Below are 144179 nucleotides of genomic sequence, written 5' to 3'. Positions count from 1 at the left end.
TCCATGTCATCCAAAAATTAATGTGATTTTTCTTGCTAAATAATAGATTATGCACCACGTATAGCTCCATATCCCGCTTTCACATTTTCATTAGTTACCTAAGATGTAAATAGTGTTTGTATTTAAAGATTTCAACTTGGGTCTCCTTTATTTGCATGTAATTGAACTTGTTAATACAAGTGCTTAATCCTTTGTTGATTAGTACCTTATATTCAAGAGAGGGTAATTTAGACCTCCAATTACAAACACGAGTCTTGATTGCAAGGCCCTTAAAACAAGGCACTGATCTCTTAACATGGCGCCGTTAAATTTTCCGTTACTTTACAGTAACCAATTTGCTGCTCCGTTATCCTAGACCGTTGACCGAGGTGAGGTGTAAGCGATAAGCACCCGCTCAGACTAATGTCGTCTCCTGTGGCTTGGCACCACACTCGTGGAACGGACCAAAAACAGGAACACCACGGACACCGCGACATCGGCTCGGGTTTCTCGGGGCTCGCGTCAGCCTGTCAAAGCCACAAAGGCCCGTCACCACGCCGTGACAATCTACTCCTCCTCCAGGTCTGCTACAGTATCAGCGACGGGGTAAAGGTCAAAGAGTCAATGAGGAATTAAGACATGCTTGCCTGAGCATTCCCCATGCAGCGGTTCAACACTCGAAGATGAAAAGGAAGAGCCAGCCGTTCAGGCTAATAGTGCTGATCAGATTTCGCTGGGTGTCTAAATGATTTCCATTAAGGCCAATTAGCCCCCTCACTGATGATGTAATATAGGGGCTGCCTGCCTGTATATACACTGGGAATGAGTGGGCAGGTATGCAACACAGTCAAAGACTCACATTTAAATTGGGTGAAATTCTTAATAAGGGCTATTGGCAATTCAATACAGCCCTGATGGTTTGAAACTGCCATTATTCTTACAAGATTTAGTCATCAGACAATGGCTCAATCTAATCAAAATCACACGGAATTAAGATTTGCAAGACAAGAGCCGAGAGGTCTATTGATTTGCATGTAATACATGATATTATCACATTGCTGCTGCTACTAAGAGAGAAGGCGGCAGGGCCAGAAAATCGAGGCCTCTGATTAATGCGCCCGGCAAGAAAGCTTTGAGAAGTCTAGAGGATCAATATGGTAGTTTGTCAAAGCCGATCTCAGAGGTAACGTGACGAAAGATCCTGCAGAAGAGAGCTGGAGTCAGCAAAGCACATTATCAGAAATCAAAGCATCCGAGAATGACAGGGGGAGGGGGTTAGGGTGGGCTCTGCGCGAAGGCCACACTTCCTCTATTGTAATTAAAAACCATTTTATCAGACCTGTCCTCCTAACAATCCCTCTTGCTTCCTATTGACAATATGCCAGGCAGGGCGTGGGCTCTAATTTGACTTTAAATAAATGAGCTGAAGGTATTTAAAATTCTGCATTAGCTTTAGGGAGGAAAACAAGTGGGAAAATGAGGAGTTGCGTAGCTTGTAAACTTTAAAGAATACATTGAGATGCATCATAATAATGCCTAATAATCTGCATCCCATGTTAATTTTAAAATAAGCTTAACTACTTGCAACAAATGGATGAGAAACACAATAACCAATTTAGTAAATAATAATAAAAGACATGTAATTAAGTATTTTACTTTGGAAAGAACAGATATTTGTGTATAATCTGGTCAAGCTTTTAATCAGTGCTTCTAAATTTTGCCCTTCAATTTAAAAATCTCTTTTACTATTTATGCAACTGGTTATTTAAATAGCTTCAATTATTACTAAAATTTTGGGGAAATATCTTGCTTGTTATTTTAGGCAATATTATTAATAAAAATACTATTGTTAAATAATGTTAAATGAGAAATACGTTTTTTATGCTTTTATTCATTTTTAGTTATCAATCTGATATTTACAACTCAATAAAAATTGTAATACTGAAAAGAAAACTCAGAAGTTGAAAATTAATCATTTTATTTTTAGTGTGCAAAAGTGCATTCCAGGGCATTTGCATACATTTTCTGAAATACTGTATGACAAATATTGGCCTGTGAAACTCAAGTCATTTTCAAATACTAGAATATTAGAACTGAGCACCGTCCACCTCCTTGTACGCAAAGTAAACGGTGACAGGTCCTGCAGATGTCTGAACCGTCTCTGTCACACCAACTACCATCCATGAACCCAAGCCATATGCCAAGCATGGGATACCTTGAAGAAAGAGAGGGAAAACATAAATGCCTTTAGTTTTGTTGTTGTTGAAATATCAGAAAAACGTGTAGCCCATAAAACTTACCAAGATTAACGACTTTCAATGCAGCAAAAAAACTATTTTCAAACTCCAGGTTCTGAGGAGGTGCTTTGGTGCAGTGGTATTTGATGAAAGGGAAAGCACCAGTTCTAAGGATGTGGTAGTTCGCTCCCTGCACCTGCCAGTTGAAGTTGGACAGACCGAACTGGTCATTGATGACGTCACGGTAGCGCACGCAGAACGAGGTCCATGGCGGGAGCGCGCGCTGTGTGAGGTGACATGTTAATACTTCAGAGGCGGCAGGACGAAGCGCTTTATTCCCAAAGGTGCTGGGGAACAACACCACTTTTAGAAACCAGCTGTGTATTCTCCGCAGAATTTCTGTCATTTCTGAGTAGTAAACCCTCAAGTGTAATATTCCAAGAGCTTCTGTTGGTGCGTCACGTCATTATTTCCTCATGAAAAACAAATTAAGCAACGTGATAGTTTACAAAGCCACGAGAAATAAACAGCATCAAACCCTAACCAACAGAAACTTTGTGACTTTTAGTCAGTAACGTTACAAAAGTATCGCCTAAACATTCTGTGATTGAATCCTAGTCCAGTTTCGGTTGTCAGTAAAGGCTAACGTTACACAACTTACCGGAGCGGCTTGAAAACTTTACTGACAATCATTTACATTGTTACCTGGACGAAAGTACGATTAATATGTTAGTTTTTTCGCAGAAATTGTGATTCGTTCAATACAACCTTCAGTGGTACGATACATATCTTCTCCGGGAAGAAACACGAAGCGATTTTTTGTTCCTATTTGCTCTAGCATAGATACTGCAGTATGGATCTTTATTCTCATGCGAATTAAACATAACATACAATGTGAGCCATTCCACCGAAAGGGTGACATTTCTGTCCACAGGACATTATATGTATAAAATTGCATGAAAATTAACTCTAAAATACATTTTATTATTAAGCAAAATCAATGTCATGCACATTAAGCTAACTACAAATTTAAAACGTATAATTAAAAACATTAATAAAAACGACACAGAACACTAAAAAATAGCATTTTCTGCATGTCCCAGCTCTCTATCTCTAAACTTTACCATGAAATATTATGATTAAAATCCTTCAGAAATCTGATTTTTCTTTCATTGTAGTGTGACTTCTTTAAAATAAAAAAAGAAAAAAAAATTTGCTCTAATATTTTAGATAAAATACACATTTTAGTCATGTCATGAAATTTGAATTCATTCTAAAAAAAATAAGCTTAAGGCTTCGGTTGTCTTTAAAATAGTCTTTTATTTGTCTTTGGTTGTCTTTTTTTTAAAATAAAAATACACCTTGCTTTAATAGTGATTTTATGGGCACAAATATAATTTTTTTGAACATATAACCAACAATGTCTTTAAAATAAACACTTTCTTGTGTGGAAAACAAAGGAATTAATTCACAAGCTTCTAAACTTGCTTTTTAAATGACACATGATTTTCGGTAACAGGATTGAGAAAACATGCGTCCATATTCTGCTTAAACCTTGTAAAAAAATAAGTAAAGTTGCCTGAGATTGACCAATACACATTTTGAATAGTTAAATATGTGTAGTATTAGATTCAATGTTGATAAAGTTAAAGTTAATTTTTAAAGTTTATATAAATAAAGTTTATTTTTGAAGAGTTACAACAAGCAAATGTCACCCATACGGTGGAATGGCACATCTAGTATAGCGTTAGTTATACAATATATTCAAACAGTAGATGTACAATATAGATGTACATTTATAATGTATAGTAGGCTACCTATTTAAAAAAAGGATCAAAAACTGCTTATTTTTGAGTGATTATAAATTTAAAGAAGATTTATTGCATAGTTATGTTTTGTGTTCCTGGAACATAATTCAGGGCGGAACGAATTAATCAACTATCCCAAGTTGTCGTCTCAACTTACTGTATATGATAAGCTAGAAAAATGCCACATCATATTCCCATTGTTAATCTTTACAAACAACACAAAAAATTGCACAACATTTTAGATCACTTTAAAAATGTAACCTAAAAAGGTCATGTATTATAGCTATAACTAAGTTCTATAGAAATGTTTGTTGACAGAAATGTATAACTGAATGTGCAAATGCTATTGATATGGCATTTCAACTATGTTGATTTATTTGGGCTTGATCTGTGATAACTGTTCGCTTCCGACTGCAGGAATCTCCTTTTCTTCTTGAGATGTGGTTTGGTTTTGCATGGTCATGCCCAGGATCTCCTCGATGTCATGGATAAGGTCCTTATAAAAGCAAACAATCACAGACATTCAGTATATGGCTGACTATACTGTAGATCCTAACCTCTAACCACTGAACAGTGAATGAGAATTCCTCTATCAAATTAAATAATAGTGTGTTAAATGCAGTAATTTAGCAAGTGTCAGAGAATCTCCAATTCACTCACAAAGTCCGTGTTCTACATTTGTATGACTTCAGCTGCAAATAGCGGTCAGAGATAAAGCCTTGACTTTAATAGATGAATAACTTGTGTATTGTATAAGATGTTAATATGAAAGGCAATTATGCTTTTTCAAAAAGTACAATTTTCTCATCTATGATTGACCAAAAGCTCAGTTACTTTAAGTTTACTTCTCTTTACTACAAAATGTTTCAGTGAATCTTTGGTAAAATGACAGTTTAATAATAAACTTTAGTTATAATATGGACAATATATATATATATATATATATATATATATATATATATATATATATATTATTTCTTTATTTATTTTTTTGAAAAACATGCTTAGACAAAATGTGACATATTTTTGTGCAAACTCTTAACCGGTTTTTCACTATATGAGCCTGTATACTCATCATTTGCCAAATGAAATATGCTGTCATAACCCAGTTTGACTTGAATAATACACCCAAACAACTTTGAATAGAGTGAAGCATGAAGTTTATTAGTATTACTAGCATTACTTTAAAGTTTTGCAGAGCCTTTTGGAGCAAATAGTGGAGTAGTGGACTCCTCTACTGATGCTTACTGCAGTGTTGTGTATATGTTTTTGTTAAAGGGTTAGTTCACCCAAAAATGAAAATTCTGTCAGTATTTACTCACCCTCATGTTGTTCCAACCCTCTATGTGTTTATTTGTTCTGCTGAACACAAAGGAAGATATTTGGAAGAATGTTTTAATCAAACAGATCTCATTCCCCATTGACTACCATAGTACAGGTATGTGTTTTTTCCTACTATGGTAGTCAATGGGGAATGAGATCTGTTTGATTAAAACATTCTTCCAAATATCTTCCTTTGTGTACAGCAGAACAAATAAACACATAGAGGGTTGGAACAACATGAGGGTGAGTAAATACTGACAGAATTTTCATTTTTGGGTGAACTAAGCCTTTAACTATTTGTTTGTCAGGTCATTGTCTTTGTAAAGTCTCTAAAATCATAATTTTTAATATGGTGAAACTTTCAAAAATCCTTGTGATTTCTGTCCTAGTTTGTAGATACATGACTTGAAAGTGAAACATCTATAGTGTTTTTTGATGACTAAAGTGAAGCAGAGAATATCCCATTAGCATAAGGACTTTTAAGCGCGGGGTCCAAAAAAATACATCCGCATACCTTAAAATTGTTTGCTCCTTGCATATTTGGCGCTGATATTTCCTGATGAATGACTGACAGGTTGCGAGCAAAGGTCAGCAGCGCTCCCTGGAGATTCTCCGAGATTGTTCTGTTAACGACACACAGAAACAAACGAGCTTACTAATGATCCCCCAGAACCATCATCAGAGAAAAACAAAAAAACAATCACCTTGTTTGGCTGTGGGGCTGTAAGGAGCTTAATGAGAACTCTCAGCCTTAAAGAGTGTGCTATTCTTTAGGGAGAAATGAAGAAGGAGAGCAGGGCTTCGATGTGATCCGTATAGGATTTATGTGATGAATGCTTTTAATTCGACTTGGCAGTATTTCGCACTCTGACACATTTCAGGTTGAGGTATTCACTACATAATGTTTAATCTGCTCTTGGGAGTGTGCTCAAGGTCTAGATACATCTCTAATGGTAATGGGGACAGAAGAAGGGAAAACAAAACTGGAGAAAGACAAGGGTAATGCATCTGCCTGCTTCATGTGGGAACTCACAGCATGCCAAGACTCCTTCTATCTCTGCTGTCATGGAGGGCGAACACAGTGCCTTGCCTTGCCTGAAACATTAACAGAAGTACATAAAAACACTTGCTCTGCAATCAAAGAACTCCAGTTGAATTAATGCGACGCGAGCAGAGGTTTTACCTTGACATCATAGCCAATGCCCTGCGCTTTGCACATCAGAAAAAACGTGCTGTAATATACCAAAGAAAGATTGGTGTGGAGAAGTCGGGTGCACATCACTGCAAAGCGACTGGTCACGGAGGTTTGCTGAGAAGAACACACACACAGAATTAGACAAGAAATTGCATGTGATTCTGTGGCTAAAAAATTGACCAGTGCATCTAAATGATAAATTGTCCTCTCGGGGATGGCAATAACCGCCACACTAGAAACAAATAGAAGAGTTTGGAAAGCCCACATGGAGAATGGGGCTTTAGTTTCACAGTCAAAGAGGGCACTGGGGAGACCGAGTCCGCTGTTATTAGGTTATACCGCTGCAGAAAACAGAAAACTTTCCTATAAAACCCAACGATGCTCACAGACACGGCAGATAAAAGATGTGTCTAAAAGAACGCCACAGGAGCGGATTAGTTAAGAGTGGCAGGACTCGCAGGACTCGTAGCGGGCATGAGGCATATTCTCAGAGACAGATATGAAGCGGAGGGTAAAGCCCTTGCACGGTGTGCGGGGCATGAGTAATTCCCTTCTGTGGAACTCTGTTTTCAGCTGTCAGGCACACTATCCTCAAACAACAATAAAAAGCTTTTCCTGCAGGGTTTTAATTGTGTTTGTAATATTCCAGGTCTAAATGATGGCCAGAACCGGAGCCATTAAGACGGGCACGCAAACTAAATGAATGTTTGATAAAATAATACAAGTCGCAGATTAACAAGCGTAAACTCGGGTTTGCCGCTAATAAAGGAACTCTATTGTTTAGGGGCTGGCATCAGGTTGATGAGGTGCTCAGGCATGCATACACATGCATAATGAATATGGTATGCATTATTTATGGGCTGATTATTTAGACTCATCTATCAAAATGATAATGAATTCAGCTTCTTCTAAACACCAATCAGGTCGGAAGCGTAATTACAGCGTTAAGTTGTATTTAACCAAAATAAAACAACAAAGCTTAGCTGGATCAATCTTTATGGATGCAGTGATTTATCGGGATAATATCCAGCGGAGGACTCTTATTGCTCTTTGGTCCAGTCTCAAGGAACACATTCTGGATAATGGCATTCTTGTGCTTTAAAGAACTAAAAGCATTCCAAAGTGTTTAGCATTAACCTTTAAAGTGATAGTTCACTGAAAAAAAATATGATAATTCTGTCATGTTTACTCACCCCCATGGCCCATATCACTTTCTTTATACTGTGAAAATACAATGATTGTTATTTATAGCAGGATGTGCAAGCTGCCCTTTTCGTAATGAAAGTGAATGGTGACCACGGCTGTCGAGACAAAACTTTCAGTGAATGATGACTTCAATTCCTGTCTTTTTCTCACACTATCATACGGCTGAAGAAGATTTGGAATAAAACAAACAAGTTGCATACACTGCTTTTATGATGTTTCCGTCCACTTTTATTGTATGGATGAGAACGGCATCATTAAACCTTGTGCTTCAACAGAAGAAAGTCATATATACCACCATTAAAAAAAAAAAAGGATTATGGTGAGAAATTGTAAGACTGGAAGAACTGGAAGAGAGGGCTACTCTCTGAGAAAACAAGGGAAATTAACATTTGAACTCTCTTGCTATACCATCCCCTTTTGAATGGTAGAGTAGGTTTAGAACAACATAACGGTGAGTAAATAACAGATTTGTTCATTTTTGAATGATCTCTATGAGGTTATTACTACCATTCCAAAATAAAGTCTTGAATATCTGACAAATGTTTTTAGGGCTGGGCAACGATTAATCGCGATTAATCGCATCCAAAATAAAAAATTGTGTTTACATAATATATGTGTGATATATACATGCATATGTGTGTATTTCTATATACAAAATAATTGCATATGTGTGTATTTATATATACAAAATAATTATGTAAACACAAACTTTTATTTTGGATGCAATTAATCATTGCCCAGCCCTAGTTTTTATTTCAAATCCAGTATATAGACCATTTTGCAAGATGTAAACAACACTGGTCCAGAAACACTTCCTGTTTCAGTTTCTAACCGTTTTCTTTATTTCACATGTAAAGAAAAAATCTTAAAGATGTTTGTTTAACTTTTTGATTCAGTTTTATATGTTCTGTTGGTTGTATTTTATCCCAGCTTTTATGTACTATTAAAAAAATGAAACAGGAAGTGCTTCTGGACCAGTTTTGTTTACATCTTACAAAATGGTCTATAACAATCACATCTTCTTAATGCCAGTAGAGAGAGTGGATACTTTCTTACAGCTCTGATCTTTACTCCAGCATGGCGTACGGAAGACTTCGCATCTGTGACTGTCGGAGAAACCTCTAGTTTACTGGTGTGGCAGTCCAGTGTCCCCCTCGTCATCATGAGCATCAGCTGGGTCATGGCCAGCTGGTTACTGTAGCCCAGGTCAAGATCAATAGCCCATACCTAAATGCAGTACAAACCAGCATACACAGACAAGTCAGGAGATCCAACACATAAATCAACGAAACTAGCTTATTTTCAAACAGCAAGTAGACAATGATAAAAATTTCACAACAGACAGATGAATAGCTGTATTTGCAGGGGGGGGAAACAGAGCTCAGATTCAACAGACGTGTGTGTATGAGAGAGAGAGAGAGAGAGAGAGAGAGATACTGTGTCTAAAGCCCAACTGGAGACTCTTCACATCTGTATGGTTAATGGCATCATTATAAGGATATTAAGGGGTCAGGCCCAGTCGTGGCCTTATGCTTAAACAGGGCTAATTTTCCCTGATAATAATCTAATAGCTATGCCCTCTCTTTCAAAAAGTGGCAAATAAATCACCACCGAAGGAGTTGTTAATAACTAAGTGGCAGTTGGCTGACTCTCCTGTCGTCCCTATTTGTCAACCTAAACGCTGCTGCCAGCAAATGCAAATGGTGGCCCGGCTGCTGAAATCACTTTCTGATCGCAGTATTGTGCTCAAAGTTCACATGCAGAAATATACAGTGCACTTAATCGTCATCTTACACCGGCTTTAATTCAAATCCAAGCACATATTAATTTCAATAACTACTAAAAAGAAAGAAAATAAAAGGATTATTCATTTAATGTCGGTTGATTTTGAAAACAGCTACAGCATATAAGAAGAAATGTAATGATGTCATCACAGTTAATTTTTTGCTTGCGAAAGTAGTTCATTCAAAATGTGACAATTGTAAGGCTGTTTAAAAACTAAGCACAAATCCCTGTCCGAAATAAGCCCTTAAAGGAGTAGTTCACTTTTGAAAAAAAAAAATTTGCTGATAATTTACTCACCCCCGTGTCATCCAAGATATCTATGTCATTCTTTCTTCAATTATTAATTAATTTTTAATAAGAAATTAAGGTTTTTGATGAAAACATTCCAGGATTTTTCTCCATATAATAGACTTCAGTGGGAACCAAACGGTTCAAGGTCCAAAAGACACTTTCAGTGCAAACTGCAAACTGTTCAAAGGGCTTTAAACGATTCCAAACGATGAATAAGGGGGGTCTTATCAAGCGAAACGACAGTTTAAGTTTTATAAGCTAAAATGTCCGCCTTGCTCTGTTCTGTGATGCGCGTTCATGACTCTCCTGTTCGAACTCGTTTACCAAAATTAACGAATCTTTTTTCATGTCATTTGGTTCATTCAACAAACAAAATGAACGAATTGACTCGGGAAAAGATTTGTTTATTTTGATGACCCTTATTCATCGTCTTGGATCATTTAAAGCCCTTTGAACAGTTTGCACTGAAACTGTCTTTTGGACCGTGAACCGTTTGGTTACCAATAAAGTTTATTATACTGAGAAAAATCCGGGAATGTTTTCATCAAAAACCTTAATTTTTTTCGTCTAAAGAAAGAAAGACATGGACATCTCGGATGACATGGGGGTGAGTAAATTATCAGCAAAAGTTTTTTTGTTTTTTTTTAAATCAAGTAAAGCAATGACCTTTGGAAACTGGACTCCCGACTCAGTATAGAGTATAGAGCTATATTCATCCAGTAGTCATACTTAATACCTGTGCGCTTGTGGGATAGGTGGGACCATTTAGCCAGTCTGTAGAATCAGCCAAGCCTGCTTCATTGTCAACCTCAACAAAGGCGCTTGATATATACGCCCAGATTGTACCTGTCTTCTATAGCCCTTTCACTTTCATTAAAAACTGCAATCTTGCAGCTGAGCCTCCCTCCGCACACAATGTGAGGCAAGCCTGCAAGGGCAAACACATGCGACCCATCTCTCCCCCACACATACAAAAAATACAGACTGCTTTTAGCAACAGGTTTAAATGTAAATTGATGTTTAAATAGAGACAGGTTAGCACTAGTCTGGCAGATCGGTCTGCCTCTGTGCCAGGAGAGATCGGACAGTGATGTTTGGATTTATCCGCCTGAATTCCTTTTGTCAGTTTTAATTGTGTGTGCAGTTTATTCTCAGTAAGACACGCTGAATAAAATTCATCCCATGCCTCTGTGAATTCACAATATAGAGAATCCTGGTGCTATTCAATCAGAAGAATGTAGGAATTACTTTCATTTGCAGGACTAAATGGCATTCTATCGGGAGTGTATATGAGATTCAAGAGTGAGATTTTCTGTGGAAAAGTATATTCCACCTCCGTGAGTAATTCATCTAAAAAATCTGCTGTTCTCTGCCTTCCAAAGTCAATCATCTATTTTAAAATCACAGCATGCCAACTGAGTCGATGATTAAAACAGCGGTATATGACATTCATTTGAAAATATATCTGTTCTATAGCATTTCATAATAGACCAACCCTTTCAGAGTGATAAATAGTATGTGCATAAAGAAGCTGTAAAAATCAACCACTGACTCAAAGGGGGCTCCAGGCTTTCACTGTGTTAAGTAAATGTCATAAGCTATTTTTCTGAGCTCTAACATTTCAAGCACATACAGGAGTGATTAGAACGCTAGGATTTGGCTAACACCAAAACCTGTCTCCATACAGGCCCTTCGACATTAGGAACAACTGAGAATAGGTTTCCTTTTTGAAATGGTGATCGATATATAGTGAATTCAATGTGAGTGTGTTCTGCCACCCTCTAGTGGCAGTGGAAATTGGATCGCTAAAAGAACAATGTGACAAGACACATTTCCATCTTAGGCCTGCCAGCAAGAATCATTGATAAAAAATCACAGTACTCTAATTAATTATGCATCATGTTGCCTGGTTATATAATCACTCCTTTCCTCACTAATCATTTGCACTATGTATAACATTTCCACAGGGGATATTAACATCCCGTGACTTAATAAACAGACCTAGATTTGGACATACACAAGTTTTGAAAAATGACTAACTCAATATCTAACACAGTAAGGTCAGTGAGGTCAAATCCATTTCATTTTTACCACATTAGACTTGAATTTATTTTAATGTATCCCCTCCCTTTCCACCCACAGAGATTTTTCAGTTGTCATATCATTTGGCAGAGATGCAAAGCAAACCATGCATGGTCCGAAACGCAAGGAATGCTAGTTAGTTAGCCTCCTACTGTTAGGGGTGTCTCAGCACTGTAAAAAAAAAATTTTTTTTATTTAGGTAACCTTAAAAATGAGCTTTATGAAGTCTAAATGAACTGTTTACAGTTAGCTTATGAAGGTATAAAAAGCTCTTTATATAACTACACATTAATTTTTAAAAGTACATTAGTCTGTAAAATCAACTCAATGTAGTGTCCTACTGTATTTTTAAATACTTTGAAAAAGAAGGGCCAAAATGTTTTTTTTTTCTATTTATTGTGCTAGAGAAAACACCACATTGTTCGATCTGTCTTCGACAGTGACCAAGAACTCCAATGTCTGAGGAAAAGACACTCCAGCCTGACGATCTCCTGTCTGACTCCAGTACATAGCTGGGGTGTTGTAAGGTCAGGGGGCAAGGCCTTAAAAGGCGAATTAGTTTATTGACACAATAAGACCTGACAGTTTATTAGATAGCCTTTTGGCACATTAGCCACCCTTCATTGTCTCATCTGTACAGCTCCTAAGGGGAACCTAGGAGTGATCTTATAACATCTCAATAAGAGCCCCGGGCCTTTAGATTGAACCCTCACACTATCTATATTCTATAAGGTGAGAACGGTGTTACGGGCTCTGACAGAACAGAACCACATGTCAGATCCCATATCATTTTCAACAGCTTCTTAACATGGCAGGTTCTGTTTTCATAGAGCTGTAAAACACAGCACTGACATTTAAGGGTCAATTTGTTTCTGAGCGAGCTTGTTTGATGAAAGATAGATAGAGCTGAGTGCTTTCATTGTTCCTGTATCTCAAATGGCAGAACATGGCGCTAGCAATACCAAGGTTGTGGGTTTGATTCCAGAAAAGTCTACTAATAAAAACATATACCAATTTTCTTTGGATAAATGTGTCTGATTAAAGTGGATATGTTACATAATGTGTAATAGTTTCAAAAGCATTATCTAGTCTACTTTACTATGAATGGAAATGTCATACATTTAATACATTTAACCTTAATCTTATCTATATTCATATTGTACATTAATGTGACTACTTTTATAAAGCTTCATATCTGCAAAGTATAAAAAAATACAATACATATAAAATATACACTACCATTCAATTAAAAAAGTATCTTATGTTCACCAAGGCTGCATTTATTTTATCTGAAATACAGTAAAAATTGTGAAATATGATTACAAATTAAAATACCTGTTTTCGGTTTTAATCAAGTTTAAAACGTAATTTATTCCTGTGATCTGAATATTCAGAAGCCTTTACTTCAGTCTTCAGTGTCTCACGATCCTTCAGAAATCATTCTAATATGGTAATTTAGAGCTCAAGAAACATTTATTATTATAATCAATCTTTAAAACAGCATTTATTTGAAATAAAACATAAAAAATGTAAAAAAAATAAAATAAAAAAGGGCAGTGCAAATATAAAGTGGTTCATATTGAGAAGTGTTTTAAAGACTGTGTTGGTTCTCTAACCTGCTGTTCCAGGTTGCTGGGATCCAGAAAGGTGACTAGATCTATGGAGAGGTGTCCCATGATGAAGCGCTGCTGACAGGCCTGTCCTATACTATTGCAGATAGTGTGCAGGACATCAGGGCAGATGGAGGACTGGGGTACAGTGCAGCCCACCACTTCCAACCCACTGGGCCCACGCAGTTGATCTCCACAGGACAGCATGTGCACATCGCCACCCGGCTCCACCAGAAGATCCACCGTCAGACATGTCACACTGTCCGAAGGAGGGAAGGCTTCTATCACTCCACCTGAGGAAGGAGATGGACACACTCTCAAAAATAAAGGTTCTTCATGGAACCACAGATCTCAATAAAGAACCTTTAACATCTGTGGAAACTTTCCATGGCACAAAAGGTTCTTTACAGTGGAAAAAAAAAGCTTCTTTAGATTATTAAAATGTTGTTCACACTAAAGGCGCTTCCCAATTTGCACTATTCTATGCCATTTTGTAGTATAAATAGTATGAGTAATATGTTCACACTGAAAATTCCAAAAAGAAGATGTAATTACCCAGCAAACACAGAACGTTCCCGATTGGTCCCATGAGGTTATTTTTTTGGGAACCAAACAAGAACGTTACAGGAACGTTCCATGTAGGTTATTTTTAGGTTCCATTTTTATAACATAAGGATGTTCCGGGAATGTTCCCTTAACCTTAAGTGAAAGTTCTAGGAACGTTCTGGGAATCAAAAACTAACGTTCCCAGAACCTAAATTTGTTTGCTTTGTAACCAAAAAAAGGTGTTGGAATGTAAGAGTGTACAACGAAAAAGAGAAAGTGTCTGATCTGATAAGTTTGAGGTACTTTGCAAACTTACCTTCCCTGAGGAAGTGTTCTAAGAAACAGGTCCATGAAGGATAGCAGGATGTGTTGGCCGGCCGGGCATATGACGCCAGCAGATGAGGAACTTCCTCTAAGAACTTGATCATGACCGGCTCCTGCACCAAAAAATAAAAGATAAAAGCAAAGTCGGTCATACTGAAAACCCTCCAAGCTCCAAAGAGCGACCTAAATAAAACTAATATCACAATTTACGTCGTTAAGCAATTTCTGAACAATTGTCTGGGTGTCTGGGTCTGATGTAAAAAAAACAAAAACATATAGCACTACATAGTGTCGATACCCAGATGAAGCAGTAACTACTGAAGTGTGTCTTTATTTGACTTGCCTTACAAAAGCACAGAAGGTGGTTGTGTATGGGGGTGGGGGACTTTGATTGACAGCTCATTGCCACGGTACCACAGTAGTCTAATAGCTTTAACTGAAGGCAATAGTAACTGCACCTGTCCCCAATAAGAACTGACACATGCTGGCAGATAAATACCTATGCAAGCCAATCGATCAAGAGATCAATCAGGGGCTGTTTCTGATCAATACAGCCCTTGTTTCTGTAACTAGAAAACACCATAATGGCTTTGACACTTAATTATGTTGTTAATTGCAATGTTTGACTTTCCAGGAGTGCTTTCTAAAACCTGTTGGTTAGTAAGATAAAGAATATCACCTTAAGGACCTCTCAAAACTGAGCACTTAAAGACAGCCACCACAAGCACGTTAAGTACATCATGTATGTGCTTGCTTACAACTGCAATGAAATAGAAAACAGCTTTTACTTAAGCACAACATGAAAGGATAAAGAATCATTTTGGTGGGAAACTATTTAATGAAATGTCTTTTTCATTCTTAAAGCACGTGTAATAAGTCAATAGGTCCTGGTTTACAACCTTGAGAAGTGCAGGTTATGCTATAGAAGATGGTGAGGATGAATTATTTTCAATCTCCATTGAATCTATAACCTTTTCAAGTACATTTATAATATTCGAACATATGTGACCACTGACATCACTGAAGAAGTTTCAAGATGTGGAGATACGATGCTGTTGATATTCAAGTCATGAAACAGCCATCATCATATTCAAGTACCAGAAGAGCCAGGGTCAATCGCTGCGCAGTGATTTCACCCCCGACACAAGCCATAAAGCACACAATGGTGCGGCAAAAAGTGTAAGGAAACGGCCTTCGTTCCCCGCGAAAGAGCAGGCGCGCTCTGAGAATTTGCCAATGCACTTCACACAAACAGCGGGGAGGGAAGGAAAGCGAGAGGGAATAATTTTTGCCATTCTTTATTTGGACTTAAACTGCGAACTGTACTGTGAGAGAGGATTCGGGCCTTGCTTGGCTTCCACATAAAGATGAGCTATTTGAAACTATATAAATAAAATAAATGTATGTCTCCTTTGTGCTTTGATTGCTGTTTGATCTCTACATTAGAAAGAGCGACATTGCAGTTGCAAGAATATTCAACAGCATACCTCATAAGAGGGATATGGGGCTTTTTCAAAGCTTTCCTTAAAGGGATATTTCACTTGAAAATGAGCACTCTGCCATAATCTAGTACATTTTCTTGTCATTACAAACCTGTCTTTGTTCTGTGGAACAAAAAAACAGTCTCACTGTTTTTTGTCCACACAATGTCATCCAATTGGGTCCAATGTTGTTTTGGACCCCATTGACTTTCATTATATGGAAAAAAAAACAAGTGAAACACTGTTTTTTTTTCTTTTTTTCGTAAGCCATCTGATATGAATTTCATATACAAATAAAATACAAATATAAAGTGATGATATCAGGTAAATGGACATTTTGAATGGGTTCGAAAATAAAGCCTGGTTATTACACGGACATATTTGCGGATTACTTCCCAAACGCAACATTAACCAAAGGGGAATACAGAAAGTGTTGTTACATTCAATATCTAATAAAATAAACATAGTACAACGCGTAATCCCACATGCATTGAATAAAATAAGTAGGAGACAATCTGTCTATCTGTTGATGCTATTAGTATAATGCTCCCTCGTGTCTAATGACCCATGTACTGGCAGAACGTGCATGTTTGTAATGTGTAAAGTGTTGCGTGTACGGGTCCACCCAGCCGTTGAATGGAGTGAGATCCGCATGTCTTTAACCCATCTTCTCTGAATAGCTGATAGGCTCGCCCCGGGCTGAATCTGAAACACCCCTCTGGGTGTGGGCCTCCTAAACAAACTGCAAAGAATCACACAGTCTTTCTTCACACTGCCTCTAGGTCTGTTTTCACACTTATCTCTGTGGCTGTTCCTCTATAGGGCCACATGGGTTCTTGTATTCTTCCCCTTGCATTAGAAGAGGCTCCTTACACAATCAATAATTAAACAATGTGCACACAGTAAATAGGGTAAATAGAGGGGGAGCTCACCATAGACCCGAGCTCGAGGGGGGAAATTAAAGCATGCATTATACTAAAAACAGCTCCCTAGAGAAGCAAAATAACATTTCAACTCCTATGACTCCTATAAATAAAGCCGAACGCAAAACTTACGTGAAGCCACTGAGCACTGATAATTGCGTTCTGATAATTACAAAATCATTATAATATTTTTCTCAGAGGATAGTGGCCCTTCAAATGGACGTTTGAAAAAACTTAATTGCAAATATGCAGCAGACATCATCCATACAAATGTTTTGTACTTAAAGAACAAAAGGCAATATTTACCCTTTATTGCCTACTGCAATTAAAACATTACTCTGATAAATCTGCTCTACAATCTTTCCGCATTTGTTGCTGAATTTATTAGCTTGAGTAATAAAGTGCAACGAGCATGACAAAAAGATAAATATAACGAATGACATGCAAATACGCAACCGTAAACAGAACAGTGAGCATTTAGCAAAATTCAGTTATGAGGGGTGCCTCAGAATGGCAAAATTGCCTCTAAAAGAGTGAATACAGATTGTAGAAAATGAATGACACGCTGAAATAACCTCTGTGCTCTCCATTCAGTTAGCAGAGCTTGCCATTGATTAAAAAGGTTGAAGAGGTAGAATAAAGACCAGTACTAGCTTCCATATGGCCCAGAAGCCCTAAGGGTGCAGGCCAGCTCATCAGGCCCCAGCTCCCTTTCCTCTCACTGGGACCCCAGCTGGTGAAGAGCCCCCATTTAAAGCTCCTTCACCGCCATCACCATAATGGAGCTTGGCTGGGCCTCAACCGCTTACCTCTGTAATTAACAGCGCCAATGCCACTACAATTACAGCCCCAGATTCCTCTCTCGGCCTCAGTGTAAATTAGGGACTGAGCTAATAGCTTGGAGGTTGGACACGTGGCCTCCTATTGCCCCCCCGGGATAGAAGGTTACAATAAAAGGCTGGAATAAAAAAAAAAAAGAAGCTAGGTCTGATTTTGCACACAGCATCGTATGATGATAACCCTGTAATTATCACGGTGTAATGGCAAAACATTGTATTTAAATCAAGGGCCAAATTGTAAGCATATGATCCAGGAGAGGGTTATGAACACGATTACAGGCGGATAAAACTGATGTGTTTTTAAAAAACACAACAGACTTTTGAATACATCACATTTGAATTAGAATACATAAATATGCTAAAATTCTCAAGACTCATTATTAATTTCCCATGTATTTGAGTCATAAGCACTCTCATGGCATCAAAGTTTGGCCTTGGTCAATAATGACAGGCTTGCCATTGAGACAAGGGTGCATTTTGTACAGAATATAAATATAAAAACCAGGCAAAGGGGAAATTCTAATGAACAACGCTTGTGACTGAAGTGTAGCTGCATTTGCAAAATAAAAGAAATGGCACATTTCATTTTGCATTTAAAAAAACAAGCCACTTGATAGTTCTAAATTGCTACTGTTGCACAACAGGCACGTACTCATGCAGACTGTGCATTTGAATGGCCTGCGTTTAGGACAAATCAGAACAAATGTTACCAACAGATTTATTTTATTCATTTTTAAAGGCAAAATCTACCATGCCTTACCATGCTGTGATTTAGTATTATCACTATTGTATTAAGGTTTTATGAAACATAATGCTAACATATTATGGCATTTTAGAACTGAAATAGTTCAAGGAACTTATATTAAATTTAAATTAAATGTAACAAAAGATCAAATATGATGTGTATAAATTTTCCTGATAACCATAATTTAAATAATGAATAATAATACAATACAAATATTAAAATGTATCCTTTCTCAACAACAACAACAAAATAATCCAATATAACTGAACGTTTTTTAAAGTAAAAAAAAAAAGCAGTCCTACCCTCACTTGAGGAAGTGACGTTCTCCACAGTTTAGGCCCGTGCCGGATAAACTCCTGCTGTGCCCATGGGCGGCATTTTAGGTAGCTGACGTCACAATAAGCCGTCCCCCGCCCACCCACTTCGCTATCTATCTTGAAGAGCCATCGCTGGACTTCCATGTGTTCTGTCATCAACTGGGCCAGACCTTCATAAAGCTTGGAGAGAGACATTTGAATTGGCTTTATGCACAGCTGCACTACTTCCTGAACTTCGGCCAGCTCCTTGTTTCCTGTCTGTCATTATTGGAAAAACTGAATAATCCAGGTGTGTCTGACCTCAGTAGTTACAACAACAATAATCAGACACACCTGGATTAATCAGTTTGTCCAATAATAGCAGACAGGAAACAAGGAGCTGGCTGAAGTTCAGGAAGTAGTGCAGCTGTGCATAAAGCAGAATACTCTTAATATTATATCATTGATGGACAGACAGATGGACGGATGGTTCACTGACCTGCTCCAGGGTGTATATATCCCACTTTCCCGGTGGCACATCGACTCCTGCGCTACTGAAGATCCTTCTTCCTCCAGATTTAGTGCCGTATAACTGGGCCACCGCAGGCTCAGTGCCCAGAAGAGGAACTTCGAGCTCATCTGCCACAGCCAGGTCATCAATGTGGGTGACACCGCCAATCATGTAGGCCTGCTTCCCCTGGATCAAATTCTTGATGCGCTTTAGCGTCCGTGGGCTGTACTTCAGGAGCGAAGCTAGACACATGTTTCTGGTCTGAAAGAGAAATATAATGCACTGTTGTATAATGCAGCTGCGGAATTAATGCTTTACAAAGACAATAAGCTCTAATAAAGAGAATACATTATGAAAATGCATTTTTATTATGTACATTTCCCCCATGAAGGTGAAATCTCAGAGATCTTTGTGTACATAAATAACTGTCCTTTCCACTATGGCTCTAAGGTCTTACCCCTCCCTTTGTCTATGGCTGTAATTTATGAACACGCGCAAACACATTGGGCCCATTACGTGCAGCCGGAGGGGTCATGACCTCTCCTGTACTCCAACACGTTAAATTGATAAAGGAGAGTCAGGGGAGGGCCGTAAACCTCTGCAGCCTCTTGACTTTACTATGTGCTTAGTGATGGGCTCTGTGGGGAAAGCACTAATTACTCCACATCTGTATGTTTGATCCAAGCAGAATTGTCCCGTCTGTCATTGGCATGCCACGCTGGCAGCAACGACTAACAGAGATTTATCCTGATGACACGTCTGGCAGAGTTTACACACAGAGATGAATCGACTGGGGAGAGGCGTCGCGTGCCACTCGAGCGCTATGCGGCAATAAATAAATAACGTGTTGTGTTGCACGTGCAGTCATCTATCTATCTATCTCTATCTATTCTTTAAATAAATGTATATATACATTTAGTTTTGTTCAATATCAAATGTTTATAAATGTAGGAAAATACTAATATTAATCCAGAGATCATTGCATTCATAAGAGATCTGCTACACAGGGTGCCTCTGTCACCCTCTACAGGTGAGAAATAACACAACAAATTCTTCTATAAAAATGGTTTACAAATTTATGTTAAACACCATATTTCAGAAACCACTTTGAGGGGAGACAAAGGTCTGTGTATAAACATATTTTGACCAAAACCTGATCAAATCTACAATGAGATGTCCTCATTTGTAAATCTGGTATAAAAATAAAGTAATAAAAGTTTTTTTTTTGTAAAAATGCAGAAAGTTTTATGACATGGGTATGTTTAGGGGTAGGGTTAGTGTGTGTGTAGACCACCATACTGAAAAATATTCCAATGCTTCTGGCATGAGGATGGTGAAGCGTTTGGCACAGTTGGACTCAGGCGCAGAAGCATCACCCAGCTCAATGGCTGTCTCCAGGCCCAGCAGGTGAGTGTAGTACTGGAGAACATCCTCTCCCAGGCACACCGGAGACACGTAGATGACCTCCACATTCTCATCTGCAAACAGTACTGTGTTCATTTTCATGTGTCTTTTGCCAATCCAATTTCATTTGTTGTTAAAATCCTTACCTCTGATGTCACATAGTCGCCCCATTTGGGTATTCTGAAGTACATCAAATCCCCTGTGACTGAGTCGCTGATGCTGGGAATATCCTGTCAAACAAATTGAAATGAGATTTTATCAACAAGTTAATGACTCTATTCTAAGTCAAGACACTCCAAATCCTCAAAAAGACTGCTAGAAATGATTCTCTATAATGAAATGATTAAATGTATGCAAACTAACAGAGCGAGGTAATAAAAACAATAGGGTTCAACTTCTTAATTATCCGAGCTCACACGGGCCTCTCCTCAGCCACCCCCAGTGCAAAAATCACACTCCATCTGCTGGTGATTACAATTCACACTCATCATCATCTCAATAGCCAGTGCAGGTCTCGATGATTTTGACAAATAAAACTGTGTTTATTTTTTGCATTTTCTGCAGGTACATCTAAATACATCACAATTTTCTCTTAAAAATATTATGTGATCAGGAGCCCTCATAACAGATGCAAAGGAATTACCCAATGATGGGACGTGGATAATAGTCCTTTTGGCGGAGGTGATGTGTTTCCAGTTGGCTGCAAGACTCTGTGAATCACAGCAGAGAATAAAAGAGAATAAAAGCAATCAGTGACCGTCAGCACCCACCAGCACGTGGATTTATCATGTGGTCGGCCCACCGATGGCAGCAAAGTGAGGAAATTATGCTTGTCTTTCTCCCTGGGTCTCATGGAGACAAACCAAGCATAAATCACATTAATTAAATCAGCTAAGTGCATACTTAGAAACATCTTCCCTCTATTAATTCAATTAGCAGGCTACATGAAGCTTTCTGCCAGGGGAAGATTAAGGCTTAATTAAAAGGATGTGAGTGTTTAAAGGGTGGAAACATACACAAGCTTGTGTCTCCTCTCACAGTGAGTGACGCTGAGGATAAATGAACATGTGGGCACTAATTAAGAGACATGCTAGATTCATAAAGATGTTACAGGAATGACAGCACAGATGAAACATCTGTTCTGACAAATAGAAACTTCATCTAAATGTGAGCTTGTGCTATCACAATCACTCTTTGTATGAGGACCTCTGCATTGAGAGTTCAATTCTCTCCAGCGCTAGATTGATGCATGAAACATGTTCTTTACAGGTGTGTACAGCCTGATTTTATACAGCACTATTTAGCGAACAAGAGAGTCCCAGAGAACTTCTTGTGAGAGGAACTACAGCAGGATCAGGATCCAGGATCAGGACAGCTGCAACATTTTGTTTGATTGAATGGATGAATAATTCAATTACCTCATTCATAAAGAAAGCGTTTTTTAAATGAATCCGTTGAATAATGACTCACAAATAACAACAGTTGTTTCGTTCCTGAATGAACCAATTGGTTGAACAATTGAATGACTCACTTATAATAAAGACAGCCCCTCCATTCGAATATATAAATTCATCTACTATATAGGCAAAAACAGTATAAAATAGAAACAGTAGGTGAAAAGTACCCGGATACCCAACTATGTCTGCCGAGATTCTAAGGTTAGCATCCGATAGACACTTTACAATCACCTTATGCCACTGGAAAGTTGTTGTTAATGGCAGTGACACAAGACAAAATTAAAGTCTAAATTGTCCAGATTTAATTCATATTACACACATGTGTAACACACACACATACTTTGTTCCTTATCAAATGTGATACCTAATGTACAGACTTATGGAATGCCAAAGCTGACTTAATTAAAAATAAATAAATACATAAATAAAATAAATATACGAAGAAATGTAAAAAAAGCAAAATTACATAAATAAATATACAAGGAAATGTTAAAAAAGTACAAATAAATGAGTATTTATACTTTTATTTCCTTATTTATGTATATTTGTATTTTTTCACACATTTATTTATTTATTAATAGATTTATTCATTTATTTCCACATTAATTTATGTTTTTATGTCTAGATTTATTTATTTTCACATTTATTTATTTATACATTTATTTATTTCCACATTTATTTATTTATACATTTATTTATTTCAAGATTTCTTTCTCCGTATGCTAATGAGGGGGCCGTGTTTTAACTCAGACATCAGCAATTGAGCTCAGAGTGACAGTGACACCTTGTGGTGTGTGACCAAACGAAACGCAAGAGGTGTGTGGCAATATCACATTTTAAGTTGTGTATATCACCCTAACTGTATGTATATAGGGTTAACACACATAGTACACATGAACAGAAACTGCACTTTGACGGATCTGATAGCAGACATGAAAGCGCATGAAAGCGCATGAAAGTATCCACTATTAATAACAATGTAAACGCGGTGGATACGTCTGATAGCTTGCCTTGGGTTTATTGTTGGTGAGACTCGCACACCAGCGCAGAACGCGGAGAGTAAACCAGCCCACATTTCACTGACTCCTACGCAAGAATATTGATCAATGAGTTTGAAACGCGACTCAATACGCGGTTTACATTCGCGTTTTTCGTATGCATAACAGCCGTACAATTATACATAAATAAGGAAATAAAAGTATAACTTCTCATTTATTTGTACTTTTTTTCATTTCTTCGTATATTTATTTATTTTTAATTAAGTCAGCTTTGGCATTCCATACAGACTGACAATCCAGAAAGTGCAAACGTCAAGCATAGCGAATCTAGCGATACAAACAATACAAATTCCCCATGTTAAAGACATTATATCAATGCAACCTATAAGATTCGAGGACCAGAACTAACTGTTGTATAAATATAATTTACCTCTGCTCGGGTGCGGTAGTTTTCCAGTTGGCGGAGACGTGAGGCCTGCAGACTCTCCTTTAAATGGCCCAGTTTGGCACGTTTCAGCAGAGACATGGCAATAATTTGTGCCGCCCATTTGGGCCTGAGTTGGAGCAGGTAGGCGGTACGGGCAGAGTAACGCCTCCAGCAGGTCTGGATGCACACAGCCGCTGTCTGATGCCCCCCGTTGCCTTTGTAGCGCTGGCCGGGCCGACAGATCAGATCCCATACCTCATCCCTGTTCTCCAACACCGAGAGTAGCTTCTCCACATGGGCGCACCGGCCCCTGCTGCCTCTCCAGGTGAGCTCACCGCTCTGCGCGCAAGCTGCCAGTCGCTCCCCGCACACCCGCGCCAATGGCACTGCAAAGTCTAGTAGCATCCGCTGCAGCTGGTCCAGAGCCTCCACAATTGCAACCCAGCACAGACAGTACTGCTTTTTAAACCTACAGTAGTCAGGAGCATCCGGGTCAATCTGGCCCTCAACTATGGTGAAAGGATATTTGCTGACAGCAGCTTGCACTGGAATGCTCTAAGAAGAAAGAAATACGGTAACACTTTACTTGAAGGGGTGTGTGCATAAGACTGACATGACACCTTCATAACCATGACATGACATTTGTCTTGAATATGAAGTAGGATTTATGCATGTTTATGACAACTGTCATTAAGTGTCTTTCGCTCAATGATGACATTTTTAATGCAAATATGACATTGTTTGAGATGACATCTTGACATAAACCATAACATCATAACCTGTCAGTGTTATTGTCATGATAACATTATGTTAAACTGTCATGTGGTTGGCCATTATAACTGTGTCATGAATATTTTTCGTGACCTCAACTACAGTGGTACTAATTGAATTTGTCATTAAAATGATATAATGGCTTCATGACAGTAAATATAAAACCACCCACCTGACAGTTTAATGTAATGTTAACCCATAAAGCTAGGTGGTTTTTTAAGTTTGATAATTAATCTGCTATGTCATGTTTATGACAGGTTGAGTTTTCTTAGTAATGTCAAGTTGTCATGACAAAGACACTGACAGGTATTGGTTTTATGACAAGGTGTCATAACAAAGACATCTCAAACAATGTCATATTTGCATTAAAAATGTCATTACTGAGCGAATGACACTTAATGACATTTGTCACAAACATGCATAAAACTTCCTTCATATTCATGATTATGAAGGTGTCATGTTAGTCTTATGCACACCCCTTCAAGTAAAGTGTTACCAGAAAAACATATTATATAAAGGCAAATGGTTATTGCAGTTAATAAATAAAGGTTTAAGAAAACTAGAAATGTGTCTCAATTTGCGTACTTATGTCGTTTTGTCGTATAAATAGTGTGCGTAGTGCATTCACACTAAAAATTCCAAAAAGAAAAAGTGCACTTCAAATACCCGGATGATGCACGCAATTAACCAGGGAAAAAAGTGTGGAATGTTGAATGACAATTAATGACACTTAATGCGTCTCAACTGGCTATCAGACTCTGATGAATGACAAAATAACCTTGTAGAATTCATACACTAGACTAGGTTGAGTACATAGTGCATAGTATAAGTGCACAATGTATTATATGTCATTTGGGACACAACTTTTGTCTGTAACCAATGAAATCCATTAACTGAATAGAAAGCTTATTTTTACAAATCCAAAAGGCCACTGGCTTGCAGAGGGTGACCATTTCAAATTATTGCCCATATCTACCCTGAAGCTATTCCTGACACATTTAACATTACATCAGGGGTAAAGGGTCACTTTAAACAGAAAAGGAAAATTGATTATCAATCAGTAAGCTTTCATGACCAGATTGCATGTTTAGTATGTGTTCACGGGCAAAATACAACATAAAATAACAGTCCTTTTGAGAAACAAATGATTATTAGAAACAGAAGACACATAGTGGGAATGGAAAATGAGCATTTTGGCAACTCAGTGAGCAGAGGACACTATATATCCTTGTCATAAATAACTGTATGCACCTTGGTATAAATAAATAATACCTGCAGGTTAAGTGGGGTGAGTCGGGCTAAAGTATGAGTCAGTATTCTGTTGTCAGAGCTTGCAGAAGCAGCTGAAGGAGGGGGAGTTCGCATGTTCCTGGATGTTGGACTCTCGCATGATGATCTTCCAAGAGCCATTCTGTCTCTGCTCACATCCATCTCCCGTTTACAAGACTTTTCTGACTCATCTATTAAACAGATAAGAAGTACATACCACAGTCATATCAAAGACTGTATGAAGTATAAAAAGTATAACAGATATATTAAAAGGAAGAAACAATATATGTAATATTTATTTAGTTATTTGATTGAAGCAGACAATTTTCAAATATTTTAATTAATATATATATATATATATATACATACACACACACATGTACAGTGTTCTTTAAAAAGTAACTAATTGCATTACTTAGTTACTTTTTATGAAAAGAAATGTGTTGCGTAACTTGTGCGTTACTAGTTTTTCTCACCTGGGCTGGGCATGCTTGTTTGTTTTTTAATAACTAAAAAAGTCCCATCCTTTTGGCAAATTTAAAGGCCCTTTCACACCTAAAGTTAAATGAATAAGCCTCAGGTTGAATGAAATGCAAATTCACGCCTGCACAGTAGAGGACACAGCTCTAACAAACCTTTCAGCTGCGAATAAGAAAGTTCAACACTCTGGCTGCGCCTGAAATTGCATACTCTCTTGATTATTTTGAATAAGTAATTACTTCACAACCGCTAAAAAAGTGTGTTCTATGTAGTATGAATGTAATCCGGACATACATTTGCCATGTTGTCATTGTTATCTGACACCTGACTATGATGTGATCTACCAGCGTCAGTTACTGTACGTTGCTTCACTGCCATTCATAAATCCTCTCCTATGGCCTCATGGGATAGTGAAGTCCATCGGATGCACACTTCAGAATCTCACCAGATGAAGTAAGTAGGTCATCCGGGTACTTTTTGCCTACTCATTTATGAGTACTGTGAATTCATACATGCTTGTTTTATCACATACTGTTTATCGCCTACTAGCAGGGAAGTATGCGATTTCGACTTCCTTTAACAATTAAACGGTCTTTTTCCTTATTAGTATCTGGTGGAATTGGTCGGATGATCAAAAGTAAGCAGCAAGGACATTGATTAATAAAGTGAGATTAAATGCATAAAGTATATTTGTGTCATTTAACATTTAATTACAACAGGTTTGCGTAACATTACGAGTTTCCATTTCACTGTTTTTATTGATTATACTGAACCTGTTTTTGTGTAAGTGAGATGAGTAAATAATGCATGCTCACAACTACAATAACTACTGTATAATATTCGCACAACGGATTTGAAAAACAAAGTAACTTGCGTTACTAATTTGAAAAAGTAATCTATATTTTGCTGTAAATTTATAAGTAATGCACTTTACTATTTACATGAAAAAGGGAATCTGATTATGTTAAGTTACTTGCAATGTATTACCCCCAACATTGTGTATATTTCAAAAAGTACTAAATGCATGACTAACACTTAAAACAAGATATCACAGATATCAAATCAAATGTTAATCAAAAAAATTTTTTTTTTGTCCCCCAATGAATTCAGTTTACTCTCCATATGAATGTAGATTGAATCCAATACACAAAAAAGCTGATTTTTTGGATACATCCAAGTTGACCTTCAAACTTTAAATGTAGGCCGCAAGCAAGTGTGTAATGACATTATGGAAATAGACTGACCCGTCTTACTTTGGCCACTGTCCTCTCTCTGGAGCACATGGACAGCTTTGGGCAGTGGTGGAGTTTGCACTGAAGAGAGGTCATCTGCAGAGGGTTGCAGCGCTGAAATGACAAACCAAGTCTCATTAAAATCTGCAGAGACGATCCGTACACAAAATATTTCAGGGTTTTATTGTGACTGCAACACATTACTCATGAAAAAAAGAGCACAAACAAACAAATCTAGGCATATATACGACAATTCGAAAGTTTGGGTTCAGTAAGATTTTTTCAGCAAGGCCATATTAAATTTATCAAAAGTGACAGTTAAGTGATTTTTACATGTTACAAAAAAAGTCAAACAAATTTCAAATAAATGCAGTTCTTTTAAACTTTTATTCATTAAAGAATCCTGAAAAGAAAAACATCTAGGTTTGAACAACAAATTAGCGTATTAGAATGATTAATAAAGTAGTGAAAGTAATGGAATTTCTTTTTAAAATATATTAAAATAGAAAACTCTTTTTTTTTATTCTAATAATAATTCACAATATTACTGTTTTTACTTTTAATCAAATAAATGTAGCTTTGGTGAGCTTAGAAAGACCTCTTTCATAAACCTATAAAAATCTTTACTGACTCAGAACTTTATACCTGCATTGGTGTGCTCACATTCGGGTAGAGATTTAGTATGCAGTTGTTTAGGCAGACCTCCATGTGTTGCAGCAAAATTCCCTAATGCGGGACCAGTGACCACTCTCTGAGTCCCAACCTAGAATAACCAGCACATTTCCATTACATAAATACACACTATACTCTTTCAAACCATTGTGATTTACCTTAGCTGGAATATAGTTATTTTTAAAGAGCTACTTTAACCAGAAAATCTGTTATGGTTAATTTCACTGTGCTTTAAATTCATAATTTAAGATATTCATATATTTGTATATTCAAGCTTGTTGCGTTACTATCAATCAAGACAAACATGGTCACCATTCACTTTAATCAACAGGGTAAATGGTAACAGAATTATCATTTTTGGGTGAATTAACCCTATAAGCTTTGATGAACTAGCAAGGAGAAGTAATGGGAATGTCTGCAAAAGGCAATAAAACATTGTCCAAATATGGAGGAATTGCTGAGCCTCGAATGATAGCTCTGTGGTCGAAGGTCAGAGGTATTGAAAGTGACAGAACAAAGGGTATTAACCTACTGCCCCGTCTCACTGGGCCAAAAAGACCTGCCTGCAGGCTCTAAAGCCACCATTCACCCATACTAGAAGAAGAGAGAGGGAACATACTTCGCTCAGTGACTTGCTCATGGAGAATGCTATTAGCTTCGGGTCACTGATCAGGGTTTTCCCTCCAAACAAAACTTTGTTGTAAAAGGCTGAGAGACGACTATCCATTAATCAGGCTGGTGGCAGCTTGTAGATGTCAAGAAATATGGTTTCTCTTTCTCTCTGTTCCGCTGGCTGTTGCGAATCACAAGTGCGTGCACATTTGCGAGAGAGAGCGCGGTGATGTTGTGTGATTACAACCAACAGATTTTCTGCATTCATTAAAATAAAGCTGGAGCTAAAATACAGGCAGTTAATGACATTGTAAACTGGCCAATAAGCCCCTTCCCTGAAGCAATCAATCAAAAGCTGGCAATGCTTTCTGGATACTTTGAGAGCGGCTCGCTTTATTTGCCTCGCACCTTCTCTCAAGTGAACAGCTGTTTGAAATCTTCTAGAATTAAATTCCATCAGAGCAATGCCTAAAATGCTCATACCTCCTCATTATCATATATTAGTTCCTAAATCAAATGAAAGCCGCGCTCCACGTTCCACAATAAAATGGATGTACTGCGATGCGACAAGTAGGATTTTCGCAATAGTCATAAAGCGACTAATATAATTCACCATTAATTTTTACAATCATTTTGATAAAAAACAAGCACCAAAAGTCACAAATTACTCCCGAAGACACATGATGTCACAAAACGCCCAATAAAAACGTGTTATCTACCGACAATTTACAGCCTTTTAAAAGCAAGATAAACTTTTTTGGGTTAACGACGAGTAGGACGTGCATTAATCATAGCACACAAAACATCAAAGAACAAGGTCGGTCACTTCTTCGTTGCCGAAAAAACATATAATGGAGAGCACACTGTGAGTTTGTCAAGTTGTGGGCACATGCCAGACACAGCCCTTCTGTACTCTCCTCATCCTGCTGTTCTGGATTCTCCCCCTGATGTTCTCTGGCCTGTCTGTTGTCACACCACTGAGCTCTCTGACAAACCACGAGCACCAGCCAGGTGTTTGGAGTGGTTTTGAGGCTTGCAGCTGTTTAAGTGGTACAAGGGGACATTTGTTTTTTAAAAAAAGCCCCAAACAGTGGGAGCTCCTTTGGAGACTCAGCGGAGAACTAGCCGACAGCATAGAGGTATTGACGCAGCAGGCAGAGAGCCAGCGAGTGCCAGTTGGGTAAGCCATGGCTGTCTTATTGGCATGCGGGAACAGGTACCAGTGCCTGTCCTGAGACAGCTGTAAAGCAGCAGCCCATACAACTGCAATCAGGCGGTGGCCGTCCTCAGAAGAATGCTGATGTGCCGCAATCTGCGTCTGTCTGCTTTCGGCAGCCAAGTCTCATACCTTCTTCTCAACAACATGACAGCCTCCTCACGAGTGACAGGCAGAGGATGCAGGAGATAGAGGAAGAATCACGGCGGAAAGCAGAAGGGGGGAGGAAACAGAGCACCAAAACAAATGGTGACCTTTCGAAAGATTAATTTGTTTACCAACAGACAGATTTGGCTGTCACTGCCAAACCAGGTGACCTTCAAATCCGCATCTCCTATTTGAAAGCAAAGTGACTGGAGTCATCTATTATTACACGCCAGTCACACTCACATCATTTCTTTTCGCGAGGCTCGTGTGACAGACGCTGGTGTTAAGGCAACAGTCAACGCTGGCCATCATATAATCAACACTATAAGTCTTAATCATAAAAAATGCTGGATTCTAATGCAGCCACACATGTAAAATAAAGGAATGAGAACATAGTGTTAAAGGAGTAGTTCACTTTAAAAAAAACTTTTGCTGATAATTTACTCACCCACATGTCATCCAAGATGTCCACGTCTTTATTTCTTCAGTTGAAAAGAAATTAAGGTTTTTGATGAAAACATTCCAGGATTTTCTCCATCTTATGGACTTCATTGGGAACCAAACGGTTCAAGGTCCAAATGAGAGTTTCAGTGCAGCTTCAAAGGGCTTTAAACGACACCAGACGATGAATGAGGGTCTTATCTAGGACCCTTCGAGTCATGACTCGAAAAAAGATTTGTTCATTTTGATGAACGAGTTTGAACAGGAGAGTCACGAACGCGCATCACAGAACAGCAAGGCGAGCATTTGTGCTTATAAAACTAAAACTTTTTTATTTATTTTTGAAATGACAGATCGTTTCGCTAGATAAGACCCTTATTCATCGTCTGGTGTCGTTTTTAGCCCTTTGAAGCTGCACTGAAACTTTCATTTGGACCTTGAACCGTTTGGTTCCCAATGAAGTCCATTAAATGGAAAAAATCCTGTAATGTTTTCATCAAAAACCTTCATTTCTTTTCGACTGAAGAAAGAAAGACATGGACATCTGGGATGACATTGGGGTGAGTAAATTATCAGCAAAAGGTTTTTTTTAAGTGAACTACTCCTTTAAAGGGATAGTTCACACAAAACTCTCACTCTCATGTCATTCCTTGTCAATCTTCTGTGGAACATAACAGAACATCTTCTGAGAAATGTCTGAGTGTTTTTTTTTCTTCTGTACAATGTCAATGGTCACACAAACCAATATTCTTCAAAGTATCTTCTTTTGTGTTCCGCAGAAGAAAAAATAAAGTCATACAGGTTTGGAACAACATGACATGAAAGTGAGAAAATGATGACAGAATTTTCTTTTTTGGATGAACTGTCACTTTAATAGACCTTTTTAAATAATAATAAAAAAGAATAGAATCATTCCTGTCCAAATCTTACACTGGCCGCGTTTCTCTTGTGCAGGTGAGGAAACTGAATCCCATAATTTTGTTGCATGAGCTCCTTGTTCTTTGGGTGGCAAGGGTTATTGAGGAGACGCATCATAAATGCTGACTTGTGCTGTGTGGGAGATAGAAATATAGAGTATATAAAATACAGATTTTTTTTTTTTTGGCTTAACAAATGTCATGAATAAGTGTAAAGATGGAAACCTTTTCCCCAGGTGATGGTCCAGAAATCTGGATTTTCTGAGGGCGTGCATTAGGCATTGCCTCGTATGTTGGTTGCCTAGAAAAATGTTAGACAGATATTTTAGAGTTCATACAATTTTACATTATGCAATTGAAATACTGTAAATTCGTATAAAAGTTTTTTAAAATACCATTTAAAAGGTTTGGCAGGGGCAATCTTCTTTTCAGGGTCTTCAATACAAGGTAGAGTCAAAACCTGATTATGGATAGTTTTCAGATAATGCTCTGCATGCCTCTATGAATCAATAAACACATGTCATATTTACACACAGTACATTATTCTTCATGCAACACAAAGTTTCGTCATGAAACTCTATCGGGCTATTTCACAGGGTTTGGCCAGGATTTGGCCTAAGTACAATTAGAGAATTTAAATGGCTTTTAGTAATGTGCATCTTGAGACGCACATTGAGTAAAGATCATGTTCCATGAAGATATTTTGTAGATTTCCTACCATAAATACATAAAACCGTTATTTTTGTGAGTGAATGCAGCACAATCGCGAACATTAATGGACAACTTTAAAGTCGATTTTCTCAATGTTTCGATTATTTGGCACCCTCCGATTTCAGATGTTCAAATAGTTGGCAACAGCTTTGGTCTCTCAGTTTTTAAATCTCTATTATTATTATTATTATTATTATCATTATCCTGTCCTATTCTATTATATCCTAACAAACCGTAGCAGATCTATTCCACCAAGACCAAACAACACAAACAATGCCACATCCATTACCATGCCAATCTCTCCAAGAGATGTCATAACAGAACCACATTAAACATATTTGTATGTTTTATTGCATGAATCTTACGAGCCAGCTACTGCGAGATGACCTAAATAGATTTCAATTTGGTTACAATAATAAAAAGGTTATTAATTTATTATTTTGTAATTTATTTTGCAATTTTATAAACTCCCCACTCTTTGCACTCTTTAGGATATACAGACAGACCTCAACTATACAGACATATTATTCTAGTTAATTCGTAAAGTCGTGATTTATTTACCCTTATTCCATTTTCTGTCCTGCTAATGGCTGTATCCAGAGCTTGAATGTCCAGAACTCCCCCGTTCTGTTGCACAGTCATTCGAACAAGATTCTTTTTTAGTTGTCTCAAATCATCCTGCACCTAACACACGAGAAAAATTATAGTATAGTCTTACTAACGTAACTATGTCATATTCAATTATTATATAATGTAACGTTAACCAGCATAGCTTTATATTTAACAGTATATTAACACTTAAACAGCTGTCAGCCTTCTTGTTTACATTAAGTTACCTGTACTAAAATATGCCCAACTTCATCCTTATTGTTAAGCACGTCGGCCATTTCTCAACTAAATAACTCTTTTGGGTTTTCAAGACACATTTAAGTAACGTTAACGTTACAAGTCGTAATATTTTTCTGAACAAAGCTCTGGCCGTAACTATGGCAACAACGCTCCGTGAGAAACACGGGCAGGAATTATTATTTTTTATTATCGGTTCATTATTAAGTAGGCTACTATATATTACCGTCTGTTTCTAAAGCTATTCATTGAAAAGCAGCTTTGCTATATCTCTTAAAGTAAACTAAATATTATTGCACACACAACGCGCGCAGACACGGAAGTAAGTTGAGGTTAGAGGTGAAAGGTTTTCTGGAGGAGGTTGACAGCTGTTGCTAACGTGCTAACTTTCATTTGGAGCTGTTTTTAAGTGTCTAAACGCATAAAATGGCAGATGATCAAGGAGATGAAGTATTTACTCTGCCGTCTATCTTAGTCACAAGCTGTGATTCCAGCTTTAAAGAAGAGGAGCTCATTAGACGTGAGTACAAGGGGGACATTTATCCTAGAGTCGTTAGCCTTGCAGCTATGCTAACGTTAGCTGTCAACAAGAAACATCCAGCGTAGTGTCACCTAATTGCAAACGCGATAATAACAGTTTGATTATCAATTGCATTAAATGTATTGTGCATTAATGTATTGTGTAACCATAGCATAAAGCAGTATTTTTTGTAAAGATTTCCCAACTGTCATCTTAGAATCTATTATCTGGCTCGTCTTTGCTCGTGTCATGTAACATGCAGTGTTTCATTAAAGTCAAATTGCTTTCTTTACACGTTTGTCTGTCATATTGGTTTTCTACAAATACCTTGATCTTAGACTATTGATACAATGTGATATAACGGGACAATATGTGTAAATAATCATTTCTGGTATTTACTAATATTATCGATACAGTGATGCACTATAACACGTGTGCAATATATTGCATGACACAAATATGATATGTTCACACTGTCAAATCCTTTAAAATTGGGTGATTAAGGTGTATTCTTGTCTAATATATATGTATTCTAATTCTATCTATCTATCTATCTATCTATCTATCTATCTATCATGTATAAGTTAGTGCTTACGTTTAGTACAGCAAAAAAAATTTATTTCTAAGAATTAACTGATTCTTATCTTTTTTGTTTAGTTTTTTTTGTCCAGCAGGCGGCAGTGTTAGGCTTCATTTTTTCCTTTATGACTTATTTTAGTGGTTGTTTTCACTGCCAGTGTTTTTATTTTATATTATTAATTTCAAATACACACTCGGCCAATAACAATTTTGTCTATATTTATTCCAGAGATCTTGGGCTCAGAATCACTGCCACAAGCTACCAAAATAGAGGAAAGAGTTTCTTGGTTTCCATGGACAATTAACAACAAATACTACACAGCAGAAGTCAATCTATGTGTTGTTTCAAGTAAATTTGACATGAATGCAGAGGTTGCCCGGTCTATGCAAGCATTCATCGTTTATTTTGACAGCAAAACTGTGAGTGATGGACATCTGGACACATTGATCATTTGACAATTTCGTCATTTTATGCATGTGCCCTTGATTCAACTCTTTATGTATTTCAGAAAGACGCCCTTAACAATGTCAACTCTTGGTTATCAGTAGTGGAGGAACTGGCTCCAGAAGTGCTGATACTAGTTTGTGACCATGTGTGTGACAGCGGTGAGTATGTGTTTGGTATCTTTCATCATTCAGTAGTTTGTTTTGCTAAGTTTGGGTGTGAATATACCGTTGCAGGTGTTAGCAGACAGGAAGCCCAGCAATGGTGTCTGGCTCACGCATTTGAATTAGTAGAGCTCAACCCTGAAGATCTACCCGATGAAGATGGTGAGAGAGAAGACATAGTGAAGCCTTGATTATGCACACAAAAATGGTTTTGTTTAGTCTTTTTTTTTTATATATATCCTGTAGATGATTTCCCAGAGTCCACAGGAATAAAAAGAATCCTGCAAGCCCTCAATGCCAACGTGTGGTCTAGTGTCGAGATGAAAGATGGTGAGATTGTGCTGCCCTAATGCCAAAATGTACAATGTCAAGTCACCCTTATTTTGTATAGCACATCATACAACAGAAATTGTTTCAAAGCAGCTTCACAGTAAACAGGAAGCAACCAAATTTAGGATGCAAACTTCATCAAAGCAGCTCACATTATTCAGCTCAATAACTGTATAAAGATAATTCATTATGAAATATCAACAAACCACATTCACAGGTTCATTCTAAGCAACGTTAATTACCTTTTCTTTTGATGATCATTTATTCCCCTCAGTACATAATCAGGGATTTGGGCTAATGAGCAGCCTAGTGGCCTCGCGTCACAACAACCCACGGCCCAGTCAAGAGACACTGGTTAGTCTTTTCTCATTTTCTACTATTTAAAATATGTAAATGAACATTATTTAGCTTTGTCTGTGTATGTTAGAGTCTTAAAGGGATAGTTCACCCAAAACCCAAAATTATGTCATTGTTTACTCACCCCCAAGTTGTTCCAAACCTGAATGAATGAATTTCTTCTGCTGATGAATGTCGGTAACCAAACAGTTGACGGTAAAAATCGATGAAAATACTATGGATGTCAATGGGGTCATTACATTCTTCAAAGTATCTTCTACAGGTTTGGAACAACTTGAGGGTAAGTAAATGATGACAGAATGTTCATTTGTGGGTGAACTATCTGTTATCTAGTTGTAACTGGCTGTTTTTCTCCCTGTTATTAGTCCTCTCATTCCCCATCCAACAGTACAGATGAAGGCACTGAGAGCCAGAGAGCTGAGAATAACCAGAATAATGCAGTGGACACAGTAGTTGGTATGTAATTTTGCTAATGGCAATATAGTTATAGTCATTTTGAAGGTTAAGTAATGGTAAGTACAAATGGAACAAGCTATTTTTATATATATATTTAAATGTACTTTTGTTCAGTGTTTAATAATATATTTGCCAATCTCCCACAGATCCGATGATTGACATTGATATCCAAGAGCTGGCTAATCTAACAGCTGGCGATGCAGATGTGGAGAATTTTGAACGACTCTTTACTAAATTGAAAGAGATGAAAGGTTAAAAGGACTTATTGATACACTACTGTTCAAAAGTTTGGGATCAGGAAGATTTTGAATGAAGTCTTTTATGCGTGCCAAGGCTGCAATTATTTGATCAAAAATACAGTAAAACAGCAATATTGAGAAATATTATTAAAGTAGTTCACTTTAAAAAAAAAAAATGTTGCTGATTATTTACTCACCCCCATGTCATCCAAAATGTCCATGTCTGTCTTTCTTCAGTCTAAAAGAAATTAAGGTTTTTTATTATTATTATTATTGTCAATGTTGTAATTTCTTAACAATTTAATTTGTCCTTGTGAAAAAAAGTATTAATTTCTTTAAAAAAAAACTTGCTGATCTCAAACTGTGTGTATATACATATACATATATGTATTTGCATATGTTAAATTGAAACATTAAATTCAATTGAATGCGTTTTTTTACAAATAGTATTCACTATTCTTACATTTCTTGTAGACAAGGCCTCTTCATTGCCACATGAACAGAGGAAAGTGCACGCAGAGAAGGTAGTGTTCTCTAATTAACACTAATGTTAATACTTTTTCAAATCCAAATCTTGAACTAACAATAGATTTTCCCTCAATCAGGTTGCTAAAGCATTCTGGATGGCTATTGGTGGAGACCAGGATGAGATTGAGGGCCTGTCATCAGGGGAGGAGAGTTAATGCCCGAGTTACTCTTAACCAGCTTCCACTGTTGATACTCATCCAACCCTTCGAACCCCGTCATCCCAAAACTGCTCAGCCCAGTCCTGTCTTGTCCCGCCCGAAAAATTAAGATCCGGCAAGAGGAACATGAGGAGCTAAAACAGCAACTGAGATTTTCTGCTGTTACTATAATATAAACATCCAACTCCTCAGTCAGGCAGTACAGTGTCATTATGGGCTTTTGGCTTTAAACATTGTAATCTCAGAGCCATTGAATGGGTTGCAGGGGGCAAGATTGTTATCTTGTATGCTCTCTGCTTCAGTGCAAGCAACATACGAGGATGAAGCCTATGGTTCTGTCAATAGTTGTAAATCATATGACAGATGAGCTGACAAATGGATTATTTTTAAACTTATTTTTCCTTGTGTACTTGATACAAGTCACAATTACGGACTATGCTTGAGCATGTCATTAGCTCTTCATCAATTAAAATAATAATCTGTCGAATCAATTTAGATGTTCTTTTCTTTTGTTGAAAAATAGAATTTTACGTGAAATAAAACAACTCTTTACAAAAGAAGCAAAGGCAGTGCAAAAACCGATGCTCTTAAAACATTTTATTATTAAAACGTACATAAAAGTCAATATAACAGGGAAGTCTTTGTGAGTGTACGTTACAGAAAAGCAAAAGGGGAAATTCAGGGAAAACAAGAATTAAGCACCAGTTTAAGAATATGAATTGATTAACTGACGCTATTAGACAAAGAATGTATTTGCTTCCAAATAAAGAGTGCAAAGAAAATAAATGGGTTATAAGGAATATTCCAGCATAAATGACAAATATAAATAATATCACCAGTCCATTGTGTGCTTTGGCCAATGAAGAGCTGGCAAGATTCAGAGCAAAAGACACAGCTTAGGGGAATTAAACACAAGCATCAGTTGTTCCATGAAATATCCATTTGATTTTCAAAATCAAGCAAAGATTGTCAAGATTTTCATGAACAATGATTCAGTGCTTATTACTTGGGAAACCAGAATAAAATGAGAAACGCTTACGGACTGATTTCTGACCATGCATCGAGTTGGATGTTAAATGTCAATATTAACAAATTCAGGGATTAAATAACCTGAAAAGCAAAGTGTACAAATAAAAATCTAGCCATTTACACTATTCTCTTGTGAAATCAATCTATATGTAAAAATACAAGCTTTCCAAGAGCTGCCAGCAGTACTTGCCCTCCATTTTAAGCCTCTAAATACGAGCTTTTTTTTTTTTGACCCTCTCAAGAAATCACTGTAAAATGGTGTAGTATGTAGAGAAAATAAATGCTGTTATTTGTTAGATGACTTCATTAGCTCAAAAATCTGAGTCTAACACACTCTTTCATGCACAAATCATACACAGAAGTGAATCGATGAAAGGACAATGAAATCAAGTGAATGTTTGAAAGAGAAATGTGATGAATAACGGTGTGGTCACTTTTACCACTGTTTGGCAAATGTTTGCCTGCAAAATCCAGTCATTTTGATATGAAATACACACGATTGGGAATTCGCGATACATTTCCCTAACGTTAACCTACTTGGTTCGCCCGTGAAAGTGACTTCTGTGTGAGCAGTGCTTCATACATTTACATTTGTCAGACATTTTATCCCAATCTTTCCATACAATGGACCAGTGAAATCTTGCTAACATTTTTACCCCCAAATTTTTTGCACAAATTTCGCTAATGTGACCACACCTTAAAGGGATAGCACTAGTTCACTTTGAAATTATTTTTTGATAGGTTTTAGCTTACCTCGCAGGGGTGCCCAATCCTGCTCCTGGCGATCGACTGTCCTGCACAGTTCATCTCAAACCCTAATCAAACACACCTGAAGTAGCCAATTAAGGTCTTTAGGATCACATTCAGGTGTGTTTGATTGGGGTTGGAGATGAACTGTGCAGGACAGTCGATCGCCAGGAGCAGGATTGGGCACCCCTGCCTCAAGGGCATCCAAAATGTAGGTGTCTTTGTTTCCACAGTATTTTCAATTTTGACATTTTTCGGTCAAACCGGTGTTGTCTGTCAGTCATATAACAATGCAGGTTTAGTGGGTCCACCTCAGAGCATGCACAGAGAGAAGTCCAAATTAAACATGATTTAATGACTCGAGAATATAAGTACACACTGATGGCCTAGACACGAAACGAGCGGTTTGTGTGAGAAAACGAACAGTATTTATATAGTTTTACCTCTTTTTAACAGCCGTCGAACTGATCTGAATCAGATGCCTGTCCAACTGAACCGAACTGAACCGTTTCCAGACGTTACGCCGGAAGTGATCTCTCGCGCGTCAACATCACGCATTGTTTACACGGAGATTTCGGAAGACACTAAACATATTTATTTAGATATACGGGTAATCGCAATGGAAGACGATTTCGATATATCTAAATATGTATTTATCTAAATATGTATTTAGATATATATCTAAATATCTAAAATATCTAAACAACGATTTGACCGAAAAATGTCAAAATTGAAAATACTGTTGTGGAAAAAAGACACCTACATCTTGGATGCCCTTGAGGTAACGTTAAGCCAAAACGTCAAAAATTAATTCCAAAGTGAACTATCACTTTAAGGGTGTCCATTTTTCTTCAAATCCATGTATGACAGTGATGACCTGCAGGTGTGGGTGATAAATACTTTACAATACTCTAGGGCAGCAGTGAAAATATACTTTCGCAATCGCCATTCGGTTTATTATGCAAAAATACTTTTTACAAAAATGTCTTTGCTGAGCAAAATTCAAATGGTAACCAAGTTCAAGAAATATGGCACTATTTGCATTTGTCGTTGACAAATTTCCAATGCTATTTTCTTGTTCATGGCGTCATTGGTTAGTAAAAACAAGTGCTATTCATAATCAAGGCAAAGTAACTTTTTATAATTTTTACATACTCAGTTCCTGTCAGAAGTATAACCTGGTTGACCGTGCATTAGAGACAGACAGCAATCGCAATCACATTGTTTTGACCTGTCCAGTGCAGTGCAATTTACTTGAGCAAAACTACACACAAACAACTAGACAAAGACACACTGTAGCGGTTCACACACGACCCCTTCACTGAAGGTTGTGCAAACAAAACACTCTTCTCTGAAGGCTTGTCTGGTTCTGCACTACGTCGCCAGAAATGTCCATGAGGACATTTATGATTTTGAGCAATCATATTATGAGCCCATGATTCTAATACCTTAAGATCAAATTAAATGCGTGATACACTTCTTGATAAAAACAAAAAGACAGAATCATAACTTCACCATCACATTTAAATTCACAATGAGGAAAATGCCTCATTTTAAACTCATCACACGGAGGAAATATCAGCCATGTTCCACGAGTGTCATAGTTCAAAGTGCTTCAACTGTTCGTGTCAATTTTGCCCAGAGCAAAACACTGGGATCTGTAATTGAAAAAGTGAAACTGAGGAGTCCAGCAGGTGTTTTCTCCCCTGTCCTTGATTTTGCTCTGTTTGTTTGCTTGGCATTAAGCAGCAATAGAGGGTGGGTCCTGGATGTCATTAAATGGTAATGGGCGGAGGGTTCGTCCTATGACACACTCGAGCAGCGGAGGTTTGGAGAGCCCATCTGAGTGAGCACCTTGTCCAGCCACTGCAGGGGGCCGTTGAGATGCAGCTCTATCCAGCAGGGGGTGCTGGTCACTGTCTGCCTCCTGCAGGACGGAGAATCTGGGTCAGTAATGTGCTTCCATGCCTGCCAAGCATTTTTAACACACTACAGAGCAGCCCGGAATAGCCGTTTTACATAATCAAGGGCGACCATTAGCTTTTTGTGTGCTACTGTCACAGAAATAAAATGATTAAATTCCATTTGTGTGTGTGTGTGTGTGTGTGTGTGTGTGTGTGTTTTATTCAGCATTTATGTGTACAGAGCAATTTTGAAAGTGATGCAGATATGAAAAACAGATTCAGAAAATCTCTAAGCCGGTTCTACATTTGCATAAGCAAATTACATTTTAATTCATACGCACATACACAAACGAAATATAAAATAATATCAAAAACACAGGAAAATACTTTTCAAATATCGTTTATCCCTGTGACAGCAAAGCTGAATGTCCAGCATCATTACTCCAGTCTTCAGTGTCCCATGATCCATCATAGAAATCATTCTAATATTTTGAGTTCTTGCTCAAGAAACATTTCTTATTATTAAAAATGTTGAAACAGATGATAACCATGATAACATTTCTTTCGTTAATTTTGGATGAATAGAGAGTTCAAAATGTATTTATTTATTTATTTTCATTTATTTGAAGTAGAAATCTTTTGTAATCAGGGTTAGGTAATATTTAAAATATATCCACTGTCATTTTGATGAATTTAATAATAAATAAAATAATAATAAAACAGAATAAAAGCTTTAATTTCTATAAAAAAAAACGTATCGACTTCAAACTTTTGAATGGTAGAATGTGTATATATATATATATATATATATATATATATATATATATATATATGTGTATATATTTATATATACGTGTATATATATATATATATTTATTAGGGCTGTCAAACGATTAATCAGTATTAATCACATCCAAAATAAAAGTTTGTGTTTACATAATATATGTGGGTGCACTGTGTATAATTATTTTAAAGATATAAATACACACACATGCTTGTATTTAAGAAATATTTGTTATATGCATATATTGTAAATAGATTTATATATAATTTATATTATATATAAATATAAATATTTTATATATAAATAATATTTTTATCCTAAATATACATGCATGTGTGTGTATTTATATATATTCAAAATAATTATACACAGTGCACCCACATATATTATGTAAACAAAAACTTTTATTTTGGATGCAATTAATCGCGGTTAATCGCTTGACAGCCCTAATATCAATATATATATATATATATATATACATATGTGTGTGTGTGTGTGTGTGTGTGTACCTGTATTCTGCCCCCCAGCCTTTGACAAAACTCATGCGAATGGTGCACATGCGGGTAAGCTGGTACACGGCCTCGAATCCCTGATTCACTGATTGGGCCAATAGAGCTGCAAATTCCTGATTATTGAAGATCTTCAGATTACAACCTGAGAGGAAGCAAAAAACATACACAACTATGTATGCTTGAGTGCTTCTATGAAACATAATGAGGAAGTCTGAAACTAGGACATGCCTAAGTGACTCATAGGATGTATATATACACAGCTGCACATTCATCCAATCACAGCGTACAGACGGACTGACTCACCTGGAGGAATCTTACACACTGTGGCGGGGTGCCAGCCATACCGCTGGTTACAGTTGGGACTCTGGACGAAAATAGCACTGTCGCTCAGACACTCAGCAAACACCTCACCGCCGATGTAATACAAGCGCACGCCTCGGCCTGGGGAAAGGTTGTGAAGTTTAAGAGCCAAAACTGATTCGGTTCATTTCAGAATCTCTTAACTCCAGAAGTGTGAGCTGAACGTACCGATGTGTCTGCGCGTCATCTCCACGGCTGTGTTGCGGTTGACGTTGGACAACAGGCCCAGGCAGAAGCGCTCGGCGTTAGACGGGTCCGTAAAGCCGTCCACGGTCAGAGACGGTTGCGAGGCGTGGAAAGTCTCGCCCACACGCTGATTCAGCTCGTAGTAGGAAATCGAGCACCAAAATGCGGATTCACAATATGTTACCGGCTGCAGATCTAAAAGACACAAATATATGGTCATGAGAGAGGATCAGAGAAACAAAACAAGTGCAGAACAAAGTGTGAAACAACAGGAAAGGCGCTGGACTTTGGGTTCTGGTGTAATATCAGTGTGTAGTGATCACACTGTTGACAGAATGTGGCCCTTTGAAAACAGCAGGCTGCTCATGTGGAATTGGTTATTTGTTATTTTTATTACAGGGCCTCCTGGTGTCTCGCTGCAGAGGTAGAACAACCCAGCGACAGGATATTATTATTATTACGTTACCCTGGGCTGACTGAGAGGACAGAAACAAAGGCTTCTTTTATATGAGGTTTCCTTTTGCACAACTGAGAGGCAAAGCCTGGGACACAAGGTTCCCTAACTATTATACACAAGACTCCATTCAGGGATGGGTTGACTGTTAGCTTTGTAATTTGACAAAATTGTACAAAATTCATATATTTTTCATTTTTAAAATTCAATATGTATAGTTAAAGCTACACTGTGTGATTTTTACCCCCATCTAGCGGTGAAAAGGTATATGACCATCTTGTTCCTCTCAATTCCGATTTCGTTTTAACTCCTACGGTGGCCAATGTAGACCAAGATTAACACGGCTTCCAGTTCGACCTTGTCCATGAGTGTTAACTCAAACGTAAACGCGAAAGGCGAAGCTTGAATTAACAGGTATGTCCCTCTTTGGCGAATGTACATTCAAGATGGAGGGGCAACATGGCGACTGACATTAGAACCCCTTACCCGTATTTATTTTCAATGGCATATTATACACTCGCGAGAATACTTTATTACTTGAACGAAGTAAATATACATTAATGAGCACATACTAAGTGTTTTTAGCTAAGATTAAACTAAAAGAATTACACATTGTAGCTTTTAACATATGTTTTTGTGAGAAATGTTTGCAAAAGCAAAATAAGTGTTATTTAGATTATTAAATCATTTAAATAACTAGCTATTTATCCTATTTACTGTAAATATACACACAGTTATATGCATAGGATGTATAAAGTAAAAAAAATTATAAAACTATATATAAAAAATTATAAATATATATATATATATATATATATATATATATATAATTTTATTCATCAAGGACACATTCAATTAATTAAACGTGATAGTATAAAAGATTTCTATTCCAAATAGATGCTGGTCTTTTGGACCTTCTATTCATCAAATAATTCCAAAAAAGTATATCATGGGGAAAAAAATGTATTATGGTTTCATTAACAAAAATATTATGCAGCTGTTTTCAACACTGATAACAATCATAATAATAATAAATATTTCTTGAGCAGCAAATCAACACATTTTGAAGGTTTCATGTGAAACGACTGCTGAAAATTCAGCTTTATATTTTAAACATAAACGTTACATTTAAACATTACATTTTAGCATACATTTTAAAGTGTACTAAAACACTAGAAAACTGTTATTTTCAATTTGATAATATTAATATTTGACAATATTAATGTTCTTTTTTTTAATAAATGCAGCTTTAGAGAGCATCAGGCTTCTTTCAAAATCTTTAAAAAAATCAAATAGTGTGTAAACTTTTGAAAGGTAGTATAAATCCTTCAGAAATGTATCTGACAGCACCATTATATCACACTTCTTAATATGACTACGTAGATGTTCAGAGAACCACCTCAACTAGTTGATTTTGAAAATATATGCACAAATCCAATTTATGCATATAATGATCCAAATGATCCAAACAGCTAATGGGCATAAATAATATAAAAAAATACCAAAACATTCTCCCATTTTTTCATGCCTTGCTATTGTTAACAATTGTCGCTTAGATGGAGATAGTACAGGATGCTGGTGACATTACTCATCTGTTTTACCGGCTGTGACTCGCCCTAGTGTTTTCTCATGGGCTTACTGAAGCAGACTTCCTTCTCACTAATCACCTCACACACAGGACCAGGCAGGCAGACCAACGTTATGGAGATAATATGTCAGAGATAATCCTGCCAGATTAAACTCCGACTCACAGTGGGGTGGGGAGTACTTACAGAAATGACTCTCCGGGGTTCCGATCACACCAACACTTTTGAAGGAGTTGATTGTTATCATGGAACAAACCAACTACACATCCAAGGGAAAGGGTGCCGAAAGTAAAAGCCAAAATTGCCACCTTTTTGCAACAAACGGTGCATTTTAGATTATGTGTGGCACATCCGTTTGGGGGAGTTCAACTCAAAAAGACTACAATTTCAAATGATAAGGTTGCGCTGCACATAATACCAATACCCATCAGTCTGACTGAATTTTAATCACTTTTAATGAACCTTTTTGATTAATAAAAATGTATTTGACATAATACAGAGAAACTGTATATTACTACAGTGATAGATAACACGTCTATAATAGTGCTGCGTAAATAATCAGGGGTTATTCATGGATTCATGTTAATGCTTTTACACTTTTAAATGTATTTTTAATGTTCGCTTTACAGTATAACCAAACCTACACCTATAAAAAAGCATGATGGGGCGTAGGAAAAAGGTGGATAAGATGGCTTCTACAAGATTTGTTTCAAGTTTCAAGTAGAATTCCTAAACTACATTAGTGTTATTTTATTAATTTGACATATTTATTATTACTATTTTCCACATGTTCGAATAATAGTAAAGAAGGGGTAGATGTACAAACGTTTGGTACAGTAGTCTAGATCACTCTGACAATCTGGAATCTTACCTAGGTTGCTGTTTGCAGGAGAGACAGGGTTGGGTGAAAGATTTGGGGAACCTGAAAAATAGAATTAGAAAATTATAAACAAAAATATTCAGCTTTGGTATCTAATAGCAACTGCTTGTTTGTGATCCCAGGGCTCTAACCTGTGTCCATGCTGTGGTTCATTTGGTGGTCACTGGTTTCCCCATCCTCACTTAGGTAGCCCGGAGGTGGGGTCTCTGAAGCATAAATGAGACACAGTCTCATTAAGCACCATAAATACGCCAAATGTACAATACAAGACATAATTTGGTCTCCCTGCAGAGCACATGTTTAAAGATTCAACAGTTGGTGGTGTGTTTATTTACAGCCTAAAAGGGTTAAATATAGTGTTGTCAAACGCTAAAATGTAATTTGTTTAATTGCGATTAATCGCATTAATGTCATAGTTAACTTGCGATTAATCGCAATTAATCACACCTTTTTATCTATTCTAAATGTCTGGAAAGACATGAGGGTGAGTAATTAATGACAGAAATTTAATTTTTGGGTGAACTATCCCTTTAATTATCAATCGACAATTGTTCAATTGTCAATTGTTGATTGTCATGGTACCAGAGGTTGAAACTGTATCAAAGCCAAAATCGTGTGGATCCAACAATACTAGTTGCAGAATTTAAATATGAAAGGGTGACAGCTCTCTTTGTAGCATTAGCTTGGCTTTGTGAAGAACTTTACTCAAAAGCCAAAATGAAAATGTGTCCTATAGTGAGAAGGTCTGCCTGGAATTTTTATTTTATTTTCCTCAAGTCATGTGAAACACTTAACACCAAATAGCCTTGAGCATCAATATGATGTTACCAGTCATGAGATCAGAACTTTGATCTCTCCTTGTCTTATTCTCTTTTACCAACCTCATTAAGGCGCCAGACTAAATGCTTTGATTTTGACAAAACAGCTTAAACGAACTGAGACACGACAAAATCAACTCAAACAGATGTGGCTATGAGCCAGCATTTGTGTGTGTGTGTGTTAGAGTGAGTAATGCCTGTTGTGTAGTCCTGAGGGCATGTCTGGGTGAAAGTTAATGTGTGATTTTTCGAGGGAAAACAGAAAACATGTTTGTCACCCGGTATATAGTTGCTCGGAGGCTCAATGCCCGCTGGGAATATGGTGTTCTCAGGGATGGAGTAATCATCCAGCGGAGGGAAGTCTGTGGGGATATCAGCATGCCGAGGAACCAGGACCGGAGGCAAAACTGCACACACACACATAAAAAAAGAGGAGAAAAAAAATAAATTAATCCCAATAAATAACTCAAATTAGTTTCATAATATAAAAAACTGATTATGAAAGTGAACAGTCATTGAATGACTGAAACACCTTCGGGACTTACCTGGTGTCTCCACACGTTGGTAGTGGTAAGGGTTCACACACACCTCGTCCTTCTTCATGTGGAAAGCAAACTCGCACAAGTCTACGGCACGCAGTTCATGGTGGGACTGCAGGTCAGGCCAACGCCACAGCCGGCAGTAGATCACATGGGGGAGGCCTTTCCTGTGAGATACCTGTAGACGGCCATCCAGAGACCTGCACATACAGTTCAGGAGACAATACATTTTTTATTTTTTTTTAAACAGTCTCATGAAAGTTAACACAATAATAATTCTACCTTCTTAATACTGACAGAACACTAAACGTACGGCATGACTAAAAACCAATGACTCCTATGAGCTGTTTTTTTATTATTACTGGACATAAAGACACATATTACTGGTTTGAATTTATTTAATAAGTCACTTGCTCGCTGAATTACTCAATTGAAGTTTTTCAGTGCGTCATTTATTAATGTCCAATTCAAACTAAGACCTGCGCAAGTAACCCTTTTGTTTTACTTGCGGCCCATGAGATCTAGATGAGTGTAATTATTAACGGTTATGATAATGTCTATTTAAAGATAAATATTCTGAACAGAATTTTGTTGTAATAAATAGTACTCTAGTTAAAAGGGAATACTTTGAAATATATACATGAATCAAAATCTGCTAAAATGTAATAATGGAACAGTTTTTAAAAAGGGATTTTTTGCTATTATTTACAACAGGGTCTGGATTTTCAAGGGTTTAAATAAAATATATTTGTTTGGAGGCAATAAAAACATAAAAACCAGTCCTTTCCTGGTATAAAATTAACTTGTTTTTTAAAGGTCAATGAATTTGAAACAGCTGAATGTAACATTTTTGACGAGCCAAACATGTCAGTCTCGGAGCAACATGGAATTTATCTAATCCACAAAATAAGTAAAATGCACTATACAAAAAGCACATTTTATAATTACCCCTGTTATAATAAACATATCTTCTCATATCCTGTAATGAACATAACATATCCTGAGCATGAGACGATAAAGTACGTAATAATAGCGCATGCGAGTAGCCTATACATTTTTTCTTTACTTGATGAAATTGAATTGGAATGATCAGGGAACTGAGTGAAATACTTCACACTGCATGCTAAAGAGAATAAAAACTTAGAGACACTTTGTGCACTTAGAGAGTGTGCAGATAACGGCACACATTCTATTTCGCCTCTTCTTGCGCTTGAATGGCTTAAAATCGCCTGAATGTGTAAATTAGTCAGACAAAACAAGTGCAAATTATACATTTTCACTGATGGTTAAACTTCGCAATTAATCAACTAATCACATGTGTGCCGAACCGTGGGGTCAGATCCGTGGGATCACCGATTAACCCCTATATAGTATATAACTACTATTCACTTAAAATGTTAACCTCAGTTTCTAAAGCATAATGTGCCTGATTGCACAATGTACAACAATATTAAAGTGAAAGCCCTATAAATCTTGCCCAATGAGTCTTTTAATAGCCTTGCAACGGGTCATTCATTTTTCGCAGAAGTCAGGATATTCAAATAGTGAAATAGACCTGTAAGTCACCAGCAGGAAGGCCCTTGAGAGCCACCAGAGGGCACTCCACATCAGACTATTGTCATTCCCTCACAAACTACATTTCCCATAACTCACTGCTCGGACTCTTCATCCATTATCACATTCACCTGTGTCTCATTATCTTGTTTAGCTCACCCCATATAACCCTGGTTTTCTCATTCATTTTCTGCAAAGTCTTGTTTAGTGTTACACTACAATTCCGAGCAATCTGCATTTAGACAAGCGTTTTGGGTGGGAAATCCGCGTGCATATGGTGACGCAAAATTGTGTGAAATGCAATGTAGTATGCACTCCAGGCGGCTAGGTGGCAATGTGGAGCACATAACAACACCAAGTCCGCGCGCCTGCGTACAACTTTTACTGTCAAGCAGACTTTTGCGTTTTTACCGTTTACACGGGAACGCGACGGTCGAGCGTTTTTAAGATTTCCACTCTGGGGGGAGGTTTCACTTTTTTCCGTTTTTAAGCCCCAAAAACGCCATTGCCGTGTAAACGAAAGGCACATCCGATAAAGTATTTTTACGTTTTCACCCGCGAGCGTTCTCGTGTAAACAGGGCCTTAGTTTTGGATTTCTTGCCATTTCCGTGGATTACTCTTTTGCCCGTGTTCCCCGTCTTGTTGTGTTTGTTTGTATGGACTGCCTGCCTGTACTTTGGATTACGTCTTTGAATTACCCTGTTCAATAAACACTGCATTTGGATCCTCAACCTTCTTATCTCGGAGCAGTTTGTGACAAGACCCTTTTAGTGGAAAGTGAATCAGGCCTTATTTTCATACAGAGGGCGAGAGGTCACCGGCTGTGAAAAGAGAAAGCTGCAGAAAAACATGAATCATCCTCACGCTATTGTGGTCTATACACCATGGCAGCCATTGCTAATGAATTTCATCACAATAATGCATTTTCACCCAACATCGGGATTATCCTAATTCTTTAAAAAGCTCAGAGGACTGACAGAAGATGAACAGAGAAAGCGAGCAAGTGAATTTAGAGAAGTAGCTTGAGTTCAGAAGGAGGGGAAAGACAGCGTGGCAGGGCAGACACTGAGACGAGTGCGAACACACTTTTCCAAAGTAATGTTTACCTATTCATTCAGCTATGCACCAGCAGTATGAATGCCAGCAGTCTGCACTAGAAACGTCTGTATTTGCCAGACAGAGGAAAAATATCAACCCAGAATTTTATGTGCTGCTGTCTATCATCTTTTACGTAATATGTTTGTGAATTTAGCTTTAATCCAATAGCACTTAAATGTAGTGGTTGACTGATATGAGTTTTATAATGGTGGAAGCCTATAAATAGAGAACAAGCTGACTGCTGACTGAAACTGACACAGAATTCCCTGAATAAAACAAATTATACAAATGCTGTATATTTTTTTGTTCATTGAGCACAAAAGGAGAATTTTTTTCCTTAAAACAAAAGCTCATGAGTGACCACATCTATCAAGCTCTAGGAATTACAACAAATACTATGCACGACCATCACAAGTCCTCAGAAGCAATAGGCTGTTTTTGTTTAAAATTGAAGTCACTGCAAATCTTGCCCTCAACTGTAGCTTTAAAATATGGAGCCTTTCAATGGATTGCATCAGGTTGGATGCCAATTACATCATTAAACCATATTGGAGTTGAGAACTAAAAAAGGGAAGATATTAAATGAGGATATTTGGATCCTGACTGTCACTATGAAGCTGCCTGATTTTTTTCAAAAATTTGTTTTTTCTATTGCAGGAAAAAATAACAACATGCATGTTTTGGGTGAACTATTCCTTTAATACTGCTTTTTGCATATCTACACCGATATAACATTTAAAGAAACAAGTCAGCCGACTGCATATGCCTTGAATGCAACATCAGACAAGGCACAACAAGCTGTTGACCAGACCCTCTGTGAGTTAGCAACCTGACAAAGAGAAGACAGATTATCATGTTGTCTGACTCAGTCAATGGAGACAAAGCAAAGTCCTGGAGTCTCCCACAGTCACCACCACAGCTCAGCTGAAAACAGACACACAATTTCCATTCCTTCTGTTCAAGTCAAACTGACCTCCAGACTGACCTGAAAGTCACACACAGCAGAACTCATTCACCCTTCTGTCAAAGCCAAGAGCAGCCGTACATCCGTGCCACCCCCTCCAGAACACACACCGCCTCTCTAAAATCAACACTGGAGTCATACACGACAACAACATGACTAAAACCAGAGATCAACATGGTAAATAAATCGTGGGTTTTAAAATAAAAAAGGGAACCGGAGAGAGTTGAGGAGGGAAGACGAAGAGTGTGTGGCTCACCAGTAACCTCAGGGCTTCCTCTTCGAGCAGCAGTGTTTGTTGTCTACTCTCCCACATAGGCCTACCTCACACAAATTCACATCTGTGGAGTCACACTAAATCCATTACTCATCATCATTGCCCCTAACCTGACCTCTATTCTAACCAGTTTTTCTATAGATAGATAGAACGATAGATAGGACGAGGACGTGAAAGATTGATAGGACGATAGATAGGACTATAGATAAGTAGATAAATAGATAGGTAGGTAGACAGACAGACAGACAGAAAGATGGATAGACAGATAGATAGATAGATAGATAGATAGATAGATAGATAGATAGATAGATAGATAGATAGATAGATAGATAGATAGATAGATAGATAGATAGATAGATAGATAGATAGATAGATAGATAGATAGATAGATAGATAGATAGATAGATAGACAGACAGACAGACAGGACGATAGATAGATAGATAGATAGATAGATAGATAGATAGATAGATAGATAGATAGATAGATAGATAGATAGATAGATAGATAGATAGATAGATAGATAGATAGATAGATAGATAGATAGATAGATAGATAGATAGATAGATAGATAGATAGATGCAAGATGTAAACAACACTGGTCCAGAAATACTTCCTGTTTCAGTTTGTAACTGTTTTCTTTATTTCACATGTAAAGAAAACGTCTTAAATATGTTTGTTTAACTTTTTGATTCAGTTTTATATGTTCTGTTGGTTGTATTTTATCCCAGCTTTTATGTAGTGTCAAAAAACTGAAACAGGAAGTGCTTCTGGACAAGTGTTGTTTACATCTTGCAAAATGGTCTATACACTTACATTGAAATTAATAATTTGATACAATGGGCTTATTGTGTACATACTTGTTTTTTTTCATTTTACTTATATTTTGAAAATACCTGCATGTAATTAAAGCTGTAATTAATTTATGTACATTAATTTGTACTTATCTTTCGATGTAAGTGCCTAGTACTTAAAGCCACTGGGACCGAACATTTTATTACATGTTTTAGAATGTTTCAGAAAGTCATGAACTCAGACAGTCCAATATTAAAAGACATTTTCAGCAGTTAGCATGTCTCACTGTGGGTAGTGGCTCTCAGAATATCTGTGCTCTATTTGAATAAGCGAGCGGAGCAGGAAGTAGCATAACCTCAGAGAAGCTTGTGAGCAGGTGATGATTTCCTGCTCTTGTTCTGTTGCACACGTGTGCAGTCTCCCTTCGACACCCAGCTGGCCACTATTGTGTAGGGACTAGTGAGCATCAGGACCTCACAGATTGCATGTCTCCATTGAGTATATTAAAACCAGCCTAACGCCAACCTTTTTACACTCAACCACAATCCAGAACAGCCCACGCCCTCCACAGACCTTACACTGCATTCTTGATCTCTGAATAACCATGCCACATAGTGTGTTAAATAAACACCCTCTCAGCTGTGTTTAAAGTACAGAAAAGTCTGTCTGAGTTTGAGTGTGAGACATCCAGGTGAATGTATGGTGTTTTGTGGGTATTTGTTTCTTATTTACAGGAGATGTCAAAAACAATACCATGAGAGATGACACAGTAGTTTGGAGGTTTGCTTGAAAGAGGAGTGAAAACAAGAAAAGAGATGCAACAGAGAAGCATACACACTAATTTCCTGTGTAAACGCTCCTTTAAAAGGGGCAGGATGTATGTGGTCAAACTGTAGAGTGCCAAAATAAAACAGCACGGGCGGAGGGCGCTCATGTCAGGCACTGCACTCAAACTTCACAATCCTCCAGACACACTTTTTTGAAAGTAGCTCAAGACACTGACAAACATGCATAAGCGACACTTAACAGAGTAGATCGCAAATAATACATGTCAAGTCCTAAAGTTCAAGAGTGGTACAACAATAATGAAATTGAATTCTGAATCGATCACAGTGAAATTAGCACCTGCCACTAGCCAAATGCAGGTCATTTTTTGCACAGGTGACTTGCAAGACCTGTGTGTTTTCAAGTTCTGATCTGGGGTCTCAAGACTTTTGTCGTAATTGAGGTTCACTGACTTGAATGAAAACATCTGCACTTTTGGCATTGTTCACATTATTTTGCCATTGTTTAATTTCAAATGTTGTGGCTAATATTTGTTTAAAAAATTGTTGTTGTACTAAAAAAATACAAAAAGAGTGTAAATGGAAAGTTAAAAGATCCCAAAAAAGACTGTAGTTCACTTTCAATAACTATAACTAACACTAACTATTTTGACATAATTTTTCGTCATCTACAGTATGCCGCAACACCATTGATGGAATTTTCCGGCAATCCTTGTTTTCACTGTTACACAGTAGAAGGCAATATTATGCATCTTCTGAAAGAATACAAAATCTCAAGATCAAAAAAGAAGCAGCAGAAACAAGTGATAAAAGCATTGCTTACACACATGTTATACATTATCAAATTTTAAACGGCATCCAAACTGCCTATCGTTGCTGAATAAAATGTCGACCCATGAAGAGGTACAGAACTGTGAAGCTTTTGGGGTGTTAATGGATTTGATCTACTCAATCTAAGTTTTGATCATCGTTCTAAATTTGATCCGGACAAACAGTAGTGCTTTTGAAAAAAGACCTAGATGTTTTTTTTATTCAAAATGTTGCTTTTTTTAATGAATCTTACCAACGTTCAAGTGTTAATAAGAATGCATGATGCTAGAATAAACCCTAATTTGATTGGAAAAAAATGTGTGCAGTGAAAAATAATAATACTAATACTGACAAATTGGAATTTGAGAATCAATATTTGTTGTGTTTTTAAGTACACTAGAAGACCTCAAACAGAAGCCTCAAAGCCTTTAAGGGGCAGTGCTGATATAATTCCTGAACTTTCCCAAGCTGGAATGGAAGGATGAGTGAGGAAACCAGAAGCCAAAAGAGAAGAAGATGAACAAGAACATATCCCAGTGATGCAAGGCGCACAATTAAGCAATTCCAGCTGACCTTCCATTATCTGTGATCAATAAATATGGAAAACATCTAGAAAGAAAATTAGATAAGATACAAATCGATACAGATCTGCTCTTATCAACACAGATGGTGAGGTACGCTAGTCTGGATGCCAGACCGAACCCCGCCCACAACATTGTTTGGTTGGGAAGTCCGGTCCGGACATGATCCGTTGAGGACGGAGTAATGAGCTATATGCACGCATAAGTTTCCGCATTTGACGCAAGGATGCTCGTCCATTTCCGGTTGTGGAGATTAAAGCGGAGTAACACTGAGGAAAACGGGATTATGGCAGAGTCTTCAAAATGTACTGTCCTCCCGTCTTTGAAATGAAACGTACATACGTTTAGATGTAATTTTATATATAGTTATGTTTATTTAATATAATTTTAAAAAGAAGCATAAACACAACGAGGGGTGTCTGTTTTATCTGTTTTTGTGACCAACGTTTCTTTAGTATAACCATGGAGTATAAAATTCAATATAAATTCTCGGTATTGCATTGGCATCCTTACATATTCACCGGAAATACCGCCGTGCATAGAGCCCATTGTGCCCGATGCAGAAATGTTCGAGCCAATCAAATTGCGAGGGCGGGCTTTATACGATGATGGACAGATGATCTGTTAGGCTATAGAAGATATCGACAGCGCATTCATTTTAAAGGAGGAAAGAGAACCGCAGTCACGGAGGCAGTTCTCGATCGGAAGTATGAATGAAGAACATGCGTCATTTACTCCGTTGCTCTGATTGGTTGTAGGTGTATCCAATTCAGTGCAGAGGCATTTTCTTTACTGGTTTGGTTGAAACACGCCACAGCAGTATCAGACTCACATTCTAACTAGAATCGGAGTATGATGAAGTCAGGCTAAAGGTATGCACTTACATGCTCAAGTATGTATCCTCAGGATCAAATGCCGCGTGCTGATATCACCTCTATTTATTAACTCCATTTTAGTCACCAGGGGAATCCCACTGAGATTTCTTGACCTGATTTTCAACCATTAATGTTTACACAGACCTCTATGGACTGAAAATGTTCTTACTTAGCAAGACTTTTCGTCTTTGTGACATAATTTGTAGCACTGGGCAACTAGACAAATTTTATTTTAAATTACTGAAAATAACTGGATTGGCTTCCAATGAAATACGAAAACAAGATAACCAAGAAAATACAATTATTGTATTTTATTGCACTTTCAATTGCAGTGGTGCACTTAAGTCCCTCCCTAAATATTATATGCGAGTGTGCGTGTATATGTTTTATATTATATAGATCATTTATTTTTTATTATTTATCTATTTATTTATCTGTATTTCAGTTGAATTATATTTAATTATGGTATATTAATTATATTTAAAATAAAGGACATATCGATAAATACATGATGTGTCCTAAGTCGATGGGTAGCATGTTTCACCATGAATTCAGGATCAAAATAACAGTAATTATCAATTTTCCTTAATCAAGCAGTCCTATTTATTGTTGATTTCCCAAAAAACTGCTGTTTACCAATGTTAATAAAAGAATATTATTCTTTTATTCAGTGGAGACAACAACTTTGACTCAACCAGGCGGGATTATCTGTTTGTCTGACCAACGGCATGACAGAGGGAGTGATAAGAGAAGCATGATTGATAATAATTTTTTCAAGAAATTCAATGATACATTACAGCTGCAGTCCACAGCTTTTCATCTTTGTCACCATCCCTGTTCGAAATCTGTTATTGCAGTTATTCGCGGAATTATCAACTTTACGACACAGCACGGATGAATCCAATGTTTTGAGGAAAGTGTGCGGCTGTCAGTCGCCGCGCCGGTGTGGATACTGGCATTCGCAATCACAGATTATACTTTTTGGAAGTATGATCAATTTAATCATTTTCACCGGAAAATGTCATTTGAACAAGTAAGTAACATCCACTTTTGTTCTGGTTCTGACATTGCATTAAATCACGCCGATTAAATATAACAATCACTTATCATATCACATCAAACCATGCAAATTATACTTTGTTCTCAAATTGTTAATGTTAACAACGTCATGTATTTATATGTATCCTTGTTTTTCGCATAGGCCCGGTTGCTATAAATCTCCACCTCCAGCATCCTCACACACAATATAGCCGAGACTCATTCTTCATGTGTACAGATGTGACGTAATGACACAAAGACATGCTTGAATCTCCCGCGGAAATCCACCACAGTATCACTGGAATTAAAAACATTATAACAAGCTTACTGCTTTAAATCGAGCTATGGCAAGCAGATAGTTTTGAACACTGGTTGGTTTTGTATTTGCTCAAAAAAATATTTTGGATAATTTTTAACCCCAAAAGAAATACGGACTGCAGCTTTAGAAGCCACCCATGTGAAGCATTTTTTTTTTTAATTAGCAATCACAATATGATTCTTTCACTTTATCTTGCTATTAATAGATCTAAATTATTGAATAAAAATGACATGTACTCTCCATATAAAACTTCATATTATCAAGTAAAAATATGCATTTCGCTGTTCTCAACAGCCACAAAGGCTTTGCATTTTCATCTGTAGGCCTACTAATTCTCCAAATCCTTTTGCCCATGACAAAATGTCCCGAGTACAATTGGATAGAACGACCACAGTGGTTATGATATAACAAGATTTACACTCCTCCATCACCACTTTATGGCACAGAGAGCACTGTACACTGATTTCCTGACCAATTTAATAACACTATCAAGGCAGAGGACGATGTACTTTATTCTTAGTAACACTAAAAGACACAAATCAACAGGTAACGTTAATAAAAACCACCAAATAACATTCAAATTGCATCATATAGTTGCAGTTATTTGTTTTGATAGTCTTCACCAAAGGGTAAACATTCTCTGAATAACGTAACTTCAACATTGCCGCTTATTCATTGTGTTTGACCTGTAAACAGTAAGTGAATGCGCAGTCCAACTCTCAGAAATAATATTTGTTAAAAAAAAAAAAAAAAAAAAAAAAGCCTCAGTCAGGTCCAGATCACAGACTGTTATATAACAGCTTAGCTTGGCACACAGAGGTGTTTGCCATTTTATTCACAAGTACGAGCCTGAACATTTAACTTTATCGCAGCCGCTTAAACTGTCGGTCTGTTAATATAGATGGGTGAAGTTTATGGTCATCCATATAAGCTTTCATAACCATCTCCACAGTTAAACGTAACGAATATTTAGCTAACAAGTGCTGGTATTAATGCTAGCAAACTGAACCTGGTAGGCTAACTATGAAAACGTAGCCTATTATTTTAACCAAAAACATTTTTTCTTCTCTTGAAACTGTGTCAAACGAGATATGACACTGAAAAGCAACAACAATGCAAAGCAAAAGTGGCTTTAGCAAGCTAGCCAACTAACGGCGCGCTCACTTCAGTGTTATTAAAATTAGATGGTTTAACTGACAAATGAAACATCATAAACGGGTGACAGAAGTACTCAACCCATTAACAATTTAAGCAGTGTTAGAAAAGCCTGTCAAAATGAGAATACCCGCTGGCTTTCGCTGGTTAGCAGCGTTAACGTTAGCCGCACAGTTCTTGGTTGTAACGTTAAAGTATCAGGGGGGGACAAGCGAGCTGTCTACTAGAGACCCTTTTTGGGAATTTAAAACGTTACTTTCGGAACGTTCAGAATGCCTGTACCATCTAGGTAGGCAGCTCACTATATTTTAAACACAGCCTTCAGTGTGTACCTCGGTATAGTGATGCATTTGGTGTTGATATTCTGGGTGGTGATGGCCTTCTCCAACTCCTCCAGCTGTCCTGTCTTCTTCAACTTCTTCACCAGACTCTTCACTGCCTTCTCGCACCATTTCTCCTCCTGTCCGTTCTGCTCGCCCTTCTTCCAGCCCAGAAGTCTCTTTACAATCGGTGGCGTGAAAGGCAGTATAGACATCTTTAGTAACTTAAATCAACAACAGCTCTAAATATATTCCTTTTCAGGGGACTACAAGTCGCTATGCTTTTAAAGACGTGGCGTCGATGGACCTGTTAAATGGCCTGATCAAAAAGAAAGGTTTGTTTATGCCCATTAGAGTCACTTTGCCGGATAATGAGAGATGTTCAGCCCCTCATGTCTGTGAAAAGTGAACAGCACACACACATGAAATCCGGCGAGACGCAGCGCTGTCTGGACCCGCCCCATCCTCCTCTTCTTTACTTTAGAGCTTAAGAGATGTTAAAAAAAAAAAAAAAAAACTTCCTATGTTTAACATTCATTTATTAGGAAAAATAAGATATAATAGATAATGTGTAAAAATATTTCTATATTATATTAGGCTGTATTACAATCAATTATAGTATATTAAAATACTCTTACCATATAGGGCTAATACTGACTAATATCATATTAGTCAGTATTAGCCCTATATGGTAAGAGTATTTGAAAATTATATAGGCTATTTATCTTGTAGAGATATGGAAATAAAAACATTCATGTCAAAAACCCATATCCTATGTGCTTAACACATTTATTTATCTAAGGCAAACTGAGCTACATTTAGTGTCAGCTTTAAAATTAATATTTTTTATAATAAATTATCCGTAACCCTAGTATTTTGGAAATGAATGAGCACTATATTATATGGTATTGCATTATATTTCGTGGTGTAAAATCAATTAATCACGATTAATCTAGAACATAAAAGTTTGTTTTTACATAATATGTGTGTGTTTATATATAGCCTGTGTTTATTACTATTTGTGTACTTTATATATTTCTGTGTGTTTGTGTGTGCACATACTGTGCACATTTATATTAAACATTTTTTTGGTCATACATTTTCTTTTATTAAGTAATATGCCTCATATTTAATGCAATTTAATTTGATTCCATAAATATGCTATTTTAGGTAATAACACAAATCAAACTGATGGAATGAGTGGATGCTCAAAAAATACATCATTTTTTGAGACATCATTATTTGGGCCTGAAGCTCTGGTTTAAGTTGTGTACAATGGTTCTGGACTCCAGACAGGGGGTGGGAGGGAAGAGCAGTCCTGCATACATATTCAGGCCTGTTGCAGCTTGCCCTCTGCAAGCACATACTGGGAATGTCCCGAATCAGTTCACGTTCATTCAAGAGGAAGGCTGTCAATTCAGGCCAGCTGGAGGGAGTACAAGGGCTTTGATTCCATAGAAATCCATCTCTGTCTGACACCGTCCTCTGTGATACATTAATCAAGACACTTTAAAGATCACATGTGACTCAATTGGCCAAAACGGATGACAAAAATATGACCAATTTGATCACAATCACTACTTAAATAACACCTGTTCTAAATAAATCAAATAACTTTAACTGAGAATCCCATTATTCTTTCAACATTATTTCAGTAATTTAAATATTAAGCAAGACCAAATTCCCTGAAAACACCAGTGAAACAAAAACAGGCTATTTTTTAAAGCCATGTCCGATGAGATCAACGTGCAATCTAGCATAGTAAAGAAGTTGCCCCAGCATGTGTGAAGTGTCGACACATTCCCTGTTTTACAACCCACAATGCAAGGTCCTAAAATAGAGGACACCTCTCAGGCTAACCCTTTGATCCCCCCAATAAAAGCGATTTCATTTCACCTTGAATGCATCCTGTGGAAATTGTTAAGGTGACTGGGGTGTGGGTATTTTGATCTGTTTGTGGGCTGTTATTCATACTGGATACCGTCCCCCTTCTCCTGCACTTATGATATAAATAACTCTACCCCCAGAGGCCCAAACTGATAGTCCCCCTTTTCCTTTTATCTATTTTTATCTTGCCATCAATGGACACCATGTAATAATTTCATGCTGGGCTCTGGCACGATATCATACCTCTTCAATCAGGTCTAAAGAGAAACTCTGAAGTCAATTAAAAAGTATATCCACTAATCTACAAGATGTATATGATTGTTAATAAGATATTAGTGTGAAAAATCCCTTAATAACTTTTTCTGTGCAAAGTTGTATCCAGTTTTACAGCTTCAACAACGTAACACATTCAACACAAAACGACCATAAGTGAACCTCAGCTCAAAGAATACACAAGTTTTAATAGAAGAATTATTATTTATGTGCTGCAAAAACATTTCTGCTTCTAATCCTCCAAAAATAATCCACATTCACCTACATTGCACCGTAAACTCAATTTTGGCCTTTTTTTTTTTTTAAGAAAACAAGAAATGAGTCAATTTTTTTTTTTTTTTTTTTTTTTTGGTAATCAGCATTATGCCACAAATGCTGTCGGCAAACCTGCTGTCATGATTACTGTCTTGTTGTAGACTCTTATTTTGAAGTATAGTTTATTACTGTGTTCGGACTTCCTGTGTTTAGTTCCTGTTTCCCTTGTTTCATTACCTGCCTTATTAGTTTAGTTACCCTTGTATCACCTTCACCTGTTCCTTGTTAGCCCTTGTTATCTTGTGTTTGTTTTCCTGTCAGCCATCCTTGTGGGTTGTCCAAACCAAGTGAACCGAGCTACAAGTGTGAACACACACCCTACACTCTCAGGAAAAAAAGGTACAAAATCTGTCACTGAGGCTGTACCTTTTCAAAAGGTACACTTTTAAGGCTGCATATTGATACCTTAGTGGTACATATTAGCACCTAAAATGTACATATTAACACCTAAAATGTGAATATTAGTACCTAAAATGTACATATTAACACTTAAAATGTACGTATTAACACCTAAAATGTACATATTAGCACCTAAAATGTGAATATTAGTACCTAAAATGTACATATTAACACTTAAAATGTACGTATTAACACCTAAAATGTACATATTAGGACCTACAGTAAAATGTACATATTAGCTCCTGAAATGTACATATTAACACATAAAAATGTACGTATTAACACCTAAAATGTACATATTAGGACCTACAGTAAAATGTACATATTAGCTCCTGAAATGTACATATTAACACTTAAAAATGTACATATTAGCACCTAAAATGTACATATTAGCACCTGAAATGTACATATTAGCACCTAAAATTTACAAATTAACACCTAAAATGTACATATTAGCACCTAAAATGTACATATTAGCACCTGAAATGTACATATTAGCACCTAAAATGGACAAAAGCTGTACCCTTTTGAAAAGGTACAGCCCCAGTGACAGCTTTTGTACCTTTTTTTCTGAGAGTGTAGTCCTGGTCCACTTAGCGTTCACATTGGCATTTTAACACTGAACCTAAAGGCAGAGGGATATGTTCACAACCTGATTGGTCAACTTTTATTACGAATGTTTCGCGTCCAAAACATTGCTGTATGCTGGGATAAATGTGCTTGTTGTATTGTGCGCATGAGTTCGGATGGCACTTATTCAAATGAACCGCACTAACAGAGCAAATGCACCAGGGTCCGTTTTAATCAAACCAAACGTGCCAAGTGTGAGCATACCAGCACTTGATAATTACAGAGATCCGCAAACTTTTGAATGGTGTGATTTTATTGCATCTAAAAAGAACTCCAACATCAAGTTCATGTAATTTTGGGGAGGGTGAGGAGGAGGCAGCGTGTGCTGCCATGTGCCGTCTGCTTCAGCCCGCACAAGCCCAGCACCTGTTTCCACCCCAGGGACTTCACTGGGACAGCTGGTACAGAGTGTGGACAGAGTGTCAGTGTGTGCGAGTTGGGGGCAGATGGGCTGAGGCTGAGCAGGATGGGAGAATGGCAGTTTCAGGTCCATGGCCAGAGTAAAAGATAGCTGTGGACAAAAGGCAGAGTGGATGGCCGAATGAGTAATGACCGCAGACAATCCGATGGATCACAATGGTATTGTGCAGGACTCCACACTAGGTATATATGGGAAGCAGTTCGGATTTGAGGGGGAGTGGGAGGATCAGCTGGACTTTACACAATGGTGTGAATAGGAGGGGGCAAAGGATTATGGGGCTTTTGTGTAACCACAATAAAACTTAATAACACTGATGGAAACCTAAAAGTGATTGTGTGCTTTACTGCAAACGATTAGAGCAGTGTGTGTGTGTGTGTATGATTGACATCAATAGATATATTTATATATCAATTAGTAGAAAATTGAGTTTAAAATATATCAAGGAAATGTGTACCTGTGAAAATGTGAAAAATACTGATATACAGGTTTTAATTATAAAAATTCTGCATGGGTAAACAGGGCGCCACCCAATACTTATAACAGACTGTATTCATCAGTTGCACCAAACTAAATCTGGGGCAGCATCAGTTTTGTCTGAGCTGCCCCCCACCCACACCCCCATATCATTCTCCTCTGACCCGATAATAAAACCCTTCAGACACACTCCTCCATATACTCTGCCCACCTAATCTGTAATCCCAAATACCATACTGTATATTTTTTTATTTCCACAGATAAAGACTAAGCTTTCTGCTGTCTGACTTTGCATCAACTAGCAATATAACCCAATGGTAGCCTGATGTTAATCAGTTAATTTTATTTTTTATTTTTTCTTTCTTTCATTGCAACACTGTTAATTAGTGACAGCATAACTCATATCTTCCATTTACAGTGATATGTGATATTTGCTTAATGTGATTAATTAAAAGCACTGAATTTGTTACATACTTTGCAAACTTATATATAACAAATAAAGATATTAAGAGCTAGAAACTCTAAGGACTAAAACTCCATTTATGTAAGTCATCCTGTTGCATAAGATGTTGACGAAGAGCTAACTATAAAAAATAGCGATATGTCTCCACCTAGTGGCCAATTAAAACATTGCAATATTTTCTAATGTTATACTGTCTATTAAATATTTTAATATATATATATATATATATATATATATATATATACATTTACTTTTTCAACAATAAAATAAGCATAATATTTTAATTCCCTGAATGAGAATCGTGTCATTAAAATTCTTGATTTTTTTTTATGAATAGTTATTTAAATATATATAGTTTTTATAATGTAAATATTTAATTTACATACTGATCAAAAGTCTGGAGTGAGTAACCTACATCTTTTTTTTTTTTTTTTTAAAGAAATCAGTACTTTCATTCAGCAAGAATGCATTCTTTTTTATCAAAGAATTTTAACAGTTTTCACAAAAATATTAATATTAACTGTTTTGAACATTGATGATAATAACAAAGCACCAAATCAGAATATTAGAATAATTTCTGAATAATAATAATAAAAATAATAATAATAAAAAAAAATCAGCTTTGGCATCACAGGAATAAATAAAAATTTTAAATAGATTTAAGAAAAATGTATAATAAATTTATTATAATGTCTTACAAAGTATTATATTTTTTTTACTGATTTTTTTTATTATTAAATAAATGCAGCCTTGGTGAGCATAAAAGACTTCCTGCAAAAACATTTTTAAAATGCTAACAAAATTGATAAAATGATCAATATGAATTTTGTATCACACTACACATAGGCCTGCATAAGTAAATATGACTGGCTTATAACTGTGATCATCTCATAAACCTACTAAACTGCATTCTTCATACATTAAACAGATATGAACCTATTAAATAAGCTTTCACAATCAACGAAACGAAACGAGCTGTTTGTGTGAGAAAACAAACTGTATTTAGCCTATATCGTTTTTACCTCTTGTTACACTCTAAAAAATGGTGCTAAATAGCACTAAAAGTGGTTCATTGACTTGGGGAACCACTTTAAGTGCCATAGCACTAATCTTTTCATATGGTGCTATGTAGAACCATAAGAGGTGCCATAGAGCATGTTAACCACCCCAGAGAACCGCTGAAGAACCAAACAGGGCTTAGTGGTGCTATATAGCACCATGACCACCGCAAAGAACCCCTGAAGAACCTTTTTTTTTTAGAGTGTACGACAGCCAACAAGACAGGCGCGGGCGCTTTGTGGCTGTCGTAACAAGAGGTAAAAACTTTATAAATACTGTTCGTTTTCTCACACAAACCGGTCGTTTCGTGTCTTATGCCATCAATGTATAATTACATTTACGAGTCATTAAATGATGTTTATTTTGGACTTCTCTGTGCATGCTCTTTGAGGTGGTGACCATAGACCTCCATTATATGACTGATAGACGCGAACGGTTTGACCTAAAAATATCAAAATTGAAACTACTGCGGAAACAAAGACACCTACATCTTGGATGCCTTTGAGGTAAGCTAAAACGTACCAAAAAATAATTTCAAAGTGATCTATCGCTTTAATAGGAGGAAAATGTACCCTATAGATACCCGTGATCTAGGCCTACTTTCACACAGTGTTTCTAAAGCTCAAGTGCTGAACCGCATTTAATTCATGAGCCAGCATGTCTCTCTCTAGGGACATTTTAAACTTAACACCACTATTCAGATGTTAATTGTCAATGATCATGCCTATCCATCTCCAGTACAGGCCCTTTCACACTGTAATATCCCAGGAGGAGTTCGGAAGGATAGGAATCGTGTTAATGCGTGCATCAGCTTACGCTTTATGGTAAATGAGCACATGATGTGCGTTTACCTTCAGGCAAGACAAGACAAGTGACTTATGGGCGTCAATGACATTTAACATCGCTGAGCCATCGAAAAACACCAAACACTGTGATGCAATAACACACACACATAGGCCTACATATATGCAAAATTACCCAACTAACCTAATCATTGTGAAATTACTTTGAGTGCAATCATCCCCACCTCATCCCCCTATCGCCTCATGCTAGGAGCCACAGTTTCCATATGCATGAAATTGCCAATGTTAAAGTGGGTTATGAAATGGGGGTAATGCTGTGGATAATTCCACTGCACACCCAGTAATGCTTTTTTTTCCATTAAATTAGGGCCTGTCTCCTTACTGAAGTGGCTGTGCCTTACAGCAAGACGCTTGTAAATTGCCATTTACGGATAATTAAGCATTCCTCGTGAACATTAAAACATGCTTATTTTGGAGGGGCAGTGGCTGGGGACGTCTCCTCGTGTGGTGACTAATGTCTCTGTGGTGTGAACGGCAGAGCTTCTTCATGGCTCATAGTTGCCCGAGGGCTGTAATAACAATTTTTTTCCCGCCTAAAACAACACTGATTGTGTAATTGTGTGTACTGCGTTTGACTATTCGATTATTGGTAAAGGCATGCCTGTCACCGCAGGATTTGGATTTGACTCTAAACGGCACGGCAAAAATCATTTTGCTTTGAGATAAATTCCACTTTAAGTTATGGAAACAACACGTTTCTAAATGGTAATGTCGGTGCAAAAAAAAAAAAACCATTATAGATATAGTGTTAAACAATCCCTTAAGCCATCACTACACTTTTACCCTCTCGTTTTATATCTTTCATAAGCTTTTTTTCTGCCTCACTGGCTTGGAGAGATACAGCAGTGCATCAATAATCATTATTTTCACACACACACAAAAAAAATTGATATGTAAATTGGTCAGCCACAATAAGACATTATAGCAGTTGATTACTATACAAAAGAGCCACGAATGCATTGTTCCCCTAATCTGATTGATTTCGAAAGCTTCAGGCAATGCAATAAAAAATACTATTGCAATAAAAAGACCGATACTATTTTATGGTTTAATAAACACAATGGGTGTAAATTGCTTTGCTTTCGTCCAATTGCATATTGAAATGGAGTTTGTTGTCTCTAAAGTATACCAGACTAATGATATCTTGCTCTGCTGGTATAGTGACGGGTTTAATCTAGTCTCTGAATCAATAATATCTTCTCTTTGGTTAACTGAGGAGTTATTTACAGAGCGAGTAGTTTTGAAAATATAGATTTTCTAAGCTTATTTAATATTTACATCCACTTTCTTCTTTTAATGCTGCCCGAGGAGTACATTAATTGACTTTTTATGAGCGCATATGTTCCTCTTCCCCGCTGACCTTTCGATGCTCTGCCCACCACTGTTGTCTTCTTTACGCTGCTTTATGGGCGGTTTGCTGTTGCCTTCATCTCCCTCCTCTGGCAGGGTAGCAGTCAGTGGTATTTCCTGACATGATATGTGCCTGCGAGCGTGTAGTTACACGAGAGCCTGTGTGTGTGAGAGCATGTGTGTTTGCATGTAGGCTGGGTCAGAGGTTGAACTACGGTGCCTGGAGGAAAGCAGCTCGAGGTTGAGAGCACTTTAACTGGTTATTGCAAATCTACTGTTTATTTTAGCAGGAGACCTGTAAAACTCGGCTGGTTTGGACAATGATGTATGTGGATTTAGCGATGTGGCGTTAGATTTTGCGACAGGGGGAGAAGTTGAGGAGGAGAAATGGATTTTTTCTCCTTATTCTTTCATTCTCCACTTCTAAGTGGTTTCCTGTTTGTTAGATTTTGCATGAACGTTAGAACGAGCTTGTTCTGTCTCATTACACACAGACTGCATAGCTGTGATGGCTGTATGCTCTCGGTTCCATATGTAAACCATTTTCCCCCTTCCCAAAAGCCTGGCCTCATTAGCGCAGCCTTTATGACACGGCTCTACCTAAATGCCACAGATTTTTCCATTCCCGTGCTCAGCCCAAATACACACTGGTAAACCAAAAACTCACAATGCTTAGCAAGACAGAGACAAGAAATTCAAACACACATTGTGTTTGAGCAACATGAACAGTCAATATCGCTTCACAATGTCAGTGTATACATATTTGTAATTCATATTATATATATTTTTGTAGTCTATATTATATAAATAAACAATTAAAAATGAGAAAAATATTAACAGTATATATATATATGCACACACATTGCCGTTCAAAAGTTTGGTGTCTGTAAGATTTATAGATCTCTTATGTCCATTAAAGCTGCATTTATTTGATAAAAAAACAACAACAACAACAAAAAACAGTCATATTGTGAAATATTAAGATTTAAAATATAATTGTTTTCGATTTGAATATATAATAAATTTTAATTTATTCCTGTTATAGCTGAATTTTCAGCATCATTACTCCAGTGTTCAGTGTGTCACATAATCCTTCAGAAATCTTTCTAACAACCTGATTTGAAACATTTCTTATTACAACCATGGTAAAAAAAAGTTGCTTCATTTTTTTTTGTGGGAACCAACACTTTTGCGATATTGATGAATGCAAATTTCAAAAGAACAGCATTTATTTGAAATATAAATCTTTTGTAACATTATAAATGTCTTTACTGTCACTCCCGGTCTATTTAATGTATTAATTCCTTTATTCCTTTTATTCCTAATGTATGAATAAAAGTATTAATTCCTTTAAAAATAGTGGAATGCACCCAATGGTTCTGCATTAAATGCAAAGAGGACTACATGAACTGTGCTAAACCACCAGAAGATGGGGATAAAATCTCCTTTTAAAGCAGGATCGATGAATACAATTTCTACAAATGTGCCTTCAAAAGAGGGAGCTATGGTACTCTGGTAACATGTGTCAGTAACGAAACGTCCCCAATACGTTTGCCACTGACTTATGACAAACACAAGACAGAGTGCCACCTCAGCACACTTCGCTGTTCTGATTTTCTAGATCTCTTTTTATCTTTAAAATCAAAAATCACTTGTGTCCTAGATTAACACATACACTTAATGTACATATGCATCCCTTTTAAAACTGTATGATAGTTCAAAAACCCACAAATTAGCAATTGAGACCCAACAAAGGAACGAGTGAGAGAAAAATATAAATCTCTTTGCAAACTATGTGAGGGCAAGTTCCACTAGTATCTTTTGAACAAGGAGATGGCATTTCAGCGCTTGTTTTTCCTCTCTGAGAGTAAGACTTGAACTCAATGTAGACCATTTTGAGAGACTTATCCGCTTTCTTCCTCCAACCGCCCTTGAACTCCACACATATGTTTCTGATAGACCTTAGCACTCCACAGCACTCCTACTCAGCCGCTCATTCAGAAAGAAATGGGAGGAGAGGGAAAGAAAGAGAGAGGGAGAGGAAAGAGGGGAGGTGAAAAAAGTTTCCACTGAAACACTAAACAGTTTATTTTCTCTCTGCCGTTCTCTGGGGCATGCTTTAAAGACTGCTCAATCACACGCTGATGTGCTCTCTCGGTCACACCGAGAAACAAACCAATGATTTAACTCTCCTCAAGGTCTCTCCATTCACATTTTGTTCCTCTCCTCCATCTTATTTTCAATTTTGCAGCTGAGCTCGGGAACAGTCAGCAGTGAAAATTACTATTAATTTAAATGACAGCAGCACATTTTATACATGCATTTATGCATTGTACCACAGAAGAACTGTCAATAAATGTGGATACATTTAAAGTTCAAAAGCTTAAAACTAATTTGTGTACACCGAGTACAGATATATAGTATACAGTTTTGTTAACATTTATTAATTTATATTAACTTTTCAAACTTTTCACTGGCAAGTATATTTATAATAAAACTTGAAAGTACATGCAGCTAGTCAGAGAAGCTGAATGCTTTCACACATGTGCCAGAAGCTGCAGCACTGGCCTGCTTACACCACACACGCCAACAGCTCTTGTATCTTATACACCAAGTAATTCTTCATGCTTAATTTCCCTTTATCGTCTATAAATCACTGCAAGACCTGTGCAGACAGATAGGGAAGTGTAAACACCTGTTGTGGTGTATGTCAGAATTCAAACAGGCAGGAGAGGTGCACGTGTGTGAGCCGGGGAAGGTAGGGCATGATAGGTTAAAAGGGGGGTGTGGGCGGCAGATGGGTCAAATTAAGACCAGCCGAGACATCTTTGCTAGCAGGCTCAGCTGGAATAACTCTCTCTAAAAAGTTACTCTTTCTATCATGAGTGTGAGCAGATTTGCCTGCATGTCCCAAAAGCCAGGAGGGCAAATCCTGTCGACCTTGTTCAACTCCTTAACGCTGCGGCTCAGGAGCCATGCTGATTTTACTGACATCTATGGAGGAAGAAATACAATGACTTAGCCTTGACTATCAGCACTTCAGTTGATCACTCAGTTGATGGAGGTATATGTGCCTCCCTCCTGAATAATACATCAATAATGTCACTGGAGTTCTGTAAGTTTCAATAGCTTGTCTCTTATGGCTCAGATTACGGTAAACATTATTTTGGTCTAAAAAGAAGTTTGAATAAGGGCTTTTATGCAATTTCATGACAATTGGCTGGCTTTCACTAATGTTCACGTCCTGGTTATGCAATAACATTTTGTGATCATCCCGCAGATTCATTTTGGCATTGATAATGTTGACATTAACGCATAAATCCAAGTCTGAGGACGTTTAGCTACAATGTAAAGATCGTTATTACAGTTATGACATGGCGTTAACGCAGCATAAGCACAAATATATATATAATAGTGATAGAATATTAGATTGATTGATGTGGGTGCATTTAGCTCAATTTAGACAACCATTGACAAACTATTGACAAATTTATCACAGAAATCAAAATAATTAAACCAACAGTTTGTTATACAGAGGTAATATTGTGAGCTATGGCAATCTACTACATTTGGTATAGAGGCAGTTTTGAAGAGACTTTTAACAGACCGATTTACGTACCTATCTGTTAAACACATATCACCTACATATGTAGAAAGATGTCACAGATTTCAGGACAGAAGTTTTATTATTATTATTATTATTATTAAAAGAAAACACTACTAGTTCCTCATGAAATTTATTTAAAAGTATATTTTTTCCCATTTTCATTATAATTTCCACCATAAAAATACCAGTAACAGGCTACAACACGGGGAAAGCAGACCGCTTCATGTTTCACTTGAGGAGCATAAATGTTTTCATAAATACGAGAGAACGCCTGTGACTAAAAAAAAAAAAAAAAAAAAAAAAAAACAGTGTTGTTTTATAAATATCTCTGTCAGATTAAATGAGAGAGATAGTAAGGACATGTTGACGCTGCTTGGTCATTCACTAGTCCCACTGCTCAATGATCCAAAACATAATAAATCTAACATTTCAAATATGCTAAATGCAAAGCTGTTTATGTCATTGTGTATTAGTATGTGTGTGTGTTTGTGGGTGTGTATGTCTATGTTATGGCCCGCAGGCTGGTTTAGCTGACCTCAGTGAAAGCGAGCCTCATGACAGAAGGTCTGGCATTGTCTCTGTGCCCAGGCTGCTGTGGAGCCAGCCGGTCTGCCGGCCGCCAGCTTTGCTTGCTTATAACTGCTGAGAACATCCGATCCCCTTGGGGAGGCCAGAGAGAGAGAGAGAGAGCAAGAGAAGGACTCTATAGCACTCTACATTCTTTCTTCAGCCATTATCTCTTCTGTTTAGAAAAGCAACATACATTATCCATGCACAGTGACAGCCATTTATGTGTTTATGTGTGTAATTATTTAAATAGATGAGGAGAGAAAATCTCTATTATTAAAAAAATTATAGAGAAATATAAAAATGTTTACCCTTTGTCGTTACCTACACTTACACACAAGGCACACAAGACTATATACCGATAGTCAAACCAAAAATTATTCAGACACTGCACACCATATATCATTTTTGATATTTTTTTTTAGTAGGTTTAGGACACTATAGTTCATTCATGTAAGTTAGGATAGAAAGGTGTCTGAAAAAAATTTGGTTTGACTATATATCTATATATATATATATATATATATATATATATATGATAATAGATCCTAATTAACCCGCTCCAAATGGGATTCGAACCATGGTCTCCGGCATGGGAGGGGGGCACTCTGACAAGGAGGCTAAAGACTGCAGCCTCTAGAGTGCCTTTTGAGATCAGGGTACTGAGGGGAGTGAGGTTTACATGCGCAGCTCTTACTGGCCTATGGCAGTTACACTCACCCACCCTAAACCTCAGATCCGGATCCGGGTCACGGCACCAAATGTAACCAGTTCTTTTAAACCTGCTCCAATCAGGATTCGAACCTTTATATCCATCGTGGGAGGCGGGGGGTCTTACAAGGAGCCTGAAGACTACTCGCTATAGAGCCCCTCTTGAGATCAGGGGAGTGAGGTTTACTCGCACAGCTCTAACTGGCCTATGACAGTTACACATGCTTAAAGCTGCCAGTAAGACTCGGGTAGCTGTTATTTGACAGTAAATTTGACAGTGTTAGGGGGCACCCTTGTGGCCTGACAGGAAAGGAACACTCTCAGAAAAAAAGATACGAAATCTGTCACTGGGGCGGTACCTTTTCAAAAGGTACACTTTTGTACCTAAAGGGTGCATATTGGTACCTTCATGGTACATATTTGTACAATTATGGTACCAATATGCACCCTTAAGGTACTAAAGTGTACCTTTTTGAAAAGGTACCGCCGCAGTGACAGCTTTTTATACCTTTTTTTCTGACAGTTAAGAATGTATTGTAATTCAGTTGTAGTATCATGAAACCCACCCTAAAAAAGGTAACTGTTAATTTGCATAGTTTATTGTTAAAATGTTTTTCATGTGGATAACATTCTAATTTAACATGTTCAAATTGGTTGAAGAGAGTCTCTCAATCAACCCAGCATAAAAAAATATCAGCTCAACCAATGGCGTGAGTTTGAGGAGGAGCAATCTTGTATGTCTGACCAATGCAAGATATCATGCCTTTTCAGGACACCTGAATTTTCTTTTCTTGAGCGATTTCTCTTTCAGACAGTAGTGCCACGGAAATTACACATTACATTATATTGTCAGTGTGAATCTCATCTTTAGTTGGAGGGCTCTCTACAAGAGCCTTGTTCAGTTACGCTAAATCATCTATCACAGGACAGCCGAGTAGCCCCACACTCTGACAGAAACCAATGAGCCCTAATCGTGACCAGACGCCCCTGTTAGAGCATGAAGCACTCCATACAGTTTTGCTACTCAGTGTGCAGTTGTCAGCAACTGAGGCGCTTCCAGGACAGTAAAGAGCACATCTTTCATCCAGCCACATGCCTCATAAAAAACCTTCTTAAACAGACCAAAATGAATAAAAGTATTAACAAAAAAGTGAATAAAAAAATACCATCCAAAATGGAAAAGTTTGTAATTGTAATTACATAACCTTTGGAAGAAGGTACCTTTTTTCAGCTGTATGTTCTCGAAATAGTAAGTGGACTCATTCCTGGAGTTAAGGTTGCTATACCGGGGAATGGAAAGTAAACACACGGAGAGATGAGAGACCTCTACGATTTCTATGGGAAAGGACAACCGAAGTAGTGGCACTTCACTGAGCGCATGGAAAAGGCTTCGGCCAAGTGGAAAAGAGGGACACGTGTCTTTCAGTGCGAGACCTGAGAGGGGAGAATTTGGAAAGAGAGATGAGAAGGAAGTGGGAAATACAAGGGGAAAGAGAGGCAACGTGACCTGACATGAACTCAGGCAAATGTGGATGATAAACAAGGCACCACAGCTTATTTCTGTGTCTATTTGTTTAGCATTTCTTTGTTTAGAGCACTATATATGGAAAAAGAAGTGCAGCGCTGTGGAAATGTTGTGCTGTTGAGTAAATGAGCAGTAGATGTTAATTTAGGAAGACGTATGGGAGACAAGTGAAGTAGTTTGACTTTTAAAGGTGAGGGTTTTTCCATATCTATTTCATGCTTTCCCATATTTGTAAACAGCCAGATCAGGAGAGAATATCAAATGAAATCCGTCATATGCTCGGCAGACCAGCAGGGTCTGTTCAGGGTAAGTCCTCATTGTAAGAACATGATTCCACTGCCAGACATGGCCCCAAACAGAGCCGCACATCTGGGGTATCAGCTGGCCAGCAGCCCCCTAAAACTCCTGCCTGCTTCCCCTTCATGCTCAGTCAATTGTAATGCCTTCGGATCTATATCTCACAACAGAGGTCAGTGCAGGGCTCAGTGACTGATGGCTACTATCCATATCAAAGCAAGTTTTAAAGCTCTTCCTTGCCAACAACACACGGCACTCAATCAAACCAAACTTACACTTGGGCTGGTTACTGTAACTTTATTTCTATGGACCCATAATCTTACACAGATTTTTTGAGTCAACATGCAAAATTGAGTCTATTTACTATTTATTCTATTTATTTATTTACATGTCTAACTGCATGCTTCTGTTCTTATTCTGAACGATCCATCAATGAACAGTGTACAAAATAGTTTTTCTTTATCATTTTTAAGCAGAATGTAGTAAATTGTTCTAACTATGAAACAATAAAACACTCAGGCTAACATTAACTAACATTAACTATGCATTAAAATAGTATATTAATGCATTAACTAACATTAAATAGTTTAAGATTATTGTAAAGTCTTACCAATATCCTGTTTCACTCTGAAATACATCACGGATCTGAATGGCAATTTGCGTTAACTGTAAATTTCAGTATTACTGTGTATGTACTGTAGTACTGCGATGTTTGACTTCAGCATTGGAAGGCAAGTGTAACATTACCGATACGTTGCCACCTGTTCTAGCAAAACATTACACAAAGAAGACAACATTCCTCCGCCCAGGCGAGCAACCACCAAGAAAAGGTGTTAAAACCAATTCTCGCCCAGGAAAACTGGAAGCTGCTAGGGACACGAAAATGCTGGCTGATCTTGATCAACGGCTTATTTTTCCACCTGAGACCACTAACCTCCGTTTTGTTCTTCCATCATATTTAACATATTTTTTAAAAATTATAAAATATTTTCCTGACATTTCAATGGTTTTATCAAACTTATGGGGACATTAAAAACAAATATCACCACCGGACATTACTTTTGGCCAGTACTGTATTTGCAAGCACCAGGTATTCCATCACATACCAGTTTTGAAGGCATCATAGATGATCTGTTGTAATAATCTGACCTCATTGGTCTCACTATTTGGCACTATCCAATCAGATTCGCAATATGGGTTCAGTAAGCATGTGCACCACAATTTGGAGCCTTTGTCCCATTTGGCACTATCCAATCAGAATCGCAATATGGCTTCAGTGAGTCTGTGCACTAACATTTGCATTTGAAGCCTATGTCCCAAATGGAACCAAGCCCTTGTGATCTTCCTCTAAGTCCACATTTTCGTGACGTTATTCTGCTTAGACTTGTGGGTAGAAGTTTACCGCGGAGATCGCGGGCTAATTTTGAAAAATTTCTCCAATAGCCCAAGCATACATACAGGCCTATATAATAGTGCATAGAACAAATTCATAAGGGGAAAAAACTGTAAATAATAAATTAGCTTCATTGGAGATTACATCCGAGTCAATGAAACGGAGGGAAGTAAGTAGGGAAGGGCATAAAAAATGGAGTTAAATGGAAATGGGTTTCTAAATGGAACCCTAAGCCCTCGTGATCTTCCTCTGAGTCCACACTTTAGTGACATAATGCCGCTTTGACTGTAGGGTAGAAGTTTTTCAGGTAGAAATTTGCTGGCTTGGCAAAAATGCGCATCAAGAGTGCATATCGCACACAAAGCACACTTCTGAAACCTAAAATGTCAAATTAGACACCCTATGGTCTAGTCTAGTGGACTTAATGTCCATGCGCATGCGGCCGCCATTGTAAGTTCAAGTGTGCCTTTTGTGTCTTTAGAAGTTTGAGATTTGCACTGTGAAGCACTTCAAAGCAGACTTGCTGTTGTCATCACTGTCTTCCATCAATGTTTTTGTCAGAGCTGATGAAAATAATTCATCTGCAACATTGAAAATGAGAAGCACCTTGAGCGATGGATTCAGCATACATTCTCTATGGTATCAGGGAGTTTATGAGGATATCTGTCAGCAGCACTACAGTGATATTCCTTAGGCTACATTCAGGGTGATGAAACATGTCTTCTTTGTGAGCAACTCAACAAGTTTTTGGTCTCTTAAACATTAGTATTATAGATGGAATTCATGTAAGTCTTTTAAAGGTTAAATGTTTAGGCTACATTGCAAACCATTACATAAATGATGATGTAACAGAGTTGAAGACATGGTCCGTGTGATTGATTCTCGTAAACTTCATTATAGTAACACAGAAAATAAAAGTTTGCGCACGAGCACCTTCACCATAGATAAATTAGCCTATAGCGCATTCAATAAAGAAATATTTCTCTGTAGAAATACACAAGATCTCAGTCCTTCTCTCTCACCAACCGGCTTTTATCCGGTCTCCCCACGCCAATCACTGCAATCAGAAACAGGTGTTCGCCATTTTGCACTTGACCTACTTACTTACCGCTCGGCTCCACCTCCCACTCTCCCACCACGCCCCCTCAATACAGATGAACCAATTTACACACATTAAGTAGGGCTTCAGGCAGAAAATTTGACAAGGACCAATAATGAAAAAAAAATGTACAACAATAACATTAAATAATATTATTAATAATATTATAAAAAACGGCAAGCCAGTTATAATTTAATACAACTAAATTCTTGTAGGCCTACTGGATGAACTAATCACTGACATAATGTTGTCACGATCTCATTTAGTTAATTTCCATGGACTTTTAGTTTGTTTCTCTTCAGTTACCAGTTTCCTTTGTTTCCCGCTAGTCATTAGTTGTCATAGACACTCAATCATCATCACAACTGTTCATTATTTTGTCTTTATCACCGTGCATTTAAGTTCCTCTTGCTGTTGTCCGGTATTGTTGTGTGTTTGGTTCTACATGCTGTTACGTTGCCTGCTCTTTCTCTGTGGATTATTTTTTGCATCTTTATCATCATCCTATGGACAATGCACGACAAATACACCACAGTTCGGTTCCATGTTTATTTCTTGACTTGAATTTCTAAAACTTGAAAATTTCAAATAAGTCATAACCGAGATTAATCTAGAAACCGAGAAAAAACTGACTGAGCGAGTTTGATTCAACTAGTTTTTGAAAAGCTTCATCTTGATTCAAATCAGTATTCATAAAAGTAGGCAAAAGTACATTAATGACATATACTTCCAGTGATATTGTACACATTCATGGATAATTTACTTTCCCATGATGCTATAGGAGAGGAGTTGTACAGTACATGGACAACTATAGGTCACATGACAATAACAAGATGCTGAATGTATGTCCGGATTACATTCATACACATCGATACTCTATAGAAGTACAAAGTTTCTTAATGGCCGTGAAGTACACACCTTTCAATTACCTACTCATAGAGTATGCGATTTCATATACAGCCATTGTTCTTCCAATTGGGCATGATTTCTCGTGTTGTTTCGTTGGCACATAATGAGATGATATCTGGTGAAACAACATTTGGAAGCACACAATGGTTTCTCGGTTACATTTAAAAGCTTTTTATAGCATTTGTGTCCATTTTAGTTGCAGTCTTGGCTTTGTATAACAATTATATACTATAATTTGAGACTTTTGTAAGGCTTTAGAAGGAAATGAAGATGCTGGGAAAGGAAGCTCCAGAAAAAAAAAAAAAATGTAATTGGACTTTTAATGGACATTTGACTTCAGAGACAAGACCAAAAGGGAAACAACTCTTATTGCTCTTTTTCTTAGAACCATGTTGAAATACAGCTGACGGGACATGAGATTGTACATTTTAATTACAGACAATAAATAATACAATGGAGGAGCAGCTACTCTGAACATGTTTTTGGGAGGAAGGTAAACCTCTTCTTCTGTTCTCACCACACAGGTGCTGCATACCCTGAGGAGCTTTAAAGAAATAAGGATGTTGCTTTCGCTCCTTTTGTGTCTGTAGCACACAAAAACTTCCCTACACTGAGTTTTGTTTAGCGGTTGTGCGAAGTACAAAACAACACAAACCACATCCTAGGGCAACGCCTGGCAGTTGAGCAGCTTTTTCCCTTTTCAGCAACACAGGTCTCACTTAATCAGTCGTGCTAAAGTATGCTTTTCATCTCTAATATACCAGGGCACTTTTTAACCACTGTGAAAACCCTCCTCTCTTCATCCAAATGCCTTTGGGAGAGTAGAGCTATTTTCATGCTGTTAGAAGTCATGATCTTGTAAATAACAAAGTGCTGGGGTGGTTTAAGAAAAAGGAGACCTTTGTTACCTACCTCTTGTCTGCCCCGACAAAGTGAAATTAAGTTATTCAGTTTCAAACCTGCGCCCGAACCAGACAGAGAGAGAAAAATCTCTTTTGTGCTCCACAGAAGAACCTCTCTCCATCCTGGTCTCTCTTTTTTTTTTTTCCTCGCATCTCCCTTTCACGCAGAACAAGGGTTGACAAGCTCTTGTCGTCCCTGGCTGGTTCTAGAAAGATCCAACAAAAGCCCCCTTGTTCCTGACTTACTCCTGTCAGACAGTGCACTTTGATATTAAAAACTCTGGAGCGAGGGAGGGAGAGTGGGGAGTGACGGAGGGAGTGAAAAGATGAAAAGGATGAAAACAAACTCCTACTGTCTCCTAAGCGGGTGTCTGTAGGTGTAACCCCATAATGGACTCACAAATATTTGTCCAGTCAAAACAAAATAAAAATGGCTCTTTGACATTTTATAAAGTGGGCTTAGTCAGCTGCGACCTATATGTCTCCTCGTAGCAAACACCTTCTGAAACCTGCAACACTGATGCCATTGACACATACAGTACAGTACCCACCGGGACTTCATCGGGTATCGCACCCTGACATCTACACGGTCGGCACTAAAATACCTCATACACTGCAGCAAAATGTAACATTGTAACTTTATAAATGAGGTGGCACAATATTCTGAAAGGGGCTAAGGCTAAATATAATAGTCTTAAAAAGTGTGCCATCTAAATGTGCTTATAGGGATAGTTCGTCCAAAAATGAAAATCCTGTTTACTCGTGTCGTTCTAAAAGGAGCTGTATGCCTTAGTGTTATTAATCAGTGGAGACAGTTTTAAAAAATGTTCATCCAGTCGTCCCAGTTGCATAGTTCGCCGATGCTAGGCTAGCACGAGTCAACGGTAACTTTTAGCATGCCATTAAAAACAGTTTTACCCACTCCACAGTACACCGAAAGCAAATCAATTATAACGCCAGACTATTGATGTAAGTGTCTGTTGTTAGAAATCAAACCATCCTTTAATGGCATTGCAATAGTTATATTGTTTTACCTATATTTATTAGCACAGTCTACAGCAGCGGCGGAGTGATATGAAGTTACCAAGGCAACCGAGAGAGCCGGTCCACACGACAATCACACAAGTGTATTCACCTGCCGCTGACACTCATCACTACAGAAACAGAGTATAATTTATCATAGACATATACACTAGACCTCACCTTGGCTACGGCAGTTCAATGGAACGAATGCGTCAATAGAGCCGCCATCTTGAAACAGGGGAGCCCCTCCACTTTAATGCATCAGTGTCAATGTAGTAGACACAGGTCTAACGGAAATAAAATCACCATAAATCATCATGAATGCGATTTTTCTTGTTTTTTTGGTTTGTTCCAACGGTCAGACATGTATTTATCATTGATTCCAGAAAGAACTTTTTTTTTTTTTTTTTTAAACATTCTTCCTAGTTCAGATTTCATCCGTGAACATCATACGCTGCACAAAATTCCGCCACCATCAATGAATTCGAAGTAAAGGCAGAGATTGCAGCCTTACCTAGCTACTTCCTATGACAAGACCCCTGTTCCAAGATGGCGGCGGTTTTGACGCATGCTTAGAACCCCAAGGTAAGGTCTAGTGTATATGATAATTTATGATGTGTTGTGAGAAGACGTGAGAGTGCGCACGCAAACCTAAAGGAGACAGGCGTTTATTTTGGGACTTCTATTATTTGAAGTTTTACGGTACGTTAGTTACACTGTCACTCTACACAATGCATTGAACTGTTACGTATTCTCCACTAACGTTGTCAGTGTTGATCAATCAGTTATGAAAGGGCTAGCTTCATTAGCTAGCTAGAGTAACCTAACAAAATATATTACCTGTACATCTGTAGCTGTTGATGCATCTGGAAATACAGCTGGAACTGCATTCCTTGTCATAAACCTGTGACCGTTTCGATTAATGGTAAAGTCTCTGCCGGTGTCGCAGAAATAATGCAAAGTTTAATCCTTTCTGGATCTTCAAAAGGAAATTTGTGAAAACTTTGCGATAAACATTTATTAGGTTTGTTCTTGCAATTACCATGCTTCCTTCGTTTACCTCAACTAAGCTAGCTAGACGTCCCGACTGTCATCATGCGCTTCTGTTCTGTGTTTACTTTTTGACGCAGTAACGTTACTACTAACCGGAGTGAAGTAAAATTCCGCCGCTGCTGAGGAGCTAGATCCTGTAAATGTAATGCAATCATTGAGATGAAAAGGAAAATTTGACATCAAAAGTCTGGTGTTATAATTTATTTGCTTTTGGTGTACTGTGGAGTGGGTAAAACTGGGAACTTCAAATGGGACGACTGGATGATTTAAAAACAAAAAACAAAAAAAAAACTACTGTCTCCACTGATAAATAACACTAAGGCTCACTTGGAAATGAGGGCCGATGTCCGAAATTCTGAACCACCCGTTTAAGAATGTGGCTAACCAAACAGTTGATGGACCCCATTGACTTCCATAGTATTTTCCCCGCATCCTATAGAACAGATATAGGCTGTTAATATACACATTTTGTACTGTGTTTTTTTATATATAAACGTATAGGGCACCAAACATCTATTTTGTTTAGTATCTGAAGGCAATGTTTTTAAAATGCCAAGTGAAGTCACCATCTCAAGACACCTTTTTGAGTCAATGGCCTTCCATATTTCTACTGTAATTATGACAATGCTTCTTGCTTTCAAACTTTTGAATGAACAGAAACTGGGACTGTTGATACATTAATTTGTGATTACAGAAAATTCAAATCATTCTGTATGTTCTTCAAGAAACATCGAGGGCAAAACATTTTTGTGTGTATATGTTTTTAACCACTTTTTAAACCACATACAAAGACTGACAATAAATAAAACGCATGAACATGTCCTGTTTAAATAGCCCGCTTGCTGATCAGAAACATAATTTTACTACATTGTAAGTGAATTGCGAAGAAATAACCTCAGTATAGAATATCAAGCATTATGAAATAGACACGATTTTCACTTCAAATTAAATCAAACAATTTACTACTCCAAACTGGTTTGACACGACATGGGCTTCACATCAGGACAGTCACGTTATAGATGCTGGACTTCCTGTTGCACAGTTGACTGGTTGTGTGAACAGCGGAGAAGCGTGTTAGGAAGACAGGCTGCACACTTTCCAAACAGCAGCAGCAAGTCTGAGCATGCAGGACTCTCAGGAAGAATGCAGAGGCCCGCTTGTCTCCCTCTCTCTTCTCAGGCGCCTGCTATTATACTGACGCTGGAATAGCCTCTGGGCAGTTATTACTGCATTTATATTAATAATCTTGCTTCATTTTGTTCGCACAAGCAGAAGAAAACACAGACATAAGGGGAATGCCGACAGCGACGAAATGTATGCAAACACAAGGAAAAAAATTAATTCATATAGGCAAAAAGAAAAATGCACAACACTCTTCAGACAGATTTGCTAATGTTATTTTAAAACCGTATTAAATATTTTTAGGGCTGTCAAGCGATTAATCGCATCCAAAATAAAAGTTCGTGTTTACATAATATATGTGGGTGCACTGTATAATTATTTTCTATAAACACACACAAATGGTTGTATATATTTAAGAAATATTTTCATGTATATACTGCATATAGATTTATATATACGTTATATTATTTATAAATATAGATATTTATATATAAATAATATTTTTTCTTAAATATACATGCATGTGTGTGTATTTATATATATATATATATATATACAAAATAATTATACACAGTGCACCCACATACATTATGTAAACACAAACTTTTATTTTGGATGCGATTAATCGCGATTAATCGTTTGACAGCCCTAAATATTTTATTTTTTTGCTAATAGCAAGTTAGCCTTCGCATAGTTACGCTAAATCATAAATCAGAGATAAACTACCACTAAAAAAATGTGGCGTCAGTAAGATTTAAAAATAAATTCAACAAGGTCACATTAAGTTGATAAAAAAGTGAAAGTAAAGATAATGTAACAAAACTCTTTCCACTTCCACTTTCCAAAAATATTTAGCAGCACAACAGTTTTCAACATTGATAATAATAAGAAATGTTTCGTTCGCTGAAGGATCCCGTGACACTGAAGACTGGAGTAATGATGCTGATAATTCAGCTTTGCCATCACATATTTTTTTCTTTTTAAATACCTTAAAATAGAAAACTATAATGTTATCAGATAACAAATGTTATTTTTACTATCACACCGCTCTGTTAAGTGCAATGTTGTGTGGGTTTCGGAGCAACGCGCCTGTACATGCCACATATTGAGCCCTAGGTTAAACCTGCTATCTCTTACCTGCAGGGTCATTCCTAATAGGGATTCTTGGCCTTGTTAATGACTGTTTGAACATCGTGAGCGCCGTCATCCCTGTCAGACTGCCGCCACTCGTACCTGCAGCCACAGGCGAGGGGAAGAACGCTTACATAAATCTCCCCACAGGAATCCGTGAGAACCAGGCCAGGAACAGCCCATGTTCCTGTGACACATGACACTGGGGTTCTTTTTTTTTTGTCATTCGAAGGTTGTACCTGCGAGTTTAATGATATACATTCTACAGACATCAGTCTGTGAAAATGTGTGTTAGGTTTAAAAACTAAACCGCCATGGAAAGGGCCAGATGGAAACACTTCGCTGCTCCTTGTCACTTTAAGCAGGTCTGCAAAGCTCACCAATGACATGTAATATATTCCTCCAATAACCTGCCTTAACAACCTCAAGGTCTCCATCAGGCCAAGACCTGATTACAAACTCCAGCCGTTTGAAATTCATGTAATGCAATTATCATATGGCCAATTTTCAGAATGAAGCTAACAGAAAAGCTTCTGTCAGTAAATGCAGCACACATGAAAAACATTGACCTGTGCATTTGGTTCTTTTCCCCCCATCTTACCTTTCCCTCTCATTCACTTGTCCCCCTTTCCGTCCCCCAAACCTCAGGTCTTTACTCCCAGGCGCTGACAGAAGTTAGCATTCATAGTCAATCAGTTCAGGCCTTAACAGGGCAGAGCTGACAGACAGGTCCAGATTAAGGCCTTAAACAGCCTCCAGTAGGATGGCACAAGACAAGCAAAGCAGTCAGGAGCTCCGGCAGTCTCAAAAGCTCAAAACGCAGTCAAACAAAAGAGAGAGGAATGCGAGCGGGGGCTTCGGTTACACAGCGGCTCAGGAATAAGACAGGTTATTAACACAGGGAGCTGCCAGAGCCTTTTAAAGCCTTCAGCAGAATTTTTTGTTCAAGTTTGGGGGCCCTGGGTTCCTCCGATGAAGATACGGCTGAGTAGAGGCGCACAAAGAGAAGGATAAGCCCATATCCTCACCTTCTGCTCTTTACTTTGTGAAATGATGTATCTGAACAGGCAATAATCATGTCAGAGAGTGAAATAGTGAAGCGTGCTCTTTGCATTAAACTGTAATGCTGAACTTATGTCGATTCAAATGAAGCAATAGCAAGCAAGTGTATTGTTGTAAATATCAGACAAGGAAATCATTTTTACCTTACATTTTAAAGACAAGTTATTTCCTCCATTTTTTGCGAAAACCAATCCAAACGAAGTGAAATAATAAACCGTCACGTATCTTCAAGCAACAAACAGTAGTGTTTTGTTTCTTAATCTGTGATTTATAATGAATCATAATACATAAAGGTGTTCTGTTGGAAATATTTTTGTATAACCAATACCCAAAGTTAATGTATTGTAATACATGTTTATTAATCAGGCCAAACTACATTTGACATCTTAATGAAACATAGTTATATGTAAACAATACGATTTAAACACTAATTCCAACAGAAACTAAATTGCTGGGTTGTTTTAACCCAACTTTGGGTCAAATATGGACAAACCCAGCCATTGGGTTAATTTTTTAATTACATTTTTAACCCAATGTTTGGGTTTGTCCATATTTGACCCAAAGTTGGGTTAAAACAACAAGGCATTTTTAGAGTGAAGTGATTTAAACTCAATGAGTCAATGATTCAATGACTCGCTCATAAACACAGGCTCATTTGAAATCACTACTACACTGTAAAAACCTATTAGTTCAGTTTACTGAATGAAACTAAAGGGGGTCGCACACCGGGCGTGCAGCGCAGCGCCGCGTCGCGCAGCGCCATGTCTTCAAAATTCGAACACATTATTCTCTATGTGTGTACACACACCGGCGGCGCCATTCGGCGTCTGTCCGCGCCGCCCAGCTACGGCTCAGGACCGTGTTCAAAACCCTGCCGCGCAACAGAGCGCCATTTGCATAGTTTTATCAAACATAGCCTTTTTAAATCCATTTTTCAATAGGTACTCTATCATATTAACCATACACTAACTGGGTTATTATTATTATTAAGTAGCCTAGCAGTCTAAACCCATCAGTGCGAAATATTAATGCATGCGATGTAAGGTTTGCCTCACGTGGTTCACGGTCGTGTAGAGCCACCTATTGGAATTACCAGGTCACAACACACTTCAGGTACTTTCTGTAGCGTAGCAGTGGAGCGAAATGGACGAAGAAAAACTCGTCAATGAAGTAGGGAGTAGTATGAAGGAGTAGGGAGTAATCAATGAAGTAGTTGCCTAGACAACGGATAACGTTACAACAAAATAACTTAACAAGGTGATAGACACTTTTACTTGGTTAATAACGTTCAAACATCAGCTATTTTATTCACTTAACATAAAAAATATATATAATACATCCAGTTTAAACTCACCCATTTTGCAGCTCTTGACTCCTACCAGGAGTTGATTCAAAACTGAGCTCGTGCGAATAGAATTTGCGCGTCCGGTGTGCGATACCTGTGAATTGTTCTAGACGTGGCGCGACGCGGCGCTGCGCTGCGCGCCCGGTGTGCGACCCCCTTATGGGAACGAGTTTGCATAATAAAATAAAGTAAGCATAACTTAATTGCATCAAGTTATTCTTACTTAATCCATTTAAGTTTTGTCAACTTAATTCTGTCTGTGATCTGCAGGAATTGTACTCCCCGAGTGCATTGCGGCATGAATAAATGAATTGCTTTGTTTTTCTATTTTTGGCTTTATTTTACCATTATAATTTCATTTACTATCGTTATTGGGGTTATACTTAAAAGAGTATACTTAAAAATACTTAATACTTAAAAAAAAAAAAAAACCTGACCAAAACTTACTCAAACCAATTGGTACTCAAACCAGTCAAGTAATGTTTACAAGGTTTTTCTGAGTAACGAAGGCATAGCATGCAAACAGTACAGATTACGAAGAAATTTTAAGTAAGTTCAACAAATTATTGGACATTAAGTGAAGTTAACAAAAAAAATTCTTACTAAGAACAATGTTTGATTTTACAGTGGCCGAAATATCAGCCAAATTTGTCCACTGGAACAAACTGTTGAATGATAATGATTATGTTAAGCTCAGAAATAAGAGTAGGTCTATGTTATTTCCTCTTTGGACTTGGTGTTGAATTCATTTTCAGAATGTAACATGTCAAGTACGGCAAGCTTCATCTTACATAAAAAAAAGGAATGTAAATATCTAAAATCTCCAGCAAATCAGCTGGTTTGGATGTTTAATAAACATCATCTGTTGCATCTAGATCCCTCTTGTTTCTCTGCCTAGAAGTCAGAAAATAGTAAAATAAACAGCATTGTTGCCTTAATCAAAGCCACAGTGTGGAAGGGCCTTGTCCTGCTCGCTCTCTCTCTCTCTCTCTTTCAATTACACACATACACACAGCAGTCCAGTAGGCACCAGCAGCACTTAAAGCCACTCCCGTGGTTTCTCTTACTGGATTCCTCAGAGTTTTAAGGGCACAAGCTTTTCCACAAATTAGACTAAAAGAACAGTGCTCTTTCTTTCCCTTCTTTTCTTCTTTCTCTCTTTCCGTTTCCTTCCTTCATGTAGTCCCTCAAATGCGATTGTTTATGACTTTCATGGCAGATACATGTGGTAGTGAGCCTGTTACTTGCAGTAATGAAATCAGTTTGAGACTCTAGACGTCTTCAGATGTTTACCACAAAATACAATTGCGTTATCTATAAACAATTGGAGTGTCTTAATATGATCGACTGTTTATTTAAAAAAAAAAAAAAACAGTGATTGAAGACTTTCTATAAAAATGCAACAGATGGGTGTGGCTACTGTGACTCAGATATCAGAATGATTGAAGAGGGCGTCCAACATCTGGAAAGTCCATGTGTGGGGGTTGGTCCCTGGGGCTCTCTGGACATTTACAGCCCAATTACAGTGGCTGCCTCTGGGCTCCTCTCTCTCATTACCCCTCTCCACAGCACTGCTCTGGAGCCTGGCCCTCATACCAGCTTCATTCTCTCCCACAGAAATGTCAAAGTCTGCTGCACAAAATAAACCCTCCACAGACTAATGCAGAGTAATTCGCCTCTTACAATACTGTAATTATATGCTGGATATCATACGAGTGTGCGTCTGTGGATTTATGAAAAGGACTACTGCGTGTGTGCGTCAGAGTATTGAAATGCAGTTGTTTATGAAGAGTATGTGTAGGGTTACATGCACAAATGAACAAACACACACATGCACACAGGTAATTTAGTGTGGAGACAGGCGGTAGTGTGTGCCCCTGGAATGTGTAACCTGACCTCTAAGCTGAAGCTGAATCTATTCACTCATCTTTTTTCTTCTGAGAAGGACCCAAAACCCCCCTTTTCCCCTCCACACACACACATGCACGCTCCTCCCGAGGTGAAGCTGCAAACAGCCGAGTTGAAAACCGCAATAAGAATATTATTTAAAGTCGGGAGGCACTTTCCTCGCGGGCAATTCTGCATGAGATACAGCCCGAGATAAAGACATGAATGAGAGCTACAACGCTGCTCTGTCTAATTCCCCTGCAAGAAGCACTTCAGATGTTTGGCAGCAGAAAACCAGGCTCTGTGATTGATTAGCTGGAGTAGAGAAAGAGGGAGGTATTCACAGAACATCTCTGATCTCTTCTGCTCCGCTGAAGTGTTCTTGAAGTTCTCCAGATTCTCCCAGTACTGAGACTGGAATCTTCAGGATATGCGATGAACGCACAAACTCACTAGTACAGAATTCTCACACCAAATTATTTGCAAGTACTAAGCTCCCGTAACTGTTGTACAAGTAATTTGCACAAAGATTGCATTGCAAAGCAGCAGAAGAGAACAAACTATTCTGCATATAACTTGCAAAAACAGGCGACGTGGACACCTATTGTCCCAAGAGGAGGAAACCCGACACAGGCTTGCCCAGGAGCCCGGGTCCGCAGAACCACCGTCACACTGGGCCAAACCTCAGCCTGGAATCTTGGAAAGGCAAGACAGTGTGACTGCATTTCCTGAGTCCACCCTATTTAAACTCACAATATGGAACATATTAGGAGGGAGAAGAGAGGGAGAGAGAGAGAGAGAGAGGTGGTTAGCATTGTACATTTTCTATTTAATAGGCCCCCTTGGAAAAAAAAAAAAAACTGTCTCTCTTACTGATGATAGGACAGGCTGGTAGACCAGCATAAAAGAAAAGCGGCTTGTTCACCCCAAATTAAAGCAGCATTACATTGTTTAAAATCAAGGAATGCTATGCCTTGTAAAAACAAACGGGACATGAGGGAATGTTGTGGCAAACGTGCATAGCAGAAGAGGGCATCAAAAATGACTTGAGCGATTTACATTCTCTTTTGTTTCGTTGTTTCTACCCACAATCCACATTGACAAATTTAGAACCAGCCGAAAACACTAAAACCTACTGAGTTTCCAAGTTTGCTGGTGCCTCATTATAATTTATCCTGAAACTTTTTTTAATCTGCACTGATTTTGATGGAAAATCAAATTGTGCAGAACAGATGTGGTCAAATATGTTAAATTTAGCTGAGATTGCTACAGTCTAAAATGAATATTATGAATGATTGGTGTTCAGATTCTGCAGAAATCTGTGTGCAGATTCTGTGTGTGTGTGTGTGTGTGTGTGTGTGTGTGTGTGTGTGTGTGTGTGTACACTGATCTGGAATGCTCTACAATTGATAAGAGTGTGTCAAACAAATAACACTGCACAAGATGAACACCGTAATAGTCTAATAGTATGAATTTTGGGTAATGTAGTATGCTTATAATTATTTTAACCTGTTTTTATGAACACATTTCTAAATTATATTACTTTATAATCAACATTTGTCAGTCCTCTCTGCTAAAAACTGGACCATATAACCTGGCATATCACTCTTGAAGAGTTTTATGCTTGTACGGTTCAGAATTCAGCACTACTTTTTTTCACTAAACCCATCTCAGTACATTCTGGGATTACTATGAGGCATAAAGGAGGTATAAGGCACGATGATTAAGTTGACTGTCTTTTGGAACAGCTTTTACACCAACTGAAGCCTTACAAGTCTACATTCTGTCTCTTGATTAATCACCCAATCAAATATAATAGCAACCATAAAAGGAAATTTACTGGAATCAACAACTGAACACAACACTGGGCCATTAGCCTATTTAGTGGATGTGATGCGCTGAAAATCTTCTTAAACAAAACATTCGGCAGATTCACAACAATTGCGTATTCACAAAAATTTGTTCTTACCGTAGAAAATGTTGTTGAATCCGGATTACTCAAATTAGCGCCCAAATCAATGGCTTTGTGACAGTACACAGGAGTAGTACCGGGATGACGTCTGAACCTGAAAGACAATATGCCAGTGGTTGGAGGTTTTCCTATTTGTTTTTTCAATTTATAGGCCAAGTCCAAAAAATCCAAAATGTTGACGATACTGACTTTTTTCCACAACGTAAACTGCACACACTCACACCCCAAATGTCTTATCAAGTTGCGTTTTATAAACGTACGTTTTCAAAAATAAACAACTGCTTTAAAATTCGCGTTTTCGGTAGGGTACATTTCCGTTGAAAAAACGTCTAATTATTGTAAATTTATGTTGCCTTCTTGTCTTTATATTAGTCACACGTTTTCACGTAATACGAATTTGGAAGTTCAGCAAACTTTAACTTTGGAATGCAGCAAAAAGTGCAAAACTTATTCACTTAAAATAGCATACGTAGTCTCCAGCATACTGTAGCCTACATAGCCTAAATATGATGAAGTGGAACGAAAAGTGCAACCGCTTAAAGGAGTAGTTCACGTTAAAAAAAAAACTTTTTCTGATAATTTACTCACCCCAATGTTATCCTAGATGTCCATGAAATTCTTTTTTTTTTTCCAGAAATTAAGGTTTTTGATGAAAACATTCTCGCATTTTTCTCCATATAATGCAGTGGTAACCAAACAGTTCAAGGTCTAAAAGACAGTTTCAGTGGAAACTGCAAACTGTTCAAATGGCTTTAAACGATTCCAGACAATGAATAAGAGTTTTATCAAGCGAAAAAAATCGCTCGTTTAAATAACAATGTTTAACTTTTATAAGTTCAAATGGTCGCCTTGCTCTGTTCTGTGATGCGCGTTCGTGACTCTCCTGTTCAAACACGTTTATCAAAATGAACAAATCTTTTTTCGTGTCATTGGGTTCATTCAACAAAAGAAATGAACAAATTGACTCGGGAAAAGATTCGTTCATTTTGATGAACGAGTTCGAACAGGAGAGTCAAGTTTTTTTTTTTAAAGTGAACTACTCCTTTAATAAAGCAAAAAGCAAGAGTTAATTGTTAAGGTCCTTGCACCAAGATAACTAACTAAAATGGGCCTACATAATCATACTTATGAGGATATGAAGTCCACACCACAACGATAACAACGCAGAGGAAAAATATTGTTATTGTTCTGTGAAAGGACGTTTAGTCAAGAATGATTGTAGGTACTTTTTTCATTGTATTCTATGCAAAAACAACACGTCAATGAGTGACCGACCAATGGTCTGTGGTGGACCAGCCACTATCCATATGAAAAACCACCTTTCCATTCTTTAAAACAAAAGTTCTGACAAAGTAATTTAAGTCTGATTCCATTTTAATGGAGCCTTGTCCCCTGGTAGGGGTTAACTGAAAAAAGGAATGCCTTTCTCATTCTTCAGAAAAAGGGGGGTCCTGGCCAGGTTTCAGGAGTAGGGACACGGCCCACTGTCATGGCTACATGCTGCTGAATGGGAAGATTGTAGTGGAATCAGGCGCAGCATCTCAGTGTTAAGAGAGAGAGAAAACATACTAATGTGCTCCATTTTCAACTAAGACCTAAAGACAATGAGTCAGTCTTTAAAATGCAAAAAACCAAACACAAACCCGAGTAGTTTACAAAGCCGGCCCATTGTATCAATGCTTGCGGCAACAAGGAAGCCCTTTAAAGGAAAAATTCTCAATGAAATTGTGCAGTGACTATAAATTATCAAAGGTCTTTAACATGGGTAAACAGCCAAACTGAAACCGCAAAACTAAACAAGGTCTATTGTGTGTGTGTGTGTGTGTGTGTTTTTTTTTTTGCCTAAAGAGAGAAGAAGGCTGTGAAGATGTACGGATGATTTATATGATCAGAAACTTGCCCAAGGCTGTGTGTGTGTGTGTGTGTGTTTAAGTGAGTGAGTGCATGCAATGGAATGAGAGTGCATTTGTATAACTAGTATGTAACTCTATGTATGTATGTATGTGTGTGTGTGTGTGTGTGTGTGTGTGTGTGTGTGTGTGTGTGTGTGTGTGTGTGTGTGTGTGTGTGTGTGTGTGTGCGTAGGGTGTGCTATGGCATTCTTCTAAGCTCTGTGGAAACTCACTAAAATAAATCCTGTGTGTACGTCAGTGAGGCCCCTCTTAACCCTGCAATTATAGATGGGAGGGAGGGAGCAGTGCAGGAACGTTGCTGCAGCAGTGCTCTCAAAACTACCTCAAACTTTCGGCAAAGGCATTTCACCTCTTGGATGAAACTCTGCAAGCAAGGTCAATTTGAACTCAAACTGAGCTGATATTGTCATAATATTACCCAATTGCCAAAAGATAAGCAAGACTCAGAGCGAACAATATGACAGGAAGATGGCATTTTTATCGAGCTCCATTATCTGGGGTGTGAATGATGCGCCTCAGCCACACCAAGGCATGTTAATCCAATCTTACGTTTCATAATAGGAGGGAACATCTCCGGCATTGTCTTCTCTAATACCCTTAGTGTGGTCTCACCTCCTGCTCTGTACATCCCCGAACCATCAAGCGTGAAAGCATGTGCGTGCATGTCCGTCTAACTGCTGTCAGGTGAAGTTCTGTAATTAGAGCGCCCTGAGCCAAGGTGAGAAGACTTCCGCAGGTCTCGCTCATGAGAGAGAGAGAGAGAGAGAGCGAACAGGAAGTCTTTCAGGCGCTCCGTGTAATCTTCTTCTATCGCCTGCCTTCAAATGTGCTATTACTCCTGTGTGTTTGTGCCGGCGCCAGATGTGCTGGGCTGGAGCAGGTCATCAACTGTAGCAGCGGCTACTGTGCAGTAACTGTGTGCTAACTGCTCCTTCACTCCCTGTCTGTCAGAGATAAACGTGGAGTTTAAGCCGTGCAGTGCAGTCTTTTTTTGTCAATTGTCGCAAAATCATGCATGACGCTATTCTATTAAGTTGCCGTTTTATTGTGGCTGTGTAAAGAGTGAGTGGTTCACAGGATGTGACAGCATGCTATAAAACAGAACACATTCCAGCACTTTATCATCAAACACACTGATAACAGCCTTGGGAATTACCTGGGAGTGGTGTAAGAGTGATTTTACAAGCATAAACCTGACCCCTTGATATCATTTCACATCTGGAATTCTCTCAACACATCAAGGATTAGAAGTATTATGATCTTGTAAAAATCAAGGGGTAAAGTGACATATAGTATGAAGAAAGGAAAAAGACCGTAATAAGAGCTTAAACAGATAAGGTTGTTCACCCAAAAATGAAAAATTCCCCATCATTTAGGCTACACACTCATCTGAATTACTTTTCTTTTTTCTTCTGTTGAACATAAAGCATTTTTTTTGTAAATGTCTTTTTTCAATGGTAACCAAAATGGTTTGAAAGTAAGTCCTACAGGTTTTTGATTGAATGTTTATTTTTCCGTCATGTTAATATTCATTTTCTGAAACCTGCCCACATTATCTCACGTGTTTTCTATTGAGTTTTAAAAGAGATTTTACGTCGCACACTGTGGCCATCAGACGTCTAGAAAATGTATTTCTAATGTATTTGAGACCAAATTATCAAAGCAATGCTGTCTATGTTACATTCTTGTTCTCACTGTAAGTCATCAAAATAAGGTAAGCAATTTATACAAGATTCCACTCATTTTTTTTTTAAGTTGAGAATTTAAGTAGAAATTACTTAAACATCCAAGTTGTTTGTACTTAAATTATTAAAGCAGCAACTCTTTTTTTTTTTACAATGATGTGGTGAGTCATAAAGTAAGTCTAAGCCATTGTTTAGTTTGTAGAAAGACAAACGTGGGTGGGTTCTGTGGGAACCTTTTAAAATAATACTTTAGATGTATACAATTATAGTATGTGTGTCAGCACTGCAACTGACTAATGCATAGGCAACCATCTGCACCATGGTGAAGAGATGCTAAAATTCAGGATAGGGAGAAAAACGTGAATTGGATTAGTACAAAATGTCCCTGCATCAATTAACTAAAGTAGGCCTATATAATCATACTACAATTCAAGAGGAGAAAACGGTGAATGTGATTTCACCAAGTACAAAATGTCCCTGGATCAACATCTTTGTCGATCCTGGAAAAACATTCCAATCAACCAATTAAATTTGAGGGACAAGTTTATGTCAAGTTTAGGCATGCAACTCGTCAGGTCATGTGCTTCTATTAGTGTTATTCACCTATCATTTCTGTCTCTAATTTAGGTACAAGTTGTGTGTAGGGTTAGGGGTAGGGATAAGGTTAGGACTATGTTTTCAGACAGGAAGGTTTTTCCAGGATCAATAAAAAATGTTGATCCAGGAACATGTCTTACTTGGCAAAATTACGGCGACCAGAAGAAAAAGACATACAAAAAGGTAAAAGAAATCTTGCATTTCAGATTACACACTCAAAAAAAAAAAAAAAAAATCCTGTATGTGGTTAATTCAGATTCTTTATAGGGGCGAGTCTAGAATCGGATCCATCGAGAATTTGTGCTGGAAGTAAAAGGCCTGGCTATGCGTTTCAGTTCATATTGTTTGTGACAAAAACAAATCCATTCTTAGTGTTTAGCATGTAATTACCCTGTATGCAACAGGGGAGCAGACTCAAGGAGGGAGAGCATCCTGCGGCCTATGAAATTCATTGAGGGTTTGGCAAGAAGCACGTCATAATCACAAAGCCTCCAAACTATGCTTAAAAGAAGTAGTCAGATGTAAACTTAGGACACTCAAGAGCAAGCATGAACACTCAAAGACAATTTTAAAAACACTTTTTTGAGACTTCATTTTTGAGACTTCATTGAAAAACTGGTTGTTAAAGAGCCCTTGACATCAAATTTGGAGTTGTTGTCTTTTAGGATACATGAAAAGTTTTCATTTGCGTTTTTTGCGTACAGACGACAACATTGTGAAAACGATCCCTGTTCGCACGGATCCACAAAAACGACTAAAATGCTGTATTATTCATTCATTATTCCAGGCCAGTAGATGGCGATGTCACTTTGTAAAGAAACACTACAAGCCTATAGAGTAAACGTAATAAGCATGCGAATGATGAACAAATTCACATTTTTGTAGTTTACGTAGAGACGATAACAATATATTTTTCAAAAACTTGCACTTTAAAACCCATTTTTGTTTTCAGGCCACCCAAAAAATAAAGAACGGCCAAAATGTATAAAAAGTTTTTGTTTTTTAGTTGAAAATGGTGTTGTGTAAATGTCCCCTTAAAAGCTATATGCACTCCTAAATATCAAAAGAGTAAAATTAAGACTCAGAAGAACATTTTAATGCTCAGACGTTTCTTATTATGTTCGCTTTTATGTTTGTTATGTTATGATTTCAGTACCAAGCATGAGAAAAACAAGTTGATTAATAGAAAATGATGAATAATACATTTGAAAATATCAATTAGGGAAGAGGGAGAAAGAACATTCTAATGAGTTTTTGCAAGGCACAAAGGCCACTGAACTGTACATTAACAGGGCAAACAAAATGGCGTGCTTGCTGGCCTTCACCAGCTCATAGCAGCTTAAGACATCTTTGGCAGCGAGAGAAACCCTGTTAATCAATACCATCCCTGAGGTAGTGGCACACTCGCAAAGCTGCTTACATGGCTTTTCCGTTTCTCATTCTCCTTTTCTTTCTCCCCCATCCATCCCTCTCTTACTCACTCTGCGCTGGAGCTGCTGAGGAGCAGGGCGCGTTTTAAGGCCTGGTAGCTTTCTCTCTCTCTCACTCTGGATTTCTCTGGACCTCACACAGGCCTGGTCTAATTAGGCCCCCTTTTGTACCCGCTGAGGTGCCTTGTGTAATCTGCGTACTATGTGTCTCAGGCTCTAGCCCTGCCCAGTATAATAGTCTGCCAGTTCCTCCCCGAGTGGTGATCCGGGCCCTCTTCCCATAAAGCAGACACAAAAGAGCAGGATAATGGCCCCCAGTTGCAGTTAGAGGAGCCACTCCTTTGGGTTGTTTGAACTCGGCACGGGGCTGGCGGCAGACAGCGTGTAGGGAGAAAATGCTTTGCTCTCTGTGTGAGATGGCAAAGCCGATGTTTAGTCCTCGAGCTAAATCGAAGAACAAACTGTTGCGAAGTAATTCCGAACAAAATCAGACCAACATGAAGTTTGTTTGGAGTTTGTTTCGGGACTTTTCTGGAAAAGTTCGCTCCAGCTGGTAAACACTTTCTAACACACTATTCAACATGACATCATGACTTTTGCGTAAACATACACGTCACTTTCGAGTCAAGTGGCGCGTTGTCTCTACGCATTTTGAGCTATCCACGTGTATGCGTGTATGTCTACGCCATTAACGTCCGAGTGATTCCGCGTGTCTGTACACGCCGTCAAATGTCCGCGCGAAACGAAGCAAAATGTAGCTCTACATCTGGGGAGCGATCTTTTTTTTCCTAGGATGGGAAGGGAACACTCATAAATGTCATTAACCCCAGTGACGGTTAGGTTTAGGAACGGGGTTGAGGTAAGTCATATCTTTTTTTTTTCCTACTATGGTAAGGGAACAGTCATAAATGCTATTAACCCCAGTGACGGTTAGGTTTAGGGACAGGGTTCGACGTAAGTCATATATTTATTTATACAGTAATAACGTTCAGTCAACGGCGTTCATAAACACGCTGAAAAGAGATTATGCGTCTTGATGGCACGCCAAAAATGGAAATACGAATTGGCGTGTCATACACACTCTACTTCATGAGATCAGTCTGCACTATTAATTGTGTAAAGATGCTTGCTTTAGGCCGGATTCACATATAGCGCCTAAAAACGCGTAGAAAACGCTGGCCGCCGCATTCTCCTATTTCCAAAGCGCTAGGGTGGTTGCGCTCCGGTTGGTTCTTGTCACGTAACCTACTGTGCGCTTATGTTGCGCTTGTGGTTTTCTGAAAAGTTGAGATGTTTTAATCTTGATGCGGCGTGGACACGCTTGGAAAAAACGCAACCGCGACCGCGTCACTTCCATTATGAGCGCATATAAAGCGCCTACATTTGAAATAACGAACTTGAGTGCGCAAAAGATCAACAGGCCCTTAGTCGCTATGATCAGATGCTTTCTTAACTACTGTTTTGTAACCGTTGTTATTTTTAATGTGCGTTCATTTTATCATCTAAGCACCGCTCTCAACAGTATAGCATTTCTCAGGCATTTCAAGCTTCTTTAACCCAAAAGCAAAGAATGAAAAAGAAAATAGCAGTAAGTATATCAGGGCCTTAGTCCATCGCCCCCTCCTCCTCTCTCCCAGCGACTTTGACAACCAACACCCACAATTAGAAAGGATGCCAGCTCTACCACATCCACCTTGGATGCAGTTTACTGGCCTGCGCATAGTTTCTTTTAAAGGTTTTGGTTTTGCCATGTGCATTCGTGGAGATATATCAATGAACTGGGATGGGAGCCATCACCTCCTCTCCTCGCAGAAGAAAGAAGCACAGCTGGGCCCATAAACCACTGACCATGGGCGCTGTGGAGGCTAGTCGGCTTGGAGCTGCAGGGACGGAGCAGAGATGAAGCCATGCTTGAGGATACATCATCTTCTCTTCAAAAAAACTCCTCCCTTCTTCAACATCGGCCAGCAAGGCTCTCAAGGACCTCAAGGAACTCTGGCTGTAACCTCCTCTTAACCAAACATGTAGACGTGAGCTTGGCTCCGCAGTGAAAACGGAGAATGGTGCCTGAAATAACTTTGCACCAGCAAAACGACCTCCCTCGGTTTTAAAATGTTAATTCCAGAGGTTTGAACAGTTTATAGAATGGCAGCCAATGCCCAAAGTCCCAGTTTGAAAATTCACTTTAAAAAGTGTGTATTTCTTTTCACCACACAGGGATGAGAGTTTGTTTCAACACCACGTCCTAACCAGGTGCGATTAGGAGGTTATTAATGTTTAATGTACTGTTATGAGGAGAAGAATTCTCAGCCAATCAGATTTCATGGTGGACAGAATGATGGCACAAAGTAGCATCTGGTTAGGACACAGTGTAAATTATAACTGAGGATATGATAATGAAGCACAAAGCATGACTATCATCAGTTTAAAATGGTAGTTTACACTCTTAAAAAAAAAGATTCTTTATTGGCATCTATTTTACACTTTTTGTGTGCAAAAAACAAACAAAAATGACGATAAATAAACTTTATTTCAACTATTCATTTCCTTCTCTCTGGGCGATCTATTGTTGTACGTCACATGCATCACACATCACGTCGCTTGATAAAGTTAAGATTGAGCCACTGTAGTCACTTGGACTATTTTAACGATGTCTTTAATAACTTTTCGAGGCCGGCAAGTTTCAATTTCTCAAGAAGCCTTTGGACTTAGTATGGAGGAGTGATCCAGCTCTCAGATTTCATCAAAAATATCTTAATTCGTGTGCCGAAGATGGGGTTGGAACAACATGAGGGTGAGTAAATACTGACAGAATTTTCATTTTTGGGTGAACTATCCCTTTAAGAAAACGGTTATTTTAAGAAATGATCAACAGGTTCTTTCAAAACGGTATCGCCATTAAAGCCACCTTTTGGAACCTTTATTTTTAAGAGTGTACAGTACTCACTCACATTGTCTTGTATTTCATGTAAAATAATCAATTAGATTCAAGTATTGTTTATGGGTGAAAAAAATCGCAGGTGAGACAAAAAGCAAAACGATATTATGCGAATACTTTATTATCAATGTGTGATTGGTGTTAGCTTTTCATCTGGATATTAATAGTATATGAAAACTATCCACCAAAACCAGACTCTTCCTATTTTTGCTGTATAATTTTTCAAATTGGTATTGAAAGATTCTGTATCTTTATAGATATTTATATATATAATATATAAGCCAAAGTGCGTTTCCCGTTTTTTCCTCTTGTCCATGTACACATTGCACCATACATAAATAATTACATCGTAAAAATGACTCCAGTATTTACAAGTATAATATATATTTCATATAATATATAAAACTTTATATTAAATCTAAGTAGATGATATTTGGGATAGTTTGTGGAGTCCGAAAGTCTCTCAAGTCCGTGTGTTTGTGTGTGTGTTATCTGTGGTTGTTGAGCAGAATCTCGAGCCAGCACGGGCAGGAAGTGATGAACTGGCGGGAGTAACAAGGGCCCCAGCCCTTCGCAAAGCTGATGCGCACACTGTTCGGGTCATACGGTCCATCTAGCAGCTCGGACTCGGCCCCCTGCCTGAGCATGGATGAGCGTTCGTAGTCGAACACTTTGATGGAGTAACCAGGCATCACCTTGCGCACCACCAAGCTACGGCTCCCCGGTACGTCCAAAGTAGGCGAGTTGACAAAAATGGGGTGCTGGCTGCGGTTGTAGGCCCAGACTCCGTCCGGCTCTTTGCTGAGGAGCAAGCCGTATCCGATCTTGCCGCGCGTCCGTTGCACGGTGCTGCTGCGCTGGTCCAGGCTCAGCTGGCCGAGGCAGAAGCCCGTGCCTTGAGGTAGGTCATAAAAAATGCTGACAGCTGGCTGGTACACCATATACAGGCGGCCCACCCGTGTCCGATGCTCCCAGTACGCCACGTTACACCAATGACTCTGTTTGGGGGCATCAGGTGACAGACTGGCATCTGAAACAAGAAAAGACAATGGGTCTGTCATTAAGCTAAACATGTGCTGGCCAGAAAGACGGTGTTATTATGTGGAGTTGAATGCTGCACTGTTATGTGTTGCCTCAAGAGGGCACTACTTCAAAACTTAATTCATTAAAGTTGTACACTAGTAAACTACGGGCAAAAGAAAAGTTGAAGGTGAGTAATGGTAAAACAACAATTCACACATTAAACAGAACAACTAAAACCCTCCAAGCCCTCCATTCACTTTTATGGCATGGGAGTTTGTCAGTGAACTGCCTATGTTGCCAAACCCAGAGTGTCTATCTCAGCCAAACACACACCTAATGGTTTCCACAGGGCACGCATTGTGTATATTTCTGCCCGCTCTTTCTTAATCCGGGGAGAAAGTATTTGTGGAAGGGGGGGGGGGGGATTTGGAAAAGCTGTGAGCTCATATCCGGCAACAACTCCCTCCCCCGTCTCTATTTTCTTCCACATTCCTGTGAGTGGGTGATGGTGATGATGGCTTGGATGGAAAGGGTGCGTCTCCTCCCTGCCAGCTCCCGCTGTGGGCTTGGGGACAGCTTTCAGCTCCCTGACAACTTAGTGCAAGTCTGTGACCTCCTGACCCCTCAGGCTTCACGCTATCAGCTCAGATTAACTTGCACACTGAGTGATGCTATTATTTTGCTCTTGAGAAGCTATTGGCAGGGATACTTCAAGGGCCAGGTCTATGGTTCCTTTACATTCACTCGCTGTGACTCCCAGGGGCGAACAAATGCCCGGGTCATTAAAGGAATAGTTCACTTATGTCGTTCCTAACCTGCATGCTGTAAGTTTAAGAACATGTATGAGACAGTTCATAGTGACTGTCATGTTCCAAAAAGGACATCACATACACACACACACACACACACACACAATAAAAAAAATCTATAGAACCCTAGGGTTATTGATTTTAAAGAACACTTTATGCCAAAAAGAATCTATATAAGGAGAAGTGTCTTAAATGATTGCATAATGCTTTCATTTTTAACAGGTTATTTTATTTTTATGTAACTTGATTGTACTAGTTTGAGTAATTGTACAAAAAATATACATTTTTAATCATACAAATCATATATCTTTTTTTGTTTACTTCTCATTAATGCTGTGTTTTTGGAGATATAAAGTACTTTTGTATCCATATACCACACAATTCCTCAACTACACCATTAGCTTGCATATATAATATTATTTTTTATGACACATTGCATTTATGCTCTAGTACTAGGCCTTCATTTCTTTATTTCTGTGTAAAGATTTTCAGATTTATGGCGGATTTTTATTTTATTTTATTTTTTGACACATATTTTTAGTAATATGTATATATATATATATATATATATATTTTTTTTTTTTCCACATTTCCCATTCATTTCAATGTGAGGTCATATTGACCCTGAAGACCAGAAGTGTAAACATTTTTTTTTTTACATACATTCAGAACAACCGAATCAAGCCCAGTTTTTTTGTGTGTGTGAATAGATAGATAATGTATGAAAAGTCACAAAATCTTATTCCACTGAGATGAAGGGAACCTTTTTTTTAAAATAAAAGTCGATTGGGGTCTTAACAGACCCCATGACCCAATTGAAGGCTACAAAAAATTCACCACTGCATCACTAGTTGCAGGTTAGATAACATGAAACATTGTTTCTTGTGTGCCTGTTGACCAAATGAAGAGCCCAAAGATTTAGGTATGTTCCTCAAATTTTGAAGAACATAGTGTATAATGTATAATGTCTGTAGGGTCAATATAAATGTATTTGGTTGTTTAATGGTGCATAAAGATTTTTCTTCAAAATTCTCTCTCATTTTCACAGCATTGAGTTTGAAACCACATAAAGATGAATAAACAATGGGAGAATGTTCATTGTTGGGTAAACCATCCCTTTAACCAGTGCCAAGACCTGATGTAGTAGAGGCACAATAATTGACCCCATAAATCAAATAAGACAATCAATGCAAGCACACACACACACAGACGCACACACACAAACAAACCTACAAATTAAATGTACGAGAACTGCTGCCTATTCAAGCACAACTGTTTGGATATGAGGAATCAGGATCGACTTTCTCTTAACACGCACTGAAATGGCCCCTCGCACTGGGCCCCTACGTGTTAAAATTACAGAATTCCTTACATCCTCTGAGCTTGCAAGGTGGTTTTTCTGCCTGAATGGTCTAATGGAACCATTGAACTAGCCCTTTACATCCAAAAACACTTCATGGAGAATATTGTAACTAAATCAAAATAATTGTGCAGATCTCCGCAAGTATCTATATCAGTAACTCTATGTTAAGTTAAGAAAAAAGATACAGGAAGACATGTTTCCAGCTATGCAGCCTAATGAGGGCTGAATTCGAACTTATACCCAAAAAATGAAAACTAATGCTAAAGTGCTGTGATATGATTAATGTCATACCCCCCCCCCCATTCTTATGTGAGCTGGAGGGAAAAGGGGGGTGGTTGAGTCTGAACTGCCTGATTTCTGGGTTTAAACAGAGGTGCAAAGATTAAAGGTTAATAATCTATTTAATGTTTAGCTTGGGAGCGAACAATGCTCAGCCCAGAGACCGGCCCTTTTCCTGAGGGTGTTGTGCATGTGTGTTCATGTGTTTTAAGAATATTAGAGCTGAAGAGAATATCAGCCAATGTTTGTGTTTGAGAGAGGAGTGTGTGTTTTGGCTGTTCTCGCCTGAGCGGTGCCGTGTGAGTGTGTGTCAGTGGGAAAGGAGATGGGGAAGGAAGGGAACAAATCGGGAAGACTCATTAGAATCTAAGAACTCAAAACCAAACAGTGCCATCTCTTTGTTTTTCAGATTTAGTCTTCCTTAACACTCCCTGCTGAAATATCCAGCCTACGATAGCTTTGCAACATGGTAGCTGGTTTTTAGTTGGTCTAAGCTGGTATAACAGCAACAAAGACCTACGTTTTTTTAACTTAACTGGCATTTTTAGTAGAAATCAAACAAGTCATTTATTTGCACAATTCATCTCAAGATAATTTTCGGCCTTTGACAGAAAGTTAAAGGCAGGGTAGTGTCCTGATAAAAAATGTTGTTATGCTGGTTAAGTGGTGTAAATGTATTTATATTTGTTTTGTTGAATGCAATGATATTGTGTGTGTATGTATATATATATATATATTTGATCCGAATGCAATTATATTCGGCCCTATCTGCCAGTCAACATATGCATTTCCATATCACCGCCCATCCTGTTTGCGCAAACATCACACGTCATCTTTGTGTTTCATGCTACGCCATAACTACTGTAATTTGGAAGACATGGAAGTGGTTTGTGACTCGATTTTATGTGTTTCAATTGCAATGCTATCAACGCCGCAATTAATCTGCAGCAGTAGTCAGGTGGAACAGGTCAGTGCTGTTCAAGTTGTTTACGTTCATTAATATTGTAATGTTATGTGCTTTGAGACATGAGGTAGTTTAATGCCGTCTCTCGTCTCGCAATGCTTTGCAAACCCTGCTGTGCTCGTTCATGTTTTGAAGAAGGCGTGGCTTGTAGAGTCCTCCGAATGGAGGGTGGGAGCTTATGCTTTCAAAGCTAACTTGCTATTGCTAGATACTCCAAAAATTGCATAGCCTTTCCTACCTTTAAATGATTGCACCGCGTAATAGTGTGTTTGTGTGTGCGTGCATGTGTTCAGGTAGAAGCTGGAAAATGCATATCAGCAAGCGCACAACAAGCAGGATACAAGAGTTCCTGTCTCCCCTTCCCTGAAGGCCTCACTCATGAGTCAGTGAAGAGCCTCTGACGAGCCGCCAGAGCTGGAAATGCACTTACATAGACCAGGAAAGACAGACAGACGGATGGCACCACGGCTCTAATCGCAGCCAATGATGGTACTTTAGTATAATAAAAAGTCAAAAAACACAAAAATGGTGTGCACATCCCAGACACCCAACTAAGTGATATAAACAAATAAAGAAGTCCACACACTAAAAATTACTGCTCCAAAGGTTTTTTTAAAAGGCAACGATTCGACCCTTAGGTCTTCATCATGCACAATACAAATGTAGAGTGAAGTCAACTTTAAATAGACACAGGTGATCACCTTAATTGGGCACACACACACACACACACACACACAAAAATCATATGACAAATACAAGTAACGTGACAAACACACACAAATGTAAATCATTTAGTCATCCACGTACTGGTTGTGATATTCCAAATCCCGATACATGGTACTATTACCTGTGCTTCCACTCGTGTGATTTATCTAATTCGTTGTCCTCGTGGTCTTGCATACATGAGTAAAACATTCAGACAATTACACACTCGTATTAGTGAACATCGCAGTAATGTTCATTAGAACTGGGAATATGCGCAGTCCCATTTTTCTTATTTTAGAAAATAGGCCATAACGTCAGCGCTTTGCAGTATATTGGTATACAAAAGGTTACAAAATCCTCAAGAGGGACTTGTCTTGTGACTTATATTGTCATGTTAGTTGTATTTAGGCTTGTTTGAGATGCGCCTTGCCTCGTTTAAATTGTATGCGAGAGTAGGCGGCTGCAGTGAGGGGAGGAGTGAAAAAAGTGCAGGCAAGCTGGACGGATCTCGCTTCTCGCAGTGGATCTGACACCTGAGACTGATATCGCGGGATTCACGCCCATGGACGGAGTTGCTAATAAACTGGATGTAGGCCTAATTTAAGTTCAGTTGCAGTTACAGATTAGTTTTTTATTGTTTTTTTTTATATATATATATAAATTACATTGCACAACCCATAGAGATCGCACTGTCTTTGCGAGTGTTTGCGAATATTCACACATTAAGGTTATTCACACAATTAAGGTGATCACCTGTGTCTATTTAAAGTTGACTTCACTCAATACATTGGTATTGTGCCGGATGAAGACCTGAGGCTCCTTTGGAGCAGTAATTTTCAGTGTGTGGACTTCACACTTCTTAATTACTTTAGTATAATTTACTTTAGTATAACCTCATTTAGGCTGCATTCACTGCAGTGAGTAGGTGTTAGTTCAAAGGCGGTGGGGATCTCAACTCATGTACCTTAATGACTCAGCAATGGTTTAGTTAACAACACTTAAGCGCTGTGGGCCCATCACTTTGAGCACAAATAATAATGGCAGACTAAGTGCTAGCTTAAGTGAGAACACCTCAGAGCTCTTCAGTTTTTCTACTTTTTCGCATTTTACTAGGGGTGGAAGACAAAAGCTGGGAGCAATTACGCCGCTCTGCCTCTGCGTTCATTTAACCCCAGCACCTTTCAACAGCTCGGTTTACCCATTAGAAAGGTAGAGTGTGTTATTATTGTTATTACATTCTCAAAACTGTCTCCGCCAGTGTCAATCTCTTAGGAGACACACGCTGTCATCGGCTCCAAGGGGATGGTGGCGTCTGACCCCTTCCCGAGCTCAGCTGGAATGACTGAAAAAACACTAATATTCACAAACACGCTGTCATGCTGCTCGTGTGCTGTAACACACGAAAACGACATGGTTGAAAACAATCAACGTCTACTTCTAGTGACAGTTCAAGAGTGTCTATTACTCTGCACATAGCCCACAAGGGCAAAATTTGTTGAAAACCTGACAGTTGCTTGAGGGATAAAATTATATTAGAGTAGTAAATCGCTCAAAGGAAAGCTAACATGTCCAGCTGAGATCAAAACAACAGCGAGGCCCTTGTTGACTTACAAAACGAGAGCTTAAGAAGGCTACGAGACTAAAGGTTACTTTGTCAGAAGGCTAAAGTCTTTTATTTAGTCTCCATTTTGTTTTCAGACAAATACCAGCCCTTGAAACTAACAAAACACACAAACTCAGCTAGACAGCCACAGAGGTATTTCCTTTGAAATTCAGAGCTTGTATACAATGCTCTGGTGGACGTGCTACTCGAACAGTAAGGTAAACATGCAATTCACAGTCCGTTCTCAGGCCAGACGGCCACGTTCGCATTAAAGAAAAAAGCTGGACTGGACTGTATTGTGGTATATAAAGTGTGCGGCAATTAGCGGGCAGAACTGCTTTACGTTATTTTCATGTGCAACAAGGAAACGTGGAGTAATGCAAAAACACGGGATGTGTCCCAGACAAGTCAAAACTAGGAATAACTTGTTAATAAGGGGTGTTGGTTGTTAGGTACAATGTTAGGCGGAGTTTAGTTGTTTGCGGTTGCTAAGCGATCGTGCAAGAATTCGACTGATGTGCACTTGTTCAGTCACACATGTGTATATTAACTATTTTGAAGTAATTCACACACGTGTATATTAACTATTTTGAAGTAATTCACACATGTGTATATTAACTATTTTCTGCACCTGGCTCTGGGCTAATAAAGGCCTTTTGAAGCGAACTGATGCATTTGTTTAAGAAAAATATCCATTATAATATAATGGGGAAGCTTATAATATACTTTATAAGCTAAATTAACTAGCTTCCAACAGACAGCCGTACGCATCGAAAGAGTGACCTCTATTCTGACAAAATGCATGATACATCGATGAATGCGGAAGCGCAGAGGATAGAGTAAAACAAACCACCGGTCAGCAATTAGAAGTCTAAAATGAGATTTTTTTTAAGAGAAATGTTTGAGGATTTCGAAACAAGCTTGAGTTTGAAATTATGTATGAAAAAATGTGGACCATACGTTAATCATATTGTATTTCAAACAACGTCTCGCGTTACGTTTTTGCAGATGCACAGGAGCAAGACTACAATTGAGGTGGAACAACTAAAAAAAAAGGCAGAAAAAGTGATTTGCAGGATCTGCTAGCACACACACCACACCACAAAAAAAGAGAAAAAAAAAACTTTTTGGGGTGAGTTGAAGGTAATTAACTCTAAGTACAAAAAAGGGGACTGATTTCAATGGTGATACTATGTGATTATCCACTAATGCTTTTAAAAACACCATGCAGGGAGGAGAAAAGGCAAGAAAAGAACCGCCTCGGGGTAAACACACGTCCATAGAGCTCTGGGCAGATCCAGAGCGAGAGAAAAATCGAGAGGAAAAACAGCAGCTTGTCATCTCTTCCCACCAAACTACAGGCCCACATCCCTGTCTTTTTCATCCCCTCTAATCCAGGGAATTCTGAAAAGATGAACTCATTCCTCCACAGCACTCCTGCCAGACCCTTTAACCAGAGAGGGAAACAGAGAGACAGGACAGAGAGAGAGAGAGAGAGACAGTTGCTTTGGAAATTATGTGATCCTAACATTCATGGCAGCGAAGCTTTCTTGAATTGAACTGAACTGAGAGAGAGAGAGAGAGAGATGGAGAGGGAGGGAATGGAGGGGGAGTCTGAGTCTCTTATCCTGTGCCAAGGATTAGATTCCCTCCAGCTATTAGACTGTACCACTGCGCTGACAGGCAGAGGGGGAGAAAGACAAGAGAGTGTTTATGTGAGCGGGAGAAACAGAACAGTGAAGTTTTATGGTGGACAGAATTCATCTTTTGACGCCACTCTTGACAGGCCTGGGCATTCTTCTTCTCGCTGGGGTCAGAGAGGGAAGCTGGAAATACAGTTGCCTGGACTAGGGGAAAAAGTGAAACATAACAAACAATGCTGGAATACTTTCCTCCCTCTTGCCTCTCTTTGGTACGGCTCTGATTTTTTAGACAACTATCACCACAGGGCGACTTACAACACACTAACGGGGCACATTTAGGCTGGCGTCTGTGCTATCTCTGCCATCAAAGACTGCTTTATCAGCCAGACGCACTAACTGGGGCGGCACTCTCACACAGATGGGTTTCTTTCTCTTTGACCCGTTCTCCTTTTCTTTCCTTCACTTCATTAATTTTAGAGTCTTTACTATTTTCTCAGGCTCCTTGTTTCCATTGCTGGGCTATAAAGTGGTCAGACAACATTTCTAAAAAGGCGGGGGGAAAATCAATGGAATCATGCATAGTGCACAACTTTCTATATCGTTTCTGTGAAAGGAAAGGAAACTATTGGATTAAAGACACCGTGACATCTGTATGCCAGTACTAATTAAACTTTAGTAGATATACATATTTAAAATACAACAAGTTGTTTTTCCTTTCAGGAAAACAGACCATAAATACTGACCCTGTTTTGTACTACACAGATTTTTGCCCAATCAAATGCTCTCTAGAATGACAATGTGCTTTCCTTTACCTGCAACCGCCATCAGGGAGCAAAATCATGGTTCATATCTGTGACATAACTAAAGCTAATTGGTGATCTCAAAAAATAGCATATGTCCTGCCCCAACTTCCTGTTTATATAGGAAATACATCAACACTGGAATTAAAACTGTTCATCGAGCCATTTTACAGATTCTGTAATGGCGATAAAGTTAAAAAATGAACAAAGAGTAAAAACAACATTCACATAGGGCTGCACAACTGACACAATTGTTGATTACTTAGTATAGAAATCATGGTTTTTAATTTAGCTTAATATAATTTTTATTAAAATTAAAGGTACAATATGCAGGATTTTTGCAGTAAAATATCCAAAAACTACTAGGCCAATGTTATATATTTTGTTTAGTTGATTACTCACATTATCCCAAATGTTTCCAACTATTTGTAAATCGTGAGAAAATTGTGATTTTTAACCAAGGAAACAGGGGTAAGGAGTCACCAGTCAATGACGTCATATCCGCGTTACCTCCGGTTTCTGCCAGGTTTGACCTCGTACTGCAATAGTAACCATGGCGACAGACGTGGACAACTGGGTCGGTTACGCCCGTTATGCGTGCTCAACAGCGTGAGCGTCCCTAGCAGGGTTTTGTTCAATCATTATGGACCATGGCAAGCAGACTTTGAGACAAAAAGAGGACAAAAAACGAAGATCAACATCTTTCGAGATGCCGAGAGCTCCACGTCCGTGACTAACTTCGACTTGACAGAGACGCGAGTGTTGCATATTACTTGAGCAAACAGGTGAGCAAATTAATGTATGTAAAACTAATCAATGTTATATAGTTCAAAATGATGAAAACTTAGAATATGATATTCTCTAATGTTAATCTAGCTTAGTCTAATGCAGCCAACAAACAACCTAACTAACAACATTCAACACACACAAATGCCGTATAGTGTGATAGTGAAACTGTTAGAGCAAGTGAAGCAGCGCTGCGTTACCTCAAGTTTAATTCCTCTAATAAACTGACCTGTGTGAGTAATTCAGCACTTGCGTGTAGTTCAGTAGAATTAAATGTCCTTATTCCTTTATATCCGCGGGACTCGCGTTGCGTGTGGCGCTGGTATACGTCTAGCAATCGCGCCCTGCTTCATACTACAGTCATGTTAAAAACGTCAAAGTATTCACTCATCCATAAAAGAGCCATCAGCTTGACGACAAGATCCATAATTCTGCTTAATGCGTAATATACGTCATTAATATACGCCTTTGTTATTGTAAGAGGTTAGCGACCCCTGGTGGCGAAACAATCTTGCATATTGTACCTTTAAAGCAGGAGGTATTATTTTGTCCAGATCAAATCGGCAAATCTACTTTTCAAATCTACATTTCACATAGATAATAAGTAGTCACTGCATTTAAGCTTTTACTTGTTACAATGCAGGTTTACTCCTGCCATAAAAAACCTCACATGCGAGACAACAGGACGAGATAAAAATGAAATGCCATAATCAACTTTTCAAGACTCATTGCAGAAACCATAATTATTATTCATTTTTCCATAACTTGTGCAGCCCATAATTAGGCCAAGAAAGGACTATGCAATCTCAAGAAGTTTTGAATTTATTACAATGCAAATGAACAGAATTCACAGCCTAGAATTACAGACTGCAAGCGGATTGCACTGCAAATGGCGAGCACACATTTTAATCCCTTCGCTATGGCTCTATTGCGTTAATGACGACTTGGTCAAATGTGTCCAAGATTCACACCTCAGACCCATATGAAGCAGAGCTTAGCTTGTCAGATTCACTGAGTAACGCTGCTGCCCTGTCTCTCCGGATTCCTTAACACTCGCTAGTGTTGACATTTCAACACATGGGCCATCTGAGCCCAGAGCAACAAATGAACGAATATGCGGTCTTCCCAGGTCAGATTGCTGGGCCTCAGCAATGATTTCCACAGCCGAGTCAAACGGTGTGAAGACCCACAGATCTGTGTACTGATCTCCACGGGTGAGACTTAGACTGGGGGTTCCAAACCGAATTCCTTTACCATGAGAACAGACGGGGCAGTGTGAAGGACAAACTCCCAGAAATACAAACCTTCTACAGCTTGCTCGCAACTTCACACTGCTGCTTCTTCTATAGGGCAGTGTGGGCCAGGTTATTAGTTTGTGTTTGTATGGGAATGTTTACCACATTCTAGGTGCGATAAAATAGATTAAAGGTGATTCTGCACAATATCAAGAGTTTTAAGAAGCCATGAATATAGGGATACAAATTCTGTAATTAATTTCTCTCATGTCGTTCCAAACCCGTAAGACTTTCATTCATCTTTGGAACACAAATGAAGACCTTTTTGATGAAATCTGAGAGTTTTCTGTCCCTCTGTTGGCAGCTACGCGCCTACCGCTTGCTTCAAAAACTTCATAAAGAGATTGTAAAACTATTCCATATGAATCGAGCGGCTGTCCAAATTTTTCTGAAGAGCTTTATATGATGAACAGGTTGAATTTAGGCTTTTATTCACATATAAACATTCATCAACTCACACATCAGTTGTAATAAGCAGAAGCTCAAGCATGTTCGCTTGATGTGTCGAGAACCAATGAGGTTCATTCTTGTGTTACGCAGCAAGTTTGAGCTTCCGCAAGAACCAATGAGATTTGTTCTCACGCATCAAGCAGGTTCAGTTGAGCTTCTGTATATGTTTGCCAATCGATCATATAAATTAAATCTGTTTATCATGTATAAAAAACATAAAAACGCATAAAAGCATACTCATAAAAACGCTCAAGCATAAAAACGTAGTAGTTTCAATCTCAAAAAGATCTTCAAATGTGTTCTGATGATGAACGAAAGTCTTTCGGGATTAGAACGACATGAAGGTGAATAATTAATGACCGAATTTTCGTTTTTGGGTGTACTAACCCTTTAAGCCATGAAGATCTGATGAACTATGAAACCCTTCCTCTAATTACTCATCTGTAAGTTGTTAGTCAAAACTTAAATCCAAAGCAAATTACATAGTATACTTCTTATGGGGACACTCCAGCTTATGAACCTACAATCTTGCCAGAACTTTTACACCACCGTCTAAAAATCAACCCCTTATAACAATAACTAATTACAACAATTTTAACTTTGATGCTGCAAAGACTATCACAAATCAGTCTCACAGATTGGACATGCATTTGGAGACTTTTAAAGCAGTGGAATTCACAAAAACAATGTTCAAAAAAGGCAAGTACATGTATATAAAAACACATATGCATGACAAATTAATGTAAAACATATTGACTACACAGCAGGCCAAATAACGTCAACTATCCAAAAACTCTCTCCCACTGGTTCCAGAGCAATCCTTTTTGTTATTCAAGGAAAAGGAAAATACAAGATACTCTATTATCCAAGTGATTATGATCTATTAAGTGTAACTTATCAGAAAAGCAGATTTAGATTACCGCAAATATCCCTGTCATAAAAGATATTTGCCATATATTAATGGAAAATGGACTCTGGCAGCTGAGCGTTACACAGCAGGTACGGTTTCAGAGTATGGAGTCAGGCCAGTGGGATTCAGACAGTTCTCGATCTCAGCTTAATTTAGGATGAAAGCTGTGTATTTGGATACAGCTCATCTGCAAGGTGATGGACACATACTCAGCTCAGATGATGGCATGCTATTGATCGGCCCAATGGATCATAAACACTCAAGCCAATGCATCCTGACAGCCGTGCCGTCTTCGCCTTCTGTTTCAATCACAAAAGCTTGAAGCCACACACATGCGGGAAAGCTACGCAGCTGCTTTCTAAAACAAAGCAAACTGTTTATTTTGCCCTATTAAAAATGCACAGGTGAGCACTTCAAATAGTTTGTGAGGTTTCTGGCTTGTCAACATGAATGAAGAGACAGTTAAGGCTCCAGGGCTTGTCGATATATACTGAATACTCACAATATATTCTCAATTATTTCAACAATAAATGAACAGATTTTAATGTTTTTTTGAAAGATATCAAGAGTTAGATAAATAATCAATATTAAATATATTAAATAAGTAAATACTGGTGTTTATCACCATGTGTTACTACATAAGTGCATAAAAATTTGATTATAGTCATTCTTGTTTATTAAGAAAAAAATGTTAAACTGTTCTTTAAGAATTTACAAACACATATTTATTAATGTACAGTATTAAATATAATTAAAAGGAAAATTATTGAGATATATTATTTTTTTTAACAAGCTCTAGAAGGCTTACATTAAGAAAAGCTTGTAAGGTCGACCAAGACAAAGCAAACAGATAGACTGAAATAGCCAAGCGCCAGTGACAAAGCCTTGAGGCACACCAGTACCATATACTTTAACAGACACTCCCCTTAGACATGTTTACTCAATATAGGGTTGTCAAATGTCCCAGTACTACCAGTACAAAAGAAAAAAGTTGGCATTACCAGCATTTCTGCAGTACCGGTATTACAGAGTATATTTGGCACGCTCTGATTGACGCTCCTTTCAAATGCTCTCTTTTGTGTTTGTTTTACAGTGTGCTTTTTAAAGCGCTGAGCACTATAGCCAATCACTATCATATCTGTTGAGCATGTGAACGCAATACTAGTCAGTAAGTTAGTCAGAATGCGCTTACTGCTGAAAGTGCACAAGGTTTTTTTTTTTTTGCAACACGAGCTGCACACACACTCCTTTCATTGTAGCCAACAAAATGTAAACACAATTTATTATTTATTGTACAATTAAGACTGCATTTTTTAATTGGCGTTTTCGTGAGAGTGCACAGTGACCTTTAGAAATTGATAGCCTAAGTGATTATAAAGGGTTTTTTTGTTTATTGCCAATTCAAAATCTGAATACAAGTTTAGTTTTTCATGCTGATAAGCACACCACAAGGTTTCTGGATTGATAACCGTATTTGAATGCGTGACTGAATCGGAAACTGTGTTGATTGACAGTGATAACCAATGGACAAGACAAAATGGGACAACATTTTACTTAATTCAAAAGTACTTCAACAGATTTTGCTCTGGTACCGAAATTTTACCGAAACAGTATTTGGTAATGACCGTAATTTTGGTACCGTGACAACCGTAGCTCAAAATCCATGAAATATCCCACAATAAGCAGAAGTTAATAGGCTTGTTTACTGTGGGCTTTCAAAGTCCTCAATAAGGGCCACTGAGGTATGGCATGAACTCCGCATTGAGGGCTGTAATTGAATTTAGAAAGAGAGACCAAACTCTGGACACAGAGCAAATACATCCAGTTAGTGCGGATCAACTTAGTGTTCCTCTTGCTCTCTGGTGCTTACAAATCCTGTTTTGTGTCTCTGAGGGAGTCTTTTGTTCCACGCTTAGATTGACCAACAGGGCAAACTAAAACAGGTACAGTGTGCTTCGTCATACCACTAATCACATCAGAGAATGTGCTGCGGCTAAGTGAGTGAAAGAGTGAGTGATTGCAGTTTGATCGCCAGGCCCGACTCTCTCTGCCTCTCTCTATCTCTCTTTGAAAACATCCTGCAAAGATTTATATCTGAAAGTGCACCATATATAAAGTTATTGTCTTTCAAAAGTGAGAGTCGACTCTGAGTCTATGAAATGAATTGTTTTTGAAACGAGTCATTAGCTGTTACATCGTGACGTAGATAGGTCATTGGCCGCTCCCAACAACTGCGCGCGCATACGGAAGTGTAAACTTGAAGGGACGTCTAGAACACATTCAAATACTTCAGCTGAATAACATCATGTCGAGAAGACGCTGTGTTCTACATTGCAAAGACAGTTCAGCCACTTGTTTTCATTGTCCAGGGACGAGCATGTGAAGAATCAGTGGTCAGAGTTCATATTTGCAACGTCTGAACCTTGTGTCCTCATCATTTTAATGACGAATCATTCAAAATTCAAAAACCTAAATGAATTCAAATGTGGATTCGCATTTTGCAAGCCGGTTGTTCCTGAAGGAGGGCTCAGTATCCAGTGTATATGGATCAGGTTCGTCCTCCTCCGAATCACAATCTGTAAGTAATATTAATAATGTTTGCTGTTATGTTTTCTGTAGCATGCACAATTGTTTCATTGGCACAAATGCAATATTGTTTTGTTTGTGTTGTGTACACTCCGCGCAGCTTCTAAGCGGGGTAAAGTTAGTTTTGTTTTTGATATTCACCAGACATTCATTGAAAAATGGCAATTACCTCCTAAACGACTTAGCCAAATATGACTTCGCTCTATATAATAAGCACTGCCCTTCAAAAGCCGCCGCAATGTGAGTTTCGCAGGGAAAGCTTGCTCTTGACGGAAACGCGAGTAAGGGACCGTGTGGAAAGTGCACTTTTTCTGACACGTTTTTTCAAACACTATATACAATTTTCAACACTTGACAAGCTTTAATCCTGGTTATTGGCGTTCCGTTGCCGACAGTCTCTGCCTACAGTTTACCAATAACAACTAACTGGGTCATTTGACCAATCGCCGCAGATTCGCGTCACTCAAAGGAGGTGTTTGGGAAAAATGAATCGTCGAACGAATCATTTGGGAGTCGTTGAGCAAATCAGTTAAAAATAAATACATATTATAAGACAACTAAAGTGTTTTTTATCCTTGCATGCACGTTAAACTGTTTTTGGGAACTCCTAAAACAAAAATAGGAACATTTCAAATGCTATGATAGGGGCTCTTTAAGAATGGCAGACGGATCCTTCTAGTGACTAGAATAAGTTGACTATTTTGCAATACCAAATTCAATTATTCAAGTAACTTTATTGACTTCTGTGAGGGTATAATAGAAGTCCCCCTTTTGGACATGCATATACTGCTTGGTTAGTCTGAATAAAATTTCCATAATTTTAAGCAGCAAACTCATTCTGGAAAAATCTGAAAGTGTGCCCTTCAACCCTTTTGATCGTAGCACCCGTTTCTAAAACAAGAGAATGTCATCATTGCTTGGCCAAACTTGTGGAAAGAAAGAAAGGAAGGAAGAAACAGAAAAACAAAATTGAGAAATGAAACATTAAGAAGTTTTTTTTGACTTCTTAATGTTTCATTTCTCAATTTTGTTTTTCTGTTTGCTCATTACTCATTGCGCAAATGCAGTGTGACAAATGTATCCAGTGTGAGAATAACATTACGTCAGAAAATTACTCACAGTATCTAGAAGACATACACAAAACTGAAAGCAATAGTTCACCAAAAAAATCACAAAGAAAGAACGATAAAAATGACGGTGAGTGAATTTGAGTGAACTAATCATTTAAAGACTAGCGCTCCTTTGTCCCCCATACACCAAGTCTGTTTCTCCATGCACGCTCTGTGTCTCTCTCTTAATGAAGGTTAACGTGAGGATGTCGGACTCCATGGGCCCCTGCAGTTAATCCACACAGTGCATTCTGCAGGCAAGAGGAATGCGTTGGCTCTCCCAGTTTTAAAAATACTGGCTGCCATAGGTCCCCACACAACTGTCAATGTTCCTCTGGGGAGGAAGGGGGGAAAACATTCTTCACTTTATTTTAGCTAGGCAATCAAACCGCAGGCCTAAATCACCGCTTGTTCGCCCCGGTGCCAGACTAGGGAATTTATAATCACCGGGAATCCGAAACTGGTTGGAAAATAAAAACGGCCTTTGCATCTACTACTGCCATCTTTTTTTTGCCAGCTGAGGCCGAACGCAAAAGCTTTTACGGTGACGGTCGCTCAACGGAGTATTGTTCCCCCTTCCTCAGCCTTGAGAGGAGGCTCGCTAAAACACTAAACTAACAGTTGGACATTCCATACATTTTTAATGGCATGGCTGCCTCTTTATTTGTTTCCCTAACCCCGTGGCCCGGACTGAATGAATGGCTCTATTGGAGGAGGCAGGCAGGCGCAGCGGCATACAGGGTGGAGGGAGAGGAGAGATGGGCTGCCCAAGCCTTCCCAGAGCGCATTGCAGGACTCGATCACTCACTCATTACTGGGTGGAGGTGGGGAAAGTGAGGAAATGATTACCTGTACAAATGGCCAGGATTTTTTCACAACCTCTTCAGGCGTGTCTTTTAAAATGGACAGGGCATATGCTGGACGATAAATAAGCATGCTTCATGTCACTGCGTAAGCCTGATCTAAAAATGTAAATAATAAAAAAAGGAAAATAAAATAAAATAATAACCCCTGGATTAGAGGACAGATAAATATTGCACCTGCATTTTGAAGCGTTTCTGTAAATGCCTGATTGAAATGAAAGCCACACTCAATTACACACTCAACACTCATTTACAAGAATTGACTCAAAAAGTTATTCTAAAATATGTGAAACTGACATCACAACAATACCGCATAGACAGACAGTCTGAGTTCTTTTGAAAAACAAAAACAAAACTCCAATACGGTTTAACCCTCTGAGGACCAAAAACGCGCCCCCGAGTTTTTATCGCTTTTTCTCACATAGCTGCAACATAAACTTAAAATACTAGTTTTGACATCAATTAGTCAAAAGTCTTGTGGACGCATATTTAGTATGTGTTTTGTGGCCTTATTTCAGAAACTTTTATTTTTAGTTTTTTCAATAACCACACATAAACAATCTTCTCGCAAAAATACAAACATTTACATACATGTTGCTTACATATTATGGTAGCCCTGTTTGTACTAAATAGAGTGTAATTTCACCTGTGCCATTAATGTATTTTTAAGTAACTGAAAAAAGTACAAATGTCAGGGCATGTCAGAACATCTCAAGGACCCCAAATACACCTTGGTCCCCAGGGGGTTAACATCTATATGAATAGCAGTCAAACCATGTGGATAGAAAACATCAAATTTAATCAAATATTCCTAAAATCTAACTCCAATTCCTCATTAAGTTTCTTGTGCTGCTCACACATGTGAAACACAATACAGTTTCAACGAGACATAAACAACATGATGAACGTCTTTCTCAGAATCTGTTGTGGGATACACATTGTTGTGAATATTTCTGCTGTCTGCTATTGGCTGATGAGCATTTGTTTGCCTTGTTTATGCGTGTTATGTAAGGGGAAGAGGAAGTCGGTCATTCAGGACAGGAACACACGATCAAGGAGAACTGATATGGTATAACCATGATGGCACGGCAGCGTCTGTGTTATATTTACATATTGGTGTCGTCAAAATAAAAAAAAAACATAACATGACATGAAATCAAACGAATGCCACACAGACTCGTGTATTCTCACACACGTATTTGAAAGCACATCCTAACTCATCACCTCCAGACCGCTGGGCTTCTCTTCAACATTCCTCAGCTTCCCCTTGCCGTCAAAGGGGTAGTTGAGCAGCGACTGCACTACAAAACCCAGGCAAGCTTTTTAAAACAGGATGTTTGGCTGAGGCCTCCTTCCCCTCAAATAAACAATCCACAGAACCTGATTTTCTGGAGGCAGGGTGGAAGTACTCCAGTCACATTATTTCCACATCCCGTATCCTGGAGCACTTGGGGCCCTGGGGGAGTGTGGGCAGGCTCTGGGGCTGCGGTGGAAACCTGAGGCCCCGTGCCAGGCAACGGGAATAGGGGAGAGGGAGAAAAAAGATAAAAGAAGGGAAAGAGCGAGAGGAGGAGAGATACCAAGGCTGGCCGAGTTGACGGAATATAAGGGGGGAGGGCAAAATGGTGGGCCAGCACTGTCCACCCCACCGACCCTGGCTCATTTTTCACTGGCATAATGTAACTCCGTTACAGGGGCAGGGCAGGGTAGGGTGTGAGTGTGTGGGGCTGCTCTGTCTTTCTGTAATATGGACTGGCATGGGTTTTTAGGAAAGAGAGTGGAAAATGAAACAGTCCCAATGCAGAACTGTTTAGACGCATAAAGTTATACAACTCATCATCATCCGTAGTTTTGCTGTAAATGATGTAATACAGCTGATGTCACTCCCATGATCCTAGTTTACCTCAGCAACGGACCAAATACAGTGCAGTTTAAGTCTTCACATTCAGAAAGGTCTATAATCTTTCTCACATTCAATGGTTTAAAGGAAACCTTCATCCAACAATTCAACTCGTCAACTTACAGACCCTCATTTCTTCAACATGATGGGAAGTTTAATTTAATAGTGCTATTTTAATAATATCAATATACTATTATAGTTATTCATATTTTGAATGATTACATATTTTTATATTTGCTGTTTTCATTTTATTTTATAGTGTAAATTTTTTTGTAATAAGGGCCTTATTAATGTTATGTGCGTTTTGTCATTTTTATTAGTTATTATTTCTTAGGTAAAAATTTTTTTTAGGTAAAATGGTTTCATTTCATTTTATGTTTTGGTTTCATTTCAGTTAATAATCGTATTATTTCAAATGAAACTTATTTCAGTTAGTTGCCAAGGCAACATTTCTTATTTTCATTTAGTTTAAGATTAAGTGACGACAACACTGTTTTGAATATGCAGAAACTCAAATTAAATTTGATAAAGAAAGATTAACTAACATTTTAAACTGTTACACTCAAAATACTGGGGCGATTTTAATTGTGCTTTCACAATGCTTTTTTTTTACTGCTTGATAGTCACTGCATGTATAGAAAAGAGCAGCAAAAATGTTCTTTAAACTTTTGGTGAGTAAAGAATGACAGAACTTTCATTTTGGAGTCAATTATCCCTTTAAAAGCCCAAAGAAATCTGAAAGATTTAGGCATTGACAATGAACAGAATGTACAAGGTATATTCAGGCATCTGCAAGGCAGCTAATAAGTAGAAGAGAAGTCATCACATGCCTTTTTAAGGCTGTTCGAAATCTATGGATGCAATCAAATCAGTGGTAACCAGCACGCCGTCACATGCTTCGATTACTTTGTTTAATTGTTGTACTTCCAAATGCCCTTTTCATGCACTGTAGAAATGAGGTCAGGTCAGACTTAGACAGACTGGCATGTGTGTAGTGCTGCCAGTTTATCAACAACAAAAAAGTCTGTTTTGTGATTCTCCGAGAGGGAAAGTATGTGATTATGCTTGTGTCAGACTATTAGTCAAAACAAAACACATACTGGCCTGTAAAATGGCACTTTTATGAAAACAAAGACGAGAAGTTGTACTATCAATACTGTGATCAGCCAATGGCTCCTTGTGGTACCAATGCTACCTGTTCTGCTCAGCTCGGATTCAACAAATGTAATACTTCATGACGCTAACTCATTTTCCACTGAAATGATGCAAATGTTGCTCTCTGAACCAGCCAGTCTGAGCAGAACCAGAACAGATCCAGAATGGACACCAGCAGTAACATTCTGTCTCTCGCTGGCTTTAATTTTCAGTCACAAAGCTGATCAGTTTAGTAAAGTCCAGCACAGTTGAATGAGGCTGTCGATGATTTCCATTTTTACGTAAGACACAATTAGCCCTAAAACCGTATTCTGGACAAATGTGGGCAAAATAGTTTGGATTTATTTTTAAAAATTACTTCCCTTGATCTGAGCGGTACAAGATTTGCCTACTTTTCCTAAGTTTGCCATCTGAACACACAATATTTTTTAAGTGGGTGAAGAAAAAAACTCCTTAATCTTGTATTTGGGTCAAAAATGGGCATAGAAATGAATGGGAAAAACTGTAATTTAGAGCATTATAAAATAAGACACCCGGTGACAGCAAAGTCACTTCATCTTTAGGTTTTAGCTCTAAGAACTTATTGGAATGATATTTTAATGTAGTTAAAAAAAAAAGATAAAAGTAAGCATAATTTACATAGAAAATTTTGGCACTTTTTGAAGTAAATAAATTCAAAAATACCCCCAAAATAAAAAAAAAAACACCATAAATGGATAGACAAAACTTTTTCGAAGACAGTGATATAACATTTATAATAAATCAAAATTAGAATCACACCTGAGTCCTCTTTTCCCATATTTGTCCACAATTACAGGATTAAGGGTTATAAAGTGAATACGGTTTGAGGGCTACGGATGCCAGCCAGGCTATGATCTACTTCCCAAAAACAGTGAGGGCAGTGTAAACATCACACAGCACCAAGAGAGAACCCAGAGTAAAATTACAGAATACCAAACCAATCTTCTCTATTACCTGACTGAACCTTTCCTCCTCCTCAGGGCCAGAACGGCTCTTCATAAGCCTACCCGCACAGCCTACCCGACCGCTTTTCCTACATTCCCAAGAAAAATAAACACGACAAAACATAATGGCACCACAGGGTTCCTCAGAGGGATGTGGGGTCTCTCTTATAGCGATGACACAACCACAGTGAGTTCTCACTGTGATTGCAACGTTAAAGGGATACTCCACCGGGTTTTCATATTAAACTATGTTATTCCCTTAATTAAGACGAGCTGATGCATACCTCTCTCGTCTCAGTGCGTGCACTCTATCGCTCTGTATTGCCGCAAAACTATGTTAGCACTTAGCTTAGCCCAGTGCATTAAATATGGGCCAGAAAGAGAAGTGACAAAACACTTCCTCGTTTTCCCTATTTAAACACAGTTACTCGATTAGTGTAACTCGACCTAGGCTGGTGACACAAAATAAAACGTTGTGTTTTTCTAAGCGTTTAAAATTGATGACTATATTGTATGGCGGAATACCATAAAAAAGTGCTTTAGAGCACTTCAACTTGGCGCAATAACACCTTCACTCGTGAAAAGTCCTCTTACCGGCTCCCGCTTTGTCGCATGTAACGTTGGCTGCATTGACGGAAATAAGAGGGAGGGGGAGAGCGAGGAAGCGGGAGCCGGTAAGAGGACTTTTCACGAGTGAAAGTGTTATTGCGCCAAGTTGAAGTGCTCTAAAGCACTTTTTTATGGTATTCCGCCATACAACATAGTCATCAATTTTAAACGCTTGGAAAAACACAACGTTTTATTTTGTGTCACCAGCCTAGGTCGAGTTACACTAATCGAGTAACTGTGTTTAAATAGGGAAAACGAGGAAGTGTTTTGTCGCTTCTCTTTCTGGCCCATATTTAATGCACTGGGCTAAGCTAAGTGCTAACATAGTTTTGCGGCAATACAGAGCGATAGAGTGCACGCACTGAGACGAGAGAGGTATGCATCAGCTCGTCTTAATTAAGGGAATAACATAGTTTAATATGAAAACCCGGTGGGGTATCCCTTTAAGGGTATGATCGCATGTAAACATGTTGCGTTTGCTTATTTTTTCCCATCTGGTGACACATTCTGGTGGGTTTATAGGGTGCATCTCTCAGCTGTAAAACTAGAATACGATGATCTGTTTATAAGTTATAACAACCAGTGAGTGTAACCCCTTCAATTCAAAATCATGACAAAACTGTGTCCACCATTATGATCATGCTGACATTCTCTGTCAGCATCAGAAGCACAGAGTACGAGGAGACCACCTCCTCCCAATACAGGGACTTGTGAACCACAAAGATCACAAAAACCCCAATACAGAGAGGAAACAAAAACTCACATGCATGCAGTTATACAGGAAGTAATGAGACCTACTTCAAAGAGCATAATTCTGATCTCCACACAGCCACAACAAGGAGTGAGGAAACAGGTGGGCTGCATTACAACCCCGTCACAGTTACAGAATGTGACTGAAACACACACACACACATTTTTACAGACACACGTGCAGCACATCCCGACCACATGTTTCGACGGCTATGCTTTGAAAACATAGCGAACACTTAATCAATAGCTGTGCGTTGACATAGTGTAGACATCAACTGACAAACACAGTTGCTTTTAAACGAGAGAAACTGCGGGTGAAACGGCGAGCTATAGACATCCAGATATAAACAACACAAACAGACAGAGGTGTACCCAAACACACAGAAGCGCACGCATCACAGACACCAACACAAACATGCAGAAATATTCACACGGATTCCAGAAAAAAAAAGTGCACAAGCGACATTTATGCAGGAAATCTTACAGAAACTAAAAATCTAACGCAGTGCGCTCAACAAACTCATTGAGGCCTTAAGACATCAAAGATCTACTACATAAATAGCCTCAGATGGTCTTTCAAACCAAAACACCAAATTGTCTAAAATCTCGCCCTTGGGCGGCAGGGAGTTTTCATCAGACTCGTTGAGATGTGTTCTGTTGCTATTGTCAGACAGAGTGGATGAGTGTTCAGAGCAGGAGTTACACTCACCCAGGGGGCTGCAATCTGCTCCCTTCCCACCTTCGGGCCCCCTGGCCTCTCTTTTAAGAGCTTTACTAGTTCCTGCATGTGGGTGGGGTGGGATAAGGGACTCAGAGTGGGCGGATGGCCACATGCATGAACGCTTTTAGATCCTAGAGTTTCTTTTCTTTCTTTACAGGTATGGGATAAAGGAAAGGGATGCATTTCCATATCACTCTCTCTATCAAATACATACCTTATGTTGGTTTATTTGAGGAATTTTTAACAAATCCAGCTACTGGCATTTTTGTAAAACTGTTCAAAGCCTCACAACAAATTATTATAAGCTGTACAGAATTTTTTTTTCCATGCTTAATTAACAAGATTTTTGAATACACAGATATTAAAGCTACACTGTGTAACTCTTTTAGTTTATTCTTAGCTAAAAACGCTTAGTTCTTTCAAAAATATATGTGCTCATTAATGTATATTTACTTTGTTCAAGTAATAAAGTATTCTCGCGAGTGTATAACATGCCATTGAAAATAAATACGGGTAAGGGGTTCTAATGTCAGTCGCCATGTTGTCCCTCCATCTTGGAAGTACATTCGCCAAAGAGGGACATACCCGTTAATTCAAGCTTCGCCTTTCGCGTTTACGTTTGAGTTAACACTCATGGACGAGGTTGAACTGGAAGCCGTGTTAATCTTGGACTACATTGGCCACCGTAGGAGTTAAAACGAAATCGGAATTGAGAGGAACAAGATGGTCATATACCTTTTCACCGCTAGATGGGGGTAAAAATCACACAGTGTAGCTTTAATAATCTTGCCAATACATGATTAAAATTCTATACAATTTTGTCTTTAAAAATGACATTTAAAAAACAGTGTTGCTTAACCTTTTTAAAGGTTCAGACCAAACGATGACTATAACTATATTAGCATCGACACCAGCGAACGATATTGTTCTGTTTATTATAGCGTGCACCGCAGTTTTGTCGTCTTCCGCTTTAAATTCTGATTGGCTCTCAATGTTTTTCTCATCCATTAGCTGGAAAAACAAATCTTTCTGAAAGTGATTCAAACGATATAATAATTCAAACGATAATCGTTATAGTTCCGAAATTTTTAAATATATCTTTATCATTACAGTTATCCTAGTTGGTGTAAGCGGTCTTAATAGCTTTAAATTTTACAAATGAATTAAGAAATCACAACATTACAAAAGTACAATATGAAAACTAGCATTAATTTCCCAAACATATATTTAACAGTGATACTATTTTTTTAAATGAGATAAGTGAGCATTAGGTGACGGAATATATATATGTGTATATCCAACTAAAGTGCACACTGATCACCATAATGGTGACTTAAAATAGAGATTTCCTCCTTCTGCTTGTTAGCATAAGGTGTCTTCAATAATGCTCAATCATCACTCAATTAGTCACTTAATTATTTCATTAACTTTCATCACTGGAGTTTGTGCCTTTTTCCTTTTAGGAGAACATTCTGGGAACCAAAATAAAACTATCCGCTGAAAACATTATTAGAACTTCATGGTAATGTTCCCAGAACATTTCCAGCTATTGGGGAAATGAGCATGCATAATTACATACAAAATATAGACGAAAAAACTCCAATAACCAACAAGGCACCACATGCACACTATAATATATTTGTTCTTGTTCAGTCAGTATAGGACAATAATAAACATGTAGTTAAAAATGATCCTGCATGTATGCTAAAAAGGCCTGACTATGTACCGTCAAGCAAATCATACTTCACACAGACCCAATCCAGTGAAAAAAAAAACACATCTCAGCAAGCATTTGAAACATCATTTGTTTGCACAAGGAGTGTCACCAGCCTGTGAAGTGGTGGTGACAGGGTGCATGAAGCCACAAGCTCAGGTAGCTCCTTCTGGGAAAGGGGGCAGATTGAACCCGCTCGCTTTGAATGCTATTTCTAGCACTGCAAAACAAGGACTTAGCCTTTCTGTCTCTGCGGACATGATCCTCCGCATACACTGTGCGGTTCCAGTTTTATGAGAGAAACATGTTGGGTTCATTCCATAAGAGGGGAGTGTTTCATCTCAAACCATGACACAAAACTGTTTCTCCTCTTTTCTCTCGGTGTGGCCCTTTCACGGGAACGGAAAAAAAAGCCCACTCCGGTCAAGATAGAGCCATAAAGGCTGATCCGATACGCGCCGTTGTGTGCAGAGTGTATAACGTGACTCGGTGTGCTCGAGTGTGTGTGTGTCCCTGCGAGCTTGGATCTTATTACAGTTTGATCCCACTCAAATATTTCTGAAAGAAAACAGAGGAGGGGAGGCAGGCTCTATGGCCAGCCAACACGGCCCACTGAACCTCTGCTGGGCTCACAATGAGAGCTTTATCTCCACTCCTAATGGCCTTTAATGAGGAGGAGCAAAGCACAACATAAAAACCAAATTACCTGCAAAGTTTGCTCATTTATTCAAACACACTCCATGGGAACTCACGGAATTTTGGACAGGGAAAGGTATGCCTCGCTGTTTTCTTTGCATTTTAGACTTTTACTGAGCAAACAGATGCAAAACTATGTCTAACATGCATTTGTATTTTTTTTTTTTAAAAAAAAAGGAGAACACCCTCTGCATGCTCAATGAAAAAAGTGAGCATGCAGAGGGAAAAAAAGTAAATATCTGGTGCAAGGTCACCATCACAGGCACGTAGACTTTGTTTGAACAAAGATGTTACCACATGAGCTCTCCAGGACTGGAAAAAAAAACAGCAACAAGTCTGACAATGGTATCACAGGCCATGCTGACAGAGCAACACTACATTTCAGAGCCGAAATATTTTTCAATTAGAAAACTCACCTGAGAATTCCCCTTGGGTGACGTTAGGCGAACTGGCAGCCTCTGTTTCAGTGTAAGACAGTGTGGAATCTGACAGATCTGAGGAGATAAAGGATCTGGTTAGAGTTTGTAGTTAATTAGAAATTTCAAAAATTATTTTTCATTTGATGATACAACTAGGAATGTTAAAATCCTGGTAAAAAGCAACATGCCATTGTTTTATTATATAAATAATACAGTTTAAAAGAGTGGGGTAAGTATGTTTTTTTTTTACAAATATAAAACTTTTATTTTGCAAGAATGCATTAAATTGATCAAGAGAGACAGCAAATACATTTATAATTCAATAATTTCAATAGTTACAATTATTTTAAATAAATATTTTTCTTATGAACTTTCAATTCATTAAAGATCCTGAAGAATCATTCAAATATAAAAAAAATGTTTTTTTAAATTATAATAATATATTTCACAATATTATTGTTTTTTTTTTTTTTACTGAATTTTTCATTAAATAAATGCAGCTTTGGTGAACATTACAGACTTCAAAAACATTAATAAATCTTACGACCCTACACTTTGAACAGTAGTGTACAAGTACATGAAGTCAGGACCACTGTCGTCAAATACGATTGACAACTAGCATACAGTTTGCATTACATACATAATTCGAAAATGTATTCTGATTCAAGGGGAATCAGAATATCAAATCCTGACTGATGAGAGGAGGAGCTGGGGATGGAGAAGGGTAATTAGATCCTGAGAAACGTGATACCTGCTGATAATACTGAAGGAGCTTATATATGTACACAGTGACAGGCGTTGTATTCGTATAGGTAGACGTGGATCAGCTGAGAGTCACATGAGTTGCAAGAACTGACGCTACGCTTAATAAGTGTGTTTACTAGCATATTAGTTATTCTTTGCTATTGAGTATCAAGAAATTTCATTGGTATTGGTATTGCTATCTGCCTTCTGAGATGTGGATCTCTCTAAAAAAAATAAAATTAACAAGCTGTTAACCACCAATGCATCAGTTCCAGATGGTATACCCTCTCTCCACCCCAGCTCCCGTCAACAGTGTGCCCGATGTTGAGCTATGGCACTGAGAGGATATCCCAGCCCAGTGCCAGGCCCCAGCATCCCTCACAACAGACAGGGCCCAGCCCAGGCCGGCTCCAGATTGGCATGCTGAAAATGGGCCTGCCGGATACTGGCTGCAGCCTCCACTGGCTCTCAGTTGGTTACTGTGCCTAATTGCCACCATTAAAATTCTTCACGTTGTTCTACTTTTTGCTTCCCCTTTGGCTCTCCGTAAAGCCAGGGATTCAACCGGTGGATGACAACTGATGGCACTGACTTATTTTGGCTAGGTCATTTTGTTACACAGATAACTTTATTAAATTTGCCAGTAAATGATCTCCCATCATCTGTTCCCTCAGAATGTCCATGCACAACATCTTAAATAAATACATTTTTAATCAGCAATTAGAGTGTGTGAAACTTACCCAGTGGCTTGTGTTCTTCGCTGGGGGAAAGTCTTGAGTATGGAGGAGGGGGTGACTCTAAAATATGATAAGAGTATGATTATAATTGGTATAGACAAATATGGGGAATATAATTATAGATATATTATTTAATGCTGAGTCCTGACAGACTATATTGGGTCAATGACCAAAAAAACAAAACAAAAAAAAACACATTTATTTTAAATGAAAATACAGAATGTTGACAACATGGAGTCTTTTCTATGGCACTGTGGAATATGTATGCATATGGTCCATGTGGTTCAAATGGTGCATGTTATACATCAAAATTTTGCAACAAATATTACACCTGAAAAACAAAAATCACAAATGCTCAAACTTAATATGAATATCTTAATAGCAGCTCAGTTTAAATACTCTCTGGGCCTATACTCTCTGTTTTTTAAAATTATTAAAATAAAAGATAATAATTAGGGCTGTCAAATGATTAATCGCGATTAATCACATCCAAAAATAAAAGTTTGTGTTTACATAATATATGTGGGTGCACTGTGTATAATTATTTTGTATATATATAAATACACACACATGCATGTATATTTAAGAAAAATATATTTTAAAGATAAAATTTTGATATTTATTTATAATGTAAATGCAATCATTAGCAAAATGATTTTATAGAAGTGTTTGTATTTTTTTGTTTCTGTCTTGTTCTTTTTTCTTTTTTTCCCTGTGCAGCGCTTTGATCAACTCATGGTTGTAAAGCGCTATATAAATAAAACATTGATTGATTGACTGATGTAAATTTAATATAAATCTATATACAGTATATACATGAACATATTTCTTAATGCATGTGTGTTTATTTATATATACAAAATAGTTAGGATTATACACAGCACCCACATTTTGTAAACATAAACTTTTATTTGAATGCGATTAATCATTTGACAGCTCTCTCTCTATATATATATTACACATCAGATAAAAAAAATTATTAGGCCTACTGAATTTGGGTATGCCTGTAAACTAACTTTTTGTAAACACACATACACAAAAATAATGGGCAGTAGCCTAGTTAAATATATTATAGGCATATATACAAATATTTCATTCATTTTAGTCTTGGTGGAATCCTCACCTGAAGCTGAATAAAACACTTCCTGTTTTAGGTGATACACCATTAAATGGCAATAGACATCAATCAAACGATTTTTCCATTTTAAATTAATACAAAAAATATCCTACTACTTGTATAAGCCTGTATATTATTTTGTTTTTCATCTTTTTAAATCGCAAAACCTCATCTGTTACAATGGAAGCCACTTAAAGTTCGACGGCACAAAGAGAAAAAAGTCCCTGGACAAGTAATGACCTCGCCTTATGGTAGTGGTTGGGGGGGGGGGGGGGGGGAGAAAAGCATAATATGGACTGTCTCTTTAAGAGTGGCGGCAGTAATTGCCAGGATCCTAAACTCAGTCACTCAGATACACAGAGTCAGTCTGGCGCCAGTTGTATGCAAACTGTATATTACCGCCACTCCTTCACCTAAATAGCATGAGGGGTCCTCCTCAGGAAAAAAGAGACTTTTAAAGCGCAACTTGAAACTGATATCATTTCAAAGCGATAAAGTCTTTGCAAAAAAAGGAAACGTAACCTAAACAATGCCATCTTATAAAGGTACAACAAACACAAAGCAAAATGAAACTATGTGTCGCTAAACATTGATAAACAAATCCCGTAGTAAAATATTGTTTCTTAAAAGCCCTTGCTAAATACATGGAAACGTTTGCGTAAACACAGTTTTAGCCATGATAAATTGCTCTCACGGGCATAGGGCAACACCTGAACAATAGGATTTCTCTCTTTAACGTCGTCTGTGAAAATTAACCTTGAAAAAACCCGTCAAAGCCATTGATGGAGTTTGAAGATTGAGAGGGCTCTGTTGTTCAATCGCATGAAAGAAATACCATCTTCATGGGGACACGCATGAGCGCCTGTGAGCTATGTGTGTCTCTACAGAGAACAGAGGGGAGAGAGAGGGGCTGCTGTCTCCCTCAAGCGTCTCTGCTCTGAGAAACTCCAATAAAACGCTGAGCAAAGAGTGTAATTGTCAGCTTAAAGCCTTTGATTAAAAAGTATCTCTTAATATGTGAGGATTTATTATGGAAAAACTGACTTATAGGTTGCCAAGTGCCTCAGGTTCCCAATGGTATCTTCACAAGATGTCTATACTGTCAATGAATGCTATAGGAATTCTAACCGTTAACCCATCAATCTGTGGAATTTTAGTCTACTCTGCTTTTTTCCTTCTTTTTTTTTGAGACTAGAGATTTGGATGAGAGACTAAACATGTCACAATAGCATCTGAAATGTGGAAATTAACAATTATTGGTGACTCTGAGCCTTGTGAGAGGAAAGAAACAGTTGACTATTCTTGCTAAATCACTTAACTAAGGAACTGGTAGAAATGAAAACGTGTCTTAAGCTTCTGAACCACTTGGGTCTTAGATTTAAGATCTTTTAGGCCACACAGCCAGTGTTTACGAGATTAGACTCAAGGAAAATTCTCTTAAAAAAAAAAAAAAGAAAAGCCTAGGCTAACTACCCTCTTATTCAACTGCTCAACTGTCTGAGGCAACTATTTGGAGAATATTACCAGCACAAAAATTAATAATCCAGTACAGTAGCCTAATATTATCAATAAGGACAAATGCTGTCTATCTTCAATTCAATAACCTGCAATTAAGAGATTGAAAACGCCATGCATTTTTTTTATGTAGGTTAATTATGTTTGTATTTTATTTCTGCCCATGTAGTTTCCTGGTTGGGGAAATAACGAAGTAGCAGAAAATAAAACCAGTAGGCTACAGTACAGATCTTGTAGGCCTCCATTATGGATAATGTGCAAATTCAAATTGTAATTATTTGAGTCACTGTTGTCACTGTATATTTAAAGCACTTTAACGTAATTGCTTACTTTTTATTAAGAACATTATAGCCCATTTTTTACACTGAAAAGCAAAGCAAAATTCTTTGCTACTGCACTCAATTTTATCAATGGCATTCTGTAGTATATGAATCACTGTAACAACACAGCTTCAATGCAACTGTTGGGGGAAACCCCGAGGAAAGGGCTTTGCCTTTGACATAAGGTGTAAAGCAAAGCATAATAATAAAATAAAGCCTAAGTTTTCGACATAATAATCGTCAATGGGATCTTCGCTTACCTGGCCCACAGAGTCGGCTGTAATGATATGGATTGCAGCACACTACCGGACCGTCCTGAGCTCCGAAGCTCTTGCACTCACAGAGCGCTTTAAGCTGGGCCGTGTGCTGCAGGTCTGACCACCGATAAAGCTTACAGATGAGCAGCTGTGGAGGAGCCATGTGGCCGCCTAACCGCAGCTCGGTCCGCGAGACCATCACGCAGTCGCTCGGCATCCCTCCTTTGGACTCCACGGCTTCCAACAAAGTATCCAAGGTCTTCTCCTTTAGCCTTTTTAATAGCGAATAGGTGGCGGTCTTGAGCTCCTGCTCCATGACGGAGCGAGGTTTCGTCTCCTGGTTCTCAAGAGGACCGGGGTCCCGAGAAGAACCAATGTTCCTCAGCCCGAACTGGCACGAGCCAGGCTCCGGGTTTCTAGATCCAGAATGATGGTCCCGATCTTTAAATAAACAGCAAGTGACTGTTCTACAATCGCTGTCCTGCACAGACCGAGGGCTTGCCATCGTACACACCGTACCCCCATCTTGGTCCAAAACGCCCCCTGAGGTGCCACCACCGCTGCTCTCAGTGGGATTCCTCGTACACACTTCCCCATAGTCCACGCCAGGCGACCCGCTCGGGGTCATCGGTCTGAACTCCGTCTTGGGAATTTTCTCTGGGTTGGAGCCAAGAAGATCGTCTCGAGTCCCCTCGCCGCTTTTGCCATATCCATCGCCCCCCTCTTTATCTGGAATCAAACGGCTTCTCCAGAGTCGCCGCACAAGACCTGAGCGTTTCGTCCTGAACATACGACAACTTGAAACTCTAGATGAGTTATTTACGTTCAGATCTTAGCGATTTAAAACTATTTCTGAGCTCGTGCAACATTAATGTTGGTCGAATGCCGTGCAGCGCGTGCACACAGCCGAGCACCATATATTGGTGGCAAAACCACAACATTAGTTTTGAAGGCACAATGTTATATTGCATTAAAAACAGAAAACGTCAAACAACCGCGAGGCTACACAGAAACGCATTCATCCTAGAAGAACGCTGTCAGTAGCCTACATGTGAACGCACCGTTTGGAAAGTTTTTAGATTTTTAAATGCACTAAGGGTTTAAACTACATCAAATACATTTGTTGTAAAAACAAACAAACAAACAAACAAACAAAAAAAGGCTACGCGAAACGCTACACTAGTCGCGCGCTCTCAAATGTTTTCGGACTTTGAAACACGTTCAAATCCACTCTTCAACAGCGGGTCTGCTGACATGAATGAAGCTGCTCCTCGGCGAATTAAATCCACAGACAATTCCTCACAGAATTCACTATTCCGGTTGTTTTCCACTATTCCAGCGCACTCTTTTTTGCGATCCAAAAATATCCTTATGCGCGCGCCGGTGCCAGAAAAAGGAACAATCCGTGGACTTATAGTGTGCTTCTGGTTCCGTGTTCAGACCTGGTCAAACTGCAACCCAGATCTCTCTCTCTTTCTCCGTTTCTCTCCCTTTTTCCTTTTTTCTCTCTCCCTGTCACACACACACATACACACACACATAGGGCCCCCGAGGAGAGCGATGGAGCCATTGGCTGACTACCATCATGTGCTAGTCTAGACACTTTGGCGGCTCTGAGCTGCACTGATTGTTGCGCAAACAAGGTTTCAAGTTTCTTAACTCTTAAAGGCGTAACATCCATCTACTTCTATTTCTTCATCCTAAGATGATTGTTTATTCCAAGCAGAGGAAGAATTGCGAGTAAATTAGAACTAATGTAAAAATCCAAGAATTATTTAACAAACATTTTCAAGATGATGTCAATGCGACTTTACTGCGGTCATAACTTTATTCCGAGTTTTGTGGAGTTGGAAGCTGTTTGCATGTGTCTACACTCTACAACTTACCAAAAAAAAAAAAAAAAATACAAAACATCATCTGATATATGCATAAGACATATGACATCTGCACAGGATAATCAAAGTCTTTAAAGGTGCACTCAGAAAGTTTTTATTTATATTTACCAGCCTCTTAATAACTACAAAAGTACCATATGTTTTGGACATTATACTGACACCTATAGGTTTGGATGCATTAAGTTTCTTATGTTCTCATATTACACATGCAAATATGGAAGAAAAAAAAACATCTCTAAAAGAGAGAATTAGCAATGTGGTGGCTGTAATGCTATGGTTTTAGTATTATTTGTATTACTGTTATTATTAATCGTAGTATTTAATTAACTTAGATGACATGGTATCAACATAAAGGTGCCCATGAAGGGGCAACCTTCTCCATGTAAAATAAAACAGCTTTTTAACGATAGGCCTACATCTTACTTTCACATAAGTGATCATTTCTCAAATTTCTTATTTATAGCTGAATTTCTTGCATTTCTTTTAATTTATAGTTGAGAACTATCTTATATCAGTAACTGACATGTTCCTAAATCCTCATTAAAAAGTACCTGGCAAATACATCCAAATCAGACTCTAAAACAGTTTTTGTTTGTGTGACGCAAAGTGTGCATGACCTGCACACGAGGAATATTCAGTGGCCTGGGAAGCTTGCAAATTCCAATTCCACTCTCATTCGGGTGTGAATTCTCGCAATGGGTCTTGCAAAGACTGTGAGGTGCAATCCCCCCCCCCCAAAAAAAAAACCTGTAAAAAAAAAACTAATATAGCTTCCTATCCTTACACTGAGATGTAAACCCAATGCACCTTGTTCTTTGACCTTTAGGTTTGAGTCAAAAAACAAAACAACACTTTATTTTACGGTATCCTTGTCGCATATGTAATATGTAGCCTACTTACTACACTAATTACAGTAAATTATGTATAATTAAATGCAACTAACCCTCAACCAAACCCTAAATCTACCCTCACCCCATAGCACATGTAGATCATTAATATTACTCAGTACTTAAATATATAATTACACTGTAACATTGACACCTTAAAATAAATGTAAAAAAAAAAAAAAGAACATTATATATATTGTTCAAACTATTACTTTTCTGTGCTATTTTGTTCACTCATGCACACAAAGGGTTAAAGCCTGGCTGGAGTAAAGCAGGCGGGGCGACGACTCTCAGTGTATTAACTTGCTCAAAGTAGCAAAAGTTCAGCAATAAACCCTGCCGATTGGTTCCCCAACATTTACGACATGCCCCCCGGAGACAGGGATTGGATGGAACAGGGGGAAAAAAAACGCAAAAAGACTCGCCCACTGTTGTTACAATTGACAGTGAATGAAATAAATTTCCCGGCAGCTTGCCAACCAGCAGAGCACAGTATTTGACACGCTTATTCGGCAACAAGCTATGTAAATACAGTCTTAACAATGGACTTGTGCTGACAGCCTTATTTATCAAGTGATCAAGAGGATGTGAAATTAAACTCTGTGGGAGGAGATCCAATTCCAATCCGAATCAACCAATAAGAACTCCAAGTATCCTACAATAAAAAATATAGGTTATAAGAAATATCTTTCATTAATAAAGCAAAACATAATGCTTAATGGGTCATTAAATATTCAAATAGCTGGAAATATGAGATAATGTATTTGTTAATGTTTACTAATAAACTTACATTATGATTAAAAGATCATTATTTAACGCTTAAAATGTCAGTAAACTTCAGATATATATATTATTTGTAATAATATTATACATATTTTACCTAATGCACTTTCTTGCATTTGCATGTGTCCAAATAGTGTACAAATGCAAACAGGCGCTAAGAGTGATTCGGATGTGCAACTGGAAAATTAACAATATAAGAATGACTGGTCCCACTTTATAGGTGTCTTTAACTACAAATACTTGTGTTAAAAAAAATAATTGAGGTTCAATGTACTTATTTTGTTCATGTTCTATTGCAAAAAACGCTTACAGCTGAAGTGTGATACATGGTGCATGAGGTTGTCAACTGTGTACACACTGTAAAAACATGAAGTCATCTCAACTTAAATTACATTTCAACTTAAATGACATTAAACCGACTTTAAAAATGACTAAAAGTATTTTGATGAGTTAAAGAATTGTAAAAACCTAACTTTTTTGCAGTGGTCAATTTGATTACTGAAACATGGTTCAAACCGTTTATAACATTCACTCTAAAAAAGACTGGGTTGTTTTAACCCAATTTTGGGTCAAATATCGACAAACCCAGCCATTGGGTTACATTTTTAGATGACATTTTTTAACTCAATGTTTGAGTTTGTCCATATTTGACCCAAAATTGGATTAAAACAACTGTAAACAACTGTATGTATACTCCAAGAACATCCTGTTTAAAGATAAAGTATAGTGTTATAGCAATAAAAAACATGTGTTTTGTCTTTAGAAAGCATTTAGCTAAGCTTAACAAACTAATCTTTTACACAAACATTGTCCAATGCCCATAATTCTAAACCTTTATAAACATTTACAAATGATAAACAGTTTCAACTTTAGATTGGGTACTGCAAAACATGAACAAATAATTAAATCATGATTTGAAAAGATGAGTAAAAAGGGTGAATTCAATTCATTTGGGACACTTTTGCCATTGAGATGACTGCCTATAAAGGTACTAAATGATTGGTAAACATTTATGAAGATTTACAAATAATGAAGTTTCAACTTTAGATTGGGTATTGATTTATAAAAATATTTAAATATAGAAGTATGCATACACCACAAAAAAACAAATTTATAACTTCTACAGACTGTGGTTATGAGTTGATGAAGAATATTAACATGAATAGTGTGTAATGTGCTTAAAACGACTAATTAAGCAAATGTTTTCATAACATTTGTAATTGTAAAAAAATTGCATAGGTAATTTATTAATTGAAATTAAATGACATTTGTATTTACATAAAATAATGATCTGTAAATAAATCACTATGTAATGTTTAATAAGTTGGTTTAAACATCAACACATATTATCTCATAGATAATTTAATATATATTAACTAATGATCTGTTAAGTGTTATATGTTTGTTAATAATTTAATTTTCTAACTATGTAAATTAGTTAATAAATATGAACTAATTATCTGTTAAGCATTATATTTGTTAATGATTTATTAATGAAAGTTATTATGAAGTGTTACCAAAATATACCTACATATCTAAAATGATAATACATAGTAATTTACTAGGTGTTTAACTCTTCATGGAACTATAAGAAAAAACAAATCTAACTTCTTAATATTCATGGTAAAAAAAAAGAAGAAGATACAATTACAATGTATTTAAAGCATTACAGGGTGTTTTTAAGTGATTTCACAACTTTTAACTTATATCATACCAGTGTAAACATTAAAATAATTTAAAAAAAAAAAAAAAACAAAGTGCAAAACTGAAAATAAAATAAAATCTTTCTTTTTCAAGTTAAAATGACTTCATAAAATGTAGACTGACAACTCAAACATGACATCTACTTCTCAAAAATAGTCAAACAAGTTATAAACCAGTTTAACATGGGTATAAAGTGCACTATAAATAAATGAAAAATCATCAGATTTAATCATCAACCATCCCAAACGTCCAGTATTAGTCACACAGTGATGCACACACACACACACACACACACACACACACACACACCTGTCCTCAACTTATTCCCCTTGCTCTGCGACTAAGAGTAGTATTCGCCTGTGTGTAAGCAGGAATCGGATTTCCCTGGCAGGTTCATGGAGGTTAGAGAGAGAGAGAGAGAGAGAGAGAGAGAGAGAGGAGAGAGAGAGAGAGAGAGAGAGAGAGAGAGAGAGAGAGAGAGAGAGAGAGAGAGAGAGAGAGAGAGAGAGCATGGAGCCCCTCATGCCTGCTCCGTATTAGAGGCACCTGTTGCAAATACATTCTCTTTTGTAACTTAATCACACGTCAGACAGGGCAAAGAAAATTGTTATTGCAGCACTGCACTCCATGTTCAATCATTCTCACACTTTACTGAAAAATCTGTGAAAGCCCCACTCACAGTATAATGGTGCTAATGATAGTCATTCACTCACCTGTCCATTGACAGGTATACAGTTTATCTATAGACTATCTGAAAAAAGCCACTATATTTTAAATAAAAGCTTCAGGAAGTGCTTTTTCAGATATTGTTCGACTCTTTCTTAATGATCATGTTGTACAATTTTGTGCCTGCAGGAGATTCTGTGATAAATGATTAGTGACTTCATTGACTGGCTATTGCAATAATATTGTTCAAATAAAATGTTTCACCCAAGGCAAAGTTTAGGCTTTCAAGCGTTGAGAAACAATGATAAAGCAAGTTTTGTTTTCTGTCCAACACCATACGCCTGGAGAGATTTGGCAGTGATTATTTCGTTTCTCAATTCCAGTCACTTGATGATAAATGAAAAGAGAGCATTTTAAGGGAACATTATGAGAGTTATGCAAGGACGGCATTAAGATGATGTTTTTGGCCGAGGAAAGACATTAGTGGTTTCATGGACATGATGTCTGTAAAAACAAACCCTATTTTAAATACAAAACACATATTCAGTGTAATTTCCATATTATTAGAATATTTTGTACTTACATTTTTACGTACAATCAATTTGGATATTTAAGTCGTCTTCAATTAATTAAATTAAATTACATTAAACCAACCTTAAAAAATGAGTTGAATCTTGTAAAGCATAAAAAAGTTAAAAATTGCTCATTTTGGTCAGTTAAAGTCATGTAAAGGCATATGTTGTTGCTGAATATCCTACAAAAGTTATGGGTTGTATACTAATTGTGCAATGACTACATGTTAACGGTTTTATATATTAGAGTTTTAAATTAGAAATACATTTGTTTTGTTTTAAATATTTTAAAGACAATGCATGAAATTGTAAAATTAATCAATTGAATACAATAAATACAATAATAACAGTATTTCTGTTCAAATAGTTTTTGTAATAATATGAAATAAATCCATGGTTACATGAAGAACCTTTAACATTCGTGGAGCCTTATCACAAAAGGTTCTTTAGGTTATTAGAATATTCTTTACACTAAGAAAAAAATGGTTCTTTTACGTAATAACTGTTCACTGAAAGTTTTTTTTTGGGAAACCTGGTTCTTCTATTGCATCTCTGTGAAAAACCCCTTTCGGAACCTTTGTTTTTAGGAGTGTATACTCTATTGACCCTAATGTTTGCTGCATATGTGAAAGTGTGTAAGAAAAGAGCTCTTCAAAGAGGACGAGGTAATTGAGTCGGAGGCCTGAAAACAGGTCCCAGCTGTTCACACACACATTGTCCCCCTGCCCCGCTCTTCTGTGTCCAGCAAAGCAGATTGTGCGCACCACTGGAGACCCCGGGGTAATAATCCAGTGGTCACGCCAGCTTGGTACAGCACTGACACTTCAGAGGGAGAGGATATCAAATTAAACACAACCGAGAGATACATTCCCATCCAATTGTCCAAGCACCTCATTGCACCTTGTGTAATAAGTAATAGTTATAACAAGTAATATATTTTATTCATTCAATATATAAAATTAAGTAAAAGGTGAAGAAAAAAATGAGTCTGTCACTCACAATAGACAGATATACAGATAGATAGAACAATAGATAGAATGATAAAACGATATAGAATGATAGATAGAACGATAGATGCGATAGATAGAAAAAAAGACCGATAGACATATAGATAAGAACTATAGATAGATAGAACGATAGATAGAACGACAGAACGATAGATAGAACGATAGATAGAGCGATAGATAGATAGATAGATAGATAGATAGATAGATAGATAGATAGATAGATAGATAGATAGATAGATAGATAGATAGATAGATAGATAGATAGATAGATAGATAGATAGATAGATAGATAGATGGATAGATGGATGGATGGATGGATGGATGGAACGATAGATAGAACGATAGATAGATAGAACAATGGATGGATGGATGGAACGATAGATAGAACGATATAATGATAGATAGATAGATAGATAGATAGATAGATAGATAGATAGATAGATATAATTATAGAACGATAGATAGAACGATAGAACAATAGAACGATAGAATGATAGATAGATAGATAGATAGATAGATAGATAGATAGATAGATAGATAGATAGATAGATAGATAGATAGATAGATAGATAGATAGATAGATAGATAGATAGATAGATAGATAGATAGATAGATAGATAGATAGATAGATAGATAGATAGATAGATAGATAGATAGATAGATGGATGGATGGATGGATGGATGGAACGATAGATAGAACGATAGAACGATAGATAGATAGAACAATGGATGGATGGATGGAACGATAGATAGAATGATAGATAGATAGATAGATAGATAGATAGATAGATAGATAGATAGATAGATAGATAGATAGATAGATAGATAGATAGATAGATAGATAGATAGATAGATAGATAGATAGATAGATATAATTATAGAACGATAGATAGAACGATAGAACAATAGAACGATAGAATCATAGATAGATAGATAGATAGATAGATAGATAGATAGATAGATAGATAGATAGATAGATAGATAGATAGATAGATAGATAGATAGATAGATAGATAGATAGATAGATAGATAGATAGATAGATAGATAGATGGATGGATGGATGGAACGATAGATAGAACGATAGAACGATAGATAGATAGAACAATGGATGGATGGATGGAACGATAGATAGAACGATAGAATGATAGATAGATAGATAGATAGATAGATAGATAGATAGATAGATAGATAGATAGATAGATAGATAGATAGATAGATAGATATAATTATAGAACGATAGATAGAACGATAGAACAATAGAACGATAGAATCATAGATAGATAGATAGATAGATAGATAGATAGATAGATAGATAGATAGATAGATAGATAGATAGATAGATAGATAGATAGATAGATAGATAGATAGATAGATAGATAGATAGATAGATAGATAGATAGATAGATAGATAGATAGATAGATAGATAGATAGATAGATTGATTGATTTCTGGTCTGTGTTCCTGTGAGACCATCCGTTTTTGGTGTATATTATAATCTTGAAGACAAAAGTTTGAGAAATGTTATAGAGGAGTGTGAGGAAGACTGTTTGAAGAAAATCTAAGGAGAAAAAGAGCACATGCAACAAAACAATAAAATGCACCAGCCTGTGACAGCAGTCATATATTCGAAGAGCAGAAGGCATTAATTCTCCATGAGGAAATTGCGAGGGAGTTCAGTACGGACAGATACTAATGAGAAACAGGCTCACACACTTAGGCCCGTGGACGCAGTGGGGGTGGAGGGGATTCTGCAGATAATCTATTCACTCAATGCTACACATCCCCACCCCTCTATAGTCGATACTGTACAATCATTCCATTCTTTCTAAATGCCACTAGACATGTCTCTGCTATGAGACAAAGCACGGTTGGTATTGGGGAAAAATATGGTTGAATCTTTAATTGGAAGCAATCTGATTCACTCGGTTGTATTGGAGACAGGTAGACCGGGCAGACGGGGCTCGAGGCTGCGTGTGTCATCTTCTCTTTGTACCAGTCAGGGTAATTCATGCCCCAAGGGGAGGGCTGTCCATGGACTGGCTTCACCATCACATTCCTGCCGATAAGGCTTATTCTAGGTCCATGAAGGAGCTTAAGGAATGCAAGGGAATAAAAGTTACACTTGCATTACAGTTTTTCTCAGTCGCTTTGGTACATTTCTCAGATCAGAATTGAAATTCTCAAAACTATCTGTTCAACTTGTGCACATCAAAAGAGCAGTTTCTCATTTCTTTGAATAAGTTACAAATGCTTTGGGACATCCGTGCAAATTATTTGCTGTTTCCTACATTATCAATTGCCTATGTCATGTTGATCAAAATGTATTATAATTGGTCTCTGTTGAATTGTCTCACCCTCCACAACATTTAGGCATTAGTTAATAGCCTAAAAAGTCTTTACATGCAAAATGGTTGAACAAGTTGTCTAAATCATGTGCATTTCCATTAGACTTTTTCCTAAATCTGACCTGTTCACATTTCTACTTTTGTTTTTTTTCTTTTTGTTTTCTTCGTGCTTTGCAGTGCTGTCTTTTCCTTTCTGTATTGCAATAACGTGGTCTGTTGACAACATACATTACAAACAGTAAAAGCGTAAATGTGAATCTGTTCAAGTCTCTTGCAATCAAACTCCCACATGGTGTAACCTACAATTTACAATAATTGTCATCAAAACTTAGATCAGAACATCCCTCCAGGTTACACGTTATACTGACAACATTACTGAGCAATTTAACTGTCAAATCAGTACACAATGAAACAAGGACTTGTCATTCTGATGGCACTGACATGTTCATTGAGAGATGAACTGAGGATTTTGGATTTTGCAAGTAATCTGTGGCGTTTTGCTATTTGTACGAATTGTTTTGAGAAATACACTTATTGTTTTGCAAATGTCGAGCATGATTCGAGAAATATACCAAAGCGACTGAGAAAAACTGTAATATGGGATGTTTGGGATGGTCTACTCAAACACACTAGAAAAGGGCAGTTTAACGGATAGTTCACCAAAAATTAAAAATTGTCATTGTTTACTCTCCTTCATGTCTTTCCAAATCTATATGACTTAATTCTGTAGAACACACATGCACTCACCTAAAGGATTATTAGGAACATATTTCACATTGATGCAATTATCTAATCAACCAATCACAAGGCAGTTGCTTCAATGCATTTAGGGGTGTGGTCCTGGTCAAGACAATCTCCTGAACTCCAAACTGAATGTCAGAATGGGAAAGAAAGGTGATTTAAGCAATTTTGAGCATGGCATGGTTGTTGGTGCCAGACGGGCCGGTCTGAGTATTTTACAATCTGCTCAGTTACTGGGATTTTCACGGACAACAATTTCTAGGGTTTACAAAAGAATGGTGTGAAATGGGAAAAACATCCAGTATGCGGCAGTTCTGTGGGCGAAAATGTCTTGTTGATGCTAGAGGTCAGAGGAGAATGGGCCGACCGATTCAAGCTGATAGAAGAGCAACTTTGACTGAAATAACCACTCGTTACAACCGAGGTATGCAGCAAAGCATTTGTGAAGCCATGACGCGCACAACCTTGAGGCGGATGGGCTACAACAGCAGAAGACCCCACCGGGTACCACTCATCTCCACTACAAATAGGAAAAAGAGGCTACAATTTGCAAGAGCTTGCCAAAATTGGACAGTTGAAGACTGGAAAAATGTTGCCTGGTCTGATTAGTCTTGATATCTGTGGAGACATTCAGATGGTAGAGTCAGATTTTAGCCTAAACAGAATGAGAACATGGATCCATCATGCCTTGTTACCACTGTGCAGGCTGGTGGTGGTGGTGTAATGGTGTGGGGGATGTTTTCTTGGCACACTTTAGGCCCCTTAGTGCCAATTGGACATCGTTTAAATGCCACGGCCTACCTGAGCATTGTTTCTGACCATGTCTATCCCTTTATGGCCACCATGTACCCATCCTCTGATGGCTACTTCCAGCAGGATAATGCACCATGTCACAAAGCTCGAATCTGAACTAAACACTGTACTAAAATGGCCCCCACAGTCACCAGATCTCACCAGGCCAACATTTCTAAAGAATGGTTTCAGCACCTTGTTGAATCAATGCCACGTAGAATTAAGGCAGTTGTGAAGGCAAAAGGGGGTCAAACACAGTATTAGTTTGGTGTTCCTAATAATCCTTTAGGTGAGTGTATTTTGTCCATAAAATAAAAATTCAATGGGGTTTAATGTTGTTTTGGACCCACTGACTTTCATTGTATAGATAAAAAACACAAACCATTTTCTGTTCAACAGAAGAAAGAAGGTCAAACAGGTTTGAAACAACATGAGGATAACAGAATTTTCATCATTTCCCTTCAACAGCTCCTCTAAAAGAACAACGAGCCCTTAATTCAGGGCAGGTTTAAGAATGTAGGCCGTTTCACCAACAAAAAAAAAAAAATGAAAAGTAGATTGGTATATTTTATGTTTTTTTATGACACACTGACTCGAACTGAATAAATGTTAGGTAGATTTATAAGAGCAAAGGTTTAAGATGAAATGTTTTGCAATGTGATTCTGAGTTTGGAACCCGTGGATCGAGTAATAAATCTGGAAATAATTTAGGTTTGTAATACATTGCTCTTCCAAGCTTGCCTGTAAACATTCCTCACATTGCACCTTTTCCTCCCATGCTTTCTGTCATGCCGCTGTCAGAAGTCACGACCCCAGAAAGGCAGGAATGGCTCTTTAAAGACACACTAAAAAGTGACTAATAAATCCGAAATGTCCCCGTACATAAACAAGTCCCAGGAAACACGGTAAATTAATACTCGAACAAGGGAAGCAAATCAAATCAGGACACCTGCGCTGTGTCTCTATCACATAGTTGGTTTTAGAGACTGGCGTCGCAGAACGCAGATCAATAGTTTGGTTATCTGAGTGTTGCGTGTTTTTTCCTATCTCTCTTCCTGACCGGCAGAGACGGCGAGGCTGAGCCCCATATGACTGGGTCACCAGAGCCCAAACCAGAGACACACTTATGTGAAGAATAATATTTTCCAGCTTTTTATCAGCATTTGTTCAGTGGGTCATGGAGACAGTCTGTCTTTGAGAGCCAGATAACCAAGTCAAAACCTCTAATTGCACTGTCTCTGCCAGATTGATTTAAACCCAGTCACACACATACATATACACACATTCCTCTAGGCCCTAAATTAGAGGCTTGTTCACTGAGGAAAGGCAACCCTGATGAGAAAGACAACCTGTTCCTTCTGTGAACCACCCAAACTTTGTTTTTGACTTCCCTGGCAGATTAATTGCTTATAATGATACCTTTATGAAACTTTGTGTTTAATTTGAATTAGATGTTGACTTAGGTTCAGGCTGATGTCATGTTTGACTATAACGTTGCAAGCGGGATCACAACATCTTCAATTATCCAACATATATTTAAGATTCTCGAAGGAGCGTTGATATAACAGTATAAGAGAAGTGGGACGAAGGCAAAAGTTGAAATCTGATTGGTTGACTTCAACAGGTGTTCCGAGATCCTAGTGTGCTGGAATGTTTAACGGTCCACCAGTACACTGTCAAAAATGAATGTGCTTTATCTAATCAAAAAAATTGTGGCAACAGAATAATAATTCATCAAATTAATTCCTTAAAAGTTAACCATTTAAAATGAGTAAAACTTACAACAACTAAAACAACATAAATTGAAGTCACCATTATGGTGATCGGTGTTTGTTTTAAAATTACGGTTTTCTCCTTCAGTGATTCTGCTTAACATCAGGTCTCTTCAATGTTGGCAATATAAAATAAAGAGTTCTTAATCAATCTTTGACGTCTGTCTGTTAGTGAGATATTTTGGGTGTAAACTTTACTCATTTTAAATGGTTAACTTTTAAGGAATAATTTGATTAATTATTACTCAACTCTAATTTGTTGAATTTAATTAATAATATTGCTTGTAATCAGTTGCCACAATTCTATTGATTAGTTGATTAGTCTATTGACTGATTTCCAAGCTTAGCCAACCCTTGGATTCCTGAGTGATTAGTTTGAATATTGAGTCCTGCTTTGAATATTAGTTTGAAACTACTTGCGTCGGTAACTGTAACAATATTGTGCATAAAATGTAAGTTACTGCACCATCAAATTTTTTATTTAGAACTGCTGAATCAAAGCAATACCACTAGCAATGGGCTCTTTGCACGGTTGCTTCGGCATGTAGCTTCAGTGGCCACCGAAACTTGCAGTGTCCAGAATATGTACATTTTGGCTTTTCAATTAAGCACAAAATTTGAGGAACACAACACATAAAAGGACAATGTCACATTAGATACATGTTTTACCGCTCCATTTATTACAATGATTTAAAGTAAAATAGAGTTTTAATTGTTTTCTTCATTTTATGTGTGAATGTCTTTAAATGTTACTGGGTCTAACAGGAAATAGCATCATTAAGTCAAGCGGCATTGCAAACAAGCAAGGTTACTAACAAATGCGCTGGACTGCTTTTAACAGTTTAAGCCTAGTCCCAGACTAAAATGCATTATTGAGCTATTTTAACTGAAAGCTATTTTATCTTAAAATAAGTCAGAGCTGTTGATTTGGTTCAAGATGCCAACCAGTATTGTTTTTTTTTTCTAAGGTGTGCTTATAAATGCTATACATAAATATCCTAGTTGAATTAATGCCTATCCTAGGCTTAATCTAAACCCTGTCTGTACAACCAGGCCATAATACTGGAATGAATTAGTTGTGATTAAGAATTATGACAGATAGAGTATTTTACCAAGTTTGCTATAAGAGACAACTACTCCGAATGACAAAATTCGAATAACAACTAGTGTTCCTTGAACTATGCAACCTTTCACCGAAACCAAATCAATGTAGCTATACCTAATTTAAAAAACTGTATAAATGTGATCATAATGAAAATACTAGACTCGGTTCGTTACGGCCACTATGTTTATGTAAAGGTTTATATACATTCATAAAGTTTTACTCAGGATTGCCTGCAGTAGTAACCAGGATCCATTACAGTAAGAATAATACTGCGTGAGAAAAGATGCCAACACACACACAGAAGAAAAAGAGTGAGGGCCAAAATAAACTGGCACCAGGCGGACTTTCACACCTTGGCACAACCCAGTCCTCACACTCTGGCAAAAACATTCGCATCTAGGCCCTAAACACACTAAGCATACCCTGCACCAATAAAAGATTATTGATTTAGCTCAACAAAGCATTCATAACACCATCCTCATCCTCATCGGTTCCTTCAGCGCAAGGCACATAGGGAAGCAAGCTTCCTCCAAAGAGCCTTATTTAAGGCAGGGTTCCCATCTGATGCCAGTGTTTCACAGGTCTTCCCTGAATGTTTGGTACCATGTTTTACAGCTCTCATTGCAACATGGTGTTTGAGTATTGATAATCTGGTTTAATCTAGCATTCAATGTTCCACCACAATATCCTGCAATTTCCTAGATCCACTTTGCCATCAAATTTCCTTGTTTGCAACTTGAATGCACCTATAATTCTGCACAAGCAACGTTGTCCATGCCTCGCTAGCATAGATCGCTGTTGGTTTTACCTGCTACAACAGTAGTTTTGTCTTGGTACCAACTGTTGAAGATGACCAGATTGGTCGCTAGCGCTTAAACACCGTGGATGCTTTACCGATTGTGCAATTCATAACACGCTTCATCCAAAAAAAATAGGTCTACTTCTCAGAGGGCGAGGAACGGGGTAATATCCCATTCCAAAATGGGTGAAATTAAAGCATCAAAGTCCTGAATGTTTTAATAAAAGTGTGTTTTTAATGTGTGCCGCCATGGCAAGGTGGCGGGGAGCAAAGGAACGCTGGAGAAAGCACAAGCTCTCTCAATGTGAACCACTGTACTTTATAATGTTTCCCAAACGCTAGTAAATCTAGCACTCCAAAACCCCATGTTGGAACCAAGAATGACATCATCCACAGACGCTTTTTATGATTTTACAAACTTCATTTGAACAGAAAAAGAAATGGGGCCACAATGCCAGCTATGTACCCTGAGCTTACCCCATCAAACTGCATCAACAAAACCGGCCCATTTTATGATGGCACTAGCAGTTTTTAAATGTACATGACTCAAAAACATGACAAATAAAACATCAGTAGCTGTTTGCTCATTACAGTTTGCTTGTGCTAATGAAGACCATCTGTTGTTGGATTCCTGCTTAATTGACGAACTGAAGTGTGATGTGGCAAATCTCATCACTCAAGTGCTAATGTGAGCCTCAGGGCTGAGAAGTTCATTATATTGCCTTGTTACTTCTGGAATTTGCTTGTTCCATAGGCTTTGTTAACGCAGATCAACAGCATTCCTGCATGGCAGAGTAATTAAGCATGTGGGCTGATGTTAGTCTGAGCATTCAGGCCCTTTTAATAGCATACACTGGCAGAGGGGGACATTCTGATAGCCGCAGATCATTTTTTTTTTTAAGGTCATGCTTTGAAGAGGGGAAAATAAACCTTTCAACACACCATTTACATAATAGGGATTACAGACTGATCGGTTACAGCACCAAACGGCACGTAAAATCAAGTGAATAGTATAAACTTTTCTTTCAACCATGAAAAGGCTTGTTTTTATTATGAAACCGTACCATATAATTATTATCCTATGCAGTCACTATTGTGCCTGTACTGTACAGTTCAGTATATAGATCTCATGTAGCCATGCCCCTTTTCAGTGCTGCACTCGTTCTGTTCTGCCTTCCGGTTTGTATTTCCACAGCATGAATGTAAGATTTTACAGATGTATGAATCAACCGCTCGTTTTAAGTTCTTCCCGGTCTACAGATATTTGTTCTGACATCCACTTCAAACCTTATAATGATCATAATAATCTTCTTTAACTGTATAATATAAGCAGTGTTGGGCAAGGAACTCTAAAAAAGTAATTAATTACATCTTCAACAGGGTAAATAGATTAATAAACTATTGCATTACTTATTACTGATTACTTACTAAATCCTTCATCAACATCGACCAGTTAAACAATGAGGAAAGATGTGAAACTGCTCTTTGAATTCTTTCAAATAAATGATTATAATACATAAAATTGCATAAATAATTCTTGAACTTACCAAAGTATTTAAGTAGCCTATACTATTCGTCAACTATGCGAAGCCCAATAATTTGAATACTAAAGAAAGCATCAATCAAATGAGAAAATAAATGTGTGTGAATAACTTTTATAATTTATTGTGCTATTACCTCTCGACTGAATGCAACACCACAACCCATAACACTTGTTTGTGCTGTGGAACTCAGTCTCTGCTTTATTCACTGCACGTGTTGAGCTTGGCTTGGATATCTGAGAGTTACTTAGTCACATCCTTTGGAAATATCAGGGATAGAGGATTATAAACATTGTTTATGGAAGAACTTGTCGTGGAGACCGAATTCTCATTGCTGCAAACGAGTAAAAAGCCAACAACCTGCATTATGAGGGACCTAAGTTTTGTTTGTTTGTTTGATTATAATTTAGCATCATGTCAGCGTGTGTGTGTGCGCGTGCATGTACGTATCTAAAAGGTTAAACAATAAAAAAAATATAGAAAAGATTTTAAAGTTTATCCGTTAACATTTTACAATAGGGTTCATTATTTAACATTAATGTATTAATTGATATAAACTAAAAGCAATACATTTGTTGCTGTATTTGTTAATCTTTGTTAACAGTTAATAAAAGTACAGCTGTTCATCGTTTGTTCATGTTAGTTCACAGTGCATTAACAAATATTAACAAGATTTTAATAAAGTATTAGTACATTTTGAAATGAATATTAACAAAGATTAATAAATGCTGTATAAGAGCAGTTCATTATTAGTGCACGCTACTTTTAGTAATAATGTTAAACAATGAACCTTATTGTAGAGTGTTACCCTTTATTTAAAAAAAAAATATCTAAATGGTCTCAGTTTATTAAAAACCTATAAAAAAAAAAGAGAGAGACGTAGAAAAGTTAAAACCATTACAGTTTGCTTCAGAGATACTGGACTCTGAAATAAAAGTCATAAAAGAGGATCATTAACAAAAACTTTCTCGAGTTTAGAGGGACTAAAGAAAGCCGTGTTCATTTTAATTTATGGTCATGTCAATGATATCTTCAATTACGATCAACTCTCCTGTTATAATGTTATATCATTACAATATGAAATGACAGCAACTGATTTAATCAGATTTTTTTTTCCAGAACCCTTGATGTTATTTTTGCTGCTCCCACATGTTACCCTTTCTTTACATGCTCATTAGCGCTGGGAGCGGTTAATCTGGTGTCGGGGGTCCTGATAATGATAACTGGTTTGCCTGGCGTCAGGCTGGTAAATGGCAGCGTCTCCCCTTTAAGAGCCAGCAATCTGATAGGCTATCAGCAGACAGGCAGTCCTGGGGAGACAGGGTGTCCGGCTCAAAATGACCTCCCAAAATAGAGCATTATGCTGGGCCTCGCCATCCCCTTCGTCAGAGAGGGGCCTGCAAAGGGGCAGACACAGGAAGAGTATGTCATCAGGCCAATTTCTGTTAATGGGAGGCAGGAGAGGTGGTGGACACGACCAACAAGAGGTCAAGATTAACAGAGGTCAGCTCCTGTCTTTCTCATGCCCCACACGATA

At 37.9% G+C, this 144179-nt stretch overlaps 5 protein-coding genes, 1 long non-coding RNA gene and 1 pseudogene across 10 annotated transcripts; 1 reads left to right on the top strand and 6 right to left on the bottom strand.

Annotated features, from left to right (window-relative positions):
* Nucleotides 1-1940: 1940 nt before the first annotated feature.
* c10h15orf61 (chromosome 10 C15orf61 homolog) lies at nucleotides 1941-3140 on the bottom strand. The gene is made up of 2 exons (XM_039684062.2): nucleotides 2280-3140; nucleotides 1941-2194 (listed from the first exon to the last, which is right to left on the bottom strand). The coding sequence occupies exons 1-2, from the start codon at nucleotides 2620-2622 to the stop codon at nucleotides 2067-2069; spliced, it is 471 nt and encodes a 156-aa protein (XP_039539996.2). The 5' UTR covers nucleotides 2623-3140; the 3' UTR covers nucleotides 1941-2066.
* A 923-nt stretch (nucleotides 3141-4063) lies between these two features.
* Nucleotides 4064-38950, bottom strand: iqch (IQ motif containing H). 4 transcript variants are annotated; one of them, XM_089116430.1, is made up of 22 exons: nucleotides 38340-38950; nucleotides 36069-36109; nucleotides 32497-32619; nucleotides 31620-31723; nucleotides 31450-31525; nucleotides 31238-31357; nucleotides 27865-27982; nucleotides 27232-27333; nucleotides 25511-25698; nucleotides 23471-24022; nucleotides 21229-21295; nucleotides 20732-20815; nucleotides 20481-20659; nucleotides 19170-19442; nucleotides 18677-18871; nucleotides 14379-14499; nucleotides 13523-13809; nucleotides 8805-8975; nucleotides 6531-6656; nucleotides 6381-6442; nucleotides 5862-5970; nucleotides 4064-4520 (listed from the first exon to the last, which is right to left on the bottom strand). In XM_089116430.1, the coding sequence occupies exons 2-22, from the start codon at nucleotides 36090-36092 to the stop codon at nucleotides 4398-4400; spliced, it is 3204 nt and encodes a 1067-aa protein (XP_088972556.1). In that variant the 5' UTR covers nucleotides 36093-36109; nucleotides 38340-38950; the 3' UTR covers nucleotides 4064-4397. The 4 variants fall into 4 exon arrangements, with proteins under 4 accessions (XP_088972556.1, XP_088972557.1, XP_039539997.2 ...); XM_089116431.1 differs by lacking the exon at nucleotides 32497-32619; XM_039684063.2 differs by lacking the exons at nucleotides 36069-36109; nucleotides 38340-38950 and adding an exon at nucleotides 32772-33086.
* On the top strand, nucleotides 33098-37961 carry aagab (alpha and gamma adaptin binding protein). The gene is made up of 10 exons (XM_039684069.2): nucleotides 33098-33301; nucleotides 34110-34300; nucleotides 34390-34486; nucleotides 34562-34651; nucleotides 34736-34819; nucleotides 35094-35173; nucleotides 35542-35632; nucleotides 35779-35883; nucleotides 36346-36395; nucleotides 36477-37961. Exons 1-10 carry the CDS (start codon nucleotides 33208-33210, stop codon nucleotides 36552-36554), a joined length of 960 nt encoding a protein of 319 aa, XP_039540003.1. The 5' UTR covers nucleotides 33098-33207; the 3' UTR covers nucleotides 36555-37961.
* A 1087-nt stretch (nucleotides 38951-40037) lies between the features above and the next one.
* Nucleotides 40038-57366, bottom strand: smad3b (SMAD family member 3b). The gene is made up of 9 exons (XM_039684205.2): nucleotides 56936-57366; nucleotides 46363-46556; nucleotides 46096-46224; nucleotides 45131-45205; nucleotides 44991-45041; nucleotides 42062-42274; nucleotides 41837-41974; nucleotides 41531-41675; nucleotides 40038-40260 (listed from the first exon to the last, which is right to left on the bottom strand). Exons 1-9 carry the CDS (start codon nucleotides 57136-57138, stop codon nucleotides 40137-40139), a joined length of 1272 nt encoding a protein of 423 aa, XP_039540139.2. The 5' UTR covers nucleotides 57139-57366; the 3' UTR covers nucleotides 40038-40136.
* A 3189-nt stretch (nucleotides 57367-60555) lies between these two features.
* LOC120487811 (uncharacterized) lies at nucleotides 60556-89502 on the bottom strand. Of its 2 annotated transcripts, none has more exons than XR_016145454.1 (3): nucleotides 89125-89502; nucleotides 86660-86756; nucleotides 60556-60938 (listed from the first exon to the last, which is right to left on the bottom strand). It is a non-coding gene; the product is annotated as an uncharacterized LOC120487811 (long non-coding RNA). The 2 variants fall into 2 exon arrangements; XR_005624495.2 differs by having other exon boundaries at nucleotides 60559-60938; nucleotides 89188-89502.
* A 5821-nt stretch (nucleotides 89503-95323) lies between these two features.
* smad6b (SMAD family member 6b) lies at nucleotides 95324-127605 on the bottom strand. The gene is made up of 4 exons (XM_039684191.2): nucleotides 126036-127605; nucleotides 122827-122883; nucleotides 121340-121417; nucleotides 95324-96255 (listed from the first exon to the last, which is right to left on the bottom strand). Exons 1-4 carry the CDS (start codon nucleotides 126820-126822, stop codon nucleotides 95714-95716), a joined length of 1464 nt encoding a protein of 487 aa, XP_039540125.2. The 5' UTR covers nucleotides 126823-127605; the 3' UTR covers nucleotides 95324-95713.
* A 6052-nt stretch (nucleotides 127606-133657) lies between these two features.
* Nucleotides 133658-135557, bottom strand: LOC148977435 (uncharacterized; annotated as a pseudogene).
* Nucleotides 135558-144179: the final 8622 nt, after the last annotated feature.

Source organism: Pimephales promelas, chromosome 10 (genome assembly GCF_988280905.1).
Source record: "Pimephales promelas chromosome 10, fPimPro1.hap1.1, whole genome shotgun sequence".
NCBI classification, from domain to species: domain Eukaryota; kingdom Metazoa; phylum Chordata; class Actinopteri; order Cypriniformes; family Leuciscidae; genus Pimephales; species Pimephales promelas.
Note: the sequence above shows the minus strand (reverse complement) of the source record. Positions and strands in the feature narration are given on the sequence as shown.

Bases quoted from the DNA above. Each gene is read 5' to 3' on its own strand.
- c10h15orf61 (XM_039684062.2), bottom strand. From the start codon at position 2,622: ATGACAGAAATTCTGCGGAGAATACACAGCTGGTTTCTAAAAGTGGTG. The intron at 2,195-2,279 runs GTAAGTTTTATG...TCTTTCTTCAAG, and splicing joins ATTGAAAGTCGTTAATCTTG to GTATCCCATGCTTGGCATAT.
- iqch (XM_039684063.2), bottom strand. From the start codon at position 32,822: ATGGCCGACGTGCTTAACAATAAGGATGAAGTTGGGCATATTTTAGTA. The intron at 24,023-25,510 runs GTATTATTTATT...CTTTCTTCTTAG, and splicing joins TCACCCCACTTAACCTGCAG to AGCATTCCAGTGCAAGCTGC. The intron at 20,660-20,731 runs GTAAGGATTTTA...TACTGTTTGCAG, and splicing joins GCGACTATGTGACATCAGAG to ATGAGAATGTGGAGGTCATC.
- aagab (XM_039684069.2), top strand. From the start codon at position 33,208: ATGGCAGATGATCAAGGAGATGAAGTATTTACTCTGCCGTCTATCTTA. The intron at 34,487-34,561 runs GTGAGTATGTGT...ATACCGTTGCAG, and splicing joins TGACCATGTGTGTGACAGCG to GTGTTAGCAGACAGGAAGCC. The intron at 36,396-36,476 runs GTAGTGTTCTCT...TCCCTCAATCAG, and splicing joins GGAAAGTGCACGCAGAGAAG to GTTGCTAAAGCATTCTGGAT.
- smad3b (XM_039684205.2), bottom strand. From the start codon at position 57,138: ATGTCTATACTGCCTTTCACGCCACCGATTGTAAAGAGACTTCTGGGC. The intron at 46,225-46,362 runs GTAAGTCCCGAA...GTGTGTGTGCAG, and splicing joins CCAACGTGTGGAGACACCAG to TTTTGCCTCCGGTCCTGGTT. The intron at 41,975-42,061 runs GTACGTTCAGCT...ACCTTTCCCCAG, and splicing joins GATGACGCGCAGACACATCG to GCCGAGGCGTGCGCTTGTAT.
- smad6b (XM_039684191.2), bottom strand. From the start codon at position 126,822: ATGTTCAGGACGAAACGCTCAGGTCTTGTGCGGCGACTCTGGAGAAGC. The intron at 121,418-122,826 runs GTAAGTTTCACA...TTATCTCCTCAG, and splicing joins CGAAGAACACAAGCCACTGG to ATCTGTCAGATTCCACACTG. The intron at 96,256-121,339 runs GTGAGTTTTCTA...TTCTTGTTTCAG, and splicing joins CACCCAAGGGGAATTCTCAG to ATGCCAGTCTGTCACCTGAT.